We start from the raw sequence: 107,611 nt of genomic DNA, 5'->3' as shown, positions 1-107,611 counted from the left end.
TGAATGTGCCTCCCTCCTCCCTGCCTTCATCCTAAAAAGAACTAGGGAAGGTTAAATCTGAGATGTTTTCTGAAATAAGGGCCGCAACTTGGGTCTGTGTCACCCAGGGCAAACATGGATTCCATGCCCATTTGGCACCCTCCAGTGATCATTTTGGTGCCCCCCCAGCGCAGTGCCCGCAGCACATGCCCCACTTGCCCCCCCCCCCCAGTTGTGGCCCTGTCTGAAATTACATTTCTGGTTTGGACTCAACTTTCTCTTATCTGTCCATTGTCTTGGCTTGGAGCTCTTCCTCCTGTTCCTCAAGGTTATTCTCACAGTCCATTACACTAGAGCTGTCAGTCTTGGGCTTTAAAAAAATCCAGATAACCATTCGTTGGCAGCAAAGAATTAAATAGTTTTCTGTATCTCTTTCCTCCCATCTAGGGGTCATCTGGATTTTCAAACCCAGGACTGATAGCTGAAATATAGCCAGTCTCCTGAAAACAGATGATAGAGCTCAGGTCTTACACATATGAAATTGTCTAGCCAGGCAATCAAAAAGGGCTGGTGACAAATAGATAAATACTCTTAAAACCTTTAATATAAACAGCACCATGAAAGAAAATTGGAAAGAAAATTTAATATCATACTGTCAGAAGCAAATTGAATATATATGTAAGTAATCAAATTGTTACTGGATGTTGTTGCAGGGGGAATGCTTTTTTAATATAAAATCTCATATACATGGCATTTTTTTCACTAAATATGACAAGAACATTCCATAATATGTCTCTTACAAGTTGGAGACGCCAAAGAGGGTTTGTCGTATCTGGTGAGAAAAAAACTCAAGTAAGAACATTTATTAGAGAGAGACAAACAGACAGCGAGAGAGAATGCTTGAAGTTTTCTAAAACCCCAAACTATCTAGCTATGTAATAAAGGGGCAAATCAGAAAAAATCATAATGACTATGTATCTGATAATGATAGAAACTGTAACATTAAAATAGTGGAAACCTGCATTTTTAACAGTTCTAGTTAATGGAGAAGGAGGATGTAAATAGAACAAAATTTTTAAAAATTATAGCTAATGCTATAGATATAGATATACAGAGAGGGCATAGATATAGATAGATATAGATATAGATACATAGATATAGATATACAGTAGAGATAGAGATAGATAGATAGATATAGGTATACAGAGAGGGCATGCTATGGATCCTGTCTGCAAGGGAGTTCCACTTGGCAGGGTCCAGGAGGTAAGCCTTCTCTGCCCGCTGAGGTCAGGCAGGTCCCTTCGCTCCCAGCCTTCCAGAAGGGTTTGAAGACCTGGTTCTGCCACCTCGCCTGGGATGGGAAGGGCAATAGCTCTTCCTGGGGGTGGCTGGTGTCATAGAGTCCTCCCTACCAAATGTAATCTCCGCCACTTGGATTTTATATTTATATTTATTATTTTATTATCTTGATTGTTTGGTAATTTATACACTGGTGGTTTTAAATGGTCAATTTTATTGTAAACCGCCCAGAGTCCCCCTTTTTGGGGGGAGATGGGCGGTGATAGAAATTTGAATAATCAATCAATCAATCAATCAAAAATATTTGGGGGAAGGAAGAGAATATTCAATAGTACTATTTGAAGACAGCCAGCCTTATTTATTTAACGTTGAAACTAAGATCCAATGAATATTTTAATGAGAGAGAGAGATTATGGTTTATTACAGTCATAGACCAGTACAAATAACTTATATGCATTTTTAAACAGTGTGCATTTTTTTAATAACTGGATATTTGATTTATTATTCTAATTTTGGTTGTGTTATTTTCTTCAGAAAAAGCTGCTCACTCCTCTGTGGGCCCAGATTGGATTGCCAGTTATCTGAAGGCCTCTCTGCTCTACCACAAACCTGCTGGGCCTTCACACAGTGATATAATTAGATAATTTAACATTTCTGAGCTTAGTAGTATTTATGATAGGGCTTGTTTTTGGATGGCCATATACCATGCCTTGAATATGTAAGCCACCCTGGTCTTATGACTAGTGTGGCACAGAAGTGGTGTAAAATAAAATAAACAAACATCATTTAGTTGTAGAAAATAGAAGTATCTATAATTTAAAAAGCACTCTTAACTGAAGCCAATAGTGGACAGCTAGGACCACTGAATGGAGCAGAGCTTAACACAGCAAAAGATGTGCACAGAAAAAGAATATTACCTTAAATAGCATTAATGAGCACGTTAGAGAAATATAGGTTATTGATCTTACACACTTAGTCCACCCAAGCCTAAAGAATTACACACTTAGACAAAGTAGGTTCAAAACTAAGTACAAAGAGTCTTACTGATTTATTTGGTCCAGGTACATCCATTTAGAAGAAAAATGATGATTTTTGTTCTTTCTTTTCCCTAAACTGAATTGACCTTCAGCCCTCATTGCTGCTGAAGACTGCATGGAGAAAGGGCAAACCTCCCAAATTCTAGGCCCATCGCATGGCCCAAGAGAGATGGAAGGAGCTGCAACCACATGCTTGCTTCCCAGATGGTGAAGGAGGAGGAAGTGAGGAATGTGGGAGGGGCAATAAACAGCTTCCTCCAGAAGCACATAGAGAATTTGCATCCTAGAGTGAACTCATCCACATGCTAATGAGACATACTGATTTGCTGGGACCTCCAACATTAACTACATTTGTCCAACCAATTATAAAATATTTCTGGAAAGAAAAAAAGCAAGAAATGTCAGCCACAGTGGGTTCAGCATGCCCATTTCTGAGCAGGAAGTTTTAAAGTTCCTTCTCCCATCATTGGCACTTGCAGGATGATAATTTCTGGCCCTGGGGTTTTATCCTAAAAGTAAAAAAAAATCTGTGTCACTGCTAAAGGTCCTTCTCTGAGGAATATTCTTTGAACAATTAATAATAAAAAAATATTAAAAAAACAAGTAAGGCCAACTTTTTCACTCCCTGCCCCAAAGCAGTTTTGAAGTTGATCCATAATGGTCTTCACTTCTGCCAACCTGAAAGGCAGAGAGCAAGAATGAAAATCACTGCCCCACTCTGAGCATCTCCAGGTCCTGTCTCGATAAGGACCCCTCATCCCCCTCCACCCAAAAGGCAGAGGGGGAAAAGGAAAAAAAAATCCAAGCAGCCAAGTATGTTGCATATTCAATCCTCCAGTGCTAAAAAGAATCTACAACATTTGTTTCTCCTCCTAATCTTTTATGGAACTGCCCTAGAACTCCCCTGACTGACTTTAAATGGGACTTAAAGATTGTCTTTCAAACTGCTTTGATAGGATAGCTGTATAAATGAAACTGCTGGAATCATCTTTTTAGTGTTTTACTGTTTCTTCTTCTTTCATTTTTCTGCTCATTCTGCTAACTGCTGATTGCTATAATACTTTTAGATGCTCTACAGATAGACCTTGCTTAATGACTGCCCGGTTTAGCAACCTTTGAAGTTACAACAGCAATGAAAAAGTAACTTTATGACCGGTCCTCGCATTTACGACCATCACAGCAACCTGCAGGCATGTGATCGACATTCAGGCACTTCATAACCTGCAGGCATTTGCAGCATCCTGTGGTTGCATGATTGTCATTTGCGCACTTCACAACTGGCTTATGACAAGCAGAGTCAGTGGAGAAGACAGAAGTAAAATCGCAAGTTACAGTCACATGATATCTTGCCTAATGACCATGGGTGATTCGCTTAATGATCACAGCGGAAATGAGGTTGTAAGCCCGTCACAGTCTTGTGACGTTTCACTTAGCAACCATGTTGCTTAGTAATGGAGAAGGTTGTTAGTCCGACTTGGTTAAATTGCTTTCTTTACTGCAGACAAGAATAAAGCTACACACACAAGATTTGCGTAAAACCTGTCTATAGGTCTGTGCTCCAGGATTTAAATTCTAGGCTTTTTTCTCCTCCCTTTCTGAGTCAATTGGTACTTGGCTGTTCTCTTGACAGCCTTGGGAACACCTGATCTATACTGACATAACAGTGTTCTCTAGGCTGGGATCCAGCTTCATTTTATTTGACTAAAATAAAATGAATTAATCAGTGTGGGAGCTTATTAGTTTATCCTACTCTCAAGAAGATTAGCAGCTTTCAGGTTAGTATTTATTTAATTTAATTTATGGATTTCTGTGCAATGTACAATACTGTATGATGTATTATAATTCTGTAGGCTGTTTCCAGAGATTTGGGGCCCCAGATACGTCCTAGGACCCCAGGTTGTGCATCTCTCCTTGGTCAGGTTTCCTTCCCCTTGTATCCTTCATCACTTTCAAAGAGCTAGAGAAACCATTATTTCTCTTATTCATATTCTTTTCAAGTTTTGGATGTAGTGTATTATGTTCTGGGCATGTTCATTGTTGTGTATAACACCTAGCTTTTCACTAGCTGTGGTAAGTCAGTTCTCTAACACTAAATGTTCTGTTAATAGATCTCAGTGAATCCGAATATTAGATCATTCTAAACTATCCCTTCATAAAAGTTATGTTTTTCTGAAAGCAGGATCATCTGATACAGTATTAGAAAAGCAAGCTAAGTATTAGGTGGCTTGTTAGCTATAAATATTGTAGGGTAGAGGATTAAAAACATATATGGAATATGACTATATCAAGCCACCCACTTCTGCATGGGAAATTATTAAAATCGGCCATCTTAATATTTGCAGTGATTAAAAATGTGTTTTTTCAGACCAGAATAACACTTGGAAACAGTGCTTATAAATAGGAATTTAGAAACCTATTCTCACTTAATGTCTTAATGTATGAAAAGTGTTTTGGAAGATCTATTTTTTAACTTAGTGCGTGAGGAGGTACTATAATTATTCCATACAGTATATAACCATTTTGGCAACTAGTTGTCTGCAACTACCACTGAGTGTCAGTACTCAACCAAAATTTGGGGGGAGGCGGGGAAGTGTCTTATCACTTGAAGAGAAAATAAGCTTCCTGGGAGTTCTTGCCCATCGTATCTGTGTTGCTTATGAAGAGTAACTTTTCTGCTCAGGATACAGTTCATGCCAGCCCGTGAGATATTGTTGCTTGAGGCATAAGCAAAATCCAACAGGCCACACTGAACATCCCTTTCTGCCCCAAACTCAGCTGGACTGGCAACTGAATCTTATTGCATCTCCGCCATCCCAAAGGAGCAAGCTGCCTAGGATACACTGCTCTGTCCTCTAACACTGCACCATCACCCATTTCTCCATTTGGGTCGTATTTTTTGCCCACTAAGTAAAACGCAGCAACAATACTTGTACATCTTATATCCCTTAGCTTATTTCCCTTTCTCCATTCTAGCACTGCTTTCAAGAACATGTTCTAATTTCCACATCATGTTTGAGGTTAGTTGAAAGAAATGAGGGGTGAACATGCTCATATTGAAGACATTTTAGCCTTAGCAGTGGTGGGTTCCATGTAGCTGATGAGCAACATAGTGTCATGACCCTGACATAAAAACGGGAACCCCAAAATTTTTTTTTTACCTAGCACCTATCCAACAAGCTTGTGAGGGACCCAGCTAGGTATGGAAACTCACGGAGTGAGGCAGCGCAACCCCTCGGCACCTGGTGACGAAGCCCCGCTCCCCTCGGGCGGGATGTGGCTGAGGTCCGGGCGGTGTAACGCCCCGGTAAGTATGGGATCCAGCTCGGGGGAAGCGGAGGGGGCGAGATGAGGGGACCCTCTCCAGGCTCGCAGGCGATCCCAGAGGAAGCGCGAGACGAACCGCCACCCAGGGCGCATGGAGCCGAGGGAGCGCCTGGCACCCCGGAGGGACCAAGGGAAGGTCCGTCCTCCACAACGGCCAACGGCGAGGGAAAGCAGAATGGCGAGCACACCAGCGGGAGTCCGCAGATGGCGGCAAGGCTCGACGCGCTGGAGGAAGGGGTGCAGGCGATACGGCTGATGCTACAACAGCTGACGGCAGCGCAGGGACCCCGCGGTGGCAGCAGCGCGGAGGCACCCCCAAATGAGAGATGGCGGGGCGAGCACGGCGGCGGCGGAGCCCGATCCCAGGAGCCCACCCGACAACTGGAGGCGCACCCGGACGAGAGACGGAGGGATGACCCAGCGTACGGCGGCGGCGACAGCAGAGCCTGGCTCCAGGAGCCCACCCGAGGGAGAACGTCCCGCCCCCCCCGGGCGACAGGTCGACGGACTCGCGAGGAGACCCAGAGAGAGACACAAATACCGCAAGAGGACTGGAGACAATCCGACCCGCATCAGCCCCCGTGGAGCCCGCTGCACAGCCCAGAGGGGACCAGGAGCCAAACCAGAACAGCTGCCAAGGACTTTGGCATAAAGTTTGACGGGGACCCCTCTAAACTCTCCTTTTTCCTGACGAACGCGAGGTACTACCTCGAGGAATGGGGTCCCTGCTTCAGAACTGAAAGGGGCAAAGTGAATGCCCTGGCCATAAAGCTAAAAGGTCGGGCCGCCGATTGGTACATACAGCTGTGCCAGTCAGGCACCTGGGCGCTGCAGGACAGCATAGAATTCCTGCAGGCGCTGGAGCTGCACTTCAGGGATCCCCTGGAGCAAGAAAGAGCGAAAAGGGTGCTGAAAACACTCAGACAAAGCCAGTGCTCCGTGGCAGAGTATGCCATGGAGTTTCAAGCCCTAGACGGAAAAGTGGACACCTGGTCTCAATCGACTCTGATTGAGAAATTCAAACAAGGACTCAACTTAAATGTCCTCCGGTGGGCACTCTGCCGCAACAATCCCAACTCCCTGACTGAATGGATCCGGCTGGCGGGGGAAGCAGAAGACGCCCACGACACGTTCCTCCACGCCAAGAAGGAAGCTCAACAGATGGAGGCAGCGAGACCCCCACGCACAGCTGCAAGGCAGGGGAAGGCAAGACCCCAACCATGGAAGGAAGAACGGGACCGGCGCTTCGCTAAAGGGCAGTGCTTCACGTGCGGCAAGGAAGACCATAAGGCAGCAGCATGCCCCAAATCGACACCCAGAGAGAGCACGAGGAGGGCACCAACCACACCAACCCCAGCGCCAAGAAAGCGACCAGCAGCGAAGGGGGAGTACCGACGCAGACACTTCCCCTACAGCTCAGAGGAGGAGGGAAGCAATCCCGACGAGCCGACGGGAAACGACAACCACCTGGCCTAAGGGGCGCCAAAGGACAGGTGGAGGACAGTGACAGGTGCAATGACAAAGGGGTGAGTGAGGAATGCCCCACCCTCTATGTCCGTGTCACCCTCACCCATGAGGATAAGACTGAAAAGGTCTGGGCACTAATTGACTCGGGCTGCTCAAAAAGCCTAATGCACCCAGACCTGGCAGCCGCGCTTAACCTCCGCTGCTATCCACTTCAGCACCAATTGGTGTTCACGCAGCTCGACGGATCTGCAGCGGGAGGGGGCCTGGTCACCCAATACACCGGAGAAACCGCGCTAAGGCTCAGCAGCCACGAGGAAAAATTGGCTTTCATCGTGGCACCGGTGGGGCAACCCCTACTCATACTGGGGATCCCATGGCTCGTGCAGCAAAACCCAGTCATCAACTGGAAAACCAGAGAGATTAAGTTTGCTGACGGGTGTTACCAAGCACCTTCAGGGAACAGGGTCCCCCGAGCGGCCATGGGGGGGCAACGACGACGGCAGAACACAGAGAGACGGCATTGCCAGAGGGACTGCCAACCAAATACGCGGACTTCGCCGACGTCTTCGGCGAGAAAGAGGTGGACAAACTCCCCCCCCACAGGAAAACGGACTGTACCATTGAACTGGTCCCAGGGGTACCCCTACCCAAACCCAAAATATATGCCATGACCCAGCGGGAGCTGGCAGCATTAAGGGACTTTGTGGACAAAAACTTGGCAAGAGGTTTTATCGAGCCCGCAAACTCTCCAGTGAGAGCGCCAGTCCTCTTTCGTGAGAAAAAGGACGGGTCACTGCGGCTCTGTACAGATTACCGTGGATTAAACGCAGCAAGCATTTCAAATAAATATTCCTTACCCTTAATAAAGGACATCTTGTCCCACCTGGCAAAGGGTAAGGTATTCTCTAAACTGGATACGAGGGAAGCCTATTACCGCATACGGATACGGGAGGGGGATGAGTGGAAAACTGCTTTCAACTGCCCATTGGGGGCGTTTCAATATAAGGTGCTCCCATTCAGACTGGCAGGAGCACCGGGGGTATTTATGCAGTTAATTAATGAGGTCCTGCATGACCACCTTTTTAAGGGGGTTTTGGTTTACCTCGACGATGTATTAATCTACACGGAAACGGAACGTGAGCATGAAAGCTTGGTAAAAGAAGTGCTCAGGAAACTCCGCAAGGCAGAGCTGTTTGCCAAGCTCTCCAAGTGCGAGTTTCACAAGAAACAAATTGACTATCTAGGGTATAGGATTTCAGCTAAAGGAATAGAAATGGACCCAAGCAAGGTCCAAGTCATACTGGCGTGGGAGCGCCCACGCACGAGGAGACAACTTCAAAGCCTCCTCGGATTCACCAACTTCTACAGGGGGTTCACGCCAAGGCTGGCAGAGACTATTTTACCCCTAACTAAGCTGCTTAAGACTAAGGGCTTGGGGGACACGCGCAAATCAAGAAACCTGGGGGCGCTACTAAACTGGACAGCTGATTGTCAAACGGCATTTGAGAGACTAAAAAACCTCTTTACAGCTGAGCCAGTGTTACAACACCCCGACCCCACCAAGCCTTTTGTGGTGCAGGCAGATGCCTCCGACTTTTCCATCAGAGCCATCCTGCTCCAAAGGGACTGCGACAACCACCTAAAACCCTGCAAACCTTTCCCGCAAATTCTCCGAAACAGAGCGGAGATGGCATGTATGGGAAAAGGAGGCGTTTGCAGTAAAGACAGCTCTGGAAACGTGGAGGCACCTGCTGGAAGGGGCCATCTGCCCCTTCAAGGTTTGGACGGACCACAAGAACCTGGAGGCACTCAGCACGCCAAAACGGCTCAGCCCAAAGCAGGTGCATTGGGCTCAGTTCCTCAGCCGGTTCAATTTCACGCTGAAGTTCATACCGGGCAAGAAGAACTTCCTGGCGGATGCCCTCTCCCGACGGCCACAGGACGACACGCAAGCCTCCGACATCGTGGGGACAGTATGGACCGAGAAACAGCTGGGCTGCCCAGCTGTCACACGCAGCCAGACAAGGAATCAGCGCACGCCAGCACGAATGACAGGGAACGATTGGAGCCGCCATTCAATTTCACTGAACTGGCAACAAAGACTCACACAAGCACTACAAACAGATACATGGTTGCAAAACAACCGACACCATGTATCTATCAAGGACAGCATCGCCTGGAAAGAGAAAGCCTTGTACGTGCCAGAATCATTGCAGGGGGAAATCTTACACAGATCGCACGATGACAAGACTGCGGGACATTTTGGGTTCACAAAAACCCTTCACCTAACGAGGAGGCAATTTTGGTGGCCAAACCTGAGAAAAGATGTGAAAGACTATGTGGCCAACTGCCCCACATGCACCACCACCAAACGGAAAGGGGGGAAACCCCAAGGGCTGCTACAGCCAGTAGCCAGCCCCTCCCGCCCATGGGAAGAAATTTCCATGGATTTTATTGTGGACCTCCCACCCAGCCAAAGGAAAACAGTGATATGGGGTGGTAAAAGACTATTTCTCAAAGCAGGCACACTTCATCCCGTGCGCAACCATCCCCTCCGCACAACAACTGGCACGCTTGTTCCTAACAGACATATACAGGATTCACGGCACTCCCTACAGGTTGGTGACTGACAGAGACACACAGTTCGCATCAAAGTTTTGGCAGGAATTTTTAAAACTAATCGGGACCAAGCAAGCACTGTCCACTGCGTGGCATCCACACACGGACGGATCTACAGAGATCCTAAACTCAACACTGGAACAGTTCCTGAGGGCATTCATAAACTACCAACAAGACAACTGGGTAGACCTACTACCTTTTGCAGAGGTAGCCTATAATAATGCGGTACATCAGAGCACTGGCCACACCCCATTTAAGGTGGTTACGGAAGGGACTTTGTACCGATACCAGAACTGCCACAACCTGAAACCCCGCCCTGCTCACCAGACGACTGGGCGGCACAGCTGGCAACGACCTGGCCAATCATCCAAACGGCCCTAGCAGACGCACAAACCACGTACAAAAAATATGCAGACAACCACAGGGCAGAGGCACCGAACTACAAAGTGGGAGATAGGGTCTACCTCTCCACTAAGTTCATAAAAACCTCACAACCCTCGAAGAAACTGGCACCGAAATTCATCGGACCCTTCAAAATCACACAGGTAATCAACCCAGTTACTTTCAAACTGGAACTGCCCCACAATTTGAGACGGGTCCACCCAGTATTCCACTGTGCACTACTGAAACCAACAAGCACATCCAAATGGCATATGGAAGAACCTCCGCCCCCACCCGTAATGATAGACAACCAACAACATTTTGAAGTAAAAGAGATACTGGACTCAAGAAAGCAAAGAGGTAAGCTGCAATACCTCGTTAAATGGAAACATTTCCCACACCCAGAGTGGGTCCAGGCACAACATGTCATGGCAAGACAACTAGCTAGACAGTTCCACGAGGCATACCCAGAGAAACCAGCACCATAAAGACATCTTTGGGGGGCAGCATGTCATGACCTCGTTGCAAGGCACAAAGAGCCTCACAACGTAGATCATGATCATTAAGGAATAGAGGAAGAAGATAATTAAACCAGAGATTAAAACAAGCACCCAAAGCACCCACACCCATGGACCCATAGACAGCTGAAAAGAAGGACATTGGACAAGCAGAGATAAGCCGCACCTGGTGCCCTGGAGGACACACCCGAACCGAGGGGACAAAGGAAGACACCGGGAAAACGCCCATGCAGCCATCAAGGATCCCCATCAAGAGGAATTGGGACAATGAAGGGTGGAGGAGCCCGGGGCCCTGCAAGAGGGTATAAAAGGGGCACCTCCACACCACACACCCCGTTCCCGTTTTTCGTTCTGTCAGCCACCATTCCAATAAACCAGAAATCCTTAATACTCATTAAGTGAGTCTGTGTCTTATTGCGAAGCGAGACTGACCCTGACACATAGGAACAACAAAGAATCCTTGATGTGCCCCAAATACCAATGGTGATAAGGCTTATACCTGCTGAAAGGACTCTGCCTATGTAATGGTATGTGGGAATGACCTTGGGAGACAGGACCAAAAGACACAGCCAAGGGAATGTCGGATAAAAGACAACTTAAGACTACAGCAGGAATGTGGGTAGGGCAAGAGGCTCAGAAGGGACCCTCCCTAGTTTCTGGGGCTGTAAAGGTGACAGGGGAGAGATGTACTTTCAAACTTGCAAGATTCTATTAATGTAACCTTACAATAAAGTAGATTCATTCATCTGGGCATGCTTCCTGTCTGGACTGATTCACAAGGAGGTAGGCCATCAGTTTTATCCTGGTTAAGCAATGCATATCAATATATTGATCAAATTATACCATGGCCAAAGGCCTTGACAAAATGGCTGAGTATCTGCCAATTAACTGATCATCTCACATTCTGTAATGCTAGCCTTAGCCTCTTTATCTTGATAAAAATCATATATTGCTAGAGCTTGAACTAGTAAAAAAGAGAGTTAAAATTTAGCAGAGCTGTTTTCATTGCGTCTTCCATAAGGTCCAATGAATTATTTTACGATAATTTGTTAATATTGCTTTTAAAAATGCAAGGTGTGACTGTAATTATTATCTCTCTCAAAATATTTCCCAATATGTCTTTGATTTTTTTTTCCTGTGGAATAAAATGAAGTGTGTGTTTTCTATTCTCAAATAATTAGTGAGTCATTCCTGGAGGAATGCATTTCTATTTCTAACAATAATACAGTGCATACTATTTCAAGAGAATTAGAATACATTGGGCTTCTGATAATTCCCCTAAAGGTGTGAAAAAGAATAATAAACAATTGCCATAATAATATAAAGGAGGATAAGGCTAAATCAGCTCACAAGTCTTATGTTGTGAAGGCCAGGTGTGGCAGGACAAATATATTAAACAATTATATCTTTTAGGATTTAGCATCAGGTTCCCCGCGAACATGCGTTGCACCGCGGGCAAGAGGTGGCCCCCTTCTGGCTGTGCTCTGCTCCTGTGACGGACGGCTCTCTGCACCGGGCTGGAATCAGGTCATCTACGAATGATTCAACCCCTCAACCTACCAGATGGATCAATCAACTCCTCCAAACTATCTCATTCCTCGGCTTTTCATCACAATATTTACTTTCAGCCAGAGATCAGGCCAAGGCAATATTCAAACAAAGAGTCTTGGATGTTAATGCCTAAACAGACATTGAGTCACTTGCACACAATAGGTTGTCGAAATGGCTGGCCAAGAATAAACTGTCCTTTCAAATAGAAAAATATCTGACAATGGGTCTGACTCAATACCATAGGATAACTCTTACTAGAGCAAGATTTGAGCAACTAGGTTCTATGGTCAAATACGGACGATTCCACCAAGTGCCTTACCTTGAGAGGACATGTGTTTGTGGAGCACCCCAAGTAGAAGACATTGCACATGTCCTATTGAACTGCCAACTGTATGCCCCAGCAAGGGCTCAGTACCTTGAGACATTAATTGACAGAACCACATACTGGGACCATAACAAAAGACTATGCTACTTCCTCCAGGGCACAAATACATACGTGGTCAATAGAACTGTTAAGTTTATAGTTAGGGCTGTCCAACTGAGAACGCAATTTATAGAACACATTGGGGTTGGCATGTAAAGGTGATGAATACATTTAAACTCATATTATTTCTGTATTTTATTACTTGTTTTATTACATCTTGCATTTTTATCTTAAAATTTAATCTCTATTTTACCCTACTGTATTTTATCGTATTTTATCTTACCATGGTATATTTTATCTTATCTTACTGTATTTTAGCTGTTTTATGGTATCATATTTTATATTTTATGTCTTATAGTGGCTGATGCCCAACTTCTTGATATGGTCGTTTGACTAATCAATAAAGTTATTCATTCATATATCTTTTAGGACTGTATGCAACACACCACTGCAGCCTTTCCTACATAATAAACCACTTGTATGTTGCTTCTGCAAAGACAGGCTTGGTTCATAAATCACAGTAAGCCCTAATGTGGTTTGCTTAGTTTTGGCCTAGACTGGGTTGATCCATTGTGCTAAACTATAACATTGCTGCTTTGGTTTTGGCACATAATGCTAACCCATTCCATGGCAGTTTCAGTAAACCAGGGTTAAAGAATCAATGCTTTAGTGCAATATATGAGGTCAGTCAGTATCCGACTCTTGACATGCCTTCTTGGGAGGTATTTATTGAAGCAATTCCTGGGTGCCAAATTTTATTTATTGTGTCTTATTACTAATTGTATACAAAGCTGCAGATGTCATGTCATCCATGTGCAATAGTGATTTCTGGTTCTCTGCATGATTTACATGGAGATCAATAACCTATTCCATGGTACTTGGGAAATTATTTCTATTAGAAATTGTCATTCTGCTGTGATCAGAAGATTCAGAAGACTGAATTCCCAGTGAGGGAATTAAGATTGCTATTTACATATTTCATCCTGTTTTTAATATTTCTCTCCTTAAGCAACATATGTGAGGAACTGGCTAGCCACTCCCTTGTTATCTACTCCTCTTGTACATTTTGCTAACTTGAAGCAAGGTATGTGTGGACTCTGCACAAAGAAAGTAAATCTGAAGTACCTTCTGCATTAAAACCAAGAAAAGCAGGATTTTACCTGTTCAGAATTCCACCTGTGAACGGATTTATCTTACCCTAATGATTAGGCAGAAAGAGATTTTATAATTATTTGAAAATGTTATTTTAAAACATAATCTTTCAAACATTTGTTTTTCTTGGGGGATCATTCCTTACAATAAACAAGATGGCAAATATAACTGGCATAAAAGCAGTTAAAATAAAAAGTAACTAACTAAAAGGCTGGTTTTCACCTAATGGTGGGAAGATAACCAAGAGGTACCAAAACAACCTACCTGGGAAAAAGCTCTCCGTGGTTGGAGCAGCTGCATATAGGAAGCCTGTCTTGTATCACACACACGCACCCCAATTGCTTTCAACAGAGAGAGAAGAGAAGTGCGGTTACAGATTTATGACATATTCTTATACAGTAAGCATCTCATATATTTCATGTAGTCTCTGAGTCAGTCAGGAATCAACTTTTGCACTGCATCCAGCGTGATCAGACTCCTTGGGGTTTGTCATTCCAGTGACTCACTAATTGGCTGGTATGGCAAGCTGGTTCTCATACTGCTTATTATGATTAATCCATCTCTGCTCAGGTCTGTTTCAGACATCAGCAACAAACTCTCAGGACTTGCTGCTGCTATTGGAAGCCATACAGAAGGATCCAGCTCACTGGCTTCAAATTATATCCGTTTCGCCCATGGCACATGAAGCATTTAACCTTGTAATATATTGAGGAGAATGATTTTGTCCCCTGTCTGTACTTCATGCACTTTTGATATCACTATATATACTTCTGAAAAAAGATGGTGAAACCCCAGTAGGTTTAAATCCATTGGCTGTGCTTGTATGATACACTTCCCCATGATTAATCGATGTTGTTTTCAGTTCATCCAGTTTGGGAGGTTAGGATAATATACTGAACCACAACTAATTACATCTGGGTTTACATAGCACACTAAGCCACAAAAACCTAACCAAGATTAAAATAAATCCTGATTTGCCTGTGTGTTCAATCTCCACTGCAAGACTCTGAAATGTACTTCAGGGTACTAGGGGTGCTTTAATTCTCCTCCTTTATATTTGACCTTTGAATCCTTGTATGCCTGCACAGCAGTGTGCAGAAGAAAATACCAGTGTGTCACCCTCAAATCCCTTGAGTCACCAGGACACAACTTGTCTGCTGCAGCCAAGTTTATACTTTGTGCTAAAGCAGAATATGGTATGTTACTGCATTCATCAAACCCAACCATTATGCTTTCTAAACCATAAGTAATTAGTCTGATGTGTGAACCTAGCTAACTATGGCTTATTCAATGAGCCATGATTAAACAAACAATGGCCTGTATATGTACATGTAGTCTTGGTTCAGCGACTGTCAGGCCCAGCCCAAGAACTTCAGAGAATCAATCCAGCCAAACTTCAGTTCTTTATTTGCTCACACTGTATAGGTAGAATCTTGTCAGACTAAAGCTACTTTACCTAACCTAAGGGGAAATAACCTGGGAAGGCTCTGGGATGGAGCTATTCTGAACCTCTTAGTTTTCCCACATTCGTTTTCTGGACTGTGTGACCTCTTATCTTGTCCTCCTCCTTGGAATGTGCTCCCTCCTTCCTGAGAACCAGCAGCATTACTGAAATCCACCAGTGACCATTCGTTCAGTGACCATTCGAAGTTATGACAGCGCTGAACAAGGGGTACTTATGATGGGTCCTCGTGGTTGTGGCCATTGCAGCATCCCTGGGGTCACATAATTGTAATTTGGGCAGTTGGCAACTGGCTCGCAGTTACAACATGACAGCATCCTGTGGTCACATGATCACCATTTGCAATCTTCACTGCCTGCTTCCAGCAAGCAAAGTCAATGGGGAAGCTGGCAGGTTACAAATGACAATCTTGTGACTGCGGGATGCTGTGACTGCACAGGCTTTGCCTAATGATGGCAACTGGGACTGCTGGATCTGCCGTTGTAAGTCAGCATGGTCACGTAATGTTGCGCCTTAGAACTGTGTCGCTTAGTGACAGAGTTCCTGGTCCCAATTACCATTGATAAGCAAGGACTACCTGTATATTTAAATTAGGCCTATATATTTAAAACCCAAAACAGTGGAGAAAAGATAGTTCACGGTTCCATGTATTTGCCCCTTCAGGTCATAGAACCAAAGTGATCTATCCAGTCAAACCGAGAATCAGTAGAGAACTGATCCTTCCACAACCCTGATGGATTGTCTTCTACTACTCTTGAGCTCTAATCTGAATGGCTGATTCTGAGAGTTACCATTTAGATATCCCAGAATGTCCTGGGGTAACACTATTTTAGGGCTTTGTTGAAATTTTAAATGTCACCTCCAGTTCTCCAGCTTTGATGCTGACACTGTTGGTCACTACTGCTCAAGGCCATGGAAAAACAACAGGTTCAGAAGACACTCTGCTGAAAGTTAGAGTTAGCCCTTTTCAGGTAACTGTTTTGAAGTCAAGCTCTGTATACAGTGTTTCAGTTATTGCCAGAGTCTATCAAGAACTGACCACAAACTGCTTTGCCTCTTTCTCAGCCCTTCTGTCTTTTGCTTCGGCCTCTAACTTCTTCCTTTTAGACCAGGGTTTTTCAACCAGGGTTCCGTGGAACCCTAGTGTTCCTTGAGAGGTCACTAGGGGTTCCCTGAAGATCATGATCTATTTAAAAAATTGTTTCCACTTCAGGCAACTTCGCATTCAAGACGTAAGTTTCATTTTCTTTTTAGTTTAAGAACACTGTAAATGCATATATGCAGGCCTACCCATGAAATGAATATAATAATTTTGTAACTTCCAGCCTATATTTGAGTCTGAATGTGCAGGGGTTCCCTGAGGCCTGAAAAATATTTCAAGGGTTCCTCCAGGGTCAAAAAGTTGAGAAAGGCTGTTTTAGACAAATGCTAGTATTTGTTTCTTTTTCCTGACTTGTGTTTACAGTAGGGGACATTTCATACAAAACTTTTGCCTGGTTGCCATGTTAAGAAAAAAAAAGTCATGTTTGAAATGCAATCTGGTTTTCTTCTCAAATAATTACAATAATTACAATTACAATCATTTTAGTGATAGCGATTTGCCCCAAATCTGACTGTTGATTTCCCAAAACAAGACACCAGGAGCTTGGCTGTTTTGTTTCCAGCCATCTTTTGTTTGTGTCAGTACATACATATACATACATATTTATTTATTCAGTCAATGACCAGCAAAATTTAAAAGGAGAAAGGCAAAGTAAAACCAAGAAATACAATAATAAACTACAAACTAACAAAATATATCACATAAAAATATAGCATTCACTCTGCTATTACTGTATTAATACATTTGTTACATTAATGGGGTGAGCCTAAAACATTAGAAATTATGTAAACTTAAAAATATATATCCCCTGACAATTTATCAATTAAAATATTTGAAATTTAAATGTACTTTTTAAAGTAGGGAGTTATTTCTTTGTCTGGATTTGTCTTATTGTTTGTGTCAGTAAGGATCTATTACCAGTAGAAAATCAATGGACTGCCAGAAATGACATAGTTCCATCCTCCACTTCATACTCTGCCTAATCACACATGTAATCTTGTTTCCTGAAAGGTAGAGATGCTAATCTCATCATCAGAAACAATGAATAATCTTGTGGGATTTTATAAATTAAGGGTTTATCCATATTGCTGGATTGCCCCATCATTAGAACAAGCCAACAACCATATTTGAATGGCAGGAACTGATTACATCATCCTTTGCTCACCCCTCCAGGTACTGTTTCCTGCTCCGCTTACAAAGTACTGTTTCCTGCTTTGTTACCTGTGCACCTAAACCTATGTTTAAAAAAAAAAACACCAGGAGAAAAATAGCTCAGGGGAAGAAAAATAGTAATTTATTAAAATCTGCTGTGTTTCAAGCCAGCAGCAGTTTATTTACAAGGTAAGTGTTATAACAGCTACACTATTGCAGTGCTATTCTTAGAAGGGGCTCTAGGAGACTTAGAGACCGACAGAGCAGCAAGAAAGGAATTTTTATTTTGAAGTTGGTTGTTTTGCCTGCATGTGTGCATTTTGATGCTTTAACTTTGTTTATATACATTTATCTTTGTGTGTGCGTGTGTGTATACATGTATAAAAGTAGGTATGTCCAGTAAGACCTGTCTCAGTCCAGACAGGATTTTCGTAAGCAGGTAGAGTCAAGATGGCATGAACATAGAACAAGATTGGCTGAAGAGTGCAATGTAGATATGTCCTAAGCCATTTTTACAGCACAAAATATAACTCATTAATACTTTGTGCTATAATAAAGGTGTTAGAATATAAGCTGCTGTGAAGTACATATACATGGGGTTGGGAAGATTGTAAACAGTAGCCATTTTCAAATAATACGTGTTACTATGATTAATTTAGTTATATTTTGTTCAATTAAAGCAGTTTTCTGGACTCACATGAATACACTGAGCCATAAACTAACCTCAAGAGAGTGGGTTTGCACATCATGGTAGGGTAAAACTTTATGAATGTATAAACTGCTTCAGTCACTGCAACTCTGGTTGGCTGGTTTGTGGTGCATTGTGTCACAGAAAACACATTCAAAAACACTTAATAGGAATTGAAATGCAGAAGGCAGTGATAGCAGCAGGGCAAAAATACCTTCCAGTTGGGTTCAACTGTTGGTGATTTCATCTATACCAGTTTTTATGGCAACAATACAGAAGTGGTTGGCTACTGCTTCTTCTGATCACAAGTTTAGGCCTCGCATGGAAAAATTCAAGTGCATAAGTATGGGGAAAATCTGTCTTGAGGACAGTCCATGTGAAAAGGAACTAAGAGTCCTGGTAATTTACCAGCTAAAGGTAAGCAAGCAGTATGATTCAGTGTTAAAAAGGCAATGCAATCTTGGGCTGCATTAATAGAACTCCTGCATCCAGATCACAGGAAGTAACATGACCATCATATTTTGCACTTGTTAGATTCCACTTGGAGTCCTGCCTCCAGTTTTGGGCTCTGCACTTTAAGATAGCCATGGAGAAGCTGGAGTGGCTTCACAGGAAAGCTACCAGAATATTAAGTCTGGAAACCAAGCTCTATGAGAAATGTTACAGGAACCAGGCATGTTTAACTTGCGAAAGGGAAGTCTAAGGGAAGATGAGGGTCTACAAATATCTGTTCTGTGTGGAAACAAAGGACTGGACAAGGATCAATGAGTTGATATTAACAGAAAGAAAATTCAGACTAATTATTAGGAGGAATAAGCTTTCACTGTCACAATATTCACTTATTCAGTGAATCAGCTTTCACTGTCAGTGAAAGCTGTAAAGCAGTGTAAAAAGCTGCTTGGAGCAATGCTGGACTCCCCATTGCTGGAGGTTTTCAAATGGGGCTGGATGGCCACCAGTTGACTGTGGCTTAGTGGACTCCTACACTGAACAGGGACTTGGATGACTGTCAATTACTTTTAAGGTCCCTTTCAGCTCATACTTTGTGAGGGTCTATGGTGATATGAGAACTCAGCCATGGTGAAATTTCATCAGAGCTTCTTGGGCATGAATCTTTCCACAGCTTCTTTTCCTGCATTTCCAGTTCCAAACGGTACATTTTTTTAGTAATCTAGAGAATTTTTTCTTTCAGGTATATAATTGAATTAAAACAAGCATTCCAATGTTTTCAACTATTCCTCCAGATGCTCTTCTCTTTTTTATATAAACCAGTCTTTTGAGCCAGTACATCATCTTTAAAAGATTAGGACTCTTCTCTTTGTGTCTCACAAACTTTAATATTCACCCAGTCTGCTATTGCCCCCTTCTTGTCTTGTGCCTATATGGACTAGATACATAAATAGAGAAAATGACTGCAACCAAGGCACATTGAGCAACACATAATGCTTGCACAGATAGTTTCTGGGAAGCTGCAATTTTATTTAATGAATATTTTAACTCTGTTCTTGCAGCTGCATTTTATTGATAACCAATTGAGCAATATTTCTAGTGTGCAGGTAGGTTATAAAACTAATGTTTAATGCTGTCTTCTATGAAACTGAAATGCTCAGCAGACCAGACAAGTGCAGACAGGTCCAGGGAAATGAGCACCCTTTCATAACAGTGGAACAAAACAGCTCTGTTTACCAACATGTCCCACTGATTTCAAGGGGCAATGTCCACCCAATGGCTATAGAATCAACTTCCCCAACCTGTATCTACCATGGCATGCTAGGATTCCTGGACGATGTAACCAACTTCTAATACATCTGATGGGCCCCATGTTGGGAAAAGTTGCTACTGAAATGCCAGCTCAGGCAAAAAGGGATAAGGATTAACAAAATTGACTTGTTACGTTTTCTCACAAGTTAAGACTAAAAAAATGAGTACTGATGGAAGAAGAAAAGCATTTAACTTAGGACTAGTTATTATCTGTCCATCCAATCTATTCACAGGGTTATCACTGAGGGGATAAAATTAAAGGATGTGTGCTATGTATGCTGCTTATAGATCCTGGAGGAAAGACAGAATATGAATATGATGAACAATGCCACCACCAACAGTGACAAATTGCACGCTTCCAACTCTTCCATGCTTCTCCAGAGAAATGAATGATGATGTACCCTAAATGCACCAGCAGATAGCAAATGGTGCTTGGTATCTTGGTAACATAAACTGAAACAAGTTTTGAATTCTGTTCTTAATTACTGTCTGTTTATTATTCTAAACATGGTATTAAAAGCAGATTATAAGGCAGTTGGTTGCCATCTCTTTCTCCTCTTAAACCCCTGTAGCCAAGCTCATTGCCCTTGTCTGATATGCAAAGCCTGGTGGGCTGTAATTCTGCTTCATCTCCTTCTGCTTACTTTCCTGACCACTTAACCAAGCTTTTGGATAGCTCTTGCCTAAGAAATGTTAATCAATTATTTAAAAAGTACTACAGGGAGTCCTTGTTTAGCAACCACAATTGGGACTGGCAATTCAGTCATTAAGCAAAGCGGTTGCTAAGTGAAACCATGACTGTGCTCATGATCTTATTTCAGCTTTCCTTTGCTTTACAGACCTGTGAAGGTCGTAAATAATGAGGATTTGTTGCGAAGTTACTTTTTCATCACCATCTTAACTGCGAATGGTTACTAAACAAGGAGTCTCTAGCATTTTTCACTCAGAGTTCCAATCTCCACACATGAAAATAACTGGTTACCCTCTAAAAAAATTATTTTCAAGCTTCTGGGAACATTTATCCACACTTTATCCAACAGAAAGACCTTCTGCACAATGCAATGTAGGGACACACTCAAAGAACCTCTATGCTGCATCATTTCTATTCAATTCAAAGAGCAGACCTGTTCATCTTCATTCTTGCCAAGCTTGAAAACAAATGCCTACAGGAAGCATCCAGTTCCTGAGGCAGTAACAGTGCCTTCTCTTCCAGCTCACAAAAAGGGAAATAGAATAATTGGTTACTGTTCCTTCATTCCCCTCCATATTTTTGGCTCACATTGTGTGCATTTGTTGGAATTGTTTTTTAAAAAATATTTATGCAGGGACTGATCGCTGTGCAGAAAGGCTTATCAGCAGCAAAGACATCTTTTCTTTTGCATTTAAAAGCGTCTTGTGAATTAATGATTGGGAAAGCATGTTGGGTATCTGCAACCAAGCATTTTCTTCAGCACTTCTAAACATGCTTGCACATTACTTGTAGCAGCTAATGAGGGAAAGGGAGAGATACATTCCAAAAAATGCCTACAGGCAGGTATCAGGAAAAAGATGTTGAAGCTGAAAGGCAGGAGGTAGAGTGAAGCACAAGTTCCCACCAATGGGAAAATTGACCCATAAGTTTGGCAGAGCTGTGCAGAAAACAAAACCAGCTTTGCTCTGGATTCAAATAAACTTGTATAGAACCAAAGAGAAAAAATTCTAAGCTCTTGAACACTGATGACTTTATAGGAACATATATTTGGTGTTGATAATGAACTGGCATACAGAGATCATATAGAAGTGTCCTCGGTTCATGCCAAATGCTGACTAGGCATGTCAAGTCTCACCACTGTTCCATGTGAACTGAATGCGCACTACAGAATACCCGCAACTCTCATGCATTTACACATTAGAAAGGAAGACTGGTACAGGAGTTCTATGTGCTACTGCTGATCTTTTCTTTATTGGTCTTCTGGATATCTTATTTAGGTTCCCTGAAAAACATTCAGTTCACTCTCAAATCATGTATCACTTTATGAGAAATCATGAGTTCAGAGAGCAAGAGACTTCACCAACTGCTAAGCAATGGATGGCAACGGGGAAGTGTGTTAGGAAGACATTGAGCCTTTGCCCACTTGCCCCTAAAGACAACATGTCCTGACCTCTATTTTCTCATTCTCTCCATGACATTAGAGCCAGTTTGGTGTAGTGGTTGCAGCATCAGGCTAGAATCTGGGAGACTGCAAGTTCTAGTCCCACCTTAGACACAAAGCCAGCTGGGCGACCTTAGGCCAGTCACACTCTCTCTCTCAGCCCTAGGAAGCAGGCAATGGCAAACCACTTCCCAAAAAAACCTTGCCAAGAAAACTGCAGGGACTGGTCCAGGCAGTTGCCAGGAGTCAAAAATTGACCTGAAGGCACATATACACACACAACATGAAATTACCTTCAGTTCATTGCCAGCCCACCAGTGAGACAGACTTGAGTCATCCATAGCTGTACCACTGTTGAAGTAATATTTTCCCTTACTCCTACATTATCCAAAGGCACCCTCCAAATACATAACATTAGGCTTTGTCACCTTGGAGAGCAGTCAAGGGACTGCTGTGACTTGAAACTGGCAACAGATGCATGATGGGAACTGCCAAGCGAGGCAGCAAATGCTGGCCAGGTTTTCTGCTGACTCAAAGACAGGTGGGTAGCACTTCAACTTTGCATGGGAAAAGTTCAGTAGTAGGACACATCGGTATCTCCTCTACCAATCTTCCTAAGGTGTAAACTTATGAGAGTTGCGGGTATTTTGTGTGAAATGTTTTTCAAAGCGACAAAGCAGAGATCCATTTTTATGTAACTTATGCCTACCTTTGTCCAAGTTTCCCTCCCTAGCCGGATTCAAGTTGTAAACTTTAGTGGAGAGATAAAGACAAACACTTCTTTTCATTACACATATTCAGAATAACAGCCTCTCCAACTTGTTTGTTTAAAATAACTGGGCTTTGTTACACGTATTTGGATGTGATCTGTACACTTCTCCAGAATATTAATCAATCAATCAATCAATTTCCAGACTATAATGGATCTAAAATGGAGTGCATTAACTGCCCTACCACCAGGCTAGATGGCGTTGCTACCTGGTAAAAAGAATATGGCTCTCTCCAGATATTATAATAAAAGAAGGTGGCCTGATAGTCTTCAAAATATTATTTTAAGTTTATGGAAGATTTTCATCAGTTCACACACTTAAAGGAGCCTACAACCACTGTGGTGGTGGCCAGTTATGTATATCTCAAAAAAAAAATTGGCATACAATATATCTAATCTTAATAATGCGCTAGTACATAATGCTTTAAGCACCGTTTGCATGAAATAATTTCCATTTGCGAGTTGCATAAAAGCATATGGGGAAGAAAAATAAGCATTCGGATCCTGAAATATTATTTTTACTTGCTGTATAATATTAGGCCCACATTTTTATACCTATAAACCAGTATTTCTCAACCTTGGCAACTATAAGCTGTATGGACTTCAACTCCCAGAATTCCCCAGCCAGCATGCTGCAGACGGTGGGAGTTGCAGTCTAGCAACATCCAGAGAATCACAAGTTCCCATCATGGTTCTAGTCCAGTGTTTTTCAAACTCGGCAAGTTTTAAGATGAGTGGACTTCAACTCCCAGAATTACCCAGCCAGCACTGGCTGGGAATTCTGGGAGTTGAAGTCCATGTAGCTTAAAGTTGCCAAGGTTGAGAAACACTGCTATAAATAATTTATAATTAGAAAAACAAGGCATGAGACTGTCACATGGAAATTACATTTGCTCCAAGTTGTAACAATTTATACAGTTTTTAACTGATTGAAACTATAGTTCTCCATGACAACAAAAGCCTAAGATATACAATGATAGAATATAGAATTAAAAGCAGAAATGTTATTTAAACCTAATCTCAAGTGTTACTGAAGATTAGGTAAATACTAAAATTTGTATTTACATAAAGTACAGGTCAGAAAGCATAAGAATATAAATGTATTTCCTTAAAACAAACCACTCTTTGCAACATAATTCTGTGAACTTGATAATGTCTCATCAAACTCAGTTCACTGCTTCTTGGGAAGAATCCTTAGCAAAGCAACTTTATAGTACAATTCCAAAATTCCTTTGGTAACTGAGAAGTTATACTGAGTGCTGTACCACTTATTCTCAGGAAAGCATGCACACAGGTTGTAACTTGTAGTCAAAATGATTGTGGACCTTTCATTCACTGAGAGTCACTCCACATCAATTTAAAATTGAGGTGGTTGGTGGGGTCCCAGCTATTCATACAAACCTACAACCCTGTGGTATATTCCTATAAATATTTATGAAACTTAACCCTTTTGAACCTGGTCTTCCTTCATTCTGTTTTTAATGCCACAGTCTTTATAATAATTGGTTTATACATTGTGCTAATAAGGTTTCTTTGGTTTTGCCTTAGAATATTATCAAAACCCAGTCATGTTTGGCTTATTCATTAAACCATGGTTGAGCAACCAAAAACTTAGTATTATGGGCAAATTATTCTTAAGATCTTCAGGGCCATCTCTCTGAATTTCATAGTCAAAGGAAGAGATTTCTTTATGCAGTTCATCTACCTCTGGAATGTCCTTCCTGTTAGAGGGGTAAATAAGGCTCAGTTGTCCAGGCAACTTAAGATGTCATGCTGGTTTGATCTGCTATTTTTATGTTCTTCATTTGATTTATGATGCTGTTACTATATAATTTTACCGCATTATATTGAAACATATTTGGATTATACACACTAGTATTCTATCCTCATGCCTTAAGATAGGTTTTTTTTTAATCTGTTCCATCGTGTCTGATTCTCAGAGACTGCCTGGACAAGTCCCTGCAGTTATTTTGGCAAGGTTTTTCAGAGGTGGTTTGCCATTGCCTTCTTCCTAGGGCTGAGAGAGAGTGACTGGCCCAAGGTCACCCAGCTGGCTTTCTGCCTAAGGCAGGACTAGATCTCACCAGCTCCTGGTTTCTAGCCCTGTGCCTTAACCACTACACCAAACTGGCTCTCACTTATAGAGAGAGATTTCTGAGAATTAAGAATATCTAAGGTAAAAAAGCAATAAAAAACTGAACCAAAATCATTTGTGAACTAAAGCCCACATCATCACATGTACGACTTTATGAGACTCGAAAGATATCCATAACCATCTTAACCCTACAAGAGATGATAAAGAAAAAGCATTATTTCCAAAGCGAATACATTAATGAACAGGGCCGGCTAGGTGTTCCCTTCCAAGCCTCGCACATCGGTTACGAGGCGTTCTCGGCGTCCTAGCTTGCAAAAGGGGGAAAGAGCCTCCTGCGAGCAACGCGCGGAGCATCGCGACCGATCCTCTTCCCCGCAACGCTTCTGCTCCAGGCCTTCCAGCGCCCTCCTTCCTTTGCAACGCTGGCCGGCGATCTTCCCATTTCCCAGTGGTCCGGCCTCCCCTCTGCTCTGAGGCTGCGTCAGCGATGCGCCTCGCACCCGGGCGATGATGGGGAGCGCTCCGACCCGCGTCAAGAATGGCCATTGTACAGCCGGGCGGCCACGTGACTCTCCTCGAGCCACGCCGGGCGTCGCGGAAAGACCGCTCTGCTTTTCTGCCCCCTCCTGCCCCACTGGTGCCCCCCTCCCGCCCACAGCTCCGCCCAAGCCGAAGCCCGTTCACCATGAGCAGGGGGCTGTGGCGAGGCAGTGGAGCGCGCATGCGTCTGCGTGCCCGGCTGCTTTCCTCCTTTTTTTCCCAGCCTAGTGCGGCGGCGGCGGCGGCGGCGGCAGGAACGGGAGGAAGAGCGAGCGCTGAAGCGGCAGCAGGTTTAGAGGAGAGCCGCGGAAAGGGCAGAGCGAGGCCAGGACGGGGCTCCTTTGGAGCTGAGACGGACGGAAACGGAGCGGACCCGGGAGCAGCGAAAGAGCAACGCGCGCCACACCCAGCCCCGCCGCGTATCTTTCCTGCTGTGGCGCGCCAGCCTGTTTGGGGAGCCCGCCGGTCTGGAGCTGTTGGCCATCTCCCAGCCTCCAGCGCCTCCTCTTCTAGCTGCTGCAGGAAAAGCCCCGCCGCCACCTCCCTCCCTCCCTCCAGACTCGGGCTCCTTTTCCCGCCCCCTCCGCCCTTGGTGGAGGGGCAGAGAGGGAATCTCTTCCAGCTCGCCTGAGAGGTGCTCCTTTCAAGAGCAGCGGCGGCGCGGGGAAGACAATCCGCCTGAGGAATCTCCGAAGTTGCCATTAATTGCGTTATTTTAAAATTGGCATTAAGGATCGAGGCAAAGCTTCCGAGGAGAAAGGAGGAAAAGAGGACACCCGAGCCTTTCCCACATTCCTATGCAGTGGAAAAAAAGAGGCGGAGAGGGAGATTGCTCCCCATAAACACCACTGAGTTCGTCGCACCGCCTCCCTCTCTTGCCGCAACAAAATCGAGATCTGAACGCGGTTCGGGATTTTGACAGAGGCGCATTTTTTTATCAAGCTTGGCTTCCAGCAGGAGAATCATGTAGATCTCTTGTTGGGGAGGAGAAAAGGTTCTGTGGGCCGGGGTGGGGGAGGGAGAGGGAATAAAAATGGGGGATGCTGCAGACGTCAAGGAAATGAAGAAGACGTTCATTGTCCCGGCCATCAAACCGTTTGATCATTACGATTTCGCCCGAGCAAAGATCGCCTGTAATCTAGCGTGGCTGGTGGCCAAAGCCTTTGGGACAGGTAGGTTGATGGTTCTTGTGGAGGCTCCTTTTCTGCCATTCTGGGTTCTTGCCCTGCTTCTCTTAACTGGTGTATGTGTGAATCACCCATCCATTGAAGACATGAATAAAAAAGGAGTCAGGGAAAATAACTCAAGGGTGGTATTATTGGTATTATTATTATTATTCAATGTTTTATTGTGCATTTGTGTCACTGCTACAACTGCGTTTTGTGTTACAGTGAGTAACTGTGGATTGCCTTCTCGTTAATGATTTTTTAAAAATTAGCTCTTCCATCAGCTTGTTTGCAAAAGGTTAGTTCCTCTCCTTTGCCCTTCTCATTAAATAGACAGTTTTTCTACTTAAATATAAAAATAAAAAACAGAGAAACACTGAATGATGTTTTTGACATCTGGGGGCTGTGAATTCAGGCTAGGTGAAAAACAATTGTGTCCTTTCAAAAATGCTTAGGGTTTTCTCCTTGTCTGAATCCATTTGAGAAAGGGTTGAAAGAAGTCTGTAAAAGGGGAGCGACTTCTGATTACAATCTAGGCCATACGGAGAAGGCTAACCTTTTTCCCACCAAAGGTTTCAGGGAGTATTTACCCCCCAAAATATTAAGTGGCAACATTAACACACAGAAGGCAATGATAAATAATGGAGGTGTTTCCCAAAGAGCTACAAGATGACCATCTATCATTTATCAGTTTCTCTCGGTCTCTGCTGTGTTATTGTCTACTATAGAATAAACTGAAAAGAGTATTTTTCTACTTTCAATTCTGCAACTGTTGCATTTAATGTGGAATGTAACAAGACAATAGTTGTGTTTTGTTCCTGGCAAAAGGTTGGAAGGTATCTCTCTTAGAGTATTTATCCTGTGGGCAATAGCTGTCACAAATTATCAAGTTAATGTACAAATGAGCAGCCAGATTTATATTCAACTGTCAGTCTGCCTTTATTTGGGGAGGGGGGGTTATTAATCTTTGGAGACTTTGCCAAACAGTGTTTTCCCTTCTTTTTAATTCTCGAATGTTTGTGTTTAAAAATGCTGATATGCTGGAAATTTAGAACAATACCTAAATCTCAGAAATGTCATAGTGTTGTTATCTGCCATGTAAGATTTCATTTTGCAGGTACAATCATGAAAAACATTTTAATTAATGCATTGTGGTAATGTTGAAATAATTCTTGTCTGGTAAACAAGTGAAACCACATTCCTACAGTTTCAGCTGCTAGTCACCAAAAGAGTACAAGCATCAAGTACAGAGAAATCAGGTGATATGTCTGAATGTGTGAACTCTGAGCCACAGTCCTAGGTGAGGCATCATGTCCCATTGAGGCATCATGTCCCACTGAAGTCAGTGCACTTGTTTCCAGGTAAACACACAGACATGATCAATCTGGAGAAATGTGTAATTTATTCTGAAATAAGATTTAGGGTTTGGGAAACATACAAGCAAGGTAGTTGGCTATTGTCTGTTAAAAACTTACTCTGTGGATCAAAACGACAGTATTCAGAATAGTGTTTTGCAGAGACATTTAAGCTGTGAATAGTTGTTCTAGTCCAGATTGACTTAATTAATTAAGACTTCAAAGACAATTTAAGGAGGGGATAGCAAATAATTAGTATTTGCAGCATGAAACACAGAAATATAGTATTTCTTTGCATGAAGCAAAATTTAGAAAATAATACCAGACACGGAAGACTATTATAACGTCTCTTCTCAAATCAGTTCCTCTTCACAGAGAGAGTCATAGATCTTGTCAACATATGAGCTTACTATTCAGAGAAACAACAGACAATTACCAAAGTGTAAATGTGGCTTTTGTATTACACTTTCATACTATTCCAATTGTTTCACTCTGCTTTCTGAAATAGCTGTTGTTTTGAGAAATCATTTACTTCATACTTGAATTGAAATCGCCACTGACCAAGAAATGCTTGTGATTTGATAGACCACTTTTTTTAGCCTATTCAGTTGAGTAGTTTTGAAATGTGCAAGTATGATGTGGATACATTCAGAAAATGGTTGCTATGAGAGAACTGCAACATTCTTGTCTGCTAAAATGTCAATGGACCATTACATATCATATATTTAATGGAAGGCAAATTAAACAAATTGCTCCCTGCTACCATTCCTAGGATGTTCCCTGCTGTCTTTTGATCTTACTGCTGTCTTTTCTTGGAGGCATCTTCCATTTTCACTTTCTAAGAATGCGTAGGGGACTGGCTGGTGAACAGATACTCTACTGAACATGAAGGCAATGCTGACACTAGCGTTTTGCACTATACCAGCTTCTTGTTGAATTAAATGAAATGTAAAAGACTACCTCCCACTATACCACCCAAATAAGACCACCAATGAGGCTGGCTTCCAAGAATAGGGCCTTCTTCATGGTGATGGTCTCCCAGTTAAGGAACTTTCCTAGAAGTATGGCTAGCCCTCATGATGTCGTGTTTTGATTGACAACATGTTTCTTCTCCTGGGCATTTACCACAGGTGCTTCAGGACTGGATTCCCTGACTGTTCTTTAAAATGAATTCTTGTTTTAATCCTTCTTCTCTAGTGGGTGTAGTGTTTTGTTTTATGGGGGCTTGTTTTATTTTGATTGTTTCTATTAAAGATAGTTTTTTATTTGTCTTCTGCTCTGGGTTCTTTTATGGTGCCAGCGGTGGAGGTGTTTGTTGGCAAATTGAGAACTGTAGCTATCAAGTTGCTCATTTTTTGCTTATTTTGTTCATTATCTCATCTGTTAATAACTTATGCCAGGTTTTGCAGATCATGCTTAGCCATTACATGATAGTTTTTGGAATGGTGCATTGTGCAGATCTAGGCACTCTAGTTTTCAATCAATGCTTTATGGCTTATTGTTATTTGTGAAGCCACCATAGTTGCTGTTTCAAAAACCAGGCCATAGCTCATTGTGATGTGTGAATGAATCAATCTTTTAATTTTCTTAGAAGTAAAAAGCTATTTGGGTTATGTATGTATATCTTTATTTATTTATCACATTTGTCACCGCCCATCTCCTCCCACCAGGGGGACTCTGGGTGGTTGTGTATATGTCATTGCTCTGAAGCTACATTCCTTACAACAGTGTCATTAGACATAAAATTCAGTGGGGTTTCCCTGCCCTTTGAAGATTAATTCTTGCCCAGTATTTCACCTCTTTTGCTGTCTTTACTAAAGCAAAGTGACTGAGGATTCATTAATACATCACACTAAATTATGGTTTCTTGAACTACAGATTGCTATATATGAACTGAGTGAGTTCATACAAACCACAGTGACTGGATTCAGATAATTCAGCTAAGTAAAAAGCAGCCTAACCACCTTATGGTATGATGCAAGGCATAAATGAGTCTCATCAGAGACTAATATTGCATGCCAAGGTCATCTACAGTATATATGAAATCTAATGCCCCATCAATTTAGGCAATCCTAAGCAGCTTTGGTTTCTGAACACAGAAATAGTTTGCTAAAAGCAGAACTGAATGTTTATGTAGGTTGGGGGACTGTATTGGCCCTGTGAGATTTGCCTGATTCTTGTAAGAATCACCAGCGAGGAAAGCCTGTTGTTGGACAGTATGAAAGTAGAATATACATATGTCCATACATACATACATACATCTTTCCCTCTCCGGCAGTTGTTATCAAAACTGCTCTTACCCTGTTGCTGCTACTCAGCAAGGAGGCCAATTTGTTGCCTTCCATCCAACTAAGTGCTATCAGCTGAATGATGGAAGAAACTGGATAAGTTTCTTGGGCCTTACGGAGGCTGACTTTGTGCAACCTACTAATTCAGGATTAACTGAACCATGGTTTACTAAATCCAACTGCCTGGGTTCAGCAACACATATGAACCTAAGCAGTTGGGTTTAGTAAGCCATACATTTAGAACTGGTGGCAAGGAGGTGGCTTATGCTGCCCGGTTTCACAATTTATTTAGTGCTCAGGTGCACTGCTAGCAGCTTTTGAATGTCTCCCCCAGCCTCATTTTGAAGACTTTATTGAAGTGCAAATCACTGATTTGTGCTGTTGAAAATGTTCATGCTTTAAACACCCATGTTTATTCGTTTAGTTGCTTCCGACTCTTCGTGACTTCATGGACCAGCCCACGCCAGAGCTTCCTGTCGGTCGTCAACACCCCCAGCTCCCCCAGGAATGAGTCCGTCACCTCTAGAATATCATCCATCCACCTTGCCCTTGGTCGGCCCCTCGTCCTTTTGCCTTCCACTCTCCCTAGCATCAGCACCTTCTCCAGGGTGTCCTGTCTTCTCATTATGTGGCCAAAGTATTTCAGTTTTGCCTTTAATATCATTCCCTCAAGTGAGCAATCTGGCTTTATTTCCTGGAGTATGGACTGGTTTGATCTTCTTGCAGTCCAAGGCACTCTCAGAATTTTCCTCCAACACCACAGTTCAAAAGCGTCTATCTTCCTTCTCTCAGTCTTCCTTATGGTCCAGCTCTCGCAGCCATATGTTACTACGGGGAACACCATTGCTTTAACTATGCGGGCCTTTGTTGTCAGTGTGATGTCTCTGCTCTTAACTATTTTATAGAGATTGGTCATTGCTCTTCTCCCAAGGATTAAGCGTCTTCTGATTTCCTGACTGCAGTCAGGATCTGCAGTAACCTTCGCACCTAGAAATACAAAGTCTTTCACTGCTCCTACATTTTCTCCCTCTATTTACCAGTTATCAATCAAGCTGGTTGCCATAATCTTGTTTTTTTTGAGGTTTAGCTGCAAGCCAGCTTTTGCACTTTCTTCTTTCACCTTCATCATAAGGCTCCTCAGTTCCTCTTCGCTTTCAGCCATCAAAGTGGTATCATCTGCATATCTGAGATTGTTAATGTTTCTTCCAGCGACTTTAACTCCAGCCTTGGATTCCTCAAGCCCAGCATGTCGCATGATGTGTTCTGCGTACAAGTTGAATAGGTAGGGTGAGAGTATACAGCCCTGCCGTACTCCTTTCCCAATCTTAAACCAGTCCGTTGTTCCGTGGTCTGTTCTTACTGTTGCTACTTGGTCGTTATACAGATTCTTCAGGAGGCAGACAAGATGACTTGGTATCCCCATACCACTAAGAACTTGCCACAATTTGTTATGGTCCACACAGTCAAAGGCTTTAGAATAGTCAATAAAACAGAAATAGATGTTTTTCTGAAACTCCCTGGCCTTTTCCGTTATCCATTGGATATTGGCAATTTGGTCCCTAGTTCCTCTGCCTTTTCTAAACCCAGCTTGTGCATCTGGCAATGCTTGCTCCATGATTTGCTGAAGTCTACCTTGCAGGATCTTGAGCATTACCTTACTGGGATGTGAAATGAGTGCCACTGTTCGATAGTTTGAACATTCTTTAGTGTTTCCCTTTTTTGGTATGGGGATATAAGTTGATTTTTTCCAATCTGATGGCCATTCTTGTGTTTTCCAAATTTGCTGGCATATAGCATGCATTACCTTGACAGCATCATCTTGCAAGATTTTGAACAGTTCAGCTGGGATGCCATCGTCTCCTGCTGCCTTGTTATTAGCAGTGCTTCTTAAGGCCCATTCAACCTCACTCTTCAGGATGTCTGGCTCTAGCTCACTGACCACACCGTCAAAGCTATCCCCGATATTGTTATCCTTCCTATACAGGTCTTCTGTATATTCTTGCCACCTTTTCTTGATCTCTTCTTCTTCTGTTAGGTCCTTGCCATCTTTGTTTTTGATCATGCCCATTTTTGCCTGGAATTTACCTCCGATGTTTCTAATTTTCTGGAAGAGGTCTCTTGTCCTTTCTGTTCTATTGTCTTCTTCCACTTCCACGCATTGTTCGTTTAAAAATAATTCCTTATCTCTTCTGGCTAACCTCTGGAATTTTGCATTTAATTGGGCATATCTCCCCCTATCACTGTTGCCTTTTGCTTTCCTTCTTTTGTGGGCTACTTCTAGTGTCTCATCAGACAGCCATTTTGCCTTCTTGGTTTTCTCTTTCTTTGGGATGTATTTTGTTGCCGCCTCCTGAACAATGTTGCGAACTTCTGTCCAGAGTTCTTCCGGGACCCTATCTACTAAGTCCAGTCCCTTAAATCGATTCTTCATCTCCACTGCATATTCCTTAGGAATATTAGTGAGCTCATATCTAGCTCATCTGTGGGTCTTCCCTAATCTCTTGAGTCTGATCCTAAATTGTGCAATAAGAAGTTTGTGATCGGAACTACAGTCAGCTCCAGGTCTTGTTTTTACCAACTGTATAGATGTCTGCCACCTTTGGCTGCAAAGGATGTAGTCAATCCGATTTCGGTGTTGTCCATCTGGTGAAGTCCATGTATAAAGCCGTCTCTTAGGTTGTTGGAAGAGAGTGTTTGTTATGCAGAGTGAGTTGTCTTGGCAAAATTCTATCAGCCTATGTCCTGTTTCGTTTTGTTCTCCCAGGCCATGCTTACCTGTAATTCCAGGTGTCGTTTGACTGCCCACCTTAGCATTCCAGTCTCCTGTGATGAAAATAATGTCTCTTTTAGGTCTGTTGTCCAGTAGGTGCTGCAGATCCTCATAGAACTGATCTACTTCAGCTTCTTCAGCATCTGTGGTTGGGGCCTATATTTGGATCACTGTGATGTTAGATGGCTTGCCCTGAATTCGAATTGAGATCATTCTATCATTTTTTGGATTGTATCCAAGCACTGCTTTAGCCACTTTACTATTAATTATGGCTACTCCATTTCTTCTGTGGTCCTCTTGTCTACAATAGTAGATCTGGTGGTCATTTGATGTGAAGTGGCCCATTCCAGTCCATTTCAGGTCACTGACGCCCAAAATGTCTATCTTTAATCTTGACATCTCACCAATAACCACATCCAATTTGCCCTGGCTCATAGATCTTACATTCCAGGTTCCAATGGTGTGTTGATCCTTAGAACATTGGATTCGCCGTTCACCACCAACACCGTTGGCCGCTAGCTGTCCTTTCGGCTTTGAGGTAGCTGCGTCATCACGTCTGGGGCTAGTTGACCTCATCCTCTGTTCCTCCCCAGTAGCATTTTGGCCATCTTCTGACCTGTGGGTCTCATCTTCCGATGCTATACCGACATATCTCTGGTTGTACTGATCCATTTAGTTTTCACGGCAAGAATACTGGGGTGCGTTGCCATTACTTTCCCCAGGGATCGCATTTAGTCTGATCTCTCTGTCATGACCTTCCCGTCTTGGGTGGCCCTTCACGGTTTAGCTCATGGCATCATTGAGGTGCTCAAGCTCCAGCACCACGACAAGGTAATGATCCTTTGCTGAAGTTAAACACCCATACACTCTCCTAATGTCTTGTAAGATTCTGGTGGGTTTCGTGTAACTATATTGAGTCTTTAAAGAAACTCAATCCTCCCCCATAAAAGAACAAAACTTTCAGCCCTGGCCCTTACAGTGACATCATTGTATCATTCCAACACCGCACTATCCCTTGGAGGAGTGGACATTTATTTTTGTGTAGCCACAAAAAGACTACACCTGACAGTATATTGTAAAATATTTCATTTGTTTATGTATTAAAAAAAAAATCCCTTCTCACCCCTGTGGGTGGTATGTGTCTTCCTCAACCTCGGGTCATCTTCCAGAGGCCTGGGAATTTGAGGGTTCTGCGCAGTATCTTAGCTGTTCCTAGCACTGCACTCTTCTGGACAGAGAGCTCTGATGTTGTTCCTGGGATCTGTTGTAGCCACTCTCCCAGCGTGGGGGTCACAGCCACGAGTGCCCCTACTACCACTGGGACCATATATATATTCATATGTGATTTTGTGTAATCACAATAATGCTTATTGCAACCCTGAAGGTAAATTGGTATTATCTTTGTAGTGCAGATATGGAATGGGCTTTGCACTATTATTTTGGAGTTTCGTGCATGTTTCATTTTGTAAAAAAGTGCCTTGAAGAGGCAGAGAGCGGTATTTATAAAATTAAAAACAGGTTATCCTTTAGTGTGGATTTCTAATTTCTTAAACTGCAAATAAGTTTAACTGGTGATCTAATTACAACATAAGTTGACTATGTAATGTAGTTTATTTGATTTTAGTTTAGAATATTGAGTGAATTCATCCATTATGATTTACAGATCATGTTTGATAGTTTAACACAATGTGTGAATCAAACTAATTGTGATTGATTCAGCAAACCATAGTTAACAAAATTAAACGATAGCATGATTTGTGAACCCAACCACTGAACATTCTATTAACTTTTGTTGTTATAAATTAATTATTTTGGAAATGCAACCAAGGTTATATGCTATATACTTTCAGTAATCTTTTGGCTCTAATGTAGCAATCAATATGCATTGTTCAAATGTAATCCAGTTGAGTGAATTGATTTAATGGCTCCATCTATAGGTTTGTTTAAGCAGAGCTATATACTTCTGAAGTGTAGTGAAGTGACATTGTAATTTCTTAAAGGTAAGATTTATATTCAAGTTGCATTGATTCAGTAATTATACGTCCAGAGTATCTTATAGACAAATAAATTTACTGAAGATCAGCTCCAGGGGTACAATTTTGGCTAGGCACTGCAGATTGAATGGGTATTGCTTAGAAGTTTGATCAAGTAGCTTGAGTTTAGAAGAAAAAATGTCTGCTATAGCATGTCAGGTTAGCTGGGTGGCCTTATCTTATAGCATCTTAGGGCTGTAATGTCATATAACCTTCCTTTATTGAACTTAATGGGAGCGTCGACACATGTAACATCGCATTTTAGCAGCCCAAATTGTGGGTCGTATTTTAAGGTAGGCAGCACCACAACATGCTGAGTAGCACGGCATTTAGCCTTCATGCATCCTGGGCTGTCATTGCATTAATTTGCATGCCATGTTGATGTTGGATGGGGTCATGGCATATTTCAGGATGCATTACTTGTTTTTATTTTTTTTAAAATGCAATGGAAGCATAAGCATGCATTTTAAAAACTTGTGCAGCAATGTCCGTAATAACAAGCTGTGATGTATCAGAATGACATGTATATGAAATCGTAATTCAGATGTGATTTATGTCACAATACTTATTAACAAGTACATAAGCTGCAGCATTTGCATGATGACATTATCATATATTTGTCATCCTTTGCTGCCTCATCAGTGCCTGTGTGGGTGTGTGTGCCTGCATTTGGGTAAAACAAATGCTAAATCCATTGCTAATATAAATACTTCAGCAACCCCATAAAATAATTAACAGAAATTGTTTTCATTTGTCAGAGAATTCTCAGTTTACCAACATGACCTATTCAACCTATCCCAATGATATGTTAATCCTTTCTATGAAGAAACATTTGAAAATAATTTTCATTGCATCTAAAATAACAAGGGGCTTCCTACTACAATATAATTACTTATGTGGTAGCTTGAAATCTTGTGGTAAAGAGCAGAGGAGTTTGGACAGTGCCCATGAAAACAAGTCTGGGACTGAAAGCTAAATCTTAGTAGAATAATTCTTATTCTTTCCAGAGAACTCAGAACAACTGCAAAGCTGGGTTGCAAATCTATAATGTGATTTGCTTGGCTTTGACTTAACATGCAGTTTGAATCAAGCTACTGTTATTTGTAAATCATGTTTTACAGCTCAGCTGGTTTGTGAACCTAGCCAGCTGTGGTGTACACAATACATACTTTATTAAGTGAACTCTGGATAAGAGCAATGTGTGAATGTGATCATTATAAACACAAAGCTGCACTTCTTATACAGACATCTCCTAATTGGTTGCATGGTGGCATGACTTTTGTATCCCTAGACCATGACCCTGAACTAGTTTCAGAGGATGTATTTGTTTTATTGTCAAATCTGTTATGTATTCTGTTAAGGATCCATGAGCCATAAGGGCTGAATTAGACATGATTATCTAGTTCATATATTGCACTAAGTTTTTATTTGCTTAACTGTAGTTAATTGAGTAACCCACAATTAGCTGGGCTCATGCAACATATAAGTTATGAACCTTAGTTACAACCCTGTTTCCCAATCTAGACAATTTCTAGACAATGTAGACTTCTAACCACTGTCACTGCTGAGAATTGTGGGAACTGAATTCTATGCATCTGAAAATTGCTTATGTTGACATGATAAAGACAAATCATATACTGTAAATCACATTGTGACTTAGTGCAGTTTTTCCCAACTTGATGCCTTTCAGAAGACCACCAACCAGGTTAAGACTACTGTATTATCTATACTATGACTACAATATAATCTGTGTTGGCACTACAACTCCCAAGAATTCTGCAGCATACCGAGTAGAAATTCTGGGAGTTGCTGTCCTAACATATGTGAAGGGCACCAGGTTGGGAAAGCTAATGTAGACCTCTGATGATGTCAGGAAATGGAAACTTCCATAGATTTCAAGAGGTAAGATTTGAGTCTTCCATGGATTTGCAAGGGTACAAGAAGGAGGTTTAATTCATTCTCCTGTACAGCATTTCTGAATTCTTTTTTTCCCAGAAAAGATATTTCACAGCAGATTTCCCAATGATAGGTCCAGTATGATTCCTAAAGGCTGGAAAAATCAGTATGTTTGGGTGGTTTTAACTCTCATTTTTTAAGTTCTCCTTCTCTAAAAGGAGTCATTCTGCTTGTCACTTCAAATAACTTATTTAAAACAAGCCCCTCCGTCTGCAGCTGCATACCGATATGGAAATACCTGAGTGGACTAAAACTCTTCAGCTAATTGATTGGGCAAAGTTTAAAAACAAATGATTGCTGCTTAAACTAAGAGAATGTTCTTGTGGTGGCTGTTTTCACATGCAGGAATCTACCCCTCTGTTGGTTTAATTTATTCATTTATAAATTTAGGTATAACAGCAGTGGGGAACCTGCTGGGCTCCAAGTCCCATTAGTGCAGCCAACACAGATAATGATTAGGAATGTTAGAGAAACAGACTTAATTTATACAACACAGTAAGTTATACTTTAGTTTATTTGGCTCTTTTTCATTTACATGATGAATAGCCTTGCTGGATGTGGCTTATTTAGCTAACTTTGGAACATTTAAAATCTTTCGTTGTGGTAACAAAACATATGTTGTTGTTTATTCGTTCAGTCGCTTCTGACTCTTTGTGACTTCATGGACCAGCCCACACCAGAGCTTCCTGTCGGTCCTCACCAACCCCAGCTTCCCCAAGGATGAGTCCGTCACCTCTAGAATATCATCCATCCATCTTGCCCTTGGTCAGCCCCTCTTCCTTTTGCCTTCCACTTTCCCTAGCATCAGCACCTTCTCCAGGGTGTCCTGTCTTCTCATTATGTGGCCAAAGTACTTCAGTTTTGCCTTTAATATCATTCCCTCAAGTGAGCAGTCTGGCTTTATTTCCTGGAGTATGGACCGGTTTGATCTTCTTGCAGTCCAAGGCACTCTCAGAATTTTCCTCCAACACCACAGTTCCAAAGCATCTATCTTCCTTTGCTCAGCCTTCCTTATGGTCCAGCTCTCGCAGCCATATATTACTATGGAGTAGGAATCATACTGGACCTATCATTGGGAAATCTGCTGTGGAATATCTTTTATGGGAAAAAAGAATTCAGAAATGCTGTACAGGATTGCTTTAACTATGCGGACCTTTGTTGTCATTGTGATGTCTCTGCTCTTAACTATTTTATCGAGATTTGTCATTGCTCTCCTCCCAAGAATTTTGTTTTCACGGCAAGAATACTGGGGTGGGTTGCCATTACCTTCCCCAGGGATCGTTTTTAGTCTGACCTTTCTGTCATGACCTTCCCATCTTGGGTGGCCCTTCACAGTTTAGCTCATGGCGTCATTGAGGTAATGATCCTTTGCTGAAGAACAAAAGATATATAACTGCTTTTTTTCTGGTTTCTTGAGATGCTTCTTTTATTTTTTCTTGCTCTGGTTACCTATCTAGATGGAGGGATTGTGGGGGGTGAAATGTTTCAAGATGAAGATAGTCCTGTGTCTATCTGTCCTTTCCATCTGAACAATCTTCTACAGTAGTTTTGCCCTTGACTAACTGCTTGAGGTCAGTAGTTTACTGAATAAGGAGGAACACGTTGAATTTAAATCCAAGTAAGACACAATAGCTTAACGGCAGTTAGCTCTGCTCCTGAAAAAGGGATAGTGGGTGACTGTGGGGGGAAGGGACAACAATTTATGACATATCATGACATCATGACATGACTTACACACTTGCATCAGGCATCATGTCATTGCACAATTGCAACATTTGCATAATATAATGGTGTGTGTCATTTTAACATTATTGTGACTTATTACAGAGGTCTGCAAGGTATAGAGGTACATGGTCTAAATAGGATTCTCTAAATAACAAATGTGCTCTTTTTGAACACTCTGGATCTCAAAACTTCTCCAGAGCTTACAAGTGGAACCCATAATTTTTAAAAAATGTATTCAGAGTTACATTTTACATAATCTGCTTCTCAATATACAGTAGACTAAATAGAGTACGAGAGCAAGTTTGGTGTAGTGGTTAAGGCACTGGGCTAGAAACCGGGGCACCATGAACTGTAGTCCTGCCTTGAGCACAAAGTCAGCTGGGTGACCTTGGGCCAGTTGCTCTCTCTCAGCCCTAGGAAGAAGGCAATGGCACAAACCACTTCCCAAAATCTAGCCAAGAAAACTGCAGAGACTTGTCCAGGAAATCTCTGAGAATCGGACACAATTGAACGGATTTAAAACAAAAATAGAGTGCAATCATAAGATAGACATGAAGAAGCAATAATTAGCATTTAATTACTATGCACCCAGAGCCAGTGTGGTGTACTCGATAAAGTGTTGCACTGGCAGTTTCTAGTACTCCCTCAGCTATGGAAGCTCACTGGGAGACATTAGGCCAATCACATTCAGCCCAACTACCCATCAGGATTGTTGTGGGGAAGATAGGAGAAGGGAGCACTATATATGTCACCTTGAGCTCCAGAATGAAAGGTGGCATGTAAATCTAATAAATAAAATAAAAGTATAATAAAAAAGGAGCATTTGATCTATTCTGGCTGATCAAGCAGATGCTCCTCTTCCTGAATTCCCTGAGTGACTTCTAAACTGGTCCAATATAGAAGTATTATAATTTGATGAGGTTACTGCCCGTGAAATAAGTTTAAATATTTGTATTTGGTTTAAATTTGGTGGTTGTTTATTCCTTCAGTCGCTTCCGACTCTTCTTGACTTCATGGATCAGCCCATGCCAGAGCTTCCTGTCGGAATTTGGTAGCTGTATTCATTTTTGGAATTAGCCATAGAGATGCTTACCATTTCTATACTACAGCAAACTTACTAATTACTAATTTTATTTTTGGGTTGAATGTGATATGTTTATTTTATATCTTAGGAGTGATACATAGCTTGGATTTCAGATGCTTAAGAGAAGACCTTCTCCCCTCTCTGCATTACTAAATCACAACATATAATACAGCAGCAGCATGTTATGTTGCCAAATGCCACCAGCAAATCTTTCTTTCAGTGATTCTAAATAGGACCAAGAGTATAAAAGGTGCTGAAAATTAATGGTATTTAAAGTTTCACTTCTCTGCTGAAAGTGTGTGTTTATTTATTAGGTTTATTTCCCCACTTTCTTTCAGGATCTCAGGATGATGTACATAGCACTCCCTCCTCCATTTTTTCCCCACAGCAACCATCTTGTGAAGCACATTGAGTTACATAGTGAGTCTCCATTGCAGAGGATGGGCTTGAAACTGGATCTCCCGAATCCTAGCTCAGCACCTTAACCCAGTGTTTCTCAACCTTGACAACTTGTAAGATGTGTGGACTTCAACTGCTGGCTGGAGAATTTGGGAGTTGAAATCCACGCATCTTAAAGTTGCTAGGGTTGAGAAACACTGGCTTAACCCCTTACAATACACTGGCACAAGTGTTGGATATGCCATAGTTAAATTTAGTTAGTGCTTCCTTATTTATCTTTATCTTTTGATCCATCCTTATGTAGTATATGGTATCTTGAAAAGTAGACTGTATAGATTTATTTCTCTGTTGTTTTTTTAATTTCCTACCAGCTGACTGATTCCAAGAGTTCTCTAGTCTTTGTTGTACAGCCCAGCTCTTTTCCCTTTTCTTTATTTTTGTGCTGTATTTTATGGCTAACAGGTTACCTTATTTCTACTGCTTACTTCCATAAAGGATTTAAAAAAAACTTTTGAAGTCATGCTGGCATTACTATCACAGGGCATTTTGTTGAGTGGCAACTGGCATCTTTTTCTGTGGTGGAGCGTAACTGCTGTCCTGATCTGAAATCCTTTAATGTTTTCTCTTTGTGTTACTAAGTTAGCTGTATATTCTACACTGTAGCTAGAAAGGGGCTTAGTGAAACTTGCAGATTGGTAAAAATGACTCTTCTTGCTTTAGAGTTATATTGTAAAGAGACATAGCATGAAAGAGAAAAAAAAGAGGTGGGAGGAAAATTGATTTCTAGCCCAAGCTGTTGTTATTTCAGTGGATTTTTAGTATGTAATCCTAACTTCGATTGCTCCCAGTTTTAAGCTGTACTGTGGCATGTTGCTTTTAGAAATGGATGCATTTGGGTGATATAATTAGAGTATAAATTGAGATGAAAGGAACAGCACCTTTCAATTTATTTTATTTCCTTTGCAAGCAATTTGGTGTGGCAGTTCAAAAACCTTTGTTTACTTTTGCACATGGGAACATTTTGTACTATATAGAGCAGACACATAAGGGAACTGTAGCAACATCAGCACTGTCGTTACAGGAAAAGAGCTCAACTGAAGGTTATAAGGGTGAGGCAGGAAAAGAGACTGGAGTTGCCTGCATCCCATCTTGAGACGGAAAATGCAGGGCCCCACGCCTAAAGAGAAAACAGCAAAGCTGTCCATCACAATATTACAGTAATTTTTGCAATGCAAACCTTGATTTTCTTTATGCCGCAGCATCTTTGGGAAAGCAAAAAGCTTGGGCTGTGCTTCTATAATCAAGACTTCAGTCTTTCTGTGGTCAATGCCTTCTGAAAATGGAACACAAATTACTTCCTGATGTTATCTCCCTACATCTAAATTCAGCTGGGCTGATAATCATAGCAGCATTATATTTATGGTGAGCTAGATTGCCCAAACAACTAGTTTAAACTGCTTATCAACTTTATATTCTGACTTCAAAGCTCACTGGAATAGAGGAGAAATCAGCACAGAGCATTAATTTACCAAATTTAGTATTGACTTCCTAGTTAACTGAACTTGAAGTGAGAGCTTGTTCATAAATCGCCTCACACTTAAAAGAAACTTACTGTAAAGGTGCCATTTTAAAAACCTATTATGTGCAGCTCCTGTTCTTATGAAAATGAAAAAAACTGAGTAAGAATGCTTGAGTATCCAGTATTCACAACGAATATGAATCAAAGGTCCATATTTCAGCAAGCTACTTGTTGCACATTATTTGGAACACTGGATTATTTCTCGCTTAATGTCAACTCACCAACCTAAAATTAGTGGCGTCTGCAGAGTTTTTTTTTTTAAGTCAAGATGGCAGTTGTGGCAGCGTGATCAAAGCCCTGCATCTTTTTACATGTATACAACATTGACAAATGTACAAAAGGGGCAGGGCTTCCATTGTGTTGCCATGGCCCTCATCTTGACTTTCTTACTTTCCCCCATGGACGGTGCTGCATAAAGTCTTGAAATTCAAAAATGCTACTATTGTGTTGATCCTATTATGCTACCATAAATTTCCATTTATTTATTATTATAATTTGTATGCTGCCTACTCACTAGGCTTTAGATGGCTGGGTGAACATTTCAGAAGCTTGTTCTTTATCAAGGCCACAGAAATGGGGCTGGGGACACAGGAGATCTAGGAGCTGCCCAACCCTGATGTACATGAATATTAACTTTAGCTTAAATAAAACATTTGAGCTCTCGTAGACATGACTTAATGCCAAGGATCATAAAAAGAATAAAACTTAAACAGCAACAAAAATATGGCTACCTTTCAAGATTTTCATTCTACTTTGTTAAATAAAAAATAATTTTGTAACAATCTGTACTTCTGTTTCACATTTAGCTTTTTTTAAAAGCTAAATTATTTTAGTATAAATTCATCTTGTTTACCTGTACTGTTTTATTGAGAATAGACTGCTATAGTATTAAGGTATTTATTTAGGAGAAAGGAGGGGGAAGAGATATTATGGTTCATGAATACCCTTGTCAGTCAAATCCATATGAATGATAAAACCTTAATCTACAGCATCAGGATTGTTTTTGAAATATGTTGAAATCAAACAAAGCTGAAAATACTCAAGTCTCCATTTCTAAATTTAGCTTTGACTAGACAACCTGTGACCCAACCTCTTGGGTCATCATTTCAGAGGTATTTCCTTACCAGATTCCTCAATGCCTTCAACAATGGCAAAGCTTCTAATGTACTGGAAAAGTTCTTAAAAATTCAGGGAGAATCTGCCTTGAAAGTAGCCAGTGTTGAACTGTGTAGCACAGTCAAACATCAGGAGTTGACCACTGGAAATGTTTTATGACATTTTGTATTATGTCATAAAATGTTTTATAAAATTTGCCAAATTTCTATTCCATGGGAGTCATGGGTCTTGGATTTTGGACACTTTCTGTAAGATAGCCCATTTGAGGTAACTTGGTTCAAAAACTGTTGGACTATGATGCACCATTTCACCCAGTTAAAGGTTACAGAGTATCAGACAGACACAAGAGTTTTCGCAGCATATAGATATCAGTCCCACTAGGTAGCCCAGACCATGAAATCAACTCCACAAGATGTCTAAAACTACTTTTATTGAGATTGGCTATAATAAAGAATCTTGCAAGTCTGGTTGTTCTGTACTTCGTCCCCCTTCATACACTACTGTGACTCAGGAAGTTGTCTGTCTGAACTGCTTTTGAACATTATCTGGAAGTTCTGGATTTAAATGCTTTAGCCACATTTGCCTAGACAACAGAGCCTGCATATCCCTGTCATCTTCATGACTTTCTACATGTGTAATGGATATATGCTTGAAATTCTCATAATTTTCTTCAAAATGTGTATCTAGTGGAAGATTCTATAAGATCACACTGTTTTTCATTTCTTTTTACTAGAAAAAGTAATAATTTAAAGCAGTGGTTCCCAAACTTTCTCAGTTCACGGCACCCTTAGTGTCTCAGTAATTTTTTCACAGTGACCTTAGGTCAAAAGAAATACTAAACAGTTCCATTTATTAAGTCATTAGTTCAAAAATGTAAAGTATCCTGCAGTGCCCTATGAGTTTGCTGTGGAACTCTGGGATGCACAGTTTTAGAACCATCACTTTAAAGAGAATTACAAATTTGTTCAGAAAAACTAATAAACACAGTGGAGTAGGGCAAGGAAGGCAAGTCATTGGATTAGTTGCTGCTTATTTTATATTGAAGATAAATCAGATGATTTGTTGGACATTAGTCGAGCAAAATCAAACGACTTCAACATTTGAGGGATGGATCATGCTCCCCCACAGCATCTTTAAATGAATTCTGTGGTAATAAGCTATATAGTAAAACAGAACATCATGCATATTCATACAAGTGCACTTCATTTGGTTTACTTGCATCATTAGGATGTTTTTATTCCTGTGGTATCATTTTATATTTCATTGGCAAGGAATCACACATCTGCATACCCATTCACATGTATCTTTGATGACTTAGGGCAGTGTTTCTTAACCTTTTGCTCTCAGGATCCCTTCCTACTTTTAAAAATATGGAGGACCCCAAAATAGCTTTTGTTTGTATGAGTTATATTTATTGATATTTACCAATTTAAAAATTAAAATTGATGCATTTGTAAAATATTTATTTATTGAATCATGTAAAAATAATATTAAACCCATTAGATATTAACATAAACACAATATTTTCATGAAAAAAACCTATATTTTGTTAACAAATAAAAAATAATAATGTGAAGATTGACATTGTTTTAAATTTTTGCAAATATCTTCCATATCTGGGAAATAATTTTGATTTTGTGGACCCCTGAGAGGGTTTTTTTGGAGGACCCTCAGGGATCCTCAGACCACACTTTAAGAAACACTGACTTAGGGCATTGTTGTGTTTGTTATACAGCATTGTGGATGTTTTAGTGTTTAATGTTTACCATGGTTATTTTAATGTTTTATATTTATTGTAGGTATTTCATTGTATTGCATATTTTGCAGTAATTAACTGCTGTAAGCTGCCATGATTCTAATATAAGTGGTGACCTACACATGAGATATATATAGGTGCCCTCTCTCCTTTCTCCTCATTCCCTCATGTATCTTATCAGCTTATCTCCCAGTGATCCAAGCAGAAGAAGGAGAAGCCTCAGTCCTGTTTTTTGACTGGTATTAACAATGGAAGAAGGACGTGTACCTCACTGACCAGCTGGTTTTGTGTTGATGAGGTCTCAGTTGCTTGGCTTCTGGCCATTAATGGTCACATTTATCATGGACTATTTTCAGAAAGAAAACTCTGAATATGTACTCGATGTGCTTCCTGGTTTCAGTTTTTAAAGGAAAAAAAGGTCATCCCTACATACTACAGTATCTGAGACCAAAACAACAACAACAACCCATAATGAAACTCAGTTGGAAGGGACATTTTTGTCTCTGCTATTAGTACTGCAGAGACAGAAAACTACATTGGCATTTGCATGGTTGTAAGTAAGCAGTGCCCACCAATCAAATCTGTATGCTTTCTAGGAGCAATGGAGGTCTACTTCTGTGTCAGTTCAGCAGTAAAAGTTCTCCTGAGATCGAGTTTTCTCTGTGCTACTTTATGGAGGTTCATTTGAACAAATTTCTTTGAAGTTCTAAAATAACTTTAACAAGCTATTTTTCTTTCAGTACTTAAGCTAAAACTTTAAAAAGCCATTAATAGATATGACAATTTATCAGCAACAGCCCACTGTATCTGTTTCCCTGTTCATCATAGTTTTGCTAGCTAAAGTGGAACCATGAGCTTTCATCAATTAAAGCAAACTATAGAATTCTTAAATTTCTGATACTGAAAGATGTATATCAGTAGTTCTGGAGCCACAAAAAAACAATAAGTGAGACTGTACACATCCTTTCATATGTTATTCAGTGCAAAGCTCATATCTTTGAGCTTTGCACAATTAATAAAAGGCTTATGCTTTTATTAATTGCAATGTTTTGTTTTGCTTTTTAAAAAAGCTGTAGCTTAGTTTTAGGGAGGAGTTATATAGCCTTAATTTTATGATTATTTTATTTTTTAAAATTGTTAACACTGTATTCCTTTTGTTTGTAGAAGCACACTTTAAAGGGCTTGGCTTTAAAAGTGGCATAGATATTTTTAAGTAAAAAATTATTATTACCTTTGGATGATCTCCCCTAGCTGCAACAAAAATTAAATTTATGCAAAATATTTTCTGTACAGACATGCCAGAGGATACGACATGGACACGCAAGGCTTACTGGGTGCCCTCTGCAAGTACTTCCCTCATATCCCATAATCCTCAACAGGACAAATGGCTGGGAGATTATGGGAACTGTAGTCTTGGCACTAAATATTGAAACCTACTGTCATGAGTACTGATGGTGAGCAGGAGGGGGCCCCTATCCAGGGGGAAAAACGCATGCATAGTTTAGAGGCTTTGAACTTTCCTTCAAAGAAACTCAGAGCAGACCCGCCTTGAATTTTGGGTTTATCTGTGTGGGTTTCCCATGGTCTTTCAGTTTGGCGGATTTTCTGTCTACTAGAGTAGTTCAGTAAACACTAGAGACCAAGATGCTGTCTCAGCATGGTTCTTCACTCTAAGATAGGACACCTACCTCAACTATATAATTTGGGGAGATTCCCCCCAAGCATGTTAACTTACAAGTACGGTGACCATATTTTCTTGGAAAAAATAAAGGAAAAACCTGAAAAGGGCAAATCTGAAAGAAGTTCATAAGGATAAAAAGTTTTCATTGTTTATGTTTAAAACTTTGCTTTACAAAGGAAAATTCAAGAGCAAAACCAAGAAAAACTTTACAAAAATGCGTATTTTAATAAAAATATCTAAAATCAAACCATATATGTAAATTTATTTAAGCAAGACAATTCAATTTCCATATTTTTCACATGAATGTGAAAGACTGTGCATTAGTGGTACCATTTGTATGGTAAAAGTTAAATGACCAAAATAAAGGACAAAAGTGAGTTTTTGAAAAATGAATAAATCTAAAGGGCAGCTTTCTGAAATAAATGACTGTCCTTTATAATAAAGGAGGTGTGGTCACTATACTTGTAAGTAGCATAGTTATTACCAGGTTGCCTATGACATGTTTTAAAACTATTTTGTGTATTTCTTTATGTATTGGCAGGACAAAAATATTCTGTCTTCTGTTGCTGAAGTTGCACAATGTTGACTTCTGTTGTTTCTCTTGATTCTTGTTTGCTATTGGTCTGTCCCATCTTGTTCTGGGGAAATATAAAATATTTTGATAAAAACTACCATCCACTGCCTCAAGTGTCAGAAATGCAAACTTTTGAAAATAGTTTGACAGAGACTTTATTCTCAAACAGACAATAATCCTTTTCCAGCACAACAATTTATTGTTTCAATGATATTGACTAGATTTGAATAGCTTAATGGATCTGGCTATGTGAAAATGGTCCACATCTGTATGTTTGTGTACATAAGACTTACAGTGAGAAGGCCTCATTATATGAGGGCCATTCCCATTTAGAAGTTGATAGCAGATATATAGGTAGTCCTCCTTTAGCAACCACAGTTGGGACTGGCAAGTCGGTCTCTAAGTGATGTGGCTGCTAAGTGGAAAATCACATGATTTACGATTTTACTTCGGCTTTCCTTTTCCCACACTTCCCTGCCCTTTGGAATGCTCACCCTAGCACTTGGATAATTAGTAAGAAGGGAATTAATGTTTGTATTTACATTCATTGGGGAGGAAGGGATTACAAGAGAGTAAGTAGGCACACAATGGGGAATACACATCAGAAGGAATGTGCTAGCACCAGCTGCTTGCCTAGTGTTCTCAGGGCTGGGAGTTGTGAGTGCCCCAGTGCTAGCACATTCCTTTCGATGTGTATTCCCCATCGGGTGCCTGCTTATTCCCTTGTAATCCCTTCCTCTCCAATCTGTCCGCTCTGCGAGGTGGGGGGAAATGGGACAGGTGCAGGACAACACAAACTAACTGACTATAATGGTGAGCATGTGACTGAGAGAGAGATGCTGCAAAAGTCATAAATGTGCACCTTGGTCACAAAGTTATTTTTTTCAACACCATCATAACTTCGAAAGGTTGCTGCACGATGCAGTCAGTAAGCAAGGTCTACCTATATTCTGATAGTTAATGTATAGACCTTAAAAGTTATATAATCTAAAAGCAAAATTCTTGGATAGTAAATGATTTATCAGACTGGATTTGGTCTAAAAACCCTATTCAGACTTCTCCAACTCTTTCCCTTGGTTTTGTCCTCTAAAGCATTAGATCGGAGAAAACTAGCATATTTGCAATTTCCATCTTCTTATTTCTCCCAAGTATTCATCAAAAAGAATTGTAATTAGCCTTTTACTAATAATAATCTTTATTGATAATAACTGGCAGAATCTGGAAGGTGCTTATAAGATTAATGTATGTTCTAGGGGAAAAAAATATAAAGCTTTGGCGTGTTAACTGTGGAAAAATTCGTTTTAACTGTGCGTCTAAAAGTTAGATAGTATCCAATGTACATTATGGAACATTTTCTTTATTATTGTTGCCGTGTCATGTTGCTGGTGTCCATATAAGTGAAATTATATATAATTCGGAAGATCCAAGATCAGATAAATTTTTGGCAACGTTTTGCAGCTACCTGGGAGAGGAGCATGTATTGATCATTTTGCCTGATGTTGTTTCAGTTACTGCAACCAGTTAGAGGTATTTTGAAAGGAAGATAGTGCTGGCAGAGGTTAAAGAAATCCTTCTCCCCCAACTTCAGTCTTCAAAGCATCTTCTTAAACCTGCTAATTTATATAATCTTTCCGGTCATGTATAGTTTGTGTTTGGCTGTTCATGTTTCCAGGCTGATGAGCTGAACCAGCAAGTTATAAATTTAACAAGTAGGCTTTGTTTCCACAGCTGTCCTTTTCTTATTGAAGTGGTACATCTGTGTCAATATTATATCACTTCTGACTCAGACTCACAAAATTATCTTCCCTACAAAACAAACCAGCATGTTGGGGAACTTGTTAATTGATGAGATATATAGGAGCTTTTTTTTTTTTTATGGAGTGGATTTTAAACCATATGAAGCCCCCGTTTTTGTCTGAAGTTGTTATAACCAAGCACAAGTTTATCATTTGAATTAAAAATAGGCTTCAGGCAGAGAAGACTTTTTAATTCTTGAAAGGCGTGGAAAAGTCGCTCCACTGGATTGTGGATGGATCATGGGCGGTGGCGGGAAATGAGAGAGAGAGAGATGTTTTGAAGCTTTATTTTCCTTTTTTAAATTTTTAAATTTTTTAAAAAGGAAGATAAAAACTAAGACAAACTAATATAGAATAAGAAAAAGAAAAGAAAAAGAAAGAAATCAAAGACAAAGCTAAAAGTGCAAGAAAGGGGGGTAAAAGGAAAAGAAAAATAGAAAAGAAAAAAGATATAAAGAAGTGGCTTCCAATCTTCTTTATAGCAGTCACAAGTACAATTATAAATTTACCTCTTACTGTACGGTTGCAACATAACTCTCTTCTTTCTATAATCTATCCTGTCTAATCATCAAAACCATAAACCATAAGTTCATTTTTTTCTGTTTTACACAAAAAGTCCATAAGACGTTTCCAGTCAGCAATAAACATAGATATTGTCTTTTCCCTGATCAAAGAAATCAATTTAGCTATCTCAGCAAGTTCCATCATCTTCACCAACACTGTGGGTAATGCCAGATATTTCCATCTTTGTGCATACAATAATCTTGCTGCAGTTATCAAATACAAAAACAAAGTCCCATGACTTTTTTCCAACTGTTTGTCCATCAATCCCAAAAGAAAATCTTCTGGTCTCAATTGTATATTAATCTTTAAAATCCTCTGAATCAGTGTGTGTATTTAAAATCCAAAAATTTCTAGCTTTTTTACACATCCACCAAACATGATAAAATGTCCCTTGTTGTTCACATTTCCAACATAAATTTGAAGTGCCTTTATACATTCTAGACAGTTTCTCTGGTAACATATGCCAACCATCCATCATTTTATAAATATTCTCATTAAGATTATAACAGTGTAAATTTCAGTCCTTTCTGCCACATATTTTCCCATTGTTCCATCTGTACATTATAAACAAAATTTTTAGCCCACTTTACCTTACATTCTTTCACTTGTTCTTCTGTTTAAAATTTCAATAAAAAGTTTATACATTTTAGCAATTACATGTTCATCATTTGTATACAATTCTATTTCAAACTCAGTCTTACAATGTTCACAAGCATAAACTCTTTTGTCTACTTTAAATCTTTTTAATAACTGTAGATAAGAAGACCATTGACAACTATATCCCTCTGCCACCAGTTCTTCTCTTGATTTTATTTTACATTCTCCTTGGCAAAATTCTAGTATGTCACAATAAGTTAGCCATTTATGTTTGCCTATTATTTCTTGTCTATAAAATGCTTCTTGTGCTGAGAGCCACAAAGGTGTTTTCAGGCACAACCTGGGTTTGTATCTATTCCACATTATCAATATGGCATGTCTAACAAAATTATTTTTAAGATCCACATTAACCTTGACTTTGTCATACCACAAATATCAATGCCACCCAAATTTTTTTTTCCATTTTTCCAGAAAATATACCAGATGAGCTTCGAGAACCCTTTTATACGGATCAGTATGATCAGGAACATATTAAACCTCCTGTTGTTAACTTGCTGCTGTCTGCAGAACTTTACTGTCGTGCGGGGAGTCTCATCCTGAAGAGTGATGCTGCCAAGCCACTCCTCGGTCATGATGCTGTTATCCAAGCTTTGGCACAAAAAGGCCTCTATGTTACTGACCAGGAGAAACTGGTAACAGAGAGAGACTTGCACAAGAAACCTATTCAGATGGTGAGTGTTGGCATTACTGTGTTAGTTCTTGGTTGTTCTTGGCAGTATTAGCACTCTTAGCAGCAGTACAGTGTTTTTTTATTATTATTATTATTATTTCAATAAATTAGCGACTAAAATTTCAGAAACTGAAGGTACAAAATAGCTACAGAGTTAAGAGGTGAATTGTATAGTTCTTCCTGGTTGCCCCCAATTGCTTGAATTATTCAAATTCAAAAATCTTGCTAATTGAAAAGATGGTTGTTTAACGTATTTAAGAATTCGGTCTTGTTTATATATGTGTGGACTCAAATTTAGCAAGAATAGTCAGTGCGATGAAATCAGTGGGACGACTTAGGCATGACTAGATGATTTAAATGAATCTACTCTAAGTCTGGAGCCAACTCCCCATGTTTTCCTGTTTTAATTAAAATACTGTAGTTTATCTGTCCATATGAATGCCTTCATTTAGATTTCCAACTCCCCATGTTTTCCTGTTTTAATTAAAATACTGTAGTTTATCTGTCCATATGAATGCCTTCATTTAGATTTCGATAAAAAAAATGTTGGTGTCAAACAAACAACTATTTTAAAGAGGTTATTCCATCTGAGGGTCACAACTGTAAGTAACCACATGCAGATGTAGAAGTACAAACCCAGTGGAAATGTTTCAGTGACTTTTACTGAAAAAGTACTTTTTCAGTAAAAATCACTCAGGTATTTGACAAGTACTTTTCCTAAAATTAGCATCTGTTTAGCTGAATGAACAGTGTAGGATTATAGTGAGTATTATAGCATATTTATTTTTATTTATTTATTATTAAATTTATATTACCGCCCATCTCCCCCGATGGGGGACAATATACATTGTACTTTACTCTCTGAGTCTTGGATGGAATAGTGTTGAAACACTCCACTCATAAGCAGTATTGAGAGGTATCAGAATTTTTGAATTCGTTATTAATGAAATAATTCAGTTAATGTAATCTGCAGGGGGGGATTTTCAGTGACAGAAAGGGGGAATGTCAAATTGGATTTTTTTAAAATCCAGAATTCACAGTCCAAGAATGTTTGATAGCAATTTTTAGCTTGCTTCCAGTGTGCAGTTGCAAGAAAAAGTTGGGCAGAATCTAGTATATCCTTTGGTTCCATAGGATAACAACTGCCCCCAATTAGCTTGGCACAGAAGGCAACAAGGGTACATTGCCAACGTTCTTTGCAATGCTCAACAATTCTGTACCCAGCATAGTTGTATGAGAACTATGAGGAAAATTCCCTGTCGGTGAGACTCTTGGGGGAGGAGGTTGGGGGAGGGATGGAGACCCTGGCTTAGAATAATTAAACAACCACAAAAAAAAGCCAAGAATGTTTCCCTATTCAAAAAACCGAAGACTGGAAAAATGAAATACTTTTTACTAAGATGTTTGGTAGGAGTGCAAAGAATCATGAACAGAAACACAAACCCACACGTATGTATCATGAGGAAAACACATGCTTACATAAAACCTAAATGAAGCCACCTGCTCAGGTAATCTGCTAAAATGATAGTTTAGGGAGAAAAATGATCAAATGATACAAACCTTAGTCTGTAAGGGATGGTTAAGGACATCTGAAGCACTGGAAGACAGGGCAAAGGGCAAGAACACTTCATTTAGAATTCTGGAATTGAGAGAAGAGCATCACGGGCTTTTCTCTCCTTACCTTGCTGTACCTTCCTGTCCTGCAGCATTTTGATACAGGTATTATACACTTCTTTTGATACAGGTATTATACATGGGCAAACTCTAAATCAATGGGGCAATGCAAACAAAGGAAATTATAGCAACATTGGCAGAGGGAACCTCCTGATGAGCTTTAGTGATCAAGAGATCGAGCCATGATGAGGCTTTTCTTCTTAAAGCTATATAGCATAAAGTGTAACAAAATGTGATAGAGAAAAATATACAGATATAAAATTTAACAACAAACATATGGTTGAAAGATTTACGTCTATCTCATTGTATTTTTCTTAGTTGTGTGAGAAATTTGGCTCCAGCTGCCTAGTTGAAACATTTTTCTGATCCTGTGAATTCCATTCTTGCCAATTTAAAAGAGGTCTCCAAGAGGCATCTACGGGCTCCCATTTCTTGCTATCTTACATGAACAAGTTATAGGGAAAATTGTACTCCTTAAAAGTGTTCTCTTCTGAAGCGTTCAAGCAACTACTGATTGAATTACATCTTTAGAAGAGGAATACGTTTAACAATTACATGTTAAGCCCTATACTATGGCTTTTTAATTATAGTGGTATCTGTATTATGGTCACTGACCAGGCTATGTTTTCCTGTGCAACATCTTGATTAGACAAAGTAACCTTCAGTCTATAGAGGAATGAAACAGTTTCTACCAGTCTCTTTCCCTGGAGATAGAATCAAAAACTGACTTTAAATCAATATGGGGAGGAGGCGTAAGCATGCATGTATTTCTCTGTTAGGAACTGTAGGATCACACAGTTCCTGCCCTCTGTAAAGCCAGTTTGTTCATCAGCTAGAGATTTCTCCTGTTCTAGCCAGTCCAGAAACTTGTAGGATAGAAAGTGTGCATATAATTTACTGAGTGGCTAAGAGACTGATCGGACAATAATTGGAAGAGTTTTGGAGAGTAGCCTCTGGCCTGTGTGTGTATCCATATACACATGTGCACAAATCTATTTAAGTAGCCCTTATAACACATTTGTTGGGAGAAAAAAATCGCCAGAACTGACAACCCTAGCTGACAGGCAAGGGAAACTATTCAGTATACAGTCTCTGTGTGTTTGTGCATGTGTGTGTGTTGAAAAATACTAAAACTTATAATCCTCCTTTTTGGGAAGTGGATTGCCTAAAATTCAAAGTTGGCTTCCTTTCAGATAAATACAATCAGTTTAATTTGATGATAATTGGTGAAGTTCTTTTCAAGACTGCTTGGAATTTAATCTTCCTTTATTCCGTTAATGTGCTTGTCATATGAATAGAGGGTAATACTTTGTTTCAAATAGTTCAGATCTCTAAGGGCCAAGCTGATAAACGGAACAGAAACTCCTCCAGCTGCCAGAAGTACATTAAGACAAGTTACATTTACTGTTGGAAATTATTAGTTTATTCCTCCTCCAGTTCAGATGAGGAATGGGATAAACCAAAAAATTATAGGACAAGGAATTCCTGAAATATGGAGCAAATCTACAGTATTAAGAACCATTCACTCACTATAGGTTTTTCAAATCAGCTGCAATGTTTATTTTCAGATTCCAAAGAAGCCTTTTTTATATTAAATTTCTAACCTAATAAAGGGAGGCTTCAGCATGCCAAGGGAATAATGTGCTTGAATCACTGCCCAGTTGCTCAGCTTTCCCTTTTGTCCAGCTGTCAGTCCTCCCCTGGCCTGCCATAACCCTGCATTCACGAGATGGGAATGTGAAGGTCAGCTTTCCCAGCAAATCTGTTTCACTGCAGATGATCATCCTGCAGGCTCTGTATTATAGTAAGGACTAAAGGGACCACACGTTTTGGTAAGTATATTTTTCACCTGTGCCCATTTTATTTATTTATTCAATTAATTAATTAAGTTTTACCCTGCCTTTATTATTTTTATAAATAACTCAAGGCGGCAAACATACCAAATACTCCTTCCTCCTCCTCTTTTCCCCACAACAACCCTGTGAGGTGATTTGGGCTGAGAGAGTGTGTCACTCAGCCAGCTTTCATGACTAAGGTAGGACTAGAATTCACAGTCTCCTGGTTTCTAGCCCAGCACCTTAACCACTAGACCAAACTGGCTCTCTCTCATTTTTATGCTGCTAATGCATTTTTTTTAAAGTAGGGCCCCACTAAGACCACCTACCCCAGTGGCCTATAAAAAGCAAAATCTGAGAGAATTTCCTAACTGCAGGGCTATTTATTTACTTACTTATTGACATTTCATAATATTCCAGTTAAAATATAAAGACAACTAAGTATATGTTGCTTTTCTGCTTCTCCTGAACCTATTATGAAGAGAATATATGGTCTGTCTTGTGCCTGCTTGGATTGCCTTTTCAGGAAGCTATCTAAAATATTACAAGGACAGAGAAAATACCTTGTAATAGAAAGGTATTTCAAAATTGACTTTAAAGGAAAGAAATAAACCAGAAGGCATTTCAGATGAATGTTACGAAACAAGGAAAGGTAAATGTGCAGTTTTATCCTACAAATGCTGTTTCCTTGACGTACAGATTACAAAAATACCCAGTACTTTTCAAATCTCTTTTTGGAAAAGTATTTGTAAATAGAATGAATAGTCTGTGGCTCTCTATTAATACTTTTCAGAGATTTTTAATTCTAAATAGTAGGCCCCAGTTGAAAAATATGCACATTGCCCCAATCAAGTAATTCTGTCTAAGGCATTTTTGGAATCATGACTTGCTGAAATACATGTTTTATTTTAAAATTTGATTTTTCCAAAATATCAGCTTAATGGCAGAAGCATGGCAATGTGTGATATGCTATGTATGTATATTCACACTCTAAGAAAGCAGATGTTGGTGATTTTTTTTTTCTAATGAGAGAAAACAATCCTATGGTTCTCATTCCTGGAGATCTGCTCGTGTAATTAAAATGTTATGCTAGTTGTATATTTGACAGGGCTGGAATCAGGGGAGTTACTTTTATTGAATTTGTCTTGAGAGGCGGAATAATAGTATAAATATTTTGACTGCCTTATTTGGTTGTGTGTGTATGTGTGAGGGGGAGAGAAGGAGAGAAAAAGAGAGAAATCGCATAGAGCTGAGTGTTGTATACATACTACATTGTGTTTGAACATACATCTTCAGTGTACAGCCTACAGTGATTCAAAATAGTTGTCTGCCTGTATGCCAAGCTAGTGTTAGTTAATAAAGTCCTGAATCTTTAACGGCAGTGATACACCTATGTAGTAATATACCTATGTAGTACTTAATGGTGGAACTCAGTGTTTTAAGATGATCTCACAGAATAAAACTTGTATTGCTTCTGAGGAGGAAGTCCACTGAAGACTGTTCCTTGACTTTAGAACAACTGTGACTTGACTCTAACATCCAGCCTTTTCAAAGGATTTCTTATAAATTGGTACCTCAATCCAACGAAGCCAACACAGACATAGAAAATAGACATTGGTGATGCGTACGGAATGATAAATCCGTGGGTCAAAACAGATTAGTTTCATGTGGATCTTCATTTCATCTGTTTAATGCAGTTGTACATGTATAACTTCACTTTATCATCACATTTCATACCAATCAATCGTTAGGGAGAAGTAGTTAAAGACAAGATTGAATCCTTCCTTGTAAAAAGTTCTACACTGTAGCTGCTATTTCTTTGATGCCTTCAGTAGCTGAATAAAAACAAGTATGTTGTCCTCAGTCACAAAAACACTCATTGTTGTAAACTTAATATACAGTATTTCTAAATGCCTAAATGACAATAAGGCCATATTTACTGATTTTACTCTTTATCATTGTAGCTGACATTTAAAATATTGATTTTAAGTGCATTTAATATTAAGCTTTGTCAGTAAAACTTGTCTTGTAGGCTCAGGTTGGGTCAGGTTTATTTAATGAAATGCACTTAGAATTGTTTTGGCTGAAGTCCTATGCCAGTTTGTACACCTTCTTCCCCCACCAAATTCAGTGGGAATTATTTCTAAGAGACAAATACAGCACTGTACTGTATATACTACAAGGGAATGAACCAGGCAGTCCAAAGTGTTTTAATATTTTGTCATTTGATGTACTGAACTAAAAACTATATATAAAATTGTAGACTTTAACATAAGGGTTGGCCACATATATTTTGATTATCTGCAGAGTTTTTGACCATAATAATTGTGAAGTATCCTTGGTCCAAAACATGAGAGGAAGGGTTACCCTAGTTAGGCTGCAAAGATTTACAGCCCAGATATGGTAGCCTTAATGACAAGTGATCATCAGAAAGCCCTAAGCTATTTACAGAGTAAAAGATTAAAGTCAGTTTCTTAAACTGAGTTAGGAATTCAGCTGGCAAACAATTTAGATCTGGTTCAACTGCAAATCCATATCTTTTAAAATTTGGGTAGAGGGAGTAAACTTTCATCATGTCTATTTTTGTGTGCTTCTAGATGAGAATGCCGTTGTAAATTATCTGATCTCAAATAAAAAGCACAAAACAATGGTGGCTTTTAATACTGATATTTAATTCTTATCCTTTTGGCAAAAAATCCATTCTTTTAATAACACTGTTTCTTAATTATGTCAAGCTTAGTATTAGTCACTGATTAAATTACTTCAGGAAAATTCATGCTGTAGCAAAAAACAAAGGATCACTGTAGTTTCCTCTGACATTACAAAAAACAGTGGTTACTGTGAGTAATGTTATATTTAAAATGGCTTAGTTTCCATGGAGATAGCTTCCAAGGTGAAAAGAAGACTGTCACTTTTGAGTAATTACCTCAGTCATTCCTTTGGCATATGTAAGCATGTGCATCTAAGAACTATTTTTCAGTCTTCTTAGGATTCTGCAGGTAGCAGTGAAGGGTGCAAATGTTTCTGGTTTTGAATTGCAGAATAGGATGCATCTGCAGCAGCCTTTCATAAAAATACATGAAGGGACAAGTGTGCATTTTCTGTCTTGGATATGACTAACATGTTGGGCATTGGAGCATGCTAATGTCATGTTTTCATCCATAAACCATGTCATGCTGTAAATACATTCTGACACATACATCATGAGAGAGAATGAGTATGTGAAAAAAGCCAAGAGGAGAGAGAAATACTACAATGGAATCCATCTCTGAATCAATTTTGCACATTTTCAAAGAATGCCAGAAAAAAAATCTTATTTTTATATCATATAATGGGTGACCATTCAGATGACCATAAAAGAGCAAGACTATGTAATAACCTTGAGTTCTCCCTTGTAGTAACAGACCAGCATTCACAATATAATTTCACTAGCCATCACATCTCACAATATCTCTCCATTGATTTATATCAGTCTAACACTAGGGCAGAGAAAGACTAAGTGGATGATGCTTTATTTTCCTTTCCGGAGAAAAGAAACATAGAAATTGCTAAATTTCATCTGATATTGCTGTATCCCCAAATGGGATTTGTTGTGTATTAAAGCAGATTTCTATCCCCTGGAAACCCTTCTATCAATTCATCTCATGTTAACGTTCTGACCTGAAGAGATGATCATGTGGACATGTATGATCAGATATTGGAATGCCAGGACAAGAATTAGAACTATAAGGAAAGTAGTGTTGGCAGAATGCTGGGAAAGCCTTTAGCCCAGGAGAGATCAGAAAAGTCACACACCAAGCATTTCTATAAAAATAATTTATTTACAGAAAGCAAAACAAAAGCAAAACATATTTAAAGGACTTAGCTCTCATTGAGAGCAAGCCTGGCTTGCTACATATTGGCAGAGAGAAAAAAAGAGGAAGTAAGAAACAAGTCTGGGCAGGATCCTCCCCCCAGGCGATTTGCATGAAGCACGTGAAAGGAGACAATCAAATACAACCTCTTCACCCGGCCAAAATGATGAGGTACAATAGCAGTCTTAATCGTTAGTAGGAAAACCTCAACAAGTAGCACCTTCACATTTTTTAAACAGAGAGAGCTCATTCTTCCTTTTTTTTCTTCAAAAAAGGAACATTAAGTCAGACATTAGTATATGACTAGACAGATTAATAGCTTTAGAATAATGTTCAAATAATTAAAACATGATTATACAATGCAAAAGTACATAATTCCAGAATTGGGTGAAAGAAGAAAGTAGAGAAGAAACATTTGCTATGGTGCTTGGGAAAAACTGTGCTTCAGGACTCAATAAACTTCAACCAAGCATGCCTAAAGCTCCTAATAAGCAACAATTAAAGGAGATTTTAAAGATTGTTTGGCACATCAAATCTTTTAACAAAAGGTTTTTAATTTTAATTTCATTTTTTTTAAGTCAGCATTTAATATTTAGAAATGCAAATGTGCAATTAGACAAGATGGAAGGAAAGGTTGAAAATAAGGCAATACTTACTCCTCCCTTTACTCTTGATTTCAGTCATTGCAGAAATTCTATATGAGGCTGCAGCATGTGGTGCACTCCCTTCTTAAGAGGCCATCCTTGGACCCAACAGTATTGAATAACGTTCATCCAGTTTCTAACCTCCTGTTTCTAGGGAAGGTTGTTGAGAGGGTGTTGTTGCTCAGCTGCAGAAGGCCCTGGATAAGGTGGATTATCTAGACCTTTTCCGTTTGGGTTCAGGCTGGAGTACATTATTGAGATGGCGTTGGCCACATTGTGGATGATCTCCACAGGGCTTGGGACAGAAGTAGTATACCTGTCCTGGCCATCTTGGATCTCTCAGCAGCTTTCAGTACCATCCACCATGGTATCCTTCTTGACAGGCTCCAGGGACTGGGAGCTGGAGGCATTGTTTTATAATGGTTCTCCTCCTCCTGTGGCCAGTTCCAGTCGGTGTTGGTGGGGAGGAGAGATCTAGCCCTATGGTGTGGGTTGCCTCAAGACTTGGGTCTCTCGCTGCTCCTATTTAACATCTATGTGAAACCTCTGGGTGAGGTCATTCAATAGTACGGGGTGTGGTATCATCAGTATGCTGATGATACCCGGTTATACATCTCTACCCCTAGCCAGGCAGGTGATGCTGTTGTGGTGCAGACCCAGTGCCTGGAGGCTGCGAGGGTCAGGATGGGGAGGAACTGAGTCCAACTCAACTCTAGCAAGACAGAGTGGCTTGTGGTTTTTGGTCCCCCAGGTTCTGGTGATGTTTATCTTGATGGGATATCACTTTGCTGGACAGAACTGGTGTGCAGTTTGGGGGTCCTCCTGGATTCATGGTTCCTACTTGAGCAGGTAGCAGCCATGGTTAGGGAGGTCTTTGCACAGATTCATCTTGTGCACCAATTACACCCATTCGTGGAAACAGGAGGCCTTGCTTATGTTCACTCACACCTTGGTCACTTCTCAGTCAGACTACTGGAACATATTTTGCATGGGGCTACCCCTGAAGACCAGCCAGAAGTTGGTGCAGAATGCAGCAGCATATGCAGTATTGGGCACCCCTTGGTTTGCTAATATTACACCTCTGTTGCATGAGCTGCACTGGCTCTCAGTTTTTTTCTGTGTGCAATTCAATATGCTGGTTATTATCCTTAAAGCCCCACATGGCATGGGGCCAGGTTATTTGTTGGACCGCCTCTCCTTGAGAGTATCTGCCTGTTCCACCATATTGGATAGAGTGGGCACATTCTGGGTCCCTTCCTTGAAATACTGCCGTCTAGTGGGACCTAGGAAGCACACCTTTTTCTGTAGCAGCCCCTGCCCTGTGGAACACTCTTCCCTAAGATCTGGCAGCCCCACCCCCCACCCCACTTCTCAGTCTTCTGGAAGACCATAGGAATTGGCTCTTCCCCCAAGTGCTGGGATAGGATGTAGTTGGAACCTGAAGATGGTGGTCTTGGTTGCATCAACGGAGAAGGATTGTGGTGTTTTTGTTTTGGTTTTCCTTATGTTTTGGTTTTGCTGCTGTTGTAAGCTACCCAGAGTTGTGTCTCTTAAGATGAGCAACCATATACGTCTTTTAAATAAATAAGTGAATAATTCTAAGTTTATCCAATGGATAACTGGACACATGAGGACTTGAGTTTTTAAAATTGTATTACACGTTCAAGCATAGGAGAGGGCGAAGTAATACCTTTGTTTCTGGAAGTAAACATCTCGTATAGCATTAAATCCTGGAAAATGTTCAGAAGAAGCTGCCTGTTACATTGTTCCAGTACACGTTTAATTCCCATTTGACCCGATGTTCTGTAAAACTTAGAACATGTTCTTTGCCATTTATTTTGTACTCCAACTGTCAGATTCCTTATGGAAATAAATCCTTCTGGCTCCCTCTGTGCTGGTGTTCCACCTGCTAGTGAAAACATTATTATCTTTGCAGAGTGCTCATTTGGCTATGATTGACACCTTAATGATGGCATATACTGTAGAAATGATCAGTGTGGAAAAAGTTATTGCATGTGTACAGCAGTATTCCTCCTTCTTCCAAGCTACAGAACTGCCCTATGACATAGAAGATGCGATCATGTTCTGGATAAATAAGGTAGGCATTTCATTTAACCATTGTAGTGTGTTTGAGGAAATAAATGATGCAGCACATCACTAACGTCACTTACTTGACTGCTTTTTATCAGTCTGCTTTCAGTTTCTAATTGAGCAGAAATAGTATCAGCTAATGTATACCTCCAGCTCAGATTGGTGGATTTCTAAACACGCTTGGACAGTCATATTTCTTTGCAAAGTTTGAATGTTATGCTACAGCTTTAAACCAAAATGCAAAGCTGTAAAAGGGGAAAAGAAAGAGCTTGCACAAATATTGTCATTCATTTTCATGATTTGGAGAATTATTAAATTATTCAGCCATTATGATATTAACGAAACAAAGTTGTTAAGAATAATAATCTATTGGATATATGCACGAAATACCTAGGCAGGGGTTGTTTAGCCCAATTTGTGTTTTCTGAATTTTCACCAGGAACAAATCATGACCATTATTTCTTACAACAACACCCTAATAACACCCTAATTTGACGTTATGGTTTGAACTTAGTTTCCAAATCTTGTTTTAACTGTGGCTTATAGTTATGTCTGACTTTCTATGTTATCTAGGATGCCAAGCACTTACAGGTAATCCTTACAAGCACAATTGGGACCGGAATTTTGGTTGCTAAGCAAAGCGGTCATTAAGCGAATCTGACCTGATTTCATGACCTTTTTTGCGATGGCCATTAAGCAAATCACTGTGGGCATTAAGCAAACCATATGGTTGTTAAGTGAATCACACAGTTCACCATTGATTTTGCTTGTCAGAAGCCAGCCAGGAAGATTGAAAATGGCGATCACGTGACCATGGGATGCTGTGACGGTCATAAATGCAAGCTAGTTGCCAAGCACCCAAATTGTGATCACATGACCGCAGGGACACTGCGACAGTCATAAGTGTGAGGACTGGTTGTGAGTCATTTTTAGTACCGTCATAAGTCCGAATGGTCACTAAACAAATTATTAAGCAAGGACTACCTATATATGTTCTGCCACAACAGAGAAAAAAAGTTAAGAGACTTGTGTATACATTAGAGATATCTACTAAATAGCAAATGTTGAAAATAGACCTTTAAGTAGGATACCATTGGCCTTATGTCCTCACAGTGAAAAATGAGAAATTATCTAACAGTGGCCTGTTCAGCAAACCACAGTGATACCAGAATGACTCTGCATGCATGATGTAAATGTTGTGATTGCATGCTTGCATCAACAGTTGTATAATGATGTATCATGCATTTGGCCTCCCCAGTGGTGCTCACCAATATTTTCTAAATAAGCGAAGGACTGATTACTGACTTTTTTCACAAGTTAAGTGTTTTCACAGTTAATGCTAATTATGTCCTCAAAGCACTTAGCTAATATTAGGTTGGTGCTTAACATTGAGTGGAAAGATCTCTCCCCAGGGAGCTATTATCTCTGGACTTGGGGGCTTGGGGTTTTTTTATACCACGTGACTCCCCAGGACTGGGGACAAAGATTTATGTGATCTGAAAGGAAATCAGAGTGATTTGGGAGACAGAAATCTTAGGAATTAAGTCACCTTTGATGGTCAGTTAATATATTGTGTTAAAATCAAAGAGTTTTTTTTTTATTATAGGAGAGGTTAACCAGTTATAGGAATGAAGTTTTCAGAGAGCAATGTAGCAAAGGGTAGGTAGTCTTGTTTTTCATTACACTAAAGTGTTTCATGTTCTGTTTGGGCAGCTGACCAACGGTAAGTAGATTAATGATGTAGTTAAGCAGTGCCCATTCTTTCTTGGTGCTACTTTTTTTGAGATACCATTCAGAAGGAAAACAGATAAGAAATTGACAAAACAAACTGCTCAGCAAACCATACTTAAAGCAAAGAGACTAGATTAGTTTTATGTGCAAACCAAGCCTTATTCTCAATGACTTGTCTAGACAATCAAATCCAGTCTTGTCACAAAGGCCCTGCTCTTCCTGCATAGAAGAAGAAGTGGGGGTGTATGACAGTCATAATGCATAATTGTTCCCAAGTGCTGAGGTATTCAGGTAACTCAATAATGCTTTCACTATTATAATTAGGAAGGCACTTGTGATATCACCCAACAATCCCACACTGCAGCTCTGAAGGGTGCTATGCTAGCTGTGCTAAAGGAAAAGGTAGAACCCAGTGCATTGTACAAAGAAATGAAAAGAACCTACCTAGCCTGTCTTTTATTCTCTTTTCCATCTCTTGTCAACTGTTTAGTCTCTTCGTAACAGTTCCTGCATAAATTCAGCTGTTGTGCAGGTTCTGGTTTAATTATAATCAGATTGACATTCGTTAAACTACATGTTACTCATTTATTTTCTACCAAGTCCTTAAGATGGTGTAAACAGCAAGTATGGGAATAAATTATTAAATAGGCATCTATTAATTTCTTGAATCAGGGCATTAGCCCCCCAGGTTCCACGCATGGGAAACCAATGTATTGCATTTTGTGCTATGGAACAAAGACAGTATTTAAAAGGTAGCATCTTCAGCCTTGTGCCCTCCAGATGAGATGGACATCATCTCCCCTAATCAATAGCACAGCTGATAGAAATGCCAGCTAAGAATGAAAGGAGTGGAAATCTTAACAATTTTGGAGAGTACTAGGTTGGGAAAAGTCTGTCTTAGAGCATCTACGCAATTTCAATGTTACTTCTAAGTATTGCTAAGCTCAAGCGCTTTAAAGCTTTAAAGATTAAACCCATTTAGCCTCTTAAGACTCATGTGTATACTGAAGAAAAACAAGAACAGGAGAGAGAGTTGTATTGTAAACAATTTTTAAAAGCCTTAGCTGCACTGTTTCAAAATTGCCCATGGTACAAAAATTATACTAAGTATTATTTAACAACTCAGCAAGAAAGCAACATTTATTTAAGTCTAATTTCCTTTGTCCTTTTAGGCAAATGAACATTTAAAAGATATAATGGAACAGGAGCAGAAGCTGAAAGAGCAACATGGTATAGAAACTCCAGGAGGTCAAAAGGTACGAATGGAAAATGTACAAATTAAGAAACATTCAGAATAATTGCAACTAATGAAGGACTTTCCTTTCTGAAGTATGTTCTAAATAGATTATTGGCATCAAAGTTTCTTTTGCTATTTAAATTTCTTTACAATGTCTGGTTATATTGTGTGATAAGATATTTGAGGAAATTCAGAGACAATTTTTGTTTTGGTATATTAAACACTAAGAAATACAGTATTAAAAAGAAAAATAAAGCTATGATTAAAAACGAAAGTAACTGAAGAAAACAGAAGGGTACATTTGTGCATATCCCTACACAAGCAAATATATATTTGACCTTAAGAAGAAATATTCAAACATTTTAAACATCCATATTCAGTATTTCCTCCCAAAATGACATTTGTTCAGATAAAGGTAATATTTTATGGCCAGCATGGTTAATACAATGATTGAATGATTTGAGTAAATGTATTACAAGGTTTTGAAGGCTCTTTATCACTGTGCAGTTTTTTAGCAAAACTCTTTTCCCCAGCTTTAAATATAATATATCCAATGAAAGGTGTGTTTCTATATCCATGTATTTTGTGATAACAAATCTGGCAACAAAAATGGAATTAATTTCTTACATTACAGTGATTGATGTGCATTTGGAAATATAGACAATAAGACCTTTACATTATTTTTAGCTGTATCAAGACTTATTTAGCTCTGGAAAGGAAAGTATCTAATCCAAAAATGTGTTTGTATTTCATTTGATACTAAAAAGGAATATGGTGATGAGGAATGAAATGACTATTTAATATAAATGACTTCAAAGTAGCATATAGAGTAGGAATGTAATTTTTTTTAAAAAAAACTTTAATTTAAAACTACATTTTTATAAAAAGTGTATCACTTCAAAGCCCAAACCTGTTACCCTGCAGAAATGCTTTGTCTCAGGTCCCATCATCCTCAGTCCAGGATGGTTATTACAATTTAGGTCATCCCAAACCAGAATTAGAATCTAGCACAGCTTCAAAGGTGGCCAAGAATATTAGTTCTGATCATAGTTATACCATTGCAGAAATACGTGATGCAGAAAAACACCAGATTTATATAAGCTTGAGACTATGTATTTTATAGCTATCGTCTTTGTTCCAAATGGTTGAATTTGTCCTTTGAATCCTAAGTTATAGATGAATAAATCAATTTAAGTTATTTGTGCATTCCAAATATAATATTTTCCTTCTACTTTATATTGTAAAAAACGTCTCTTTCACCAGTTACAGATATTTGTGTATGGAAACCTTCTACTTATAATAGTGGAAAGCTGTGCTAAGCATAATGTTCAATGTCTCCTTGCAGTTTTTTTAAATTGACCATTGGGATAAGATATGCATTAAAGGATATGCATTACCCTATCTTGTTTTATATAATTCCATCTCTCTCTTTTTTGCACAGTTTTGTTAGAAAATGTCAAAGGAATGGTAATGGAAAAGGGATAAATTATAAGATTATATTATTATTATTATTATTATTATTAGTAATGAATAAACAAACTTATTCATGCAGATCTAAATGCAAGTGATCTAATGAGCCCATTATCCCTTATGCACCTACTTGGTTGCTTTATTATACTAATATTTCTCATACAGTATTATATAATGTGACTTTTAAAATCAGGTGCATGCAACTGAACACCTTGATAGGGCCATGATTTTTTTTCTCCAAATGTATACCTTGCTATTTAAAGAGGGACTGAATGTCATCTGTGTGTTTTATTTTGGAAACTTCATTGTGGGAAAGACACAGAGATAAAACATAGAGATGACTAATACTATTCTCTGCATTCAGTTTATTAATACTTTCCTTCACATGAATTGTAGTTAAACCATGAACCAGTTCTGGTTAACTGTAGCTTCTCATTTCTGCATTCCATGTGGTTTTCCAGAATATAATTTCTTCTTTTTTTATTCATTACCAAAATACCAGTGCAAAACTAATGAGTTAAAACTTGTCTGTTAACAAGTTTTACCTTACTGATTTTACAACATACTGAGAGTGAATGAGTTTGGCATTAGAAATTGAACAGGATTTGTTTCTTATGATCAGAAGTTGCTGTAAAGATGTACATTCATTGCTCTTGAAGAATGTAGAATTAAAAGGTTCCAGTGCTACAGCTCTCTGTTTTCTGACATGGAAGTCCAGTGTAATTCATTCCAAGATTAAATTGATATTTGATAAGTATAGTGGATTAGAAAAACAGTACTACTGTTTTTGAGATAAAAGATACTGTTTATGTTTATGTCAACCTTTATCTCTGAATGAGAGTTTTTGTGCTTCAGTATGCTGAAGTGACAAAAAGTAAGTCACTATTTTCACAAGTATACAAACCCCAGTTGTAATAAATGTTTATAACCAAGACAAATATTGTTAATTTTGCATAAAATGGCTTAAAGAAAATGTAATGGTAGAATTACATGGTAAATTACAGTCAACATGTTCATGTTTTCTCTGCCTGTTGGTTTTTCCCTGCTGCTTCCCTTGAAGTCTCCTTCCAAATGGTTTTGGAAACTGGTTCCTGTAAGTTTGTCATGTTGCTTCACTCTGATTCAGTAGTTTAATGTTTATCAGTTGCATTGTCAATGTCATGATAGCCCAATCACACATTTCATTTCTGCCCCTTTTTCCCCACTCAATGCCTTTTAAGTAAGATCCCCATCCAAAGGAGGCAGCAGAGGTAACTTTAGGTGCCTTGACAATGCAGTTAATATTGTTTGAGAAGAGAAACAGATCATGGTGTATTATGTTGGGAGTGACTGACTGACTGCCTAGGCAATGGCTTGCAAATCACAGTGGCTGGATTCAGAGATAATGCTAGAACAAAACTAAATAAACCACATCTTGGTTTAGTGTATTGTGTAAATCCTATTTGTGTGGTTAATTGTGGCTCATTGAAACCAACTAAAATTATAAACTATTGTTTGGAACTAGTTTGTTTAAGATAACTAGGTTAAAATTAACCAGAGCTGCAAAATACATGGAAAGGTCTAAAGCTACACTATACTTTTTAGGTGTCAGGACAGAAAACACAGATGCTGGAGGATCATAATCTAAGATATTTTTTCCTCAAACTTCACACATCAAAAAAAAACTTGGATAAAATGTGGAAACAATATTTACGTTTTTCTTGATCTCTTTGGCCAACCTATAATGACCAGTACTCAAAAGGCCCTGTCCTGTGACCTGTCCATCCATCCGAGATCCATGATTGAGGCAACCAGTGACTCATTGCAGTGGCTGCTCATGTTTGATGATAGGCCTATTTATTACTGAATCAATTTTCTTCCCCTCTCCCCTTCAGCATTATATGCAAGCACCAGTTTTTCTTCTCCCTTTTGACTTGGCAGCAGTAGCAACACAATTTGCAGCGTGCAGTAACAGTAGATTGGGACTGTAGCTTTGCCAAGGGTTTCAATTTGTATTAGGGCTATTCAAGGCCCTAATTCAGCCTTGGGTATATGATAGTTTGTCCTAGATTACTTCAAATGATCTTGAAGTTCTTTTGCCTTCTGGAAAGTATGGCTGAACATGAGTGCTCAGATAAGGAAATGGGATTCATGCATTAATACTCATGCATAATGTGCTTTGTTTGTGGCTTTGTTCCAAGTGTGAAGTGAGCACAGGTTTGTAATCCATGGCGTGTGAACCTGATCATAATCTGTCCTGTTTTATTTGCCATTGCTCATTTTCATTGCTCTGATCTCTGACTCCTTAAGTATGAATGTTGATCCCCTAGAAAGATTGTGTGTGTGTGTGTGTTTGAGAGTTTGTGATTAAAAACTGGCATCCCTCAGAATGGAATTATTTACTGTAAATCTACATAAATTAAGAAAATGGTGTCTGGTTTGAAAACAGATTTGGATTTATTGATTGATATTTAGTTAAAGAATTTGCAGCACGTACAGTAGCTCTTTGTACAGATGTTTCTAGATGATTTTCTTCTTTTTACATGACAGGCTCGGTACCGGAAGGAACAGACTCTGCTTAAGCAGCTGCCCTGTGTTCCCTTGGTAGAAAACCTGCTGAAAGATGGTAGAGATGGATGCGCTTTAGCTGCCCTGATCCATTTTTACTGCCCAGAGATAGTTAGATTAGAGGGTAAGTCTGCTTGATTATGATAGGTCTGTTCGTTAGAGTAGCTTTTTATTTTAATTGACTCTTGACTTATTTTTCCAGTTTGCTCATTGATATTAAGCCAGAGTTCATTGGCTCAGGTATAACAGAGAATGATGGTTTAATACAAACTACAATATTTGGGGTATCCTTGTTTGGCTTTAGTATAAATTCCCAGCTTTATGAACTATGGTTTTATGAAAGTTGGAATAGGTGTCCTCACCAATCAGTGTGGTTCAACTGAAAATTTAACTAGTTTTTCTATATGAGCCTTCAAGAGTCATTTTGATTGTGGCAGCATGTTTAATAAACAAACATTTGAAATCCCCAGATATATAAAAATTTGGCTTTATTTGAGTGTGACAATAAATAATTACTTAACAGAATGGCAACAAACTTTCATGAGCCTCTGGTTTAGAGCCCCCTCTGCCTCCCCCATTCCTCACGTATGATCATTGCTGTTTCAAATTAATCACAGCTTTTCATTTTCTTCAAATCTGAAAGAAACAAATGAACTGCAAACATGGTTGAAGGGTTTTTTTTTAAATCCTAATTAAGATTAATAGCAGTTTAAAATCTGTATGTAAAACACTAAAGTACAGTTATAGAAACAGAAAGCTGATTGCCTGTTTACTACCTTACAGAGAAGACAAAAGGGAAAGAGGCAGTTTGGTCACTTCATAGTAAACAATGTTAGGATTGCATTTGTGGGCTATCACTGGTCAAAGGTTACAGTTTAATTAAATTAACATCTGAATGAGTTGCACAGCCCATGTATAACGCTCATTTTGTTCCTCCTTCCACACAGACATGTAAACCAATCAAGAAGGTAACTGCTTCATAGGAATCAGAGATTATGATTAACTGTCCTGATATATAGACTTCGAACTTGGTTTTGCTATTGGCTTAGAATCCTTTTTTAGCTAGACTCAGTTAACCCTAATCATTGTTTGAGACATCATACAAAGTGCCCTTTTTCAAGTTTCAGCTACTTGTTTAAAAGAAGTGAAAGAGCAAATGCATAAGCACATGGCTTGTTTGCATCATGATTTGTGAAGCATGATTTAGTATTAGGTGGCAACATTCCAAAGTTTTGATATTTATTAATGTGTAATGAGCCGGTTTAGTGTAGTGGTTAAGCCCCCAGGCTAGAAACTGGGAGACTGTGAATTCTAGTTCCACCTTAGGCCCAAAGCCAGCTGGGTGACCTTGGGCCAGTCACACTCTCTCAGCCCCAGGAAGCAGGCAGTGGCAAACCATTTCCAGAAATCTTGCCAAGAAAAGTGACTAGTCCAGCACTTACAAGGAATCAGCACTGACTTGAAGGCACTAAAAAATAAGAGTATAATAGTGCACTACAAAATTCTGATACATTGTTTTATTTGCAGTGTCTAATAGTCTAATTTTTTTACAAAATCACTGGTTTAAAGAAGTTTACCTATGCTATATATATAGCATAGGATCTATATAGCATATTGGAAATGAATTCTGATTTTCAATTTGGTTCTGAATTGAAGAGAATTGTGGAGACCGTATCATCTTTTTTCCCCCCCCCCATTATATAGATATCTGTTTGAAGGAAACCATGTCACTGGCTGACAGTTTGTACAATCTGCAATTGATCCAGGAATTTTGTCAGGAGTACTTAAACCAATGCTGCCATTTTGCACTGGAAGATATGCTGTATGCTGCTACTTCAGTAAAGGTAATACAAAACCAGAGGGGTGTAGTTAAGTTATTCTCCAGGGGTAAATGCACACAGGGTCCTAATACTACCTTCCTTTGCTATTCCAAAATTCAGGAATGTTTGCATTTTGCTTTTACTGAGATTGTAGCTCTTAGAAGATTCTGACACATCACACAACATGTATGTTATGTGTTATGTGTGCATATGTATTCATAAATTAGCAGCCAGAGACGTGTCTTGCCAGTAATGTTTCGAATAGTTCTATTTTATAAGTAGTTTTTTAAAAACACTGTATTTCCATGACAAATTTTAGATTTCTGAGGAGGAAATGGTACATCAGCGAAGTATTTCGAAGTTAGCAATACAATATTGCGTCAACCAAACCGTATAAACTATATTTTAATTCCTTTTCTGATAGTGATTTAGTAATTACATCAATTTTCCCTCCTCTTATCTCCCTCTTTTTTCTCCTGTGTTGAATCAGTTATCTTTCAGTATTTCATTGTGAATATAGCATATATTTTTCAGTGTTCAACTGAAGGGACTTAATTTTGTTTATCAAAACTATTTGTTTGCTGTCTACAGCTTAAACATGTAATCTGGAATTATGCTAACTCTTCGAAATGGTCAGTTTGCCCATTTTCTTTTCAAAGGGGGAGGAGGAAAAGTTATTCAGAAACCGTGACTGGAACTACCAATATGGTCCTGAATACTGTTTGCATCCAACCTCTTTTTCCAATATCTTTTCTATTTTCATGAACCCAAAGCAAAAAAGGAGTTAGTCTATTTAATTGAAGGTAATGTTAATTATATCAAGGTGACTGGAAGTAACAAATACTCACTTCAGGAATAACTTATCTATATGCAATAATGCATTTTAATAACCTTTAGATACCATTTCAAAAAGATGCTTAATCTCTTTAACTAAGGTTAGTTTAAGGTATATAAGATTAAATCTTATGTACCTTTACTAGGGACTATGTCTCATTGAACTATACACAGGGCATGGATTGTTTTTTGTTTTAATAGACAAAGAATTGTGTATCTGTTTAATCTGAGCTTGAGGGTAGGGCCTCTCTGGCATTTATTATTATGTAAATTGCTCTGAAAGCCTTTCAAATTAAAGGCCTTTAATAAAAAAATAACTATGAACTTAAAAAAAAGTATAGTTTTTTTTCTGACCTGGCTGAAATTTCACCACTGTTCTTAGTAAAATTGGAAAAACAATTAAGCAGTTAATATTTCCTTAGACGTGTACATTTAAATTAATGGGTATTATTATGTTAGCTCACTACAATGAATGTGTATAAGAAATTTAAATTGCAAATTAAAAATAAAGCAGCATGCTATGAAAGTTGCTTTTATTCAAGCTAAATAAAATAAGGCATACATGTAAATAAATCTTATTAATGTTAAGACATAAATATGGCTAAATCCTGCTTAATATACCTTGATAAATGAACTTGATTTTTTTCTTCTCTGAATCCTATTAGGACATAAATATGACTGAATCCTGCTTAATATACCTTGATAAATGAACTTGATTTTTTTCTTCTCTGAATCATATTTATGTCCTAATAGGATGATGTCCTAATATTTATGACTGAATCCTACTTAATGTACCTTGATAAATGAACTTGATTTTTTTTCTTCTCTGATTCTGAATTACAAAAGTACATAGCTCTTAGATCATTTATTAAGAGAAAACTGAATTGTAATGTCTCTCAGCATTTTCAGAAACCTAATCCCCATGTGTAAATAAGTATAGTAAGCCATTGTGGTGTAGTAGTTGAGGGGTTGGACAAGGACTGGAGAGAGCCAGGTTCATGTCTACTCTCAGTCACAGAAACTGTGACTGTCTCCTAAACCAGCCTCTTAGATTTATTGTGGGGATGAAATACAGAAAAATCTATCTGTAAGCTGCCTTCAGCTTCTAGAGAAAAAGCAGGATATAAACGTAACAAATAAAATAAATAAAACGTTACAGGAAAGGTTGCCAGATTTTCCTCCCAGAATTTTGACAAGGGAAACACTCAACTAGTAGGGCAGCTCTGTTAAGGTTGTCATGGGATCCGATACTCTTGGTACCTCAGTTTAAGTGATCCTAGGAAAATAAAATTCAACTGCAATATTCTAAAATGGCTATTTTTGAATAATTCTGGCTTGTTAATGAAGGCCAGCAGAATGCTTAACTACTGAAAACTTTTTACTTTGGAATCATGGGTCACTCATTTTAATGCACAAAAGAAATTCTTGAATTCAGCTGAACTGAATGTGATATACATGCATTTCAGTAGGCATATAAGGTCATAACCTGCTTTTAAAACTTGAATTATCCTCTTCTGTATCCTGCCCTATCTGTATAGTTTTGATCCACTGCAGCTGTAATCTGCTGTAGATATTCTCAGTTTGTCTTTTAAAATTGCTTTTCCACTGAGAAATGTACTACTTGTTATATGATTTACAACATATCTGCAGTATGTGCATCCTGCAGAGCACATGGTTTCTGCTTTTGCAGTTAAGTGAACTTCATCAGTACCCTGGATAATTTCTTTCCTTTGATATCAGTTATACATGGTCCTATGTGATTTTAGCTCTTTCCTTATGGCAGCCAAAAAACAATTGCTCATTTAAATACACTCTTGAACCCCTTGATACTGTAGTACAGTTGTTAAGCATGTGTGAACAGAACAAACCATTAGTCTATGTAATTAATTCAGTGCAGAATCAGGGCTTAAGAGTACATCCTCATAAAACAACCATGCTGTCAACAAGAAGACACCAGGAATGGCTTTATAGCTGTGAATCTGTTTCCAGATATATAAGAGGTGGGGAGGGCAAGAGGGTTTAAAATGGGAACATAAAAAGCTGATAAGGAAAAAAAAAGGATAATAAAACAAATGGTGTATTGTTGTCTGTATTTGTCCATGTGTCTTGGATGATTCCTTTAGTAGGGATAGGGCTATCAGATGACTGCTAGTAGCTGCAAAGAGATATAGAAAACTCTAATAACATTAACAACTGTTTTTCAGCAGAAATCTAGTAGCCCTAATCAACAAGAAACCTGTAGTATAAAATGCTATCAAAAAGCCTTGTTTCCTTGAATGAAGCTATGTTTTGACATCATTAGTAGGATCAACCAAAATGTCAAAGTTGTGAAAAATGTTTAAATTCCCACAGGGGAATTTAAAAAAAAAACCCTATCAAAAGATCTGGAAGATAAATATAATCTTCAAGTACTTTTTGAGTTAAGAATTGTTAGGTTACATTGTTTAAAAACTATGTTTTTCAATACAATTTCTGATCTAGACATTTCTCAGGAACAGTTTGGGAAGCCTCCCTATACATAAATTCCAGTGTTTCTGCTTCATCATTTGCAAACTGTTTGGTTCATTCCTAATAGTATTTAATTAGGTATAGTAAAATTTCCTAGTCTCCTTGGCTTTCTATTATACCTTATAAAGTAGGTCATGCTCCCTAACTGAGGGCTAATTGCTTTCAAAGGAAATAAGCAAAGGGAGGAAGCAACTGGATCATTTTCCAGCCTCTTCTTTGTGACACATGCCCTGTATAATAACCTGAATTCATCTACGCATCAGCTTTCTCTAAAATATTAATGTTGAAAGAGCCCCATTTAAAATCCTCTGTACTAAAAAGCTAGTGAGCCAGAATTGAATTATGTCAGTTGCAGTCATCATGCTTCACTTAACAGTGAGACAAAACAGCCACACCTGTAGACTTTTAAAAGATTACCATTTAAAAAAAAAATTCTACAGCTGTTTCCATTTTACACCTTTTGTCCCTGAAATACTATTTGCCAAAAAAATGACAGAATGATTGCAATGTCAGATTGGTTTTGTGGGAAAAGAGGTGACATATGTCATGGTATGCCTTCTCTGGAAAGGTATACCTCTCAAAGGATCTCCATTCCCATGTTGGTTGAGCTGTGAAAATGATGTCTCGACGTGCATCCACAACTGAGAAAGTACCTATAGGAAAGGAACTTTCTGTAGCTGAGGAAAGGTACTTCATACTATGAAATCCAGTTCCCCAGGCTGCCCTTGTGATACTTTATGGCAGACATAGAGAACCTCAGGCCCATAGGGTTGCCACATTAAAGCAACCACAGAGGTAATTTTTCGTCTTGAAAATAAAAGAATAACTATGTGATGAAGAAAGAAATAGGCTATTTTCTTCCATGACTAGATTGTCCATTTTCTCTCAATTAAAAAGGGGGAGATCTTTTCTCTGCACACGAAAATATGTGTATGAATTTTTGTGTAAGGAAGTGCATGTCATACACATATATGCCACAGTACCTTGTGTACTCAGATGGTATTCAAAGAAGCAACACACAGCTTCACCCCAAAATGTTCTCTACCCATGCCTTATATGGAATGCATCACTATCCAGAATAGGTTGAGTACCATTCCCCAAGTCTTCTGAATCATCAGCCCAAAATGCTACCATCTTACCTGAAATAAACTCAATCTATTGTCCTTTTTGTCCAGTTTTACTGACTGCAAGTAATATGTACTGAACGTTTCCATTGCCATGTCTGAATATATCTGAAATAAATCAAGGCTCTGATTAATTTTATTTATTATTTTCAGGGACAGGACAGAGTCTTGTAACACAACAGAGTGTAAAGAGCAGAATAAAGGTTTTCCAGCACCAGGCAGACTCACTGCTCAGTAGGCTGTTTCCCCTAGTGCTATTCTGGAGCATGGTGTAAGGGACGGTGCTAGATTTATGCAGTGCTTAACCTTTTTTCTGAAATAGGAGAATTTCATCAGGATCTCTCAATACTGTAATGGAATAAAGGAATTGTTACTTTCTTCAGTGCCGGTGATCTCATTTTTGGTGAAGTGACAGACTTTCATAATTAATAGTAATAACAAAAGTTAGAATATATTTGCAAAGGAAATCTAGAAGCCTCAAGATTGCTTGTTAAAGAAATTGCTAAACCGTTTTGAAATGTGATTAACATATTGAGCATAGACCATTTTTAGCTATAAACAAATGGCTATATTAGTAAATAGTATGGATAGGGTATCAAAAATTGTGAGACTGATTTCCTGCACCTAAGGAAGGATTTCTGAAGCAGCCTGCCCCTACCCCATCCTTAAATGACAAACTGCTTGTAAAATAGAGGATAATTTTGGAAATGGTTTGCAATATGATACGTGGGTTGCTGTTCAAGAAAACAAGTTAGAGATTCCATTGAGCTTATAGAAGCCCCTTGGATGAGATTAAACAGCAGTTGGAATCTGCCTGTTTTATATGAAACACAAATTCAATATAATATATTTTTAGCAAAGAAAAAGGCTGTAATGATTCTTTTTCTCCTGAATGGAAAACATTTCAGGATGTTTCCATTCACCTTCAATATTGTGCTGAATATAAAGGCAGTACATTTTTTCCCCTTCTAAATGCTATTTGAAGGTTGATAACTATGGCAACTGGATGCTTGTTTTCAGCTGAGGGAGACACTCACTGCATTTGAATGATCATGTTGCTGCCTAACAACTCTTTTCCCTTCATTTCTTCCTTGATAAAAGCTATTTAGCTATCCCTAAATCAGGAAGTCTCTAATCATGGTTTTCTTTTACTTGGAAACTATCATCAGTTTTGGAATATGCTGGGCTCCTAAGCTTTAATTTGAAGTTGGTTTAGGATGCTAGTTTGTTAGGAACCTGGAAACCATTTTTTCCTGGATTGGATGAAATAGAAAATACAGACTGGGTTCACAGTTACAGTAAACCATAATATGGTTTGTTTTTGACATCATGATGAATGAGCTCACTCATTGTAGCTTGTCACTATGTGCAAACCAGGCCACTGTGGCTTCTTCAGCAAACCAGTTTCAACATTAAATCTAAACACTCTATGAACATAAGCAATGGTAAATTGGAAATTTCTGCATAGTATTCTGCTAGGTCATAAAGGAAGACACAAAGAAATAAGTCTGAGCAAAAGTTTCATTTAGAATTTAGCTTACTAAGTCCTATATTAGAATTATCAGAGCTAAGCCAATGGTGTTTTTCATTGCTGAACAAACAAGATGTATAATCATTAGATTATCATAGGAATTCTGAGTGTGTGTCAGGACATGCATGTATCCCCAAGTTGCTGGGATGCAGGTAAGAATATGTGGGTTGGAATGTAATCTCTTGATCAGAGAGCCTAGCCTATACCATGAGCATGATTGGGTAAAACCTGGCTTTATTTGTGCTTATAGCAGACTAACCAAAATGTGCCAGAACTCACCATTACTGTCCATTCCATTATGATGGAATGCTGTATGTGACACAAGTACAACTAAGGCTGGTAACGTAGTGTATACCTGCTCTGTGTTACTACAAAGAGTTATATGACCAAAACCATGATGGAAGGGGAAGGCCAATATCTATGGGACCATCTGTTGACAGCCATGAAATATGGAAGATTGCAGCTGGAAATGTAGGAGTAAATGGTAGTGAAATAATGAATGAAATGAAAGAAAATAGATATGGTGTGTGTCTGTGAAACTAACAGAAAAGGGAAGATTTATAATATATCTGAATAAAGGTAGCCTGATCTTGTGGAGTGGAGTTGATGGATACATGCATGGAAATGAAGACATAGAAGCACTCTGTGGCTGTGACGGAAGCAGGGATGGCTTACTAGGACAGAAAGTTATGGAGAGGGTCAGTGAATGGTTTAGCTAGATTCCTTTTTTTTCCTTATTCATGACTTTAATTTTTTAGTATTCCTTATTTTCTTTCTGTGTTTTGATTGACATTGCTTATCCTGAAAGGGAATGGTGGGGTAGGTGTGTATGAATCTATTCAGTATATGAGTCTGTATATGGTAATTTTTTATCCTGTGATGATGTGTGCAAGCTCAGGAATGTAAAACTAATTTTAAGAAATTAATAACCATCAGGTCTTTATTAGATAGACACTCTTCAGAGGTTTATGACAATTAGTACCTATAGCGAACATATTAATCTGGTGCGATAATTAGAAGCAGAATTACCTCTGAACTTTTAGAGAAACTTAATTGTAGTTTCATGTGGTTTGAAAAAGATGACTATATGGTGGTGGTCTCCCCTCTTTCATTTTGATTTTTAGTAATTGTTTTTGGACTATATTTGGTTTGGTTACTATCTCAGTGGTGACACCATAATTTTGCTGGCCCATTGTGGGCTTTCTGATGGATCCAGACAAGCTGTACTCAAAAGGGTCTCCTAGGAAAGGCAGCTGAAATGTCCCAGCAACAGGACTTAATATGCAATTAAAGAATGAGGCAAAATGTCCAAGATCTGTTAAGAAGAATGTGCAGATTCACAGGAACTTTGTGTGAGCTTGTGAGTGTATTGGTAGGCCTTGTTTAACAATGGCAATTGGAACTGGAATTTCCATCGCTAAGCAGCATGATCGTAAAGTGCAATGTCATGCACTGCTTAGCAATGACAGTTGCAGCACTTCTGGTTGCCGTTGTTAAGTGAATCCTGAGCCGTAATTAAGCATGATGTCAAGTGGTTGCCATTTGCGACCCTCTGCTGGCTTCCCCATTGACTTTGCTTGTAGGAAGCCAGCAAATAAGGTCACTAATGGAGATCACATGACTGCAGGATGCTACAACATTGTAATTGCAAGCTGATCAAAATTATGTAGCTGTAGGGACACTGCAGTGGCCGGAACTTCAAGCACTGGTCATAAGTTCAAACAGCTGCTGAACAAGTGGTCGCTAAGTGAGGACCACCTGTAGATACATTTCATTCTGCAGTGGTATTTTCTCAGTCCTGCTTCAGTTAGCTGCCTTCTTACTGGCTTTCACTGTGTTTTAGCTTTACAAAGCAGCTCAATATTTTTGTTTGGCACTTTCCCGGTTATGTATGCACAGGTAGGGAAGAAGAGGGAGAGGTTAGCTTACCCTGACAGATTCATGTGATACTTGCCAAGTAATGTTTTGCTCTACTTTTATCACTGCCTTGTGGCCATAAATGTATTCATTTAACCGTGTGATAAAAGTAGTAAGTTATTTTGTAGGGCTGCACATGCTTCAAAAATGATTCAGAAGTGCTTTCAACCTCCCATGATCAGAGCATCTCTATGCTACTCAGTAGAACAGCTCATCTTCTTTCAGGCTTTTGCACAAGCTTGATGAAATGTACAGCTCTGTTAAGGAACTGACTCATAATTTGATTCTTTTTCTGCTACAATCCTTTTTCAGGCTCACACGAAAGCCTGTAAAAAGTCAGGCTGTTTTACTGAACAGCTGAGAAGTGTTTGTGCAAGGTTTGAATTGTTTCTTCTAAATGTATATTGAGGGATACATAGCCCTTTTGTAGTATGGCCACATCCTGAAATACTTGATTCAAGGTTCAAAATAAGCGAATAAATCCTGAATAATGATTGCACAATCTCTGCATTCCTAAAACAGCAAATGGGAATCAACTAATGGATGATTTAAGTGGTGTGTTTTCAATAGAAGGCAACTACCATAGGCTCGTGTGAACAAGAATCTATTTCTGATAGATTTCTCCTTTGGTCATTCCTTCCTCCCTGAGGGTCCCCCTTTCTCGAAACCTGGCCGTGGATTTCAGAGTTTGCAACAAAACTGATGCCATCATTCTCTTTTGCTTATTTTTTTTTTTTTTTTTATTAAAGCCTTTGCCCAGGCTGGAACTCTTAACATCAGGAAGAAAAGCCTGGATAATTGCAGATTAAGTTAAGGATTATGAGGCTGTTGCATTAAAGTAGCTTCATCATTGCAAATGTTTACAAATATTGACATTTCTTTTTGTTCATTTTTTTAAATACATGGTGTTCTGTTAGTAGGTTTAACTGAAGGATATATAATGTTGTGCACTTAAGATGTTTTGAACTTCAATTCTTATTAACTCCACCCAGCTTGGCATTAAGGAAGTGTAGTGTCGGTCCACACATATAGCTGACACATCTAAAAGTTGTTCAGGTTGAGAAACACTGGTCTAAAATATCTGAATGGCAGCAGGTGATTTATTTCTTACTTAAAGTTTCCCATTAGAGTTACCATGTCAAGCATATAACATATTTTACTCAAAATCCCAATATAAAGTTGTTGTAATGGTGGGGAACCTGGATAGCATGAATTCCCTTCTTCAGAACCTGTATGTTAACACTGGTATCTCTTATTTACAGAGTAATTATTTGGTATTCATGGCAGAGCTGTTCTGGTGGTTTGAAGTCGTGAAGCCATCATTTGTTCAGCCTCGAGTTGCAGGTCATCCTCAAGGTGATTTTTTTTTTAAAGTTTCTGTGGGTTGGGCCAGTCATTCTCTCTCAGCCCTAATCAATATCAGGCTCTGCCACAAGCCATCTGAAAAACAAAATGCCTCATCATATCATGAATTGTTAGCTTTGCTATGTGAACTGGGCAACTACAGTGTAAAACAAGCAGATTCTGCAACTAAGCAGGACAAACACAAGAAGAAGATTCAAAGAACACTAAATCATTTTTAAAAGCCATTAAAATGTTAAAAAAAACACTGAAAACAGCAAAACAGATAATTAAAACAACAGAGTTAACCCTGAATAAAAATAATCCTTCACTGTCAAGATGCAGAAAAAAGTTGCTGTATCTGAATTTAGGATGAGGGTGGGATGTACTTTATAGGTCTAGCAAGTTGACTTGTACCCTGGAGCAAATTTTGCAGCCCTATCCATTGCCATGCTTCAGATATAATATGGAGCTCCCAATTGAAAAAAAGGTTGCCCATCTTAACATCAATATTTCCATGAGCTCCTAATAGTAATTCATGACAATGTGAGATGGGCAACTAAAATGAGATGAGCTCCCTAATAGGTGCTGGACCAATTGAAGTTTTGTCTGTGTCTTCACTTCTACAGCCATAATGCATGAAATACTTATTTTCTGTGCAGCTGAACCTCCAAAAGAAGCATCTTCTGTTCCTCCTACAAATGCCAATCAAAGAAGCTACCCAGGTGTTTTGCATGGTTCTGATCTGATAACCAGGTATAAGTCCACAGTTTTTGTACTCATTTATATTAAGCATCTCTCTCAATCTTTCTCTTTCTCTTTCTCTTCCCCATCTCCCTTTCGCCCTCTCTCAGTGAGCTGGGCAAATACATGCTTTGCTCTTAGGAACATCATAGAAAAGGAGATGAATCTTGCCATGCCCTCCCATTGATGTAGGGAAGGCCCTTGGGTGTTAAAAACTAAAGGTGGCAGAACTAAAAATACGGAAAATGCTGGTGTCCTGTCCTCAATGTATTGAGGAGAAAGCATGTAAATGCTTCTACAACAGGGTGTACAGTATATCAGTCATTAAGGTGCCACAGTAGAAGATGGCTATATCACCTGGGAGCTGATTTGAGCAGATTGTCGTGCAAATGAAACCTTACTAAGCTTTTCAGCAAGGCCCAAAGTTGCCAAGATACAATTTCAAAACTAGTGATCTATTGAATTTCAGTGTCATTCCAATGCAGATTAATTATTCTACAGATTTTTTTCCATCTTAAATCAATAGTGTTCCTTGTAGAGTACAAAAAGCTTATTAAGTATCTGATGGACCCTACAGTTAATTATCAGTTTAAGTCTATTAATTTTATATATGTTTGGAAAGTGGCATGCATAATATTTGTCTGAGATACAAGAGACAATGGACAATCTATCCTGCCATACATCACTTCTAACAGCTTTTCATGTCTCACAAAATGTTAGCTGGGGCTGTAAGAATCTGGAACTGTCTTTCTGTCCGTCTTTATAACTTATCTAGAAAATGGGATGATATAGTCATTAGAATTAATAGGCTAGGAGCAGAGTGGCCTATGTTCATGTCTCCACTTCCTCATACAGCTCACTTGGTAACATTAGGCCGGTCACTGTCTTTCAGTCCAACCTACCTTACAAAGCTTAAAAGTGAGGAGGAGTGTCCTATGGATACTGCCTTGATTTCATTAATTGAAATATGGGTTATAATATAAGAAGCAATAATACATAGAAAAGGCTTAAAGTACCATAATATTTGTAACACAGGTGGTATTTTATGCTGTTGTAGTGAAGATGATAGTTCTCTTAGATGTTGTGGTTCTATATGATCAGAAAATTATGTTCAGTTCATTGAGTTAAGCAGAAGGCATGTGTACGGACTTCTATAGCGATAAAAGTAATGCTGAATACCTTCTCAAGGGGCAAAGGTTTTATTGAATTTTTTTTTAAAATCTGGAAAAATAATTCTCCTGATTTCTTATTCATTAAGAAGGCCACTGGAGCACTGAAGTGGATATACTGTGTACAAGTTGGGCAGCCTTATAAATCTGAGAAAGCAAGTGAGCAAGCAAGCAAGCTAGCTAGCTTCCTTCCCACTTTGAATAGTTTTCCTCTGCAGGACAGGATTAATGATTTATGATGTTGTTGCTCAGTGTTTTGATTTTTGTTACTCGTGTGGAATGTATGCTTTCTAGAGTTAGTTGCAACTGAAGTAATGTGTAAGGCAGAATAATAAATACATTAATACAAGGTTGCTTCTTAACAGTGTTCAGGACTGCATGTTTTTCAAGTGATAAAAACAGAAAACTAACAAGTTGGTGGGTTTTCTCATTTTTCAGTGTGGGGGCTTCAACCTATATACCATCTCATCAGATTCCTCCTGCAGGGCACACTCTGCAACAGCCTTATGCATCTGTTCCAGGTACCAACATATAACTGAATGACTGGATTTCAGGCTATTCAGATTCTGCTATTTTATCATTCATCAAAAAAGCATGTTTTTCCAGACTGTGTCTTAGAATCACAAATAATCTTCATGCAGTGCAACACATGACTTAGAATTACTAAAATTGTTTTTATTATTTTACTTCTTTTTTGAAAAAATGGTACAGATGACCTTCTATCCCCTGCTCTCAAATATTTGCCAGTGAAATATGTTAGGCCAGAGGCCTTAACTGGCCGAGCATCACCCAGATAATTTCATAACTAGAGTAGAATCTTCGCCTTGTTCTTCCATTCCAAGTTTGATACTGTACCCAGTTCAGTACTCTACTCTAGTTCATTTCAATCATTATCAAAAATGAGAACATCCCCAACCCTATACATTGGTGTTTGGAGCAGCCTTTCTCAACTTTTTGACCCTGGAGAAGCCCTTGAAATATTTTTCAGGCCTTGGGGAACCCCTGCACATTCAGACTGAAATATAGGCCAGAAGCTACAAAGTTATTGTATTTGTTTCATGGGTCGGCCTGTATATATGCATTAACAGTGTTCTTAAACTAAAAATAAAGAATGAAACTTGCCTCTTGTCAAGTTGCCCAAATTTGAAATAATTTTTTTAAATAAATCGTGATCTCCCAGGGAACCCCGAGTGACCCCTCATGGAACCCTAGGGTTCCATGGAACCCTGGTTGAGAAACCCTGGTTTAGAGGGCAGTCATCTGGTGGGAGAATCTTTTCTATCTATGATCACTCTTCATACAGTTGTGGATACTGGAAAATCACTATTGTAATCACATGGTGACTCTCTAATACAGAAAAGTAGCTCCTCAAGTGAAAGTTGCTTTCTACCTACAGAGAATGATGTAACTATCCCAGCTTTTGATAACAACTGAAGTTTATTACTGATGCTCGTTACTACCATTATAATGTAGGACAGAGGGAAGAGGTTCATGACACTTTCAGTGGGATCACTTTGTATATTTTGCAAATAAACAAGCAGAATTGGTAGATTTATTCTATAGAGAGAATCATTTTGTTGATAATATAACATCTTACTTAAGTACCTTGTTTTATTTTCTGCATTTTTAAATTGGGAAGGAATGCATAAATATAATTCCTGTTGACTATGAGCAGTAGAAACATGCAAATTTAAATCTATAATTTAATGTCATTGAGAATTAAATTCAACTTAGTTAAGATGTTGATTATGTAAGTAGTACTACAACATACATGTTGAGGGCTTTGCTCCAAAATCATCTGGGCCCCTTGGGTTTTTTTTGTTACTTTTACTTTAACTTTAACTTAACTTTAACTTACTTTTATTTATTAGTACAGTCCTGTATTCTATTTCAATGTCTTAGCTCCCTCTGCTGCTTTATATATGTATATGTTCCAAAAAGTTAAAAAATCAGTACAGGAATTACGTTTTTTTAAAAGGGCAGAGGGAGAAGCTGCAGCCTTTTAGCAGGGTAGGGAAGTGATGGTTTATGAAAGCAGTGAAGGAAGGCTGGGGAAGAGGTGAGTGGATGTGGGGAGAGACAAAGTCAGGGAACTAAGACAACTTTGCAGGTCTCAGCAGATGTTCTGCCAAGCTGCATGCAGCTGACAAGCCACCCTTTCTATGCTCCTGGCCTAGGAATGCAGAGCTACAAATGCATGTATTTAATTTATGTAGCCTGCTTTATAAACCTGTGGCAAAAATCCATTTCCACTTCTTAAGCCAATTAAGTTGTTGCTTTCTGTTTATATTTTCTTTTTAAAACTTTCCAAAAAATTACCCTTACATTGCACTCTGTATTAATTTTAAACAGGCAGCATTAAAAGATCAACATCTCTGTCCTACATGGATGGATATGTGGGGACATGGCCCAAAGAAAAAAGGTAAGATCTTTGCCCATTGGGACATACTGCCTTATTACTTAAATGTCACTACTTAATAATTCTCTGCATGCCAGTAGATTATATCTTTAAAGGGTAATACTTGGAGATACCTTTAAAAGGTTATCCTTGCAATAGCCTAAATATGCATGTAATACCCATGGAGAAGCTACAGGGAGAAGGTTTGGGGAATTAATAGTATTCTTTCACTACAAATTAATTTTTAAAAAATGAAAGAGTCTCTGTGTGTATGTGATTCCAATATATCTGTATCTGTTTTGTCATTTATGGGTTTGTGTGTGTGTGTGTGTGCTGTGATATATATTATGTGGTGCTTCTGAAATATCTATATCTCTTTGTGTATCATTTTAAAATAAAATATATTTACTGTATTGTAAAGCACTTGAGTCTTGGAGGTAGGCCATGTATAAATTTCTGTATAAATTAATAAATAAATGCCTGATCATAAATCCCACGTGCAACAGCCATTCTTACTTTTCTGTGAAAGATCATCCAACTCAGCAAATTGTATGCACCTGAACATGAATAATTCTTAATTTACACACAATTTTGTGACAGTAACACTGACAAGTCATCCTCACAACCCTTCCCATGTACAAATTCATATTCTATATTGTTTACTTTGCAAGTTCTAATTAAATTATTTTTTTTAACTTAAATGACAAAGGCACACAGTTGCTCAAAGATATTTTAGAGACTGCCTTTGTGAATCAAAACATGTGGATGATCTTCCCCCACCCTGTCTTTTGTACTTGTTATTATTTATGAGTAAGAGAAAATGGATATCTGTTTGGAAGGAACTTTATGAACTCTTAAATCCAACCTAAAGACCATGAGAACACTTAATAGTTTTGATATTAAGAATAAATAATAATTCAGAATAATATCCAATAATTTAGATATATTTAATTACATTTGTAACTGTTAGGCCCAATCTAAATGAGTAATCAAAAGTCATTTAAAAAAAATATTTAAATGGCAGTAAAGGCATGAATATGTTTGCCCATTCAGCACAAAGATAATGAGTAATATATCCAGTCCAAAAACCCTTTTGGTCTTTGCTTACCTTCAGTGACATTCGATAGTCGGATCTTGAATATAGGGTTGAGATTATATCTTGTTACATTGGTTTGAAACCAGCATTTGTGCTATAAAATAAAGGCTATTATTCTTGAATATTAATATGTTGGAATATTTAAAGTTTTTAATATGACATGGGTTGTTCTAAGACTGCCTTAATTTTAAAATTCCTTTTAGGTCTTCAGTACATGGGGTTTCATTTGACATTCCTTTTGATAAAGAAGACAGCATCCATATGACACCTCCAAATAGAGGAATTATGAGATCTCTTAGCAATGAAGGTCTTGTACAGAATATTAACCATATGCCTAGACATGTTAAAAAGAATCTATCTTTCAAGCCTCTGAATGATGAAGAGGATAATGATGATATTGAAGAAGAAAAGGATATAGAATTTTGCAGTGATCTAGAAGCAGACAGCAATCAAAGAAACGCCAACCAAGTTAACACATACACCCTACCAAATGGAGCATTGCAAAACAGGTTGGTTACTGATGAATTTGGCAATCAAATTGAGACACCAAGCATTGAGCAGGCTTTGCAGATTATCCATGATAGTGAGAAATCTGCCAACATTACTCAACCAGCACAATTTACAAATGGGTTTTTCCTTCACAACAAAGAGATGAGCATCCTAAATTCAAACATAAAACCTAACCAAAGCAGCCCTGATATTATTGCAGATACAAAAGGTGCCCTCAGTCCTGTTACTGATAACACAGAAGTAGATACTGGAATACATGTCCCTTCAGACATTCCAGAGACTATGGATGAAGATTCTACTTTAAGGGATTATACAGTAAGTCTGGATTCTGATCTGGAAGAATCATCTCGGTTTCTGCATGAATATGAGAGCAGAGGCGTCAACCATAAGGAGCAATTGAGTCCTTGTCCAAGCTCAATAAGTGCCAAATCTCAAGCTGGCAGTAGTCCATCTTCAAGTTCAGGAGTTAGAATGACCAGCTTTGCAGAGCAGAAGTTTAAAAAGATGAATCATACTGACAGCAGAAGCAGTGGAAGCAGTTCTCAGAAAACCACCCCAGAAGGCTCTGAGCTGAACATTCCACACATTGTTTCTTGGGCTCAAATACCGGAGGAATCCCCTCTCCCTCAGGGAAGGGACACAACACAGTTGCTGGCCTCTGAAATGGTGCAGCTGAAGATGAAACTGGAAGAGAAGAGGCGAGCAATTGAAGCCCAAAAGAAGAAGGTTGAGGCTGCATTCACAAAACAGAGGCAAAAAATGGGAAGAACAGCATTCCTTAATGTTGTGAAAAAGAAAAGTGATGGGATTTCACCACTTCGAGAAGAAGCAGCTGGAGCAGAGGGTGAGAAAGTGTTCACTGACAACAACAGAGTGAAAGAAAAAGAAAGCCAGAAGTCAGGTGAACAACTAAATAAGACTTCTGAGGTCCTAAAAGCAGCCACTGAATCTCCCTCAACTATGTGGCTGAAGTCACCAAACACCCCAGTTGATGTTGAGAAGCAATCTAATTTGATAAGCCCCTCAGAAGAGAATTTAAATGAAGGTGACCTTTTAGAATATACAAAATCTATTGAGAAGCTCAATTCTTCTCTACATTTCCTGCAACAGGAAATGCAACGCCTGTCACTTCAGCAAGAGATGCTAATGCAGATGAGGGAGCAGCAAGCTTGGGTTATTTCACCTCCTCAACCTTCTCCTCAAAAGCAAATCCGGGAATTGAAGCCTTCAATGAGGCTTAGCGGATCATCATCTCCCATTGTCTCATTTTCAGTAGAAACACCTCGGCCTTCCCACCAATCCCCACAGTCCTCTTCTAGGAAGAATTCATCTCTCCCAAGTAAAATACAAAGGACTCCAAGGCCAAATGAATTGAAAATTACACCTTTGAATCGCACTTTGACTGCCCCACGATCTGTGGATAGCCTTCCACGTTTGAGAAGATTTTCTCCAAGCCAGGTTCAGACTAGATCTTTTGTTTGTTTTGGGGATGATGGTGAGCAGAACCCTCTGAATGAGGTAAAAAACACAACTGAAGAGGCTGCTGACAAGGAAGAAGCAGGTGAAAAAGATGCTGAGAAACAAGAGACTGAAGAGATAATTGGGCAAAAATCAGAAGAACAGATCAGACCTCTGGAATCCATGGTATCTGAAGTATTGTCACAGCCCATTACAGAAATTGTCTGCCTTACTCCAAATGAAGAGCCTTTGAATCCACCAGTGTTGCCACCACCTGCATCTAAAACTGTTAACCTCATAGAAGTTTCTCTCACAGATTTGAAGCCACCAGAGAAGTCAGAAGGGTCAGTTGAGAAATCAGAGGGTGAGAGTGACAAAGAACAACCAGAGGATGACCAAAAAGTGTGCTGTGGATTCTTCTTCAAGGTAAGTGAGTGGATACATCATGATCTGTTTGGACAACTGAGTTGTGGTAAGATATGTTGCATCAAATAATGGTACTATGAAAAAATGAATATTTTTCATTCACTATTAGATTGTCCTTTACAATAGTTTTTCAAACAAGATACTACATTTAGGATATTTGGGGAAAAGAAGAATTACAGAATCGATTAATTCTAAAATAATATGGATTTTGTTTCTATGAGGGTTAGGTTTTCCAGCTATGCTAATACTAATACTGCCTCCTAATATTGACTATTTGGAGCTATACTTAAGATCATGGGCACCATTCCAGAGAATGAAAAGTTTAAAGGAGCAAAAGAGGTGCATTATGCTTCACACACCTTATTTTCAACTTTCTGAGGGTGAAATAAGGTGGGAAAGTGGCAGTTTCATTCCCAAATTTAGTAGCAAAATTGGGGAGGTGGTATGGGAACTACATGATGTCAATTGGTTGCCCTCTCTGGATTACCCAGTAATAAAGTCTAAATGATAATTTTAAAATATCATTTATTGTTACTAGGATGATCAAAAACCAGAAAATGACATGGCTGTGAAACGGGCAGCATTATTGGAGAAGCGATTGAGAAGAGAAAGAGAAACTTTACTTCGAAAGCAGCAATTGGAAGCAGAGATGGAGCATAAGAAAGAAGAAACAAAGTAAGATTAAATACGTATGCTAATCATTCCAAAAGAAAGATTACTTTTTAAAGTTTAGTCTGTTAAAATCAGTGCCTGTATGCTTAGCCCCATTAATCACATAAAATGTCCTAATTTACTTATGAGGAAGTCAGATTTTACATAGAGAATATATTTACGTTTCTGGAAGACACCATTTTTTGTATATTGAGGTATAAAGGAAAAGATACAGTGATTAAACATGAGTGATAGTAAAGGTAAAGGTTTCCCTTGACGTAAAGTCCAGTCGTGTCCGACTCTAGGGGGCGGTGCTCATCTCCGTTTCAAAGCCTTGGAGCCGGCGTTGTCATAGACACTTCCGGGTCATGTGGCCAGCACGACTCACGGAACGCCGTTACCTTCCCGCCGAAGCGGTACCAATTAATCTACTCACATTTGCATGTTTTCGAACTGCTTGGTGTGCAGGAGCTGGGACGAGCAACGGGCGCTCACCCCGCCGCGCGGTTTCGAACCGCCGACCTTCCGATCGACAGCTCAGCGGTTTAACCCGCAGCGCCACCACGTCCCTACAAACATGAGTGATAGAGTAATTAATATTAATACATTGTATATATCTGATTAAGTACTTGTGATTAAATAAGGGCTGGAATGTTTACCCTCATTATGGTGACAGTTCTTAAATAATGCACAGGTTCAAAGATACCAGGCAAATTTAATTTCTTGCCTCATCATCAGATCACATTAACTCAAATTTAAATATTCCATATTTCCTTTATTGTTTTTAAACAAGAGTAGAAATTTGGAAGCACTAGCCACATAAGTTAGCAACCAGACTTAAGGAACTTTGAATTTGTTTAAATTGTAGTTGTTCAACAAATTAGGATCCGAAACATCCATTTTATTGTGGTTTAATCTCATTAGGGCTGCGCATGCTTAGAAAATTATTCAGAAGTGATTTGGACCTTGAACTAGCACAATCACAGCATCTTTCTGCTGTTAATTAAATTAGCTGGGGTTTTTTTTCAGGTTTCCTGCTAAGATTTGCATTAACTTTAATGAGTTGACTCCTTAGGCTTACATTGATTGATTATGTGCTATCAAGTTGTTGTTGACTCTTAGTGACCACCTGGATAGATTTTCTTCATCATGATCTATCCCTAACATGGCCTTTCAGATCTTTCAATGGTGCACCCATCACCATTGTAACTGAGTCCATCCATCTTGCTGCTGGTTGCCCTCTTTCCTTCCACCTTTCCCAGCATTAGAGCCTTCTCTAGAGAAGCAGGTCTTTGCATAAGGTGTCTGAAGTAGGCTAATTTGAGCCTGGTCATTTGTGCCTCAAGTGAGAACTCTGGGTTGATTTGTTCGATGATCCATTTGTTTGTTTTCTTGACTGCCATGGTATTCTCAGGAGTCTTCTCCAACACCTAAGTTCAAAAGCATCAATACTTTTCTTAACCTGCTTCATAGAAGCCTGAAAAAAGACAGGCTCCTTTAATTAATAGGTGCTATGTTCTGGCAGGATCTGAAGCACATCTTCTGAATCATTTTCAAACTTGTGCATAGCCATAATTTTATACTAATAACAGTTTGGATAAATCAAAGATTCCAAATTCAGATGTTATGGGGAGCTATTGATGTTTAAAAATCAAGAACAGATTATTTCAATCTCCAGGACACAAAAGAGAAGCAAAATGAAGGATGAAAGCCCAAAAATTGTGCACGTCAAAAGAAGCCCTGGCTTCTTTACTTCTAACCCTGGCTCATGGATTTATTTGGACAAATTCTGCACAGGAAACACATGTTAATTATTATCATGTGTATTTAGCCAGTTTATTACACAAACTCCCATTTTCCTTCAAAAACCCATAGTACTTTCTATTTAGGTTTACCAACCAATTACCTCAGTTCCCTCAAACTGAGATCTGCTTAATGTAACAGTGAGATCTTCACCAATCTAATGCATTTAAGATGTACTGGTCTTCAGTTCCCATAACCCCCTGCCAGCATAGCCAGTTGGAAGGTACCAAATTGGGGAAGGCTGCCCCCAACATTTTCTGTTCTTCTACATGCCAACTTTTAGGAAGCTTTTTATCCCAATGTCTGTCTGATTGCAAAGTAATCATATGCTTCCAGATGAAAAATTCAGTACTCCAAGGCATATTTGATACCTAATTAATTTTTAAAAAATTAAGGTAACCCATTTATCTTCGAACAGTACTATTATGCAAAATAAATAATTTGATCCTCACAGGTATTCACCGGTTGATACCACAATGCATCATCTGTTACAACTGGCCTGAGGGGACTGTCGGAATATTTATTTAAATGTAATGCTGCTTGGCCAGTGTGCCAATGTGAATGTTCTCACGCACCTTAAATTAAGCATGAAAACATAAATTTATATCAGTACTTGAAAATTTAATGTGGCCTGGTTATTATGCATCACTTGTGATCATCAATAGTGTTTTTATGGGTATATGAAATACAATTTTTTAACCATGATATTGAAATTTCAAGGAGGAAGTCTGAGGAAGAACGTCAGAAGAAGGAAGATGAAAGAGCACGACGAGAGTTTATTAAGCAGGAATACATGAGGCGGAAGCAACTGAAACTGATGGAAGACATGGACATTGTCTTAAAACCTCGCCCTCACTTTTCCAAACAAAAGAAGGCACGTCCAAAATCCATTCATAGGGATCACATTGAGTCACCTAAAACTCCGGTCAAAGGTCCTCCAGGTAATAACTACTTCCAGAAGAGGACATATTTGTGCCACTGCACAAAGTTAGGGCATATAACGTTCTAGGATCTATAATCAAGGGAATATAAACTCTATTAAACCTCTTCTACCTTTTTGCTTTTGTGGAGCTTAAATGTTTTGGGGGTAGCCTGTTTCCATTTTTATAAAACAGTTATACTTAACAATGGTGCTTAAAGGTTTGTGAACCCTTATGAATTTTCAGTATTTCTGCATAAATATGACCTAAAACAATCTGTTTCCACATATGTTCTAAAACTAGATAGAGAACCCAATTGAACAAATGAGTCAAAAACATTATATTTGTTCATTTATTTACTGAGGAAAATGATCCAATGCTACATATTGGTGTGTGGCAAGAGTATGTGAACCTTTGCTTTCAGTAACTGATGTTGTCATGTTCCCGTTCCGATGTTTATGGTTCCTCGTAACGTTTCACATGTCATATCTGCAGTTGCGTGCCTGCCTGGCCACGCTGGTAAATTTCCTTTGTGCTGACTTGTGATCTTCTGGAATGTATGTTTGGGTTATCTCTGCTGTTCAAGGTTACTTTCTCAGGCCGATTCTAACGGTTGCTAGCATCTGGGGTGGGTGGTTGCTATGCTAGCCTGAGGGGAGGGTTCGCAACGGGAGCAAGGCTTTTTAAGTTTGTATTTGGCGCGCTTTTGCTCATTCTCAGCTTTCTTCGTACTTTGCATACTATTCATTCAATAAATTAGTTTTCTCTAGTAATTACTGATGAGACTCCTTTTATTGGAATAGGCAATCATTACAGATGTGCCCCCTACCCTCCCTTGAGCAGCAATTCATTCAAGCCAAAAAATTCTATTTTGGTTTTGGTGGCAAAAGTATATGAACCTCTAGAATTATCAGTTCATTTAAAGGGGAAGTTGAGTCAGGTGTTTCAATCAATGGGATGATAGTCAGGTGTGAGGGGGAGGTCCTGCCTTATTTAAGGAACAGAATTCTGGGTATTCGCTATGTTTACAGAACATCCTTCCAATAGCCTTCTGGCTTATCCTCATGGTTTTTTGCAAACTGTAGATGGGCAACTTTTTTTTTTTTGTGGGGGAGAGCAGTGGCTTTCTCCTTGCAACCCTGCCACGCACACCGTTGTCATTATCAAAATTAACTTTGGCTCATGGTGAAGATCAATAAAAAATATGTCATTTTGCTTTTAGGTATGCACTTTTACGTATAGTATATTACTTTGCATTAACACTTTAGTGATGTTGAGCAGTTTTTTCTATCCCAGCGACCCCATGCCTTATGGTGCATTGGTCAGGAACTAGCTGCAAATCTGTGTCCATAACACCCACGCATAAACATATATAGAGATCCATATGCATGCAAAGGTTCACCCTAGTAAGTAAATGAATGATAGATACTATCATGGAAACTCCCAAAGATTAAATTGCTGATGGGGGCTATTTTCAGCTGGCTGGGAATGGTTTAAATCTTCCCCTTTCCCATCTAGCAATGACAGTTCCACTAAGCAGCAGGGAACAATAGACAAAGCTGTGTGGACTACAGAAGGAGCACCCAATGAGTACGAAGTGCTCATGCTTGGTTTTGTTCAGTCATTCAGTCACTTCTGACTCTTCAGAACCTGATAAATGTCAATTCTGGACCATTTAGTTGCTCCACATTCCATTCTAACTGTTGCTTCCTGATTATCATACAAATTCTTTAACAGGCAGATGAGATGGCCCAGTTCACCTATGTTTTTAAGAGCTATCCTAAATTTCTTGTGGTTTACACAGTCAAAAGCCTTTTTATAATCAATAAAGCAAATTCAGTGTCCTTGTGGAACTCCCTTGCCTTTTCTGTTATCCATTAGATGGTAGCATTGTGATCTCAGGTACTCATCCTCTTCTGAATCTACCTTGCATATCTGGCCGTTCTCATTCCATGAACTGAAGTTTGGATAATAAAATCTTAAGCATTATCTTATGAACAAATGCTTAGTTTAGAACAACTTAAATGTATTTTTGATTTCTCTTTTAGTGATTTGCAAGATATATATATGTATACTTCATCAAAATTAAAATATTAATAAAATGTGCAATGTGTGTATACAGACATGCAGTTTATAGGACCAGTAAAAAGAGAAAGTAATTATTAAACATTGAGATGGCTTCCCTCATGGATAGTTGCAGGGTGTATCTTGATTATTTTAAATGTCCTTGTATTTATATAAGTTTATAACTGACTATGTCAATGTTTTTATTTCCTTTTCTCAGTATCAAGCCTTTCTCTTGCATCACTAAACACAGGAGACAATGACAGTATGCAATCAGGCAAGAGGACGCCAAGGTAAATCTTAATGGTTCTTTTTTTATAGAAATCATTTTAATTGAATAGCACAATGCTAAAAGACCAGAACACATTCTCTCCAGCAGCCAACACCCAGATAAGCAGAGATTAACACCAAGCAACCAATCTAGCAGACAAACAAGCAAGCAGAAAACAATCCCCTAATCAAGGAACTGCCAAGGAGAAAACCACACCCCCACCAAAATGGGCAGGGCAAGCTACTGTATATAAAAAAACAGGGAGCAAACCCCACACTCACTCACACTGATGATGTTACCTAGTTGGGTAATGAAACGTCTGCAAGCAAACAACCAAGCTCAGAGAGCACCAAGGACTCCACAGTTTAACCCTGAGCTATATATATTCTCTTCTGTTGGAACAAAAAAATACATTACATATAGAAATAGTCACTCAGCCCAATTTTTAAATATATTTTTAAATCTTGACCACATGGGATAATATTGATTTATTTTTCTATTACACTGGGAGAAGTCAGTTCACAGACAGGAGATAAACTCATATCATCAATCCAAGATTGGAATCCTGGGATCACACTGTCTTTCCAATATTGAATTATCTTTTTTGTTTAACTTCATTCTTAATAAATCTAATATTTTTCATATAATGATAAATTCCAAATCTTTGGTATATAGTTCAGAAGTACATCTACATCTTTAAATTGTACTGATTTTTGTACCCTCATTGCAATAAATTTAAGGATATTAACCCCAAAATGGGGCAATGGTAAGACTCATATGAGTAAGTATGCATTCTCTATCTTACAGCATAATGAGGCTAACAACCCATTTAAAACATTCAATAAAAAATAAAACACTTGAGTTGAATTAATCACATTTTAAGATAATAAGAAAAATAATTCATATTCTTTAAAAATCCTTAACTATTATTTGCTAACCTGAGGTATGGAAGATTAGGTATTTCAAATCTTTACCACAAAATTCTTGCAGAAAATTAATATGTAGCTTAACAGTGCCTTTAACTGTTTATGGAACAATACTGTAGACTTAAAATAACCCAAAATAGATACCAATATTAACCACAGATTTAGGAATTTAGATGCCTCTACTTCACCTGGACCAAATTATGGAACCACAAATCTTTTAATTTATTGTATTGTTATCTTGCAATTTTGGGCAAATTAAATTCTTCTTGCAATAACTCATGATTTAAAAACCTGATTAGGCTTACCTGATCCAAAGTAATGTCCCTACTTCCCCATCACTTAAAAACAACGCAATGTACAATGACTCTTATTTAATAAAACACTTTTTTATTTTTATTGTTGATTATATACTAATGAGTGAAAAATAAGGAAGAAATTAATCAATTTTTATAGCACATAGTTATTCCAAAGATTACATATGCCTGCCTAGCTGCACTTTAATCTTATCAAGAAATTACTGATCCTGTTATATCTATGAAAACAGGAAAGGCTTACTATGCATGTTGTCATCAAATCAGATTTGTCAAATGTTGATGCCAGATATTGACTGCAACTCTGAAATATTGGTTACAGATAATGCTACCTTTGATTATCTATCCTGCACAATCTGGCTTTTATAAAAAGTAGGCAAATTTCTGATAATATTGGATTATTGACTGATATTTGTGTGTGTATATTTTGTAAACATACAAAATTTTATTTCAATTTTTTGGATTTTAATTTCAGATGTCATTATATTGAGCATTCAGTTGAATGAAAAGCTATGTTATAGAATTTATATTCTAGACACTTGGAAGAAATAAGCTGTTGTAGATCACTTGCTTCCATGTGGCATCTCTTATATTCACCCTTAGCTATCTCCACATGTTTTTCACTTTAGTATTGAAGCAAACTTATTATTATAGACACTATATGTTTTCTGTTTGTTTATACGTATATTTTAGGTCCGAGTCTGTGGAAGGATTCTTATCTCCAAGTTGTTGTGGTAGTCGTAATGGGGAAAAAGACTGGGAAAATGCATCAACTACTTCTTCAGTAGCTTCTGCTACAGAATATACAGGTTGGTGTTACAACTGTAGTTTGGAAAGTCCTTGGAAAACAAAATTATCCTAAGGGGGGAAAAACTTGAGTTGATCCATTTCTTCATGTGAGCATGTTTTGGTTTTCAACTGAAAAGAATATAATGGTAAATTCTTCCCCCCCTCCCTTCACCTTCACTACCAATCTTCCACTCACTGAAAATTGTGCCAGTCATATCACAGTATGGCTAGCTATTGCTTCCATTGGAATCATGTTTCTCCACTTGTATCTGGGACTCATGCATTTCTATGGGTGGTAGAGATAAGCAATCCATGATCCTTAATCCACATGGAGGTCCCACCAGCCCATTTTTACAATTTTCAGAGGCCCCAAATCATATCACTGAAATTTGGTGGCAAAATGATTTTCATCAGCACATTTTGGCATGGGAAGCCAGAAGTGACCCAGGGATGGAGGCCTAGGAAGTGATCTGGGGGTGGTAAGTGACACAGCAGTTCAGACCTACCAGGTCTGCCCAAAGCAGACTGGTGTGGAGATCAGGTGGCCTAAAGAGAGGCCCTGCAGGAGATGTCTCTCAAGGAGACAACAGCAGCAGTGTTCCAGTGAGGACATCTGTAATGACCAGAACACTCGAGCATTCATTCAATGACAGTCCATAAGCCTTTGCTTAATTGTTTAATGAAGCGTAGTGTTCAATACAAGGTAAAAGTTGCAAATGGCATTTCCCACATGTTCTACAGTTAAAAATCACAAGAGCCTCTAATTCCCCCCCACTACCCCCATAGGTATGCACCCCTCCTCCTCATGCCAGCAGATGGCTTGAACAGTTTTCTGCCAGTTGACCTTGGGGCAAGGAGCATCTAGCCCAAACAAAATGATTCACACTCCAGTCCAACTCCCCCTCCCTGCAGGTGACTCGCAGTCTGCTGACATGGGTTGCTTGAAGATGGATGCGAGTTTGATAAGATTCTCTGGGAACATTTGATCAGGGAGCCTAACAACATCTTGTATCAGAGAATAGCTGCCAGCTTGTAGACAAATTGAGACTGTCCAGGATGGTATGAAAGCCCTAGTAGGAGGAACCCCCAGGGTTCTCTTTTCTCCTTTTTCCATATAACCTTCTTTTTAAGACACCCCCTTTTTTTTTAAGTTTATTAAAATAGTATATGAAATGTGTGAAAGACCAGAAGACCCCTTTCATGCTGCTCTGATTTTTTTTTCAGTGTTGTTTGCAGGTTGACAGACCTCATTTTTGTTAACCAAAATGATAACAGGAAAAAATAATCATGGTATTTAAGGCTTGTTTTTCTAAACCATATTGAATTTGTTTGACACCCTCTTCGTCTCTCTCACTCTTTTTTTAAATTAGGACCAAAGCTCTACAAAGAACCCAGTGCAAAATCCAATAAGCACATTATCCAAAATGCACTTGCCCATTGTTGTCTGGCTGGAAAAGTAAATGAAGGACAGAAGAAAAAAATACTAGAGGTAAGACTAACCTATAAAGAAATAAAAGGTGAAAAGTTCAGATCTAAAGCTGGGACTGCAGTATGTGATATTAGAAGAGTAACAAATAGCTCATGCTATTTTTTCAAGCATATGTAATGGAAAGGCTGCCATGAGAAAAGAAGGGCATGATGAGGAACAGTCTCAATATTGTTATAAGAATGCATATATTATCAAGGTCTGTCCACATACAGCATAAATCCATTTTGATTCCACTGATTAACCTTCCAGAAATATTCAAAATTCATCATCTAGAATTCCCAGCCAGAGTGGCTAATGGATTCAAATCCTGAGGGAGGTACAGCATTGTTGTTGTTTATTCGTTTAGTCGCTTCCGACCCTTCGTGACTTCATGGACCAGCCCACGCCAGAGTTTCCTGTTGTTCATCAACACCCCCAGCTCCCCCAGGGACGAGTCCATCACCTCTAGAATATCATCTATCCATCTTGCCCTTGGTCGGCCCCTCTTCCTTTTGCCCTCCACTCTCCCTAGCATCAGCATCTTCTCCAGGGTGTCCTGTCTTCTCATTATGTGGCCAAAGTATTTCAGTTTTGCCTTTAATATCATTCCCTCAAGTGAGCAGTCTGGCTTTATCTCCTGGAGGATGGGTTGGTTTGATCTTCTTGCAGTCCAAGGCACTCTCAGAATTTTCCTCCAACACCACAGTTCAAAAGCATCTATCTTCCTTCTCTCAGCCTTCCTTGTGGTCCAGCTCTCACAGCCATATGTTACTACGGGGAACACCATTGCTTTAACTATGCGGACCTTTGTTGTCAGTGTGATGTCTCTCCTCTTAACTATTTTATCGAGATTTGTCATTGCTCTTCTCCCAAGGATTAAGCGTCTTCTGATTTCCTGACTGCAGTCAGCATCCGCAGTAATCTTCGCACCTAGGAATACAAAGTCTTTCACTGCTTCTACATTTTCTCCCTCTATTTGCCAGTTCTCAATCAAGCTGGTTGCCATAATCTTGGTTTTTTTGAGGTTTAGCTGCAAGCCAGCTTTTGCACTTTCTTCTTTCACCTTCATCATAAGGCTCCTCAGTTCCTCTTCACTTTCAGCCATCAAAGTGGTATAATCTACATATCTGAGATTGTTAATGTTTCTTCCAGCGATTTTAACTCCAGCCTTGATTCCTCAAGCCCAGCATGTCGCATGATGTGTTCTGCGTACAAGTTCAATAGGTAGCTTGAGAGTATACAGCCCTGCTGTACTCCTTTCCCAATCTTAAACCAGTCCGTTGTTCCATGGTCTGTTCTTACTGTTGCTACTTGGTCGTTATACAGATTCTTCAGGAGGCGGACAAGATGACTTGGTATCCCCATACCACTAAGAACTTGCCACAATTTGTTATGGTCCACACAGTCAAAGGCTTTAGAATAGTCAATAAAACAGAAATAGATGTTTTTCTGAAACTCCCTGGCCTTTTCCATTATCCGTCGGATATTGGCAATTTGGTCCCTAGTTCCTCTGCCTTTTCTAAACCCAGCTTGTACATCTGGCAATTCTCGCTCCATGAATTGCTGAAGTCTACCTTGCAGGATCTTGAGCATTACCTTACTGGAATGTGAAATGAGTGCCACTGTTCGATAGTTTGAACATTCTTTAGTGTTTCCCTTTTTTGGTATGGGTATATAAGTTGATTTTTTCCAGTCTGATGGCCATTCTTGTGTTTTCCAAATTTGCTGGCATATAGCATGCATTACCTTGACAGCATCATCTTGCAAGATTTTGAACAGTTCAGCTGGGATGCTGTTGTCTCCTGCTGCCTTGTTATTAGCAATGCTTCTTAAGGCCCATTCAACCTCACTCTTCAGGATGTCTGGCTCTAGCTCCCTGACGACACCATCAAAGCTATCCCCGATATTGTTATCCTTCCTATACAGGTCTTCTGTATATTCTTGCCACCTTTTCTTGATCTCTTCTTCTTCTGCTAGGTCCTTGCCATCTTTGTTTTTGATCATACCCATTTTTGCCTGGAATTTACCTCCAATGTTTCTAATTTTCTAGAAGAGGTCTCTTGTCCTTCCTATTCTATTGTCTTCTTCCACTTCTGTGCATTGCTTGTTTAAAAATAATTCCTTATCTCTTCTGGCTAACCTCTGGAATTTTGCATTTAATTGGGCATATCTCCCCCTATCACTGTTGCCTTTTGCTTTCCTTCTTTCTTGGGCTACTTCTGGTGTCTCGTCAGACAGCCATTTTGCCTTCTTGGTTTTCTCTTTCTTTGGGATGTATTTTGTTGCCGCCTCCTGAACAATGTTGCGAACTTCTGTCCATAGTTCTTCCGGGACCCTATCTACTAAGTCCAGTCCCTTAAATCGATTCTTCACCTCCACTGCATATTCCTTAGGAATATTAGTGAGCTCATATCTAGCTGATCTGTGGGTCTTCCCTAATCTCTTTAGTCTGATCCTAAATTGTGCAATAAGAAGTTCATGATCTGAACTACAGTCAGCTCCAGGTCTTCTTTTTACCGACTGTATAGATGTCCACCACCTTTGGCTGCAAAGGATGTAATCAATCTGATTTCGGTGTTGTCCATCTGGTGAAGTCCATGTATAAAGCTGTCTCTTAGGTTGTTGGAAGAGAGTGTTTGTTATGCAGAGTGAGTTGTCTTGGCAAAATTCTATCAGCCTATGTCCTGCTTCATTTTGTTCTCCCAGGCCATGCTTACCTGTAATTCCAGGTGTCAACTGACTGCCCACCTTAGCATTCCAGTCTCCCGTGATGAAAATAACATCTCTTTTAGGCGTGTTGTCCAGTAGGTGCTGCAGATCCTCATAGAACTGCTCTACTTCAGCTTCTTCAGCATCTGTGGTTGGGGCGTATATTTGGATCACTGTGATGTTAGATGGCTTGCCCTGAATTCGAATTGAGATCATTCTGTCGTTTTTTGGATTGTATCCAAGCACTGCTTTAGCCACTTTACTATTAATTATGAAGGCTACTCCATTTCTTCTGTGGTCCTCTTGTCCACAGTAGTAGATCTGGTGGTCATTTGATGTGAAGTGGCCCATTCCAGTCCATTTCAGGTCACTGACGCCCAGAATGTCTATCTTTAATCTTGACATCTCACCAATAACCACATCCAATTTGCCCTGGCTCATAGATCTTACATTCCAGGTTCCAATGGTGTGTTGATCCTTAGAACATCGGATTCGCCGTTCACCACCAGCACCGTCGGCCGCTAGCCGTCCTTTTGGCTTTGAGCTAGCTGCGTCATCACGTCTGGGGCTAGTTGAACTCATCCTCTGTTCCTCCCCAGTAGCATTTTGACCATCTTCCGACCTGTGGGTCTCATCTTCCGATGGTATACCGACATATCTCTGGTTGTACTGATCCATTTAGTTTTCATGGCAAGAATACCGGGGTGGGTTGCCATTACCTTCCCCAGGGATCGCATTTAGTCTGACCTCTCTGTCATGACCTTCCCGTCTTGGGTGGCCCTTCACGGTTTAGCTCATGGCATTATTGAGGTGCTCAAGCTGCAGCACCACGACAAGGTAACGATCCTTTGCTGAAGGGCACAGCATTAGGCAAAAGGAATATAACTATCTTGTACATCAAGAATTTGTTTAGTCTTTAAAATCACCTTGGTTTTTGCTTAATTTTTTGTTTATTCTTATACTACCACAATCATGCAGCTCTTGTCAGACTTCACAAAAGCTGTCCACAATAAAATACATATAACACTAAAAACAATTCCACCAAAATAAAACTAAACTGGAGCAATACATAATGATATGAACTACCAATGGTGCTGTCTAATTAAACGTCCTCTGGAAGAGCTCTGTTTATACATGTTTGTTTACACAAGCATGTATATCATTCATTTACGAGTCAGCATTTGTTCACAGCTGAATACATGAGTTAATTCTACCAACTATTACTGTATTTTAAGAGACTCAAAACTATTTGTTAGTTTTTCTATGCATTTGATACCTTAAACATCATGTAATAACAATGAATGTTTAAATTCACATCTTGAAAATGGAATCCTTTTCTAAGAGTACAAGAAAAATCCCTTTTATTTAAAAGTGTTCATTTTTAACCTTGCCACAATAAGAACTTTCTTTTCTCCTTTATTCCCTGAAGGAAATGGAGAAATCAGATGCCAACAACTTCCTAATCCTCTTCCGGGACTCGGGCTGCCAATTCCGATCTTTATATACATACTGCCCTGAAACTGAAGAGATCAATAAGCTGATTGGGATAGGCCCCAGATCAATCACTAAGAGAATGATTGAGGGGCTCTATAAGTACAACTCTGACAGGAAGCAGTTCAGCCACATACCTGCCAAAACACTCTCCGCAAGCGTTGATGCAATTACCATTCACAGCCATTTATGGCAGAGCAAGAGACCAGTAACTCCAAAAAAGCTCTTATCTTCAAAGACATAGCTACCTGTGGGAAGATACCTTGCTTTAGGCAATTGTGGCAAACTTGCACTTCGTATTTGCTGTCTATTATGAAATAGACTCTGATTTGGTAACAAGGCTTCTTTGAAGAACAAGATCTGTTGTCGTTGCCAACTGGAATGTAAACACAATGTTGAAGACTCGCAGAAAACTGACACTTAGGTATTGTGCATCATGAACAATGGATTCACACATGGGGACTTTAGTTGGTGTTTACTCATGATACGTGGTGTTCCTTTCCTTAGTTCTGCAGCTCTGAATGTTTGCACACTTATAATGACTGAAGTTTTAAAAGTTTTACATTTATTGCCTTATACTGTTCTGCTTGTTTTGGAATTTGCTTCTGTTCTTCATAACATTACTGGAGTAATGTGTCTTACTTGCCATACCATCATCATCATCATCATCATCATCATCATCTTGTTAAATGTCCTGCAGATAACAAAGGGCACAAGCCTGATTCACAACAAAATTAAGTTTAGCTTAGCCCCTTTTTAGCTCTGATTCATTCTGAAGCACATCGTACAGGAGAAAAGATTCTTGTAAGACATGTGCAGGATTAAATGTTGCTAGCATGTTTTAAACTCTAATAAGGAAATGTGGTGTCCATGACTGTTGTAAAGACATCATCCTTATATTTAACAATCCATCATGGCCCTGATCCAGGGGAGCATGAAATGAAAACATAGGCACTGGTTGGCTTTTTTCCCTCCTTGTTTTCTTCTAAACAGGCATCTTTTCTTCAGTTCTGCCCAAATTGCATCCTGTAATTTTGCACAGACTCTCCCTGCTATAAGGAAAAAAAAACCCCACATAAATAAAACAATATTAACCGTATACAAGCCAACATATGTGTGTAAGCTTGCTCCATAGGTCAGGAACCTTTGCTACCATTTAAAATCCAGTATTAGGTATGTTTAAAAATACATTTCATGTGGGTCCTCTGGAGGCAGTAGAAAGAAAAAGAAGATATTCTAGTATATCTCCAAGATGTTGCCCAATATATGGACCAAAGTTAATTTTCTTCCAAGATGGAAATATACAGAGTTAATTTTATTTGAGTAAATAAATGTATTGGTTAGATTTTATGTCATCTTAAGTCTAACTGAAAGCGACTGGGGCAATCTACATTTTCGTGTAAAATTATCACTAGGACATCTTTGCAGTATTTATGAAGGGCTGCGTATCTGATTACTTTAGAAAAGTAATTCCTGTTTGGAGGTTTGATAACAGACAGGTGGCAACATTTGAACTTGAAATCTGCCCTTATTTTTCTTACTGCTTTTTCACATTCATACACCAGACAACTTAGTTGTGGGGTGGGACGGGAACTAGGTGGAACCATATTCTCAGGAAAAGACTTGAATTACTGCTCTGGTTCTGTTTCAGTATTGTAAAAAGTGTTGAAACTTAAAGACAGTATTGAACTATCTGTCTTATGCTTGAACTTTATAATATGTCCTGCAGAGGAAAATGTAAACGTTCTGTACACTTTTCCCATTGAAAAGCTTGATTCAGACTAGTATTTCACTACAGTTTGCTTTTGTTCTTTATATAGATGATGTACAGGAATGAAAAATCCTAAATTTAGAAAACACTTTTTTTAAATTATTAAACAGCCCTAAGCATCAATGTTTCTGGGTTGTTTATCAAATTTTTTCAAAGATACAGTCAATATTTTACTGTAATTTATGTTATTATATTTATGTATATTTGTTAAAATGAAAAAAAATCCTAAATCTATTTGTGGTTAGTTCATTCCTACTGTTTGCATGTAAGGACTGGGATATCTAACCCATCTTTTATCCAAATGTAAACATATTGTATATATATATAGTACACACACACACACACACACATATATATATGTATAAAATAGGAGATTGTTCTATGCATTCTGCTTTTTAAGCTTATCTTCCAACTAATGGCAGAAGGAAATTTTATTGCAAACCCAAATAAATGTATGCCTAATTTAAACGTAGTTCAAGTCCATCTATGGTTGGGAGAGAAAAGTTAGGACATAATTGAGGTTGGTAAAAGAGGAAATTGTGTGCAAGAGCTTTTAATCTAAAGTATTCTTGCTAAAGAAAAAAAATTATTTAAAAATATACACTACACTGATTCTTGCACACCTATCTAAAAAGGATAATTTCTAAAATGTAACAGCAGGGAGGGTTATTTTAAATTATTGAATGTATTATGAATTTTGTCTACATTTCAGAAAAAGATTCAGTGCAATGTCTAAAGGTAGAATGTGAATATTACAAATAAAAGTTAAGACCCCGAAGATTAAAATTTTACTATATGTTAGGAAAGTAATGACACATTTTTTTTGTTTTTTGTTTTAGTTTTTGAGCTTGCAAATTTTCTAACAGTTTCCCTTCATTTGATATCCTGTCTGGGAAAAGAAAAGTCTTTTGTGAAGAAGCCCAGTGTTTGTCAGTGATAATATCAAGTGCACTGGTTCTTTATAAGAAAGGTATCGTTATTGTTTATATGACAGAATTTGCCAAACTTCCTAATTTTCAGGTCAGGTATTTGAAGTCTGACAGTCATGATGGCTACTGAAACTATATGGGGGTGGGGAAAATGACTGTTGGTGTATGTTTTTAATTCTTTGGCTGTTTAAAGCCAATTTCTGTTTATTTATAATTTAATGGGCACCGTCCGTTGAGAACTGTACAGTGGTTGTATGCTTCCTTGTCCACATTGCTACTCTATTTTCCCTTTCAGACGCTGTGCTGTAAAATACTGTCGTATAGCTGCTTACCTAGTACAATGTAGTTCCTCTCTTTCATCTAAATAAAAAGCATGGCACCAAAATCCTCATTGTGATGTTATCTTTGGAATGCAATTTCAGTTTAGATTACACGGCTATACAGGTAGTCGCCACTTAACGACCACAACAGGGACCAGAAAACTGGTTGTTAACCAGTGAGGTTGTTAAGTGAGTCACCATATGACCTGACCTGATTTTATGACCATTTTTACAATGCTCATTAAGCGAATCACCATGGTCATTAAGCGAATCCAGTTTCCCCAATGGACATTTTTTGCCAGAAACTGGCAAAATGGTCACAAATAGTGATCATGTGACTGCAGGATGCTGCAGTTGGTCATAAATGTAAGCCAGCTGCCAAGTGCCCAAATTGCGATCATGTGACGGGGGCGCAAGTGTGAGTACAGGTTGTAAAGCATTTTTTTCTGAGGCCAGCATAACTTCAGACTGCCGTTAAACAAATGGTCATTAAGCGAGGACTACCTGTATAAGATATATTATACCACTAGTTAGCTAATACCTTTCTTGCACCCTTTAAATTATTTTACATTATCCTACAAAGAGATTTTGCAACAGAATTGTCAGCTATTTAACTCAAATACAGCAAAACTTCTATTTAATGGACCATTTGGGGAAAGACAGTGTCCATTAAACCCAAATGTCTGTGAAATCCAAAGGATACCTTTGCACATGTGTAAAAAGCCTGTCTGCCATTTTCCTAATTTGTAAAACTATGCAACAAGCCACCTAGTTTTTCAAGCTTAAGGAACTTGCTCTGTAGCAGCCAACTTGCTATAGTCCTCCTGCAGCAGCACTGTTTTGTAGCTGCCTACAGCAGCAGAGGGTTCCAATCCACTACAAGCCTGAGGGATGCAGAAAGCACAACCTGCCCCTTCCCTTCTTCACTGATTCCCCACTCTTTCCTCCATGGCTGCTGCTAGTGTCACAACATACCATATCCCACTTCCCCCAGTACCTTCCCAGCAATCTTCCCAGTGGTGTCTCCAGTCTTCCCATCAGCCTACCCACCCACCCACGATCTCCCCAGCAGCCTCCCAGAAACATAAAAACTTCGTAATTTTGGAGGATGTCCACACTCAAATTTTGTCTCTTGCATCCCAAGATAGTCAAATCAAGGTTTTACTGTCAATATGCATGTATATGTTTGCTTTCCAAGATCCATCTAGACCAGTGTTTTTCAAACTTGGCAACTTTAAGATGTGTGGACTTCAACTCCCAGAATTCCCCAGCCAGCTTCTGTCCACACATCTTGCCAAGTTTGAAAAACACCGATCTAGACTCATGTTGTGGTTCTAACAATAACCATCTCAATGCTTCTCACTAGTGTAAAATATTTATAAACAGGGGTCAGTAATAAAATATTGCTGAGTATTCCTGATCTCTATGTTACCTTAGTTGTGGCTGAGTAACTTTTTCACTGGGATCAATGCTGTGCCACAGAAATAGCATCCAAGAACTTTGTGTGGGGAGAGAAATACTCCTTCCCAACAAGGCATTCTAGTTTCTTCAAAAGAATGACAGCTCCCTCCATGCCCACTTCACAAGTTCTCTCCACCTCTTGTAGCACTTTGAAAAACAACAGTATGATTGTCTTAAATAAATTCATCAGTAAACTACTTTGAGTCATTTGCCAGGAAACAGATTTTACTGCAGTTGTACTATATTGCCATGTATAAGCTGGTAACCCGTGGCTCCTTTTTGCTGCTGTCAAAATAGTGCTTTTTCACATTTTTGTGCAACAAGACAATTGCAAGCCCTGAGAGGCATTATTGCAGTTTTAAAAAAACCTCCCAAACTCTCCCGCACAACTCATTCCCAGCCATATATTTGCAGCAACGTGCTAAGCGTTCCCTCCTAAATGTGGCCCTTGTCCATCAAAAGGTTGCCTGCCTCTGTGCTAAAGGGTATTGTAATAGTGAGAAGCCCTTTGCATTAATCATCTCACCCCCAAACTAAATGATACAAAAATACATTTTTTTGTGAGATTGACTGCCTGCCCCTCCCAGAAATCTGATGTAACTTAATATAAAATGATGGTTGGAAAGGACATTATTTTGAAGGCTGCTGCCCTTAGAAAATCTGTAAAGAGAACATTGTTGCCATGATATTCTGAGATTTGCTTTCTAAAAGCTATGAAATCAGAAACTTAGAAAAGATTATTTCTTCTGTCTTGCACCATATTCTGTTGCTGGCTACTGCAAATGTTTTGCGTATGTATGTTCCCAGAATGTTACAGCAAATTAAGTTATCTTTAGAATATTGATAATGAAGTAGCTCTAGTGATTATTTAATATGGTCCTCAAATTACAATCACCATCTAACCTGGATAGTCAGTAAGCAGGACTCTCATTCCAGTTCACCAAATTCTGCTCCTCTAAGGTTTGTTTATAATGTTACTGACTGAATTCTGCTCCTAAAGATGGTCTAGCCCAACCTTTGTAGAAAGGAGAATGGCAGAACTAGCAGAAAATTCTAAGAAAATAAAGGAAAATGCTTGTAAACCATGGTTTATTGGTTAGCTTGTTAATATGGTTAGCTTGTTAATATGTACTCATCTAATTATGACTTATTCCACAAAATATGGTTAAGCAAACCATGGCAACAACAAATTGTATGTTTGCAATTTCTCTTTACTTTTCATATTATGGTTCATATTATACAATATAGTTTCATATTCACTAATTTAAGATGTTCCAAGTTTCTTTCCTTTCCTTCCATAGTATTGGCTAATACAGTCAGATTGTAAAATTTTCTTTCCTAGAGTAAGTGTTCTTTGGTTAAAAGTAGAAATACGAAGTGTTAATCTTTTCAGTGTTATCATATGTTATGAAATATATTAATTACATTCCTGAGATTTTAATACTACTAATTTATCAGTATCATTTTTATACTGGCAGTACTCTAACAAACTTAGTATTTAGTATTTCATCACTCACCTTACTACATCAGCAAATTTACTACCGAAGGTAACAAGTCCTGGCAAGATCCTCTGAATATAAACATGTTTATGAACATTCTTAGATGTGCATTATCATTTCTTTGAATCGCTATTCTTTTTTTTTAACATACCTTAAAACTCATTGTACAAGAATCTGGATAAGCAAAAGTCTTGTGTAGCTATTACTCACATATTTCCAGATGGTGTTTATTATAATTCCCATCATCCTCAGTTTGATGGAAATCATTAAAAACACCTCAAGGGCAATATGATACTGACATCTCCTCTATGAATGTTCCTCTTAAAAGAACAGACTTCGTTCACTAAGACAGCTCCTAACCACACCTTAGACTGACTAAGATATATCTTCATAAACTTTTCCCCAACTCCCAGGCAAGGAATGCTTTGATATAGTATAATAGAAGATGGTAAAAATTTTCTCAGGTATAAATATGTTCTTAGAGCCCATCCCTGATCTAAAAAGCTGATAAGAGGTTTCTGTATCTCACTTTTTAGCTCCCAGAAGATGAGAAATAAAAGTTCTTTTATTTTTTTTATTTTTATTGATGAGAAAAAAGAAAAAGATGTGTAATATTAATATAAAGCTAGTTCAAGTCAACACATTAACATTATTAAACATAGATCATATAGATATCTCACTTTTAGAATACAAAGACATTTCAGAAATTGATAAACACATCTTTTGAACCTACTGTTTAACATCAAGAGTGTAAATTTATTTCCCCCTTCATAAAATAATTTTTGTGAGCCCTAGACTCAAAGCCAGAATTCTTCATAAAATGTCAGATTCCATATTTTGAAAGTAATAAAGCTTTTCTGTGCACATATCCATACTACAGATATGTCTATAAAACATGCTCTGCCCCAACCTTCAAAAAATAAATTTAGAACAATTCCACTTAATTTTTGTGACTCATGATCTAAGACACTGGTCATAGTTACTGACATGAACCTGTATCACTATCCAGTAGATTTCAGAGTCCCTAGAGAGTCCTTATCAATATTATTCATTAATGTATTTCTTTCTCCCTTTCTCCTCCAAGAAAGGGAAGCCTGGAACTGGTCAATAACTATCCAGAATTTCTGGGTCAAACAATGGCTACCACCTTCTTCAAGGCAGGTGGCATCATCCTTTTTCTCATAGATGCATTTACCATGGCCAAACTCAGCTCCTGGTCATGTCACTGGAGGCTTTCACCAATTAGGAAGGGCAACCCAGACACAGATGGAGAGCAGATGATGTACAGAACCCTGTCTACTTCCTCAGAATTCACAGTTTAAGCTTATCCCAGATTATCTCACAAGATGTAGTCTCAGTCACCTCAACAAAACATGCCCACTTATTGTCCCACTCTGAGTGGATCCAAGCAATTTTATCTTCCAGATATCTAGAAAATCCTCACAGCCGGCCAGCAAATGATCTTCTAGCCTGTCCTTCTCTAATAATCCAGAGTCTAGATCATTTTGAAAAGGGCCTCTGGATGGCATTTTACAGATGCAAGAAGAGTGGAGAAGTGTTGACATTCTGGTGTTAAAATCTCCCAGTTCCATAAGCCTAGAGAATTCCACTGCCAATCCAGAGATGAGCTCAAGCTGCCCAGACTGGT

General features: G+C 38.9%; 1 protein-coding gene across 1 annotated transcript; it reads left to right on the top strand.

Annotated features, from left to right (window-relative positions):
* Positions 1 to 26,485: 26,485 nt before the first annotated feature.
* On the top strand, positions 26,486 to 103,068 carry CAMSAP2 (calmodulin regulated spectrin associated protein family member 2). The gene is made up of 18 exons (XM_063298383.1): positions 26,486 to 26,624; positions 50,363 to 50,622; positions 60,565 to 60,726; positions 63,623 to 63,706; positions 66,218 to 66,250; positions 67,687 to 67,828; positions 69,409 to 69,548; positions 78,701 to 78,794; positions 79,442 to 79,535; positions 81,131 to 81,213; positions 83,045 to 83,114; positions 84,390 to 86,580; positions 87,119 to 87,255; positions 89,755 to 89,975; positions 92,239 to 92,311; positions 94,220 to 94,335; positions 95,686 to 95,804; positions 99,922 to 103,068. Exons 1-18 carry the CDS (start codon positions 26,486 to 26,488, stop codon positions 100,225 to 100,227), a joined length of 4,464 nt encoding a protein of 1,487 aa, XP_063154453.1. The 3' UTR covers positions 100,228 to 103,068.
* The last annotated feature ends 4,543 nt before the right edge of the window (positions 103,069 to 107,611 follow it).

The sequence above is a fragment of the Candoia aspera genome, chromosome 3, assembly GCF_035149785.1.
Source record: "Candoia aspera isolate rCanAsp1 chromosome 3, rCanAsp1.hap2, whole genome shotgun sequence".
Classification (NCBI taxonomy): domain Eukaryota; kingdom Metazoa; phylum Chordata; class Lepidosauria; order Squamata; family Boidae; genus Candoia; species Candoia aspera.
The sequence above is the reverse complement of the archived record's forward strand: the minus strand, read 5'-3'. Positions and strand labels throughout refer to the sequence as shown.

What these genes read in the sequence shown, in the direction of transcription:
- CAMSAP2 (XM_063298383.1), top strand. Translation starts at nt 26,486, where the DNA reads ATGGGGGATGCTGCAGACGTCAAGGAAATGAAGAAGACGTTCATTGTC. An exon ending in GCCTTATGCATCTGTTCCAG is followed by an intron (nt 81,214 to 83,044) that starts GTACCAACATAT and finishes AATTTTAAACAG; the next exon opens with GCAGCATTAAAAGATCAACA. An exon ending in TCAGGCAAGAGGACGCCAAG is followed by an intron (nt 92,312 to 94,219) that starts GTAAATCTTAAT and finishes CGTATATTTTAG; the next exon opens with GTCCGAGTCTGTGGAAGGAT.